This window comes from Echiichthys vipera, assembly GCF_963691815.1.
Source record: "Echiichthys vipera genome assembly, chromosome: 18".
Classification (NCBI taxonomy): Eukaryota; Metazoa; Chordata; class Actinopteri; order Perciformes; family Trachinidae; genus Echiichthys; species Echiichthys vipera.
Genome location: NC_139843.1, coordinates 28,183,731 through 28,327,909, shown reverse-complemented (window position 1 = coordinate 28,327,909; position 144,179 = coordinate 28,183,731). Strand labels below are relative to the sequence as shown.

The following is a 144,179-nucleotide window of genomic DNA, read 5'->3' as shown; positions in this document are numbered from 1 at the left end:
CTACTCACTACAGATGCAAGTGAGAGACGGTCAAGTCACTGCAGTTACTGGTAACCAGTCAAAAGCTTCAGTAGCAAGTATTGCAGGGGACAAATTAAGATGTGCTAAAGGATTTGTCCTTAGAGTTAACATCCATTCAGGTGTTAAGCCAGTACAACAGAAACTGCGTAGATTACCTGCCTCAGTCAGAGAAGCAGTGTCTAAGGAGTTAAAGAAACTTATAGAGCAAGATGTTATAGAGCCGGTAGAGTCATCTGAATGGATTTCACCCATAATAGTCATTAAAAGAAAAGACAGGCCAGAAACAAGACTCTGTGTAGAGTGCCTAACAAGTCAGTTGTAATCGACGGCTTTCCACTACCTCATATGGAGGAAATGTTTACAGAGTTGAGAGGAGTGACACTGTTTTCCACTTTAGACCTCCAGAGCGCTTATTACCAGATGCCGCTACATGAAGACAGCCGCAGCTTGACTACCTTCAGTACCCATGATGGCTTGTTTTGCTTTAAGCGGGTGCCATTCGGACTGGCGTTGGCGCCCAGCTGTTTCCAGTGGATGATGTCAACGATCCTCAAAGGTTTGCCGGGGGTCCAATTTTAACTAGATGACATCGTTGTCTCAGGTGCAACAGCTGAGGAGCATGACAAAAGACTGACAGCTGTGCTTTGGCGTATACATGATGCAGGGCTGAAGCTGAATCACTCAAAATGCAAGTTCAGACAAACAGAACTGTCCTTCTTGGGCCACACAGTGGTGTCAGGTAAAGGACTGCAACCTGAGGCCTCACATGTGACTGCTGTTTCTCAAGCACCTCCACCTACAGACCTGCCCAAATTTAGGTCATTTTTAGGGCTCACATCATGGTATTCCAAATTCATACCAGACTATGCTGCTGTTGTTGAGCCCCTGACAGCACCTTTGCGTGGAGCGGAGACATTCACATGGACTTCTGAGGCTCAAAGGAGCTTTGAGACTGTTAAAAGACTTTTATAGTGAACAGCCCTGCACTCCCTCTGTGGAATCCTGAGCTGCCTACTGTTGTCACGACGGACGCGTCTGACTATGGACTAGGAGCAGTCCTCACTCAGATACATCAAGATGGTTCTGAAAGATCTGTTGCATTTGAATCACGCACGCTCACCCAGGCAGAGAGAAAGTACTCCACTGTTGAAAAGGAGGCCCTGGGGTGTGTGTGGGCAAGGTGGAGAACATACTTGTGGGGGAGACATTTCACATTACGTACTGACCACAGCCCTCTCACCACACTGCTAGCCTCAAAAGGCCAAGGACGAGCAGGTATGCGAATAGCCAGGTGGTCATCTAGACTGCTATCAGGTGGCACTAACTTCTACACTTACTGCCATCACTGAAATTGACTTTAAAGCTGCCTGTGCTTCATGTCCTGTACGGACTCAACTACGGGAACTGCTCACTTCAAGATGGCCAAAGTCAGCAAAAAACTTGTTGCCAAACTTACAGCCAAATTTCAAAGTTCAGCACAAGCTCTCTCTACAAGATGAGTTAGTGGTACGTGGCACACACAGACTCTTGGTACCAGACTCCAACCAAAACTGATCTTCCTGGCACATGACACACACCAGGGAATTGTAAGAACAAAGCAGAGACTCAGAGAAGCTTATTGGTGGCCAAGCATGGATGCCCAGGTTGAGGCAGCCATAAAAGCATGCATTACATGTCAATCACATGACAAGTCTGCAGTCACCCACACTACTCCACTACAGCCTGTGTCATATCCAGAATGAGCATGGGAAAAAGTAGCTATTGATGTGGTAGGGCCCTTTGATAAGGCACCTATAGACTGTCGGTTTTCAATCACACTTATTGACTATCATAGCAAGTGGCTGGAGCTAAGCTTCGTTCCACATGTCACTTCACGTACTGTTATTCAGTTTTTATCTGCAGTTTTCAGCAGAGAAGGTGACGCCAAGGAGCTGGTTTCGGACAACGGCTCTCAATTTGTGTCACAGGAGTTTGAAACATTCCTCTCTGACAGAGGCGTACACAGGAAGTCTTCAGTCTACTATCCAAGGGCGAACAGAGAGATTGGACGTTTTAATCGCAGAAGGTGGATAGTTTGCAGACGACCGCATTGGAAGGAAGGCCATGTCTACCGTGCAACACCCCGCTCTACAACTCAGCGCTCACCAGCTGAACTGTTGCATGGTTGACCCATGCGCACAAAACGTGCCTGGCCTGACGTCCACTTCCATCAAACAAAACGTTGTCTTCCAGACAGGTTGCTCTCAGAGTGAGAGAAACACAGAAGAAAAGCAAGGCTTACACAGAAAGCGCGGGGCTACAGCTGTGTTCTTCAGATGTGGGTCATATGTCCTGGTAAAGAAGCCTGGCATTCTTCCGAAAAACCCAGTGTAAGTCTTTCAACCCACTCAGAGTGATGGAGAAAAGAGGACAGTATACCTACCTACTGTCAGATGGAAGATGTCTGAACGCATCTTACCTTGCACCTGTTTCTCTTCAGGAAAAGGAGGGTGACAGTGGACTGTTGCCTCTGGACTTTGTGAATACAACACCAGATTCACCACAACTAGAGACATCCACACCACAGGTCAGACCAGTCAGGCTTAGAAGAGTGCCTGAGTGGACTAAAGACTTTGTGTGTTGAATTAAGTCTGGAAACATCTAAATGCTCTTGATAATGTTCTGATTTCAATGAGTATACATGTAAAGGTTACTAACTAATCCTTTGTTGCTAATGCAGGAGTTGAAATGGGGAACACACTGCTAATTTTGTGTGTAACTGAGCATAAAATAGGTCAGAATATAATGAAAGAAAAGTTCTTTATGTGTTATACATGTCATGTTACAAGTCAGAATAGCAAAGAAACATTTTCATTTGAAATGTGAAAGCTATTGTTCAAATAGACAAGGTTTGCTCATAAAGGGGATGTGTGTTTCCTCCTGAACGCTAGAGACACTATGAGTAGAGTAGACAGAGCAGGAGTAGAGAAGAGAGGGAGTAAAGAAGAATGCCTACTTGCAATGCTACCGTTGAATGTTACATACGACATCCTCCCGGTTAATCGCGTTTTAATAATAAAAGAGAGGCCTCAAAATGCTTAATGACTTGTATGACAAAGGTGTTTTTGCGTCCTTTGCATTTATGTCGGACAAATACAGCCTGCCTAATAGCCACTTATTTCAGTACCTTTCAAATGAGATATTTTATCTTGTCCGCTGCCACGACCCAGGCGAAGCTCGTCGCCCATCTTAGGGCTTCCGGCGATGGTGACCAGACCATGATTGTGGACAACTTTACAGCTTTTTTTTCCTGCACCACCAACACCTCCTGACAACAACCCAGTGTTGGAATCAGGATGCAGAGTCACAGTTTAATACACCTCTCTGCGGTGCCCTTACCACAGACGCAAGCGCTCCCAGTGCAGCACTTTCCAGCTCAGTATCCTATACAAACGGATAAATTAATTAAATCAAAAATTAACAGAAGAGGAGCTATACATTATCTGCGATAATGCAACAAAATCAGAAAATAAAATGTGAACTTTTAAACATTAAATCTCTGCCGTATTAGTAAAATATCTGATATCAAATAACCATATTGATTTACTCTGTCTGACTGAAACCTGGCTGTGTCATGAAGAATATGTTAGCATAAATGATTCCACTCCTCCCAATCATATTAATACTCATATTCCTCAAGGAATGGTCAAGGAGGAGGCGTTACAGTTATTTATGACTCAGGCTTATTAATCAACCCTAAACCTAAACTAAATTATAATTCATTTAAAAGTCTTGCTCTCTGTCTTTCAAATTCAACCTGGAAAACTGTGCAGGCAATTATAGTTGTTATAGTGTACCGTGCTCCTGGCTCATACTCTGAATTTCTATCTGAATTTCCAGGGTTTCTGTGAAATTTAGTCCTTAAATCTGATAAAGTAATCATTGTAGGAGATTTTAATATTCATGTGGACATTGATAATAATAGCCTTAGTATTGCATTTATCTCTCTATTAGATTTGATTGGTTTTAGTCAGAGTGAACATAAACCTACCCTTTTTTTTTAATCACACCCTCGATCTAGTTTTGGCTTATGGTGTGGAAATCAATGACTTAATATTCTTTCCACAGAATCCTATTTCATCAGTCAATTATTTAATAACTTTTGAATTTATATTACAGGACTACTCACCTCTGGGCAAATGTTTCTATATTAGATGTTTATCTGATAGTGCTGTAACTAAATTTAGGAAAGCTATTCCATCTGCATTTAATTTTACACCTTGTCCTAATATTCAAGATTCCTGCACTAACGCTAATTTCTCTGAAATTGATCACCTCGTTGACAGTGTTGCAGGCTCACTACGAACAACACTAGAATCTGTTGCTCCTTTAAAAAGGAAGGTAATGAAACAGAGGAAGCTAGCTCCATGGTATAACTCAAAAACCTGTGAATTAAAAAAAGCCACAGCTCTATTGAGCCATGTATTGCTATAACCCTCATTAGTAACGACTTCATGGCCCTCTTTAATGACAAAATTATAACTGTTAGAGACAAAATCAACTCGCTTGGCACCAATTTTTTTTCAAACCCAGGAACCTTAGAAACAACGATACGACCTGCTATATTCTTGGACTGCTTTTCTACAGTTGACCTTAACAAATTAACCTCTACTATTTCCGCATCAAAGCCTTCTACTTGTCGCCTAGACTATATTCCAACTAGGTTGCTTAAATAAGTTAGTGCCTTTAGTTAGCCCCCCTGTACTAGATATGATTAATATGTCTTTATCAGCAGGTTGTGTACCACGGTCTTTTAAAGTAGCTGTAATCAAACCTCTTCTTAAAAAGCCCAGTCTTGATCCAGAGGTTCTAGCCAACTATAGACCTGTATCTAACCTTCCTTTTCTCTCTAAGATCCTCAAGAAAGTAGTCGCCAATCAGTTGTGTGACTTTTTACATAATAATGAGTTATTTGAGGGTTTAGAGCGAATCATAGCACTGAGACAGCACTGGTAAAAAATTACTACTGACCTTCTATTAGCTTCAGACAAAGGACACCCTGCTACAGAGACTGGAGCATATAATTGGCATTAAGCTGGTTTAAGTCTTATTTATCAGATCGATCTCAGTTTGTACATGTTAACGACAAATACTCCATGCACACTAAAGTCAGTCACGGAGACCCACAGGGTTCTGTCCTTGGACCGATTCTATTCACTTTATAAATGCTTCCCTTAGGAAATATGAGGAAGCACTCCATAAATTTTCATTGTTATGCTGATGATACACAATTATATTTATTGATCAAACCAGAAGAAACCGATCAGTTAGCTAAACTTCAAATGTACATTAAGAAAAGAAAAAGCTGAATGGTCTGTAATTTTCTGATGTTAAACTCAGATAAAACTGAAGTCATTGTACTTGGCCCCAAAGGCCTCCAAAACTCAATAGCTAAAGACATTGTTACTCTGGATGATGTTGTGTTGTCCTCCAGCACCACAGTTAGGAATCTGGGTGTTATTTTTGATCAGGATATGTCCTTCGATTCTCACATAAAACTAACGACAAGCATATTTTCACCTGCGTAATATTGCGAAAAATTAGGAACAGTGGCCCTCATTTATCAAACGAACGTACAGCAGAAAAACGTGCGTACGACCATTTCCTGGCAAACTTCTGCATTTATCAATTTGGACGTGAGCGGGAGGTACGATCAAATCTCACGTCTGGTCTGAGGTCGTGTACGCAAATTTCAGCATGTGTATTTGCGGTGCAGCACAGCAAAATCTGGCTGAAAATAATTAACAAACCTCAGCTGTCATTAAGCATGAGCAGTCACATATTAAGAACAGATCAAAACGGATTCTCAAAACTAATAATAAAAAAATAAAAATTGTGGTTGGAGCAATTGATTGTACTCATGTGCATCTGAAGGCACCATCCAAACTGCAGCAGCAAAACGCACTGCAGAGCCAAAGTCATCTCCTTGGTTAGTGGCTACCCTCGATAAATTGCATTAAATCAAACAAGGTATCAGATGATTAACATCTTGGTATGGTTCTTCTAGGTGACAAAGGTATCCTCTAACAGAATACCTAATAACCCCGCTTGCAAACCCCGCTACAGAGCAAGAGCGCCCAGTTGTGCTGTATTCAACACCCCTAGCGTGAAATGCACCCCCTCGCATTAAAGGTGATATTCTGGATCAGAAGGCTGTTGTTTCGACCTATAGGAGTAGTTTATATACAGGTAACCTACAACTGTCAGAACATTTGTTACTTACAGTCTTTAAACTATTTTAAAGAGTTTAAAATCACAAACTTGGGTAATAGCGAACACAAAACAACACCTTTTGTATGTTCTGTGGAAATATACTGCAGCCATAATTACAAAATGAAATAAATGGATCTTTTGAGCAAGTTGAATGTATTTGACTTAGCGTTTCCTAAATATAATCCCAGTTTTTCTTGCAATTAATATGTTCAAAAGTGTGTGCTTTTAATGTTACCTGTATATAAACTACTCTTATAGGTGGAAACAACAGCCTTCTGATCCAGAATATCACCTATAATGCGAGGGGGTGCATTTCACGGCAGGGGTGCTGAATACGGCACAACACCTCTCCAACAGTGTGCACACGCGCACACAGGTCTCAGTGGAGCGCTGCTTCGGGTTGACTGCCTCCGTTATTCTTTTCCATACAGCGTTTTTATGGGCCCCTTTTATTCCACTCTTAAGACTGACAAAAAGCACATCTTTATTTTGCTCCATCTTGGATGTCAGGATGCCGATCTCTGTGTCGGAAAAGTTTCTTTTCTTACAAGTGTTTCGTCTCTCCGTGTTTGACCTCAGTGGGCGAGGACTCCGAACCAGGAATATTTAAAGGCGTAACATGTTAATGACAATCGAATTCAGCCGCTGCATTTATCAAGGCCCGCTCATTCGTACGCTGAGATTGGTCAGATACGAATGTTTCATAAATCACACGTGGGTCCTGTCATACGACGAATTCTGTGCTCAGATCTGCGCCTGTTTTCACGCAGGATTGATAAATGAGGCCCAGTGTGTCTCAGAAAGATGCAGAAATACTAGTTCATGCATTTGTTACTTAGAGGCTGGACTATTGCGATATCTTATTATCAGGTTGCTCCAGTAGGTCTGTTAAGTGTCATCTCATGTACTAACTAAAACACACTTGCTACCTGTAAAATCTAGAATAGAATTTAAAATCCTTCTCTTTACCTACAAAGCTCTTATTGGCCAGGCTCCATCGTATCTTAAAGAGCTCATAGTACCGTATTACCCGACTAGATGGCTGTGCTTTGAGAATCCATGGCTACTTGTCGTTCCTGGAGTTTCCTCCCCAACTGGTCAAGATGTCTGTCCTCCACAGAGCTGGGTCTGTTCAACGTTCCTGCCTGTTCTAGGGAAGGTTTTTGTGGCTAGCATACTCTATGGGCTAATTGTTTGGTCTATGTAAATCATAAATAAGTCAGTTGGGTCTGTACCTACTCTGTAAAGGTTCCTGAGATAACTTTTGTTATGATTTGGCACTTTGAATAAAATGTAATTGAATTGAATTGACTTTGAACTTTGATATTCAAATTTCATTTGAATATTAAAAAACAATAAAAGTATTCAAACTAATATTAGGCAGCCCTTAATATTTGAACCTGTTATGGACATTATTTTTGGTAAATGTGTTTGCTTGTAAGATTTGTTTTCAATTCAGATGCAGAGGCTTTTTTACGCCTGGTGAAGTTGTGAATCACAAGCTCATTAGGAAGGCTATTATTGTCCAGGTCTCTTATCAAACATGTTAAGTTTGGAAAAGAACTGAACACCTGGTTTGCAGTTTCAGTGGTGTCTTTTGTCGTGGCGTGTCATCTAAATTTGCTGTGCAGCCAGAGCTGTTCTGTTAAACAACATTGTCCCATGTTCATAATGAAGTATCATCCATGTCTTAAGGCTCTCATCAATACTTTTGAGGAGGATGTGATAAACTAGTTAGGGCGAAGACATCAAAGTGTAAAACAAGTCAATTCCTGTTGCGAGCAGGGGGCGCTATGGCCTTAAATAAATATTGTCTCATAGATGTGTTAAGGCCGAGAGTCCAATCATGCCTGAGAAGTTTGGGACAGACATGACAATGTGGTCTTTAACATGACATAACAATCTATGGTCATGTTAAAGACCACTTCCTGGTTTAGGGTGTGGGGGGTGAAATTTGAGGTCCCGCCACGACCAAGCTGATTGATAAAAACGAGTATTACTTTGGCAATATTCAAGGGGCTGCTATCTAGCTAATTTGCGACATCCAAGACTGAGACCCATAAAATATCAAAATGTTCACCACTTCTTATCAGTGTAGAAAGTTTAAAAAAAAGTTATGTTTAGGCCCTCAAAATGTGATATAAGAGTAGGAAAAAAAAAATAAAAAAAAAATAAAAAATAATAATAATAATAATAATAATAATAGTAATAATAATAATAATAATAATAATAATAATAAGGAGAATCATTCCGATTACAACAGGGTCCTTGATGACTTCGTCAGTGCTCGGGCCGTAATAATAATAACCATTCCAGTTACAATAGGGTCATAGCTGACTTCGTCGGTGCTCGGGCACTAATAATAATTATAATAATAAAAATAATAATCATCATCATTCCAATAACAATAGGTTCCTCCCGGGCTTCGTCGATGCTCGGGCCATAATATTAGTAATATTGTGCATGGCGACATAATGTTCATCCAAACAACGTGACACAACAGCACTATAATATACTGTATAGTGTGACCTAGTTTTCCTCTTGAGTGCTTTTATTTTGAAGGAGACAGAGTGGAAGTGTCGCCGATGTGAGTGTCCGACTGAAGAAAGGAAGTAGTCTACACCGTCCCGTGCAGTGAATGGAGTTTCACTATCTTCTATTTCTTATTCTACCCAAGTATAAGCGGATTTAACCCTCGGTTACAATAGTTAATAATAAAAAATAATAATCCAGCTTTAGTCGAACAACTCCTCTCTGGTCTGTTGATTTTTTTTAATGCTTCCGGGATGTACGCTGCAAATACTTCCACTAGCGATCAAATTGGAGACGAAAAAGCCCATCTGAATTGAGCTTCTCGAAGTCTCCGTTTGGTTGATATTGTGGCACATTTGTAAAGCTGTGCCAAATCGAGCGAGCGTAAAGGCAAAGTTGAGCGCGCTCAGAAGGGAGAGATTGAGAGCGCGCATGCAGCGGTCTGCAGCCCAGTGAGCAAGAGTTTTGAGACAGCATATGAGTAAAACTGAGTGAGAGGGCTTATAATTGCACGTTAGAATGAATAAGAGCAAACATGCAAATACATTTATTGAGCACATAATATATTTTTGTTTGCTCAAATGAAATTGTGTTTTGCTCGTGTGTAATTTCTCTTCAAAATATATTTTTCTGTGTTCATAATGTCACATTGTTCCTTCACAAATGTGGCACCAATATAATGCCATAACAAAATGGCTTTTTTTTCGGCTTCCTCTGGCCAAGACAGGCAGCAGCACGACTAACAATGTTTCCGACAAACATAATAAGCTGCCAATACAAATGCATGACTTTGATACAATAAAAATATATCAAATACCAAGTTCAAACAGCACATTTATATCAAAATCAACCATAGTCATGAATAAATCATGCAGAATATCTACAGCCAGATGTGTCTGCCTCCCAGTTATCATCAAATGTCCTATATTCCTCCAATGAGAGCAGGACCTGTAATTAGTTCAGGTAAAGGGAGCAGCAGACTTTCTGTATTTACACTAGATTATAAACTGTCATTAGTTGGGACCTTGTGTAATTATACAATACGGTTGCAATCTAACTCTATATTATTATTTATCAAAACCATAAGAGACTTGATTAGGACTTTCTTAGTAGCCGGCTATGTCCGTATTGAGGTCACAAGTCCGAGTTCAGTTCTATTGAACTTCAATAGAACTGAACTCCAGTGCATTCTGTAAACAACTTGTTTGGGCTGCCTCTCAATATAGAGGTGGCTTGTAGCCTTGTAAAACAGTATTTTTAATAAACTCTGGGTTCACTAACTTAGTTGTTGCCACTTCATTTCTATGTAGGGACTGTTATCATGCTACTGCAGAGGTTCGGTGCTATTTTGAGAAGTATTAGCAGTTAAAAAAAAAGCCATTTTGGATGGCTCAGTGGTCCGCTCCCAGCTAATCAGTGTTAGCCATGTCTGGCTGCTAGTGACTCCAGGAGTCCTCTGGTTATAGCTGATCAATGAAAAAAAAACTGTCTCAATGGCTTATTTGATTTGATGCTTATTTGATAAAAAAGACAATGGGTACCATTTTTGCCGGAGTTACATTTTAAGGTGAGATAAAATTGAATTTGATTTTTTTTCTTTTTTTGATTGATTGAATAACTTGCAACCACAACTACAAATATATGTTTCATATCCGCCCATTTCATCATTTTGGATAAATCTTTTTTAACAGGTTCACAAACTGGCTGTAAAATGATGTCTGAACATCAATAAAGTGAGACTCTTTTAGACCCAGTATTGAGCCTACAGAAGACAGAGGGAGTCCATTATCTTTGTTTGACTTCCTCTTCTTAGTGGTTGATGAATCTGTGTGGCAGGATGATCTTGACCTCTTCATTCAGAGAAAGAGAGGTCAAGAGTCCACAGCAGTGCAGACAGAAAGACTACACTGCAAATAATCCCAAATCTGCAGGTACTGTGATTTAGCTAGCATACTGCTGTTCGACTTAGCATCAGGATACCTTTGGTTCCGTTTTATAAGGTTTATTTTTGTAATATGAATTTGTCATTTTTCATTTATACACATTTCACAGAACAACCTCTACATTATATTTACTCTTGAGAAAAGACTAGTAGAAAAATCTTCTGCTTAGATATCATCCCCTAAATCTTACACGTGCAATAGAATGCAAACACTTATTCTTGGTGTTTTTTGCAGTGTGTGAAGGAGAAAAAGAAACAATGAGAGTAAGAGAGAGGGATTGATAAAGTATCTGTGTACAAATGTTAACATTCCTCCTGGTTCCTATCCACTTGAAGGAGACAGGAGAGACAACTGACCGCCACTGAGAGGTTTATGTCTGCTGAGCAATAATCATGCACGTTTGCATGTGAGAGTGTGTGTGTTTGTGTTATATTTGGGTTTGAATGTGTGCCAGTGTAAGTGGTGAATTTGGTTGAGTAAACTAAACATGGAGAGACACTCAAAGACCCATCAGAGCTTTTTGTCCTGCTGACAAGAGCTCTTCACCGAGACAGACATCCACCTACAACTACTTTTTCAAAGCCAATCCCACTGCTCATGACTGTTACCTCAAGCAGCAGAAACCTGGCAGCTCCTTTCAAAACAAGCTTTTCAAAACATGATTTTTCAGAATAAGATCATGTCTAATCATTAGCTTCTTAACTGGCTTCTAAAGGAACTAGTGTTTTACTACCGTTTCAGCTACGTTTCACTGTTTTCAACTGTTTTTAGAAAGGCGTCACTGCTTACTTTAAGCAAGAAGGCACAGCCTTTAAGAGAATATATTTCACCCCTTGTTAGAAAAAAAACTGTACTGATCCTATAAAGATTAACAGGTTGTAATTGAGAGAGACAGGGGCTTTACGTAAAAAGTGGGTGTGTGTGAGAGACATATAATATGGACATAATTGTTGTTCAAGATTAAAATGTAGAGTGAAAGCAAGTGGGGAGACAGTAACACAAAGTAATTAGGCTACATTAGAGCTCATTGAATGTCATGTTTCATAAATAATCATGCTGATAAAAACATTTTTTAAATTTGTTTTAAATGGACGTGTCGGGGCCATGGTGATGGTGATGAAAGAAGGAACTTAGTAGTGGATAGAATGTATTTGATTCATATATTCCATAAAAAAATATTTGACGTACAGTATTTCAGGGAAAACATAAAGATGTAGTTTGGTGGGACAAAAAACACATGTGACTTCAGATGAGGAGGATAATAATAATAATAATAATAATAATAATAATGATAATAATAATAATCATAATAATAATAATAATTATAATTATGATAGATTGGCTTTATGTTGCGTTTACTCGATACTCAAAGAAGCTTTACAAAGAATACACACAGAAACAGACACTCAACAATAGACAACACAGATGGCGGATTTTCAGATGTTGTAGGTGATCCTTAAGAGATGGGATTTAAGCTGACTTTTGAATGATGGGAGTGTCTCAGAGTTCCGGATGGCTAGGGTAGAGGCGGCATTGGCGAAGGCTCTGTCCCCCAGGGTGTGGTACATGGTCTTGGTGATGGGGGTGAAAAGGTTGGCATCACCAGAGCAGAGAGTGGGGGTATGGAAATGGAGGAGATCAGTCAGGTATGAGGGTGCAAGGTTGTTTAGGGCTTCGTAGGTGGTGTTGAGGATCTTTAAATTGATGCGTTCTTGTATGGGAAGCCAATGATGTCAATGGAGGATGGGAGTGATGTGTGCTCTGGATGGGGAGTGAATAAGCAATCGGGTGGCTGAGTTTTGAACATATTGCAGTTTTTGAAGAACATTAGAGGAGAGGCCATACAGGATGCTGTTGCAGTAGTCGAGCCTGGAGGTGATGAAGGCGTGCAGCTGAGGAGGAGTGGGGCGAAGGCATGCAGTGTTGTGGAAGTGGAAGAAAAATGTACTGCTGATGTGGTTGATGTGTGACTTGAAGGAGAGTGTGAGATTCATGATGATGCCAAGGTTTCTGACTAGGTGGGAGGGAATAGACAGAGTGACCATCGATGCAGAGGGAGCAGTTCAGGGAGGTGGGGAGGCGGCGGATGATGTGACCTAGTAGGAGCATGTAGAGTATAAAGTGGATCAGGTCAAGCACTGAGCCTTGAGGGTCTCTGTGTGAGACAGGAGTGGTGTGGGATTTGTGGTTGTTGATGGAGCTGTAGTGGAATCTTTCAGACGGGTAGGAGGTGAACCAGGAGAGGGCAGAGTCAATGGATGGATTGGCATCATTGAAGGTGTCTAAGGCAGCACTGAGGTCGAGGAGGAGGAGAATGGTTAGAGCCGGAGTCAGAGGAGAGTAAGAAGTTGTTGGTAACTTTGAGTAGAGCTTTCAGTCAAAAGCAACTGGACTTGGTTATTTGTCTTGGAAGACATTTCACCTTGCATCAAAAGAAGAGCAAAAGAAGCCATCTATGCAAAAGTAGAGAAACCATCGCTAAACAGGGGAGGAGGTCTGAGACACCACTTATCTCCAATTTACAATGCGTCCCTTTCATCCCATCCCAGGAGATTCAACAATCTAACCTCAAAGAACAACTGTTCACAAAAGCCTCCTGTGACCCCAACGACTGTCTATCAGACTCAATAGAGCACTGACAAAGTCAAAACCAACTTCCCACCAACGACTGCCACTCAAACGACGGTTGTTGGCACTTGGAGCACTAAGGGTCCCAGTGACATCATAGGCCTTGTGAGAGGTTAAATACCTGGATCTCCACACCAGTTAGTTGGACCAGTCCCAGCCTGGTCAGATGCGTACATGAACTGATGAAGCCTCTTGGATGAGAGGTGAAACGTCCTCCTGGACAAATAACCATGCTTGAGTTGTGTTGCGACGGCTCTTTTCATTAGTTTTGAGAGAAATAGGAGGTTGGAGATGGGTCTGGAGTTTTTGGGGTATTCAGTAGGATGGTTGGAGAAAGCCAGGCTAGTGGCCTTTACATGTTTTCTTTGGCTCCCTCTGCAGGTCAGCATCAGGTGCTGCTGCCTCAAAGTTATCTGCCTCCTTATGAGGGCACTTGGCAATCGTCCAAAGTGATAAATAACATGCACAAGCAACTATGTCCATTTTCAAAGAGCATACATGTTATTCGTATTGTTTAAGACTGTCCAAAAATATTAGTCGTCAGGAACAACTCTCTCCCAAATCCCAAAACTAAAACTAAAACTCACATCTGTGAAGTCATCAAGTAAAATGTGTGAAAGTGTATACTACTGGGGATTTCCACAGTTTAGGCCAAGATATTTATAATTCTACATGTTGTAGGTTCATTCCTGGACTAAATGAAACTTTCAGTTTGTTCAAGAGAAGACCTCAACTGATCAAACAAAGACAAAAGGGCAAGGCCCAAAGCCTTCTAACCGCACAGCCATGTGATCCAGTAGGATCACATCTTGTTTCTCTTGTTTTCTTTTTCTTTTTCAACCACTTTGGTTTTCTTTCTGGAAGCCGCTGCCGTTTTCACAAAGGTCCTGCTGGGGTAACCACAAGTTGTTAGGGCGCCTCTCAGGTACTTGCATTCAACATAATTATATCGTATATATGGCTGGGGTATCAGAGAAACTCAGGAGGATCTTAAACAAACACTGCATCCCTGTGTATATCAAACCCAGTAACACACTCAGACAGAGACTAGTACATCCCAAGGACAGAACACCACATACCCACAAATGCAATCTGGTTTATGCTTTGCAATGAGGAATGCAAAGAGCTCTACATTGGAGAAACAAAACAACCACTGCATAAATGCATGGCCCAACACACCAGAGCTAACCCCTTCAGGCCTGGACTCTGCTGTCCACTTACATCACAAGGAGAAAGCCCACTCCTTTGATGACAAAAATGTCCACATCCTGGACAGAGAGGACAGTGGTTTGAAAGAGGAGTAAAATAATCCATCAATGCAAAAGTCGAGAAAACATTGTTAAACAGAGGAGGAGGTCTGAGACACCCCTTATCTCCAATTTACAAAGCTGCCCTTTCATCCCTTCCCAGGAGATTCAACAATCTAACCTCAAAGAACATCTGTTCACAAATGGCCTCCTGTGTCTCCAACTACTTGTCGTTATAACCCAGTAGAGCACTAACAAAGTCGAAACCTACTTCCAACCAACGACTGTCACTCAAACGACGGTTGTTGGCACTTGGAGCACAAAGGGTTCCAGTGACATGATCGGCCTTGTGAAAGGTTAAATACCTGGATCTCCACACCAGATAGTTGGACCAATCCCAGCCTGGTCAGATGTGTACATGAACTGAGGAAGCCTCTTGGATGAGAGGTGAAACATCTTCCTGGACAAATAACCAAGTCCAGTTGCTTTTGACTGAAATTGCGTTGGGGATAACGATGACCTAGACAAATGAGAACATTCACATGTTTCATTTATTAAGACTACTCAGCCTCATAATCTGATCGTGAGTCAATGCCCTACGATGTCACCAGAAAAACATTAACCATATCTCACAAACCACACTATCCGACTGTTAAGTCTGACGTAATAACCTTTCAAAATAAGATTTACGAGTCCAAACGCTCCGTTGAAACAGACAACAATGGTCGAACATGTGAACAACTATGATCACCTGTTTGGTCAATTAGACATCTTTTCATCGATAAGAAAGAGGTAAATGACAGTTACGTTGTTTTTTTAAAACTCAAATCTGTTCAAACAACGGGGAACACGGCACTGCAGCGTTGTAGAAATACAAGGCTTGGACTGGCTTGGACCCGGAAATCATATTTTGAAAGGGCGTTATGTCACGACTTAACAGCGGGATAGACCTTTTCAACGGAATTCCATTGCTAGGCAATAGCCTTGGTCCTTGGTAACTTCCTGTCAGCTGATGTCATTCACATACACTGCAACAGGAAAAAAACTGACTGTTTTGTTTTGATGCATCCCACTTCTAGACAATACTCTGAACGGTACTTAGAGGGATAGTTAAAGCCTTTGAAATATTTTTATATCCTTCTCCTAACTTGTGCCTATCCACAACTTTATCCTGCAGCTCTTTTGAAAGCATCTTTTCAACCATGGTGAATTCTTTGTGTTCCGATGCACTACTAGGAGTGGAATCCTCAAGGAACAGCTAATTTAATTCTGATGTAGTCAAAAACACCACAATTGATGTCAGGTAGAGGCCAATTAACTTGGTTTGTAATCTGGAAGGTGATTTGTTATACCTGAGAATGTTTATAATGTTTATTCTAAAAGGACTCATTACTTTTCCAACACTGCTATTCTAGTTTTTCATTTTTTATTATTTTTCTGAAATTTTGGGGAAAAAAATTCACTTGAATGTTGTAAGGCAAAATGTGTAAATCAAGCTGAAAATATATTTATTTTTATGTATTATCATTTCAGGCTGTAAAACTAAAAAGTGACTATTTCAAAAGGGCATCATGACTTTCTATAGGCACCGTATAAGAATGAACCAAACAAAGTTACAGCCCAGACAGCTGGACAAGGAGCTGAAACTCATTATAAAGCTCTGTGAAGCTGAGGGGAGCTATTGATTCAGCTGATAACTTTCTGTAGCTTTTTCACTACCAGAGACACCTTTCATATTGAGAAACTGTTATCATAGAATATACCCATTATATATTTAAACCCCAGCTAACAGAAAAACAAGGTGATTCTTGTAAGAGCGGACTAGCTTGTTGAGAACACAACATGTAACCTAAATAGGGCAAGTTGCTAGAGTTTTTTTTTTTTTTTCAAACACGCTAAGCATATTATCCAGTCTTTGTTGCTAAGTTAGAGTAAACAAACCCAGGAGGCATTTTTTATCTAAGACTTAAACCAACATCTGGACAACCTCCCTGACTTTACCGGTGGACTGTCTCCATTCCAGGATGTCCTTCATTGCTATTTGTCAAGAGTGTAACTTACAATGGAGGTCAGCAGTTGTATAGCAGCCTGTGCTCCGGACACACACACAGGAAGCTGGCAGGAAGGTGGCAGAGCATGAAAAGGAAGAGCACTCGGAGAGAAGAATAGAGGGACAGCTTACAATAGTCCCTCACGGCTGTGATCCACATAACCTCTTTCAAAAGGGACACATGCAGACATGATAATCACTTGGGATGAATCATCATTTGATGTTGACAGTCTTTAATAACACTCACACAGATGTGAATCAACATGGCTTAAGTAAATTATTGGTTATTATAAGGTGATCACATACTGAATCCTGGGGGCTACACGCAGCTGCACAAGGCAAGATTATTATTTTAAAAATACACATTTTTATCATTCTATTGACCTTTTTAATGGAATTGCAATGCTAGGCAACAGCCTTGGTCCTTGGTTACTTCCTGTCAGCTGATGGTATTTACATACACTGCAACAGGAAATAAACTAGGACTGTTTTGGATGTTTATGTTTACATCTTTGAAAAGGTCCATAGCATGGGATGGAACTTACATAGTTCACTCCGGAGAAAAAGCCTGGCAGGTAGAAGGCAGATAAATCCGGTGGTAGCAGTTTAGGTGATGACAACTACAACTAAATTAAATTCCATTCAATTCAATTTTATTTATAGTGCCAAATCATAACAGAAGTTATCTCAGGACACTTTACAGACTAGGTAAAGACCACACTCTATGATAAGAACAAAAATGTACTGGTGATGTGGTTGATGTGTGACTTGAAGGAGAGTGTGAGATTCATGATGATGCCAAGGTTACTGACTAGCATGTAGAGTATGAAGTGGATCAGGTCAAGCACTGAGCCTTGAGGGTCTCTGTGTGAGACAGGAGTGGTGTGGGATTTGTGGTTGTTGATGGAGCTGTAGTGGAATCTTTCAGACGGGTAGGAGGTGAACCAGGAGAGGGCAGAGTCAATGGATGGATTGGCATCATTGAAGGTGTCTAAGGCAGCACTGAGGTTGAGGAGGAGGAGAATGGTTAGAGCCGGAGTCAGAGGAGAGTAAGAAGTTGTTGGTAACTTTGAGTAGAGCTTTCAGTCAAAAGCAACTGGACTTGGTTATTTGTCTTGGAAGACATTTCACCTTGCATCAAAAGAAGAGCAAAAGAAGCCATCTATGCAAAAGTAGAGAAACCATCGCTAAACAGAGGAGGAGGTCTGAGACACCACTTATCTCCAATTTACAATGCGTCCCTTTCATCCCTTCCCAGGAGATTCAACAATCTAACCTCAAAGAACAACTGTTCACAAAAGCCTCCTGTGACCCCAACGACTGTCTATCAGACTCAATAGAGCACTGACGAAGTCGAAACCAACTTCCCACCAACGACTGCCACTCAAACGACGGTTGTTGGCACTTGGAGCACTAAGGGTCCCAGTGACATCATAGGCCTTGTGAGAGGTTAAATACCTGGATCTCCACACCAGTTAGTTGGACCAGTCCCAGCCTGGTCAGATGCGTACATGAACTGATGAAGCCTCTTGGATGAGAGGTGAAACGTCCTCCTGGACAAATAACCAAGTCCAGTTGCTTTTGACTGAAATTTCTTTGAGAGTAACGCTTACGACCTGGACAAGTGAGAATATTCACAGGCTTTGAGTAGAGCTGTTTCAGTGCTGTAGTTGGTACAGAAAACGGATCTAAATGTTTCGTAAAGGTTACTGGAGAGGAGATATTGCTTGAGTTGTGTTGCAATGGCTCTTTTCAGTAGTTTTGAGAGAAATAGGAGGTTGGAGATGGGTCTGGAGTTTTTGGGGTATTCAGTAGGATGGTTGGAGAAAGCCAGACTAGTGGCCTTTACATGTTTTCTTTGGCTCCCTCTGCAGGTCAGCATCAGGTGCAGCATCAGATAAATCCGGTGGGAGCAGTTTAGGTGATGATGTGATGTTACAACTAAATTCAGTTCCATTCAATTCAATTTTTAATTTATAGTGCCAAATCATAGCAGAAGTTATCTCAGGACACTTTACAGACTAGGTAAAGACCACACTCTATGATAAACAAAGACCCAATAATTCCCCCGTAGAGTACGGTGGCAACAAAAACCTTCCCTATTACAGGCAGGAACGTCAGAAAGACCCAGCTCTGTGGAGCTAAACCAGTCATTATACTGTAGGTATGACAGGAATCACACTGACGTGACTACATGGTGGTTTTTCTTCCTTATCTCATCACAACTGCTAAAGTTAGAAATAGTCTGAGAGTCTAACAATACTGGAATCAGCTTTTAACTGGCTCTAAACCCTCCAATTCACAGAACATAAATGACATGACAAGATAAAATAGTCCTGTCATGATTATATCGGGGCAGCCCTCCTCTCCTTTTTAGGACCACAGGCCACACAAGAACGTGTTTTCCTTTATATGCACATTTTTTTCTGTAACCAGGTCCCAGAGTGGGAATATTTGAGAACGCCCCCCTTGGCGTTGTCGTCTGGAAGGCGAAAATGCATACTATGCCGATGCCGTCATCTCCACACCTCGGACCTCTATCCCCTGCGGTGTCACATAACAACAACAGCGCTGTTGCGTGGAGAGAGACACGGACCCACAGACTGAACTGTACTCTGAGCCACATGCATGGGAATGAATTAGGTCGACCATATATTTCCCCCTTTTCCCTGATGGTCTGAATAAGATGCTAAATTGGTAGCTAGAAGCTTTTTATAAATAAAGTTGCCAAGAAGGTCACAAAAAGTAACGAGACAGTGTATATTAAGCCGGTCCTGAGTCTCATTCGGGGACGGATCGTTAATCCACATACTCCAGATGTCTCAGCAGCAGGAGCGGAAGTGTGTAGCAATTTCTGATCCAGTCAGCAGTCTGGCGGACACCGGCTCCAGTTGGCTGCCCGGTCGACACCTGTTCCAGTCGGCGACCCGGTCGACTCTTCTTCCAGTCGGCGGCCCGGTTGACACCTCTTCCCAAGTCCCCATCGGCGGTCCGGTCGACACCTGTTCCAGTCGACAGTCCGGTCGACACCTATTCCCGAGTTCCTGTCGGCGGTCCGGTCGACACATCTTCCAGTCGGCTGTCTGGCCGACACCTGAAACCAACCTTTTTAGCCTCTGTGTTTTTGTCTCCCTCTGTCGGTGTTTTCCTGTATGTGCTCCCCTTTCTGTGTTTCCCTGTTGTGAGCTGGTTTTCCCGGCAGTTGTTTCTCATTGGCACTAATCACCTGCCTCTCTGTATATTAAGCTGGTCCTGAGTCTCATTCGGGACCGGATTGTTATTCCACATACTCCAGATGTCTAAGCAGCAGGAGGGGTAGCGTGTAGCAGGGCTGGCTTTATCCTTGTGTCAAGGTTTTTCCTCTCACTCCTCCATTTCCCTGTCGACCTGTGACTGTTCCTAGTGTTTTGTTGTTCCAGTTGCCCGTCTCCCTGTCAACCTGCCTGCCAGCCTGCTTGCCTACCTGTCTCCCAGCGTACCTCCCTCCTGTGCTTATTACCCGTGACCAGTTTTTCTCAGTCCTCTCTGTGTTTTCCCTTTCTTCTCTGTGCACCCTTTTTGTTAATTAAGTTTATTAAATCCGTTAAAAATGACTCCTGAGTTCCGTGTCTGCATTTGGGTTCAATCCTCCCTGTATTCCCCGTACCCTCTCATAAAGTCCTTTATTAGTCCCACAGTGGTGAAATTTACAGCATTACAGCAACAAAAGCATCAATAACAGATGCAAAATACAAAATATAATAATAGCCTATGTACACAGTAAAAAACAATTTAAAGTCATAATCCGTGAGAATTTAGATTTCTAGCGTCCTCCTCACTAACCTGTAACTGCAGGTGAGCCTGTTCTTTCAGAGCCTCTATCTTGTCACGGTAACAGCCACTATGTGTGTTGACGATTTTTTTTTTTTGCTCTTTTGTAATCTTTATTGAAACACATCTCCCTCTCTACTTCCAGTCCGTCCTCTATATATTCCCCTCTTAAATCCATACACACACACACACACACGTTCACTAATATGGTGATGCATTTGCATTTACATTTACGGAGGGAATGCCTCCACAGACACACAGATTGGCATACTCAGCAAAGAGGCAACAAGTGCTTTCATTAGTGGGTCATATGAATAATTTCCATAGTTTTAACTCACTCTGTGATAGAGAGGAACTGCAAAGACAATTAAATAGATGGAAATCTAACGGATTATGGATTATAACTTTAACAGTTAAAAATAGCTAACAACAGTTAAAATAAAACACAAGTGAGAAATACCGGTCAAGTGTGTGTGTGTGTGTGTGTGTGTAAGGTAGAGGAGAATAGACGTTTAGATGGATTTTCCATCTATCTGTCATCTTATATCTGTACATGCAGCCCTGCCTCTCCTTTCCTCCATTGTATAGCATCAAACCATCTGTGTTTGTTCCGCAACTGTGACACATTTCCTTTACTGCTGCTGATGTGGTGTGTGTGTGTGTGTGTGTGTGTGTGTGTGTGTGTGTGTGTGTGTGTGTGTGTGTGTGTGTGTGTGTGTGTGTGTGTGTGTGTGTGTGTGTGTGTGTGTGTGTGTGTGTGTGTGTGTGTGTGTGCGCGTGTCACACTTCTGGTTTTTGGTGAAGTAATAAGGAAACTCATAGTCAGGGCTTTTGTAAAGAGCTTATTGTCAACTTCTACATCCACACTCCTAAAGGGCCAATCAGTTTTGAGAAGAATAGCAGGAAATAGAAAGTGGTTGTGTAAGTTGTTCAAAATGCAGTTTCAATGTGGTAACCTTTGTGGTTCCATTTATTATTATCCACACCCATCAAGTTCACTTACACATTGACACATTATCCATTTCACCTTATAACAACTATATAGTACAAGAATATGAGTAAACCCAAGTCACTGGCTTATTATAATAACATATGCACATACATTGGTTAGCACTGTTGCAACGGATGGATTCCAGAACTGGCCGGATAGATGAAGATTTTCTTTTGTTCTTCCTGAGGTTTCACCAGGCGCGTTGTTCGACCTTGGCATTCGGGGCTATAGCCCCGGATCTCTTGGTAAATAGTCCTGGACCTCTCTGCCATCATCAAAAAAAACATAATGATGATGAAAATAGCCCAGTATAGTAGACTTTTATGTGGTTGCATTACCTAGGCCACAGATGCAACATTGTAGCAGTGAAAACCGCACACTGACAAGTCATAACTTCAGAATCAAACTTAAAGCGGACTGAGTGACGGTGTTTCGGTTTAACCAGAGACCCTGTTAACTGGAGACTTTCAGCTGAGTGCATCTGCGGTTGCAGATCATCAAAACAGGATTATGTTTTTAAGAGAGAAACTCATAGACTGTATACAAAGGAGATCTGTTTTACTACACCAGGGTGACGTGGCTGGTGGCACACCGAGTTAATCTCTTACCTTTCATTTATTTTCCTACAACTGCATGACTACAAATCTCCTAAAAAAGTTTTGTTTTTTGAAGTGGTGAATACAATTCTACGCACACGTGTTTATACAGGCAGGTTTGAAAAACAAATAGATTTGTTTAGAAAATGAATTAGAGATTGATATTATTAGGAAGAACAACTGGCTCTCCTCCTGATTAATGTAACAACACGCAACATATAAACGCCACTGACACATTTACTCAAGCAAAACTATAAAGACTGATCAGGTAGATAACGTTATGTTTAAAAGTGTCATGAAAAAGTAAACACAGAGGCATCTGCCGTCACTGTGGCAACTGCAGACGCTTTCCCAAACACCACTCTTCTAGTTTGCACAGTTTCAGTAGACCTGCAGTGGATTCAGCCCGGTCCACTTGACATCAGGTCAGTGCATGACAGTGTTTCTGAGGCTATGGGCTGTTCTGGCTGCTGGTGTCTGTGCTGACCTAAACATTAAACCTATTCGGTTGGCCTGCCCCGACAGGAGTCACCCATGACCATAGGTCTTTCCTTTAATTCCTAAACTACGTCACAATTGCATTTTCATCAGCCCAATTAAAAAAATTTCTTGGGGGAGACACCCCCGAACCCCTGTACGGGGGTGTCTTACTTCTGGGCTACAGCCCCAGATGTTTTCACGAGCTAGCGACACGCCTGGGTTTCACCCTTTGTTTCCTGTCTTTGGAGTATTTTCCTTTACTAAACTGCACTAGATATATCTTTGCAGATCTAGAGTTTACATAAAACATATGACTTGCCTTTAAAAAAAAAGCCACAGTGTTACAGCTTAGACTATCTACTGTATACAGTATATAGAGCAGTTAAATTATATTATACATTAAATTATATTAGCACCAACGACAACTTGTAACATACTGCATCACATAATCAGGCTTCATATAGTGTACATTTATTCTCAAAGGGGCTAAAGGTGCTCCACTAATTTTACTTAGGAAGATCATTTTATTGATCATGGGGAGTACTAATCAGCCTAAAACAGTAACAGAATCATTTCTTCCATGGCTCTGGAAGAGCTTTGTCAACCCTGTTAAAATCCTAATACCAGGCAAGAACATATTTTTTAACACCCTCCATTACAAAGTTAGGACATGGAGTTTTAAAGATGTGAGCATTGAATAGGCAAAGCGGGTCTAACAAACACTGTCAAGTTGCATTACAGGAAGTGTAGAATATTTTGAAGCTTGGCCCATACTAGAGACTAAAAGTCAGGATTTCTGGCTGTTAGGAAGACCACAATTACGGCTGGACAGCAAAAGAATACCCAGGCAGGATTGTCGAGTGTCACAGACAAGTCTTTTATTGTGTCATCTTCAGCAACCTGGCAAGCACTCTCCACATCATAAAGCAACCACCCCACCGATCACAAAATGGCACTTTATATAGGGTGTCTAACCTGTATCTGTATCTGTTGCATACTATGTGCAATTTCATTTGTGCAATATCTGTTTAAAATGTGAAATAGGGGCGGCCGGTGGCTGAGTGGTAAGAGCAGTCGACCCATGTAAAGAGGCTGAAGGTCCTCCAGGCAGCCACCGACTCCGACCTGCGGCCCTTTGCTGCATGTTTCCCCCTCTCTCTCTCACCCCATTTCCTGTCTGTCCTGTATAATAAAAAGGCTTGAAAAAAGCCAACAAATAATCTTTAAAATGAACAATTATATTTATAATAACTATAAATACCAAAAATGTGACCACTCCTCTTCATTCTCCTCCTTTTCCTTGTATATAGCTTTCCTCCATTTCCCCTCCTTTTCTCATGTATATAGCTATTTTTTCTTGTATTACAAGAATTTCTATAGACTTTTTAATTGTTTTAAGTGTCCTTAAATTGTTTTTTATATTGCTGTTTTTAATTGTACTTATGTCTTTGTATGCACCAAAGGAGTTGCAAAAAAAACAAAAACTGTTTGGTAAAATGTATTAATCTATGTAATTTATACATTATAATATTAAAATTCAGTGGGAACTATAATATCTTAAGTAACAATTTTAACATATACAATACAATTTATGTAATAAGTAGGAAGAGTACATTTTATTATATAGTTACAAATACTATTTAAATTATTCATTGTCACACTTGGCAAGTTTGGTCCACTGTTGAAATAAATGCGTGTGTGTGTGTGACAAGAATCAAACTGCATTTTGGTAGTTTGATTCTTGTTTGCTTGCCGTTGCTGTTGGAAATGGTTGGAAAGATCAAAAACATTGATTGCTGAGGTTTGGGGTATATTGCATGCGTAGTGAAACTGGAGCTGCGCTGTTGGAGGGTTACAGCAGATGGCGCTAGAAATAGAGTGATGGTTTCCGCTCAGGTGATCTTTGGATGCGATATTCATTAATAACATAAACAAAGTTAACTACAGTGACAAAATCAGCAATTTCCCATTCAGTGTTTTCATAAAAGCCTAATTTTTTATGCATTTTTTCCACAAAAAAATTGCACAGTTACAATTGTTTAACAATTTAATCAAACTTTAAATGAACAACTTAACCCAGAACCACAGCAAACAATCATCAAATAAATAAAGGCCAAAGTCTTTACATTATGACACTTTCAGCAAATCTGAACAGGAGCGTCTCTTCCCGACAGGAGTCGGCTCTTCGCGTTGGCTACAAACAATCGTTTGTGAACGACACATCACTGCTGTCATCTAAAGGCAAGGCAAGTCATTCTTATTTATATAGCGCATTTCATACCTAGGCAACTCAATGTGCTTTACATAAAGACAAAAAAACAAAAAACACAGTTAAAAGCAGGAGCAAAGAAGAATAAAAAAGTAAAAGAAAAGAAAATAGATGGTTTAAAGTTATCAGAAAACTCAGCTATAAGCACATGAAAAGAAGAATGATTTGAGCCTGGGTTTAAAAGATCTGCTGGTAGCTTGTTCCAGTTGTGTGCAGCATAACAGCTAAATGGTGCTTCATCATGTCTGGTTTGAACTCTGTGCTCCACTATCTGACCTGAGTCAGTAGATCTCAGAGATCTTCTACTGGGTTTATAATCTACTAACATGTCATTCATGTATTCTGGACCAAAACCATTCAGTTATTTGTAAACCAGTAACAGAACTTTAAAATATATTATGCAGCTGACTGATAGCCAATGTAAGGTCTTAAGAACTGGGGTGACATTATCTGATCTCTTTATTCTGGTTAAAACTCGAGCTACAGCGTTCTGAATGAGCTACAGCTGTTTGATACTTTTTTGGGGGAGTCCTGTCAGAAGACTGTTACAGTAGTCGAGTCTATTGGAGATAAAAGCTTGAATCAGCTTCTCATGATCAGTTTGGGACATACAACTCTTAATTCTGGATATGTTATTAAGTTGATAAAAGGCTGTTTTGGTGACTGATTTGATATGGCTGTTGAAGGTCAGATCTGAGTCCATCAGCACACCAAGGTTTCGAACTTGGTCTTTAGTTTCTAAATACAGTGACTCAAGGTGTTTACTGACAGCAACCCTTTTCTCATTATTGCCAAAAACAATGATCTCAGTTTTTTCTTGATTTAACCAGAGGAAAGTTTGGTTCATCCCATTTTTACTTGCTCTAAACAGTGACATAATGACTCTATTGTACTGCAGTCATCTGGAGACAGTGAGAGAGATATTTGTGTGTCATCTGCATAACTATGATAGTTGACATTAGAATTCCACAGAATTTGACCCAAAGGCAGCATATATAAGTTGAACAGAATGGGTCCAAGGACTGACCCCTGAGGAACTCCACATGTCATAGCCACCCGATCGGACTGATCACTACCAATGGTCACAAAATAACCATTTTAGGACTGTCCCGCTGAGTCCTGCCCAGGTTTCTAACCTGTTCAGCAGTATACTGTGATCCACAGTGTCAAGGGCAGCACTGAGATCCAACAGGACCAGAACTGACACCTTGCATGAGTCAGTGTTCAACCTTATGTCATTTAACACTCTAATAAGAGCTGTTTCTGTACTATGGTGAGGTCAGAAACCTGATTGAAATTTTTCAAGTCCACTGGAGTTCAAGAAGTTACTGAGTTGATTAGAAACCAATTTCTCGACTATTAAGGGAAGATTTGAGATGGGCCTGTAGTTGGTTAAAATGTTTAATGTTTCAACGTTTTCTTTTTTAAGAGTGGCTTGATGTCAGCTACTTTTAGGGGCTTAGGAAACGTGCCTGATTGAAGTGAGCAATTTTTTATTTTCTGCCGATCTGTTTGGACAGAGTGTGATAGATGTTAGGTCGTGTTCAGGTTCATATACATTCATACAACTAAGAAAAATGTTTAAATTAAATAAAAGTATTAATAATATATTAACTTCATAGTGGTAAATATTACAGATTTATGAGATTTAGTTAATATTTTCACAACAGCGATTATCTTTCTATGAAAATGTTATACACTTTACTTAAATAATTTAAATAAATATAACTTGAACACAGTTGAGTAACATTTACTTAGTTTCTTCATGTTACGTTTAGAGGCAAGTACATAACACTTGATATTGGTGAGTGACTTGTACTTGATATTACAGCAGCAAAATTTACCTAAATTTTTTTAGTGCAAATTGTTATGAAGATTTTATTAAGTAAACCAGTCACTCCCTTGTATCCATTCATTTGTCTACTCATTGCCTTGAACTAAAATCAAAATGTAATCTCTGGTCACTCCCGACGATGTTTTGAACCTGCAGTGGTGAAAAAAGCCAACAGGCCAGGCTTCTTCATGGTGTTTCTTTAGGCTTTACAGAGGATGAGACAAATGTACTCACAGGGAGCAGCTATAGTTGTTTTTGTTGGATTCAAAGTCCGGCAAATCACAAGGTCTCTTTTTCCTGTAGCTCCCTCTTTTTCTGCTGACCAGCAGGTGCCCTGAAATTCGTCACACACACACACACACACACACACACACACACACACACACACACACACACACACACACACACACACACACACACACACACACACACACACACACACACACACACACACACACACACACACACACACACACACACACACACACACACACACACACACACACACACACAAATTCTTGGTTTCCTTCACTGCCACATGCAGAAATCTAGTCCTCATATCTGAAGTGAGAAATGGCCAGTGACAGGATTCATGCTGCTTTACTGGACCCTCCCAGTCAAAGTGAAGAGGAGAACAAAGAAGAAGAGAAGGCGTTAGGGAATATCTTTGCTGAGTTAGAATCTGTGGACTTGCCCCTTGGAACCACTTTAAGGTAAACTCATGCAATATTCAGACTTACAAACCGAGGTTTTTAAAATGCTGATTTATATTAATATACACATCCAGAGATGCCAACAACCAAGGAAACACATGTATATTTTACATTTTCTTTAAATGTCAATAATTGTATTGAAGTCCAATGTGCTCTATACTTTACACACTTTAAAACACACAAAGACCTTAAGACCCCCAAAAAATTATGAGCAGCAGTGAGTGCTAACATTGTCCCATGTACTGCTTGCTTCAACCAAATGACTAGTCGATGTTGCTGGTGCAATGTGCAGCCTGATATAAAGTTAGCCTATAGTTTAAACTATATTGTGAATTGTAGGTGAGACCGTAAAGCACAGTGTCCCCTTTTCTTTTACTAAAGATGCAAATACAAAATGATGTATTGATAAAACTAAATGCGATTTTTAGGCTTTTTATACAGCTTTGCCAAGTATTTTGTTCTTGATAACCAATATAATTATAATATGTTACTTGCTTATTTGATATCAATTTTACAATTCAACAATTGAGCCAACAGCCGACAAGGTTTTCCATGTTTGCTACAGTGTTTTGGGGGGAAGGTCTGAGGATGTGCAATTTTCTTCCTGTCACCAACTTTCTTGTACTGTACAGGATAGGTGGAAACAAAGCTGTTGACACTGAATCATGGACATTGAATTCATTATAGCTGCCATGCGCCCCCCACGGGCCAGAGCCCGTACTGATCTGTACTCCACTGTAGCTGCAGTGATAGCGATAATACATATATAACAATCATGGCGGAGAATGAAACCCTGGAGTGTATAACGGAGCACGAACGGATTTTACAGGAAATTGAGAGCACCGACACGGCTTGTGTTGGTCCCACTCTTCGGTAAGAAAATACGGGTTTTGTAAAAGTCCTTACCAATTATAATGTCCGAGTGTGCTGTTGCACCTCCTGCGTTATCAACCCTTTTGTTCATGAGCTAGCTTAGCTGCCCTAGCTACTGGCAAGCTAACGTACGCTATTTTAGCCTATATGGTCTTGAAATGAAGCGTGAACCTAGCAAGCTTGTTAGCTAACGGGCCACATGAAACAGCTTTTCCGTCAGTTGAATTCAGCTATAGTGAAAGCGCGTTTGTGTGTGATATCCAGGTTCTGTGTATTGACGGCTGGTGATCTGTCCAAATGAAACATCAGTTGTGGGTGTGGCTGTGTGGACTTATCATGTTATCATAATGCAGCTGATGTTAGCTAATTGTGCTAACAATTTCGGCTAGTTGTTTAGCAGAAATTTGAAAATAAGAAGACACTAGGAACAGTATTTACCATGGTTGGATGAGTCATCTGGAAGACATGGTGTTGCGATGTGGTTGATAAAGACGTAGCCGTGAAATGGGATGTACGATTGCTCCAGCTAACGTTCTCTAGTACACTGCATTGGTTATGCTAGTAGCTACCATACTAACTCAAGGTCTACAAGGCCATTGTGAATGACAGTAGTTGACAAGCTACTGTTTATAAACTGACTGCAGTCTAAATTGAATGCCTTCACCTCTCACACACACTTGTCCCGTAGACATGCCTGTAGGCTGTGTCTTTCGGCATTCCTGGGGAAATCAGTGAAAATATGCCCTCATTTCATCAACACCTGTTTCACTATCAGGAAGTGTTATTTGATCTCATCTAAGGGTGTTTTCACATATTTACTCTTTAAACGAACCGAACTCAGTACTCTTGAAGTTGACCAACAGAAAAGGGACTCAGTTCTTCTTGCTTTCACATCGTTACTTCATATAGAAGAGGACTCAGTGCTCTCTGGTCCACTCTAGCTCTGATTTGGCCTCAGTCCTCTTCCTGTTCATATATGGTTCCTCTGGAGCCTTACTTCTTCGGATTATGGGTAGGGCTGGTAATCTTTAGGTCAGAGTTTTATACTGCAGAGTGAGACAAAATGAAAGTAAAGGGTTTACCCTGCACGTCAGCTCACTCTGAGCAGTTTCAGTGCATTAACCAGAAGTGTCAGAATACGGGTGCACCTGAAATATAGGGCCTCTCTTGACCACAGTGGGCGTTCGTAGTGTTGCAGAAGTACTTGACTGTCATTTTGCAAACCTTGAATATTGAATGAGTCGTGTCCAGCTCCGTCTTCCCTGGAGGTTTTGAAATCTTGAAGTGCACCAGAACACTTGCCTTCAGTGACGGGCGGAGTCCGTAGAGTCTGTATATCTTTTGGTCATTCGATTTTCAATTCACAAATGGATAGTCTTTTGTTGGTGCTTTTAGAATTCATTTACACATGTCTAAGAATCTACAAGTGATATTTCACATTATTACATGGATATTTTTACATCTAATTAGTTAAAGACAGTGACTTTTGATGAGAGAAAGCTGTAAGAATGCTGTGTGACTGTGGCTCAGGTGGTGGTTTACATTAAAAATGTTAAAGCATGTCATTTTATTGTGAAGGACTGAAGTATGGTCCTGGATGTTTTGACAGCATTGATGTCAATGTGGACGACAAGCAGCTCCAAGTGTTTACTGCGAGGAGATCGGGACATCCGAGTAGGGCCAAGTGTAGCACACGACTAATTCACCGTTACCTATTGTTACCTATCTGCTTGAAATTAGGTGGTGTTGTGTGTTCACAGATGCTCTCCTGCATACCTCTGTAGTAACCACTGGATATTTGAGTTACTGTTGCCTTTCCATCAGCTCCAACCAGTTTGGCCATTCTCCTCTGACCTTTGGCTAAAACAAGGCATTTGCGGCCACAGAACTGCCGCTCACTGGATATTCTCTCTTTTTCGGACCATTCTCTGTAAACCCCAGTAGATCAGCAGTTCAAGAAATACTCAGACCAGCCCGTCTGGCACCAACAACCGTGCCACGTTCAAAGTCACTTAAATCACCTTTCTTTCACCCATTCCGATGCTCCGTTTGAACTGCAGCAGATCGTCTTGACCATGTCTACATGCCTAAATGCATTGAGTTGCTGCCATGTGATTAGCTGATTAGAAATTTGCGTTAATGAGCAATTGGACAGGTGCACCAATAAAGTGGACGGTAAGTGTATATCCAGGGTTTTCTGCGTTACAAATTTTGAGGCGGCCGACTCGCTGAAATTGGGTTATGGTTATGTTTGTGCCTACCCATCTCCGTGGCCTCATCCGTAGTTTAAAGCAAGTGCATGGTTCCGCCACACACTTTCGTTATCTATGCATGCAGTTTAATGTCACACTATAGTATTTTTGCAAGGTGGTGGAGATGGAGACAGAGAGTGTTATTATATACAGTATGAGTGTTTTTATATACCTCTGTGAGTACCGTAGGCTAGAACGCGGCTAACACAAGTACTATGCAAAGACACCTGCAGCACTGCCACAGCTCTCTGCTAAAATCAACCCCCTGTAATAACATACTGAAATTTAAAAAAAGTGTTAAAATCTTTTTGCGTCTCTTTCTTGTGGACTCAATATCATGTATTGTCTTGTTACACCCCTTATTCTAAATGTATGGTATATTTTTTTTAATATTGTGCTGTCATGACAGTGACTGTGCTTCAAAATTGCAAAATAAAAATGTGACACTGAATTTGAAACAGCACATTGTAATTTCTGCATTTATTATTGATTTACTGTGTGTGCCCCTAAAATTTCTGATTGCGCCCCTAAAATTTTCAGTTGGGGCTTACAGAGCTCCTAGTGAAAAAAGTTAGTCTGGAGATCTGAAAAATCATACATTTTTTTGTTTTTTAATATCCGTTTGTGAATTGATAATTGAATGACCAAAACATACATGGACCCAGTACCTTCCTGCAACAGTGGCCTACAGGAGCCGTGAAGTGCACATGGTGAGATGGAAAAGGAGTTTTTAAAAATCGATTTTTGGAAGTTATGAATCAATTATGAATCTTAAAAGATAGGAATCGCGATTTTAACATGAATTGATTTTTTTTGCTACCTCCAATTATGGGTAGTTTTTACTTGGCACAAGATGTGCAATACAAGATATAACAAGATATTATACATCATTGTGGACTAACATTAGCCTATTACTAAAGGTAAAAAAGGCTTAAAGACAATAGTTGATCTAGTGATGATTTTGATCGTATTATTACTATTATTATTATTATTATTATTATTGTTATTGTTATTATTATTATTAGGGATGCTCCGATCAGCATTTTTGGGAGCCGATCCGATCACCGATCACAGGAATCATAAATCTGCCGATACCCATACCGATCACTGATCACAGCATGGATGGGAGAATAAGAATAATAATACTCAATGTCCTGTATCTAGCCTTGTGCACCACTTAAAGTGGTAAAACCATTTGTACTAAAATAAATAATAAATACAATCAAGATCTTCATCAACTTTTTATCTGTGCAAACATTACATGTCCTGTCAAGAGCAATAGATTAAATTAAAGAAAAATAAATAAAATGTACTTAATTTACTTGCCTTACTCCCCAAGTGAGGAAAAAAAAAGTCTTCAAAATCATTTCACAAAAAGAGGCATGCAGTTTACTGCCACTGCATCGCTTAATGGAAACACAAATGGCATCCGTTTGATGGAAAAAATATATATATCATTATTCTCTACAGGAGAGTAGTTCACACATTATGGAAAAATAACCTTAGCACGTAGATAACCTTAACTATAAGGCAATAAGTAACTTCTACTTAATGGCACAAAACACAAAATGTATTCCCATCGAAGAAACAAAATAAACAGCCATCCCAAGTTATGCAAACAAAGCGCTCCCTATTAGCCTGTCAGTAAGCAAGTGGCTGTCCACTATGTGGTGTCAGGGGCTCAGAGAGTTAGAGGTTAATCTGTGAGGTGAGTGGAGACTCAAGCTGATGGGTTATTGAGTGCTGCGGCCTGGAAGGGCAGCCACAACATCCCGAAGCACATCACGCAGGTGTGGCTTGAGATGGTCAGGGAAGTATCGGTCTTCATATCTTTAAATTGAGAAAAAAAATCTGAAAAACCTGAAATTACTACACAGATCTGAATTGCTAAACACTTAGAACTGCACATCCTAACTTCCACATGGTAAGTTATAACAGAAAAAATATAGAAGAGTGGCAGTGTACATTGATTGATTTATCTTTAACCTTCAGATCAATCACACATATGCCACTGGGGACCTTACAGATGCTAAACATTTACCACCTCATTTCATGTATTGTCTGTGAGACTGTAATGATTTAGATTTAGGCTAAGTAAAATAAGTTTCTCACCTTGGATCCAGAATTGTTGCAACTAGATAGAGGTTTTCAGATCCAATGTCAGCAAATCATAATGATCTTTCACACATGACATTTCTTACATGACATAATGAATACAAAATCTCCTTCGCTTACCTTGACAACAATGACACCACAGCTACTTCCATTCTGTTGAACTGGATGGCTCATAACTCACCCTTTCCACCTAACATCCACCCAGTCTGCTTTGTCATGGCGTGTCCTCCTTATCCTTAAGTATTCCCTAAATATGGATAATTTTAATACTTTTTTAGCAGCATTTTTAGAGTCCTCAAGCTCTGATGACAATCGTGCTGACCCATTAGAAATACATTCTGCATCAATGTACTGTAAAAAAACAGAGGGACATTATTATTGATCACAAATGATCTTTTTTACATTAATAGTTAAGTGGTGTACATTAAAAGACAAATAAAACAGAATACAAAAGTATGAAATAAAAACAAAAAAAAGAATTACAAACCAGCACGTTCCAAATGACAGAACAGCTTTATTATTGTCAAAGTTACCTTCGAGACCAAACAAATAAAAAAGGATGAAAAAAAAACATGCATACTGTACTTTTAATGACAAATTTATGGTTCACCCATGACAATTATTTTCTTGTACACTGTATTTGTTGTGCCTAGGAACCTCTAGATAGAAGTGTTGGTATGAATGTCCACTAGTAGGTTGATTAACTTTAAACCAAATATTTCATGAGGGGATTTTACTGATAAACACACAGAGAGGATAAAAAAAATCAATAATCTCCGGTAATGTTTAATTTAGACTTGTTGATTCTCAGCCCATTTTTACTCCATGTAGCTAATGTGTGACCATGAACCACCACGTCATTCCCCACCCCACCACACCCCATATCATCACCATGCACAAACAGACTTACATTCACCACACACATTACCTGACAAGGTAGCTCAGTTCTATCACTGAACAAAATCCTACCTGCTGAGTAATGATTCATAATGTAGATGGTGTCCACCACCTTGAATGTGTGGGCAACAACATGAAACAGGCCCTCAATAACCTAGCAAAAACAACAAAATAAAAAACAAAAATGAGAATTATCCAATTAATACACACTCTAAAATTGGCTGAACTTTACAGCATTTTAAAAGTATCTTAGTAATTGAACACTCTTGATATAAGTCTTAAAATGCTAGATATAGTAAGTATGTCACAGTGCAGAGTGGAACTTGTGATACTTGAAAACACTCAGTCACGTACCTCCCCTGTCAACCACTTGTATGGTCGAAGTGAGCATAGCTCACTATGGTGGATGAGGATGCTGCGCACCTTATTCTGTGAAGGGAGCACTGAAACGACCCTTTCTGTGTTACACTCAGATATGGCTGAGTGTAATACACCTCATAAACCGAACAGTAAACACGTGTACCGAACCGTGACAAGCATACAGAACGGAACAGATTTTTTAAATAAACTGTTCCACCCCTAGTTGTTTATGATAACTTCATCTTCTGATAGGATGTCACACTGTGCTTGGTCCTGCCTGTCTTGAAAAGCACTTGTAAAAGGTGACTTTCAACAGCACTATTTGTAGATTTCTCACTGGTGCTTTCCTCCTCTCCCATTACATGTCCACATTGTTTCAGCTTCATATCCTGGATGTTCAAAACACACATGTCGAGGTATGTTTTGCTCTGTTTTACCAATTGAGTGTTCTCCTTTGCATCAAAAAGCACACACATATGATAAAAAAACTCAAGTGCCACCTGCCTACTTGTGCAGTTGAGGACGTAAGCAAAACTGAATGTTGCATATTCTTGTATGCCTCTGTCTCATGTTTTCCTGCCCAATGCTTGTGACACAGCCTTCATGATATGTGCAGAACATAGATGCAGCACAGTGAAGTTGAGAATCCGTTCAGTTTTCCAGACATTATTTCAAATGATCTGGTGAGGTACACTGAAATATTCTCCTTGTTGAAGGACAGAAGCATACTGTTAATTAGAGCCCAACTATAATCAGCCTTAATCTGCGTTATTCGTCTTTTTGTTGTATAAGACAACTTCCTTTGGAATTCCATGAGCCAATGGGAAATGCACGGAATAGAATGGCTGTTGGTTATCAGTTCTGTGACAGGCAAAAGAGGCTTATCAATTCAATTCAATTACATTTTATTTATAGTGCCAAATCATAACAAAAGTTATCTCAGGACACTTAACAAACTAGGTAAAGACCACACTCTATGACTTATTTATGATAAAAATAGACCTTCCCTATTACAGGCAGGAACGTCAGACAGACCCAGCTCTGTGGAGGATGGCCATCTGTCTTGACCGTTTGGGGAGGAAGAAAAGGAGAGAAAAAGAGAGAAAAGACGGACAGATGGACAGAGAGAGACAAAGACAGACCCAAAGACAGAGACAGACACACTTCCAGTAACTATAATAATATCTACAGTAATGTGAATATGACTTATATGTTATGGCAGTTATTACAGCAGAATAGTAGAAACAAGCACAGCTATGGTTATAGATTATAATAGTAGCAGGAAGCGTCATGCAGGACCACGGCCGCAGGCACCACCACGATCAGCAGAGACCTGCGAGACGACAAAGCACAAACAACTCCGGGGAAGAAGTTGAATTAGTAACATGCATTGATGAGACATGAACAATACAGACAGAGAGGAGAGCAGCTCAGAGTATCAAGTATCATCCCCCGGCAGACTAACCTATAGCAGCATAATTAAGCAGAACAAAATCAGCTTAAAAATAACAACAAGCCCTAGCTGTAAGCTTTATCAAAAAGGAAAGTTTTAAGTTTACTCTTAAATATGGGGACAGTGTCTGCCTCCCAAACAACACTTGGGAGTTGGTTCCACAGGAGAGGAGCTTGGTAGCTGAAGGTTCTGCCTCCCATTTTACTCTTGGAGACTCTAGGAACGACGAGTAGCCCTGCATTCTCAGAGCGCAGCGATGTAGTCGGGTAATACGGTACTATGAGCTCTTTAAGATACGACGGATCCTGACCAATAAGAGCTTTGTAGGTAAGGAGGAGGATTTTACAGGTAGCCAGTGCAAAGGAGCTAATACAGGAGAAATATGTTTTCTTCGATTTGTTTTAGTTAAGTTAAGGTAAATAGAATCGGTCCAAGGACAGAACCCTGTGGGACTTGGTGACTAACTTTAGTGTGAATGGAGGATTTGTCATTAACATGTACAAACTGAGATCTATCTGATAAATATGACTTAAACCAGCTCAGTGCGGTTCCTTTACTGCCAATTAGATGCTCCAGTCTCTCTAGCAGGATGATGGTCAATAGTGTCGAAGGCAGCACTAAGATCTAGTAAAACAAGTACAGAGACAAATCCTTTGTCTGAAGCTATTAGAAGGTCGTTAGTAATTTTTACCAGTGCTGTCTCAGTGCTATGATTCATTCTAAATCCTGACTGGAAGTCTTCAAATAACTCATTATTATGTAAAAAGTCACACAGCTGATTAGCAACTAATTTCTCGAGGATCTTAGAGAGAAAAGTAAGGTTAGATAAAGGTATATAGTTGGCTAGTACCTCAGGATCAAGACTGGGCTTTTTAAGAAGAGGTTTAATCACAGCTACTTTAAAAGACTGTGGTACATAACCTGCTGGTAAAGACATGTTAATCATATCTATTACAGGAGTGCTAACTATAGGTAACACTTCTTTAAGTAACCTAGTTGGAATGGAGTCTAGGAGACAAGTAGAGGGCTTTGATGCTGAAATAGTACATGTTAATTTGTTAAGGTCGACTGTAGAAAAGCAGTCCAAGAACATATCAGGGCGTATAGTTGGTTCCTTGGTTCCTGGGTTTGAAGAAAAATTAGTGCCAAGCGAGTTGATTTTGTCTCTAATAGTCTCTAATTTTGTCATTAAAGAAGGTCATGAAGTTGTTACTACTGAGGGTTATAGGAATACATGACTCAATAGAGCTGTGGCTCTCTGTCAGCCTGGCTACAGTGCTGAAAAGAAATCTAGGATTGTTCTTATTCTCCTCTATTAAAGATGACTAATAGGCTGCTCTGGCTTTACGGAGGGCCTTCCTATATGTTTTTAGACTTTCATGCCAAGCTAAGCGAGATTCCTCCAATTTAGTCGAGCGCCATTTACTTTCTAATTTGTTTTAATTCACGGGTTTGTGAGTTATACCACGGAGCTAACTTATCCTTGCCCATGCCTCGCAAAACGGGAGCATAATATAACACGATGGGTGTTTGTCTTAAATGCTCAGCTCAAATCTTGAAGAGTGTTTTTTTTTTTTAAACATACAGTAATAATAATTACTGACACCATTGCTTACAGCTTTAGTAATCTTTCCTCTTCGCAGATAATTCACTGGCCTAAATTTTCTTTGATTGGTACAGTGTCTGACAGTGTCTGACACCAAAGAGCATCACTTTAAAACATATTCTTTTATCTGTTGATTTTTGGCCTGCTCTTTCTTGAAAAACACAGCCTTGCATCCATCAAATGTACAGTGTGCTGAGGCATGTAAAAATGGGGATTTCTTTTCACGGCTATCACTTGTCATCACCTTCTGATATTTGAAAGCAAGTGTACAACATGCATTTTCTTTCAAAAATTCAATATAAAATGTATCAGTCCAAGGGGGACGGAGACTTTCTTCCCATGTTTGAGTTTCAATTTCTTTCATTGTTTTCTTGGGATTGCAATTTTGAAAACTTTTGGCTCTACTTTGCACCTTCTGTAGCCTGTAGTTTGTTGACCATCTGATTTTGTGCACTTTGGTCCTTTTCTTTCCCCACTTTACTTTTTTTCTTTGTCTGGTCAAGAGTCTTCTGACATTCCTCTCTGCCCTCTTCTACACTTTCCCTGTCAGTGTAAGCAATATACATTTCTTCATCTGTACTGTCCGTCTTCTCTGTCCTTGTCTTCTTCTCTTGTTGGAGTCTGCTCTTCTCCTTCATCTATCTTACTGCCCCTTTCTCCATCCTGCTCAGTTCCCTGATGTCCTTCTCTTTTCCTTTTCTTTGTCTGTTTTTTTTTACCTTTTCAGGACCTTCTCTGTCCTCAAAAGTCTCTCTATCAGTGTCCACACACTTCTCTACCATCTGTACTGTCGCTATCATCTCTGTCCTTGTCTTCCTCACTTGTCTGTTCTTCCCCTTCATCTTTCTTATTGGCTCCCTCTCCATCCTTCTCAGTTCCCCTCTGTCTTTTATTATCTTTATAAATGAATGATGGCTAACAAGAAACTTTGAGATTAAATGCCATTTTATTTGTAAATTAAGTCATAAAGTCTAAATCAAAAAATGTCAATAGATAATAATAATAATAATACATTTTATTTGAGGGTGTCTTTCATGACACCAAAGGTCACCTTACAATGCACAGATAAAAAAAACAAACTCAACAGATAAAAACAGCAAAGCAAGAGTAATACATCAATAAAAACAGGCAAACAAGAGACATGGGAAGGACAGAATAAAAGGAAAGTGCACAGAACAGTGATCATTACAGTTAGTAGATCCACTTTCCTCAACAATGGATCAGGAAATTGTCTGCGGACTGACCGAAATGAATTAATTACATTCTACATGCTATACTTTGACGTAGCCTGACAAAAGAAATAGGCTAACACTTCAAAGCCTCTGGTAGCTCAACAACAAACAGTAAGCCTACCTGCATGAAGCATCTCCGTGCGGACTCCTCTTCTGTCATCATGCCAGATGACCCTCAACCACTTTAAACTATCATGATAGTTGTCTTTTGTGGTGTTTGCGAGGGCAAGTAAAATTAAAGACCACTGCTCAGGAGTAACATTTACTTGATTAAATCTATGAAAAAGGACAAAGGACCTGAGAACAGCGTCCCTACCTCCAGCTTTTTGCCGAAGATCTGTCGATTTTTGAGATTGAGAGAGTCACTTGGAGTCACTGAGTACACAGTATTTACATTAAAACTGTCATTCTTTAAGTTACATAATAATGTATTTTGTGTTGTGACTGGAATCACCAGACTCAATAGTTAACAACAAACATTTCTTGCCTGAGTAGTAATTAGCTGAGATAGTGAAGTGTAGGCACAGTGTCTCTCTATTTGAATATTCTGGATCAGTAACTAGGACTTTTGATTTGTCCTTGTTTAGTTTATTATCATCAATTTATCAATGTAGCATGTTCACTACAGTGCCACTAGATAGAGCTGTTACTCCAGCTGAAATAAATGGCAATTGTTGGTAGTGTTGGCTATGGCCTCACAGAGTTAGTCAATCCTTGCTATTATATCAGTTCTATGGCTTTACAATGAGCTGTTGTAACATTTGTTGTTTCCATGAGGTTGTCTTGAGATCCATCTACACTGAATTATTAGGTTAGTGAAACCATATATATTTGTTGGATATCCTTAAGAAAATTAAGTTGTGAAGTTATTTTTTCCTCCATTTTATGCATAGGGAATTTGCTAACTCAAAACTAACTTGCATTGAAAAATATTTCTTTAGTCACACAATGAAAAAGAACCTCTTCGTTTAGGCTACAGAATTATAAGGAATAATGTAGGAAATGAAAACCTTTACAGCAGTTAACATTATACGTATACCACTGCTGTACTAACATGTGCTAACCAAGGCACTTTAACAAAAAACCCTATTTTGTGAAAAAAAAAACATCCAGAAAAAAGGGATAGGAAACAGGAGAAATAGACCTGCTCTTTTCCAGACCCATGTGCAGAGCGAATTAAAATCACCGGCAGAAAGGGGTGAGGATACCCAGTCTAAGGGCCCATTTAATTTTGATGCACATAATTGTACATCAGCAGGAATGTAGCACCGTATGGATGTAAAGGCATTATGACGAGCTTAACGGTGGTGTGGTGGTTAGCACTGTCACCTCACAGCGAGAGGGTTCCTGGTTAGAATCCCGGCTGGGCCCTTCTGTGTGGAGTTTGCATGTTCTCCCCATGTCTGCGTCGGTTTTCTCCGGGTTCTTCGGTTTTCTTCCCACAGTCCAATTTAGAGTCAATTTTGATGACTCTAAATTGCCGGTAGGTTCAATTCAATTCAATTTTATTTATAGTGTCGAATCATAACAAAAGTTATCTCAGGACACTTTACAGAGTAGGTAAAGACCACACTCTATGACTTATTTATGATTTACATAGACTCAACAATTCCTCTGTAGAGTAAGGTGGCAACAAAAACCTTCCCTTTAACAGGCAGGAACGTCGGACAGACCCAGCTCTGTGGAGGACGGCCATCTGTCTTGACCGGTTGGGGAGGAAGAAAAGGAGAGAGAAAGAGAGAAAAGACACACAGATGGAAAGAGAGAGACAGACAGACACACTTCCAGAGATGCAAGCAAAGCCTAACAGTAGCAAAATAATATTTATAGTAATGTGAATATAACGTATATGTTAAGACAGTTAATACAACAGAATAGTAGAAACAAGCACAGCTAAGGTGACAGAATATGAAAATGATAATAATTGTGGTGGCAAACATGATCAATGATGAGTAGTGGCAATAGCAGCTACGATAGGACCGTCATGTAGGACCACGGCAGCAGGCACCACCACGATCAGCAGAGACCTGCGAGACGACAAAGCACAAACAGCTCCGGGGAAGAAGCTGAGTAACATGCATTGATGAGACATGAATGGTACAGACAGAGAGGAGAGAAGCTCAGAGTATCAGGAAAAGTATTATCCCCCGGCAGACTAGGCCTATAGCAGCATAATTAAGCAGAATAAAGTCTTTTCGTAAGCCTAGCTGTAATCTTCAAAAAGGAAAGTTTTAAGTTTACTCTTAAATAAGGGGACAGTGTCTGCCTCCCGAATAACATTTGGGAGTTTGTTCCACAGGAGAGGAGCTTGGTAGCTGAAGGCTCTGCCTCCACTTCTACTTTTGGAGACTCTAGGAACGACGAGTAGCCCTGCATTCTCAGAGCGCAGAGATCTAGTTGGGTGATGCGGTACTATGAGCTCTTTAAGATACGACGGAGCCTGACCAATAAGAGCTTTGTACGTAAGGAGAAGGATTTTACATTATATTCTAGATTTTACAGGTGGCCAGTGCAGAGAAGCTAATACAGGAGAAATATGATCTCTTCTATTTGTTTTAGTCAGTACACGAGCTGCAGCATTTTGGACCAACTGGAGACTCGTAACAGACTTATTGCAGCAGCCTGATAATAAGGAGTTGCAATAGTCCAGCCTAGAAGTAACAAATGCATGGACAAGTTTCTCTGCATCTTTCTGAGACACAATGTTCCTAATTTTTGCAATATTACGCAGGTGAAAATATGCAGTCCTTGTTGTTAATTTTATGTGAGAATCCAAGAACATATCCTGATCAAAAATAACACCCAGATAGGTGTGAGTGTGTGTGTGGTTGTCTGTCTCTGTTCGTCTCTATTTGCCCTACAATAAACTGGCGTCCTGTCCAGGGTGTACCCCGCCTCAAGCCCGATGAGGCGGGGTACCCCCCCCACCCCCCCCCGCGACCCTGACAGGGACAAGCCCTAGTAACAAAAACCGTGCCACAACAGCATTTTCTCCTCAGGCCGAGTGACAAACGGGGACAAAGGGCTTTTTTCCCCATGAAACTGCATGTCTGCAGTAGCTTAGAAATATGTTATGAGCAGTTGATAACATTACATTAAACAAGAATTAGCTAGCTAGTGCATCCCTCACCCCTCTGCAATAGATCTGCTGTAGTAATCAAAAATTGGATTGGAAATTATTTGACCCATGTAAATGTCTTCATCATGTGTTTGCTCACTGACAAAAGGCCCCTGCTCTCTATGTTCATCTATACTAAATGCAGCTAAATTACAATATAGTTATTCTCATTCACATATGTTTATACCTCTGCACTGGCGACAGCCTTGGCACACATGCAAATATGATGCATCAGCTTTTCCAGGCGGTTGCAGCTGTCGTAAGGAACCTCTTTCAGGCTGCACAATGACATATGAGCGAATCATTTTTTATTCTGTTCTGACTATTTTCACCATTTTGCCATCTTTCCCTTCCTGCCTTACACCCCTCTTCTTCCTTCAACTCCTGTTTCCTCACCTTGTTTGTCTCTCAGATCTATTTATGATGACCAGCCCAATGCGCACAAACGCTTCATGGAAAAGCTGGATGCCAGGATAAGGAACCATGACCGTGAGATTGAGAAGATGTGCAATTTCCACCACCAAGGCTTTGTGGATGCCATCACAGAGCTCCTCAAAGTCCGTGCTGATGCTGAGAAACTGATGGTAAGAGAGATGAATATAAGGCAACAGACCAGAAGTGGCAATTGCAGCACAGTTTTAGAGGGCTTTTACATTATGATACATATTACATTATATATGTATTATTGGAACAGTGCTTTGGTGAAATTGTCTTCATTACACAGTAGCCTGTGTGTGCCCCCTTACCTTGTAATTGTTAAAAGGTCTATTTATCACCTTGGCTTACCTCAGTGATCTGTGGAGCAGTCCTCCCAAACTTATGTGAAGGTAATATTGTGTTTTTGAAGGGGACCAATACTGCTTATTTATACAGTAGGTTCAAACTTGTACTTTGTGTTTCTGCTAGAATATGTTTACATTCTTTAAGTTTAAAAAAAAACTTTTTTTAGAGTAGAAATACTTCTTGAGCTTTGAGAATGTCCCTCTTTGCTTACAGGGATTACTTTTACATATGTTAACCTCATCATTTGAAGCTTTGGCCACAGATAATATGAACATCCAATATTTTAACATTATAGTGTATGACAGAATGTAAAATAAGGAAAAAGTCCTCAGGTAAATCAGAAATGTATTTTTTTGCTTAATCCGACAAACTAAATCTCTGACAAATCAAAAATTTGATCTTATTGATGCAAGCAGCGATGAACGGGCCCTAGCACCCCATGCGCGTCAGGGTGCTGCAGTAGTGTGCTTTAGACATATAAATTTCATTTAAATCGTATTAAATTTTTCATATAAGTCTGATTTCCTGTTGCCAGTGGTTGGCAATGTGTCTGTTAGTCGATAATGGCATGATAAGGGCTTAGCAGTTATTTCAAACGAGCAAAATATAATTCCGATGCAGATGGAATCATCTGAAGTTACTAATCCACTCCACCAGTTATCACAACCCTGCTGCAATACACCTCTGACTCCACAAACTCTGATGCCAGATAGCGTCTGTCCTAGCCGGGACACGGGTCGTGGAATCGACTGGCCGGAGAGGATTCTTATCAGTGGGGTTCTGCTGAGGAGGAATGGATGGGTGGACAAGCTAGTCCACTTATCGATGTTGGAGGTATCCCCCTGGGTTGCTGGGAGTCCACAGGCGTGCTGGGAGAGCCTGTCGGGCTAGTGCGGCAGCTACAGTCATACCCTTCAGGCTCGGATGGAAGTGCTGAGCTATACAATCTACCACTTGTTGCTACTTCAGCGGCAAAAAAAACATTAACTAATCGCTCAGTACTGAAACAAAGGCAGTTAAGACTCTCAAACTGTGAATCATGCCAAAATCATCTGGAACTAAATCTAAAGGAATATTGGGAGGACATATAAATATAAGAAGCATACTACCTAAAATAGACCCCATCCCGAATTTACTTATTGACTCTAATTTGGATTTTCTCTGTCTTCTGAGAGCTGGTTAAATCCTAATGTTCCTACCGACCTAATTAACTTATCAGGTTACACATGCTATAGGAGACTGTGGACTGAACGGGGAATGACTGATTTAATTCGCGATTAATTGCAATCTATTTATTTTCATCGAGTAATTTCTTATTAACAATTATGTTTGCATCCCTAGTGGTACAATTAGTCAAAACATGGCTGCCACGTGAAGGCTCACTAGTGCTTTATTTCTTTGTTTTATTTTTTTTTACATATTCTTTTTAATACTTTTCTTATTCATACATATATTTTACTTTTTCTTCAGTTGTTAATTGCTAGATTTACCATTAGTCATCATACTCTTACTCCCATAGTGGTTGATTATAGTGATTCTCACGATTCCCAACTTGACATGGTCCACAAGCAGGCATGCATGGTAGTCCATATGCCCTGCAACTGCACCGGTGTGTTCGGCAGGAAGTTTTGCTGGCAGGTACCAGTTGTCCACCAGTTTTCATCCCCAATCCACTGTGTTCATGACACCTTCCTTTCCAATTCACACCATGATCTGGAAGTTAACTCTTTGGCAGTGGTGTTTGGTTGAGGACTCAGTTTGAGGCAGACGTTCTGGGCTAACAAATGATTTGGCTGTAACAATTTTCTTGCACACAAAGAGGCCAGTGAATTGGTACTCTTTCCGCCAAATAACTCCCCAAATAACTGGTCCCAGGGTCCTTGATGACATTCCTTGATAGATGTGGGAGCAGAAACACATTTGCATAGGACTGGATGGTTGATTCACCATTAACAATTTTCTGGAACGCTGTCTGTTTGCCAACAATAAAAATGTGTGAAGTTGTATCGCATCCTGTGAAGGCCTGAATAAAAAGCAACTGGGAACACAAGTCACTACCCAGGACTTGTTTCATCTCACTGTTGTTGCACACTTAAGTAGCTTTGGACTTGTCTGAACGAAAATAGAGGCCTCTATTGTCCATCCCAGCAACCATATATTCTGAGGCCTTGACTGCAGCTTTGACAATGTCCACGTCTGCATCACCTGATGCATTGATAACAGTGCAGCCCTTCTTCTCAAGCTCCTCTGCCATTCAGTTTTTTAATTCAACTCAATTTTATTTATTAGTGTCAAATCATAACATAAGTTATCTCAGGACACTTTACAGAGTAGGTATAGACCGCACTCTATGACTTTTTTATGATTTACATAGACCCAGCAATTCCCCCGTTGATTACAGTGGCAATGAAAACCTTCCTTTTAAGAGGCAGGAACGTCGGACAGACTCAGCTCTATGGAGGACCTCCCTCTGTCTTGACCGGTTGGGGAGGAAGAAAAGAGAGGGACAAAGACAGACACAAAGAAAGACAGACAGAGACATACTTCCAGAGATGCAAGCAACCAAAAAAATAACAGTAACTATATTAATGATTAAAGTAATGTGAATATGACTTGCATGTTATGGCAGTTAATACTGCAGAACAGCAAGAAACAAGCACAGCCAAGGTGAAAGAATGTGACAATGACAATTACAATTTAAGCTGCAAGCAGTGATGAACGGGCCCCAGCACCCTGTGCATGTTGTGGCAACCAGCCGGACTCCGGCCAATGTGGCTGGGTGTCTCAGTGAACGTCAAACACTGCACGAAGTGCACAGGTCCGCACTCAACCTTTGGAAACTTTTCCCCCACTTCCTGCGTCCACCGTGTGGCGCTAGAGAGCATCTACCAAACATGCTTTGCCTTGCTGTATAACAAATGAAGAACACAGATTGAAAATTTGACTGAAATCGGATGAAGTTTGTCATATTAGGCTGACTTCCTGTTGTGTAATGAGATGTTGGTGTGTTCAGGCTGGGGTTCTCTGATTGGACATTGTATGCTAAAGTTACAGCAACTTCCTGTTTCATAAGCTGTTCCACTTACTATGGCGCTAAAGAGCAACTATTAAAATTGCTTTGCCTTGCTGTACACCCAACCAAGACCACACATTGAAAATTTGATGTGAATCGGATCCGCAACTTCGTGTTTCATAACGTGACGCCATATTCGTTGCCAGGCCACGGCCAGACGCTCCAGAAACAAGAACCGATATGAGGTAACTTTGATCACTAAGGTCTTTAGATGGCACAGGTTGATTTTGAGGGTCATGGGATTCTATCTCTAGGAGGATTTTGAGGGTCATGAGATTCTATCTCTTGGAGGAGTTCGTCAAAGTATGACACCATCAAAATGCCACGTATTTCCTATCGCCAATAGGGGGCGCTCTGACTATGAGTGTATATTGAAATGTGGTTCTGTTCAGGGCAGCACCCTCATCAACCATCAGAAGTTTCCAGCAGATAGGAAGTAGCTAATAACTTAAATTGTCCTGTTTCATGGAAACGCGCCAATATTCACTGCCATGCCATGACCACATGCTCAACCAGGTCTTTAGATGATACTCGCTGGTCTTGAAGTTGATCAGTTTAAATCTCTAGGAGGAGTTTAAGTTTGACACATGCAAATGTCAGAAAATGGCCATAAAATCCAAAATAGACGACTTCCTGTTGAGTTTAGGATATCACTCCTATATTGTATGTCTGAAGGTGTTATATAAGCCTGCTGAGTTTCATAAAAGTACATCCAACCTGGAGGAGGGGCTGTAATTTAAGGTCTGCCAGTAGGGGGGCGCGCTCACTGTGAGTCAACGACGTCATCTAGGTCTGTTCAGGGCGGGGATCTTGTTATGCATGAGATATTTGGGGCAGATTGGACAACTATTGCTCAAGTTACAGCTAACAGGTAACTTTGATCACTAAGGTCTTTAGATGGTACAGGCTGATTTTGAAGGTAATGGGATTCAATCTCTAGGAGGAGTTTGTTAAAGTATGACACCTTCAAACAGCCACATATTTCCTGTTGCCAATAGGGGGCGCTCTGACTATGAGTGAACATTGAGATTTGAAGAAGTTTGGAGCAGATTGGACAATTTGTGCTGAAGTTATTAGCTACTTCCTCGTCACATACGGAGGCTTCAGGTCTGTCAGGTGCGGCACTGTGATTAGAACTTGCAGTCTGATGTTAACAAAACTGCGGGAGCTTACGTCTTAAAGTGGCTCCATACTGAACTTTGTTTTGGCCGTTTTGAATAAGACCTTTTGAAAGAACTGTCATCAAAAAGCCGACTGGTCAATTGGGTCACAGCTCTCAGCTGTGTGACAAGAGCCAAGAGTTCAAAAATCCCCATCCAGAATCGTGAAGTTTGTCACTGAATCTTAGAGAAAGAGCGAGCCATTAAACTCCATGAAAGGCCCAGTGCGCTGACGATGGGTTCAGTTCCTCACAGCCTGGTTAATCGGAATTTGCCTGCCTTTTTTCTTGCCCCTTCATGGACAATGAGCTGATTACATGGCTGCAGCGAGGGAGGTAGAAAGGGAAAAGAGAGGGCATGAAGAGGAGGAGCAGGCGGAGATAGTAAGAAAAGATAGACATGTGACCGCATCGATGACTGAACTGTGACCATTGTATTTATACATTCTCAAAAAGGAATCAACTTTAAAAACATGAAGAAACTCAAGTGCCTCCCTACGAGGCTGGAACACAACCAAAATCTGAAGGTTTTAACACAAGTGACTCACAGAAACCTCAACATATACAGTACACCAGCTTCACCTTAATCACACAGGAAGACCTTCAATTGTTTCACTTAACCTTGCAAGATTTGTCAATATTAATGTTTCAAGATTAAAACCTGGGCCCTGTGTTTTCAACTCACAGTAGTACCCAGTGCAGTTTTAATAAACAAAGTAGCTTTTATTTACATTACCTAAATCTTTAAAACAGTTCACAAAAATATCTTATATGTCATCTATTGCTCAGTAACCTCCGAAACAGATTGTGACTGTAGTTTTTAACACACGACTCAAACAGGAGGAAATAGTGAATTTGTTGGGGACTTTTTCCGGCTGCAGATTAATCCACATTTGGTGCTCTAGTGTTTATCTGTGGCAGCATGACTGTGTGAGGGATTGAGTCAAAATAAAATACAGTGTGTGTGTGTTATTGGTAATGAAGGAACATGTCACCCAGTGCAACAGTGTGGTTCACTAATGTGTTTTGGCCTACTAGTTGTGTTTTCATGGTAATATTGACAATAAACAAAAATGTGTAGGAACCATAGGTAGAGGAAGGAAATAATAAAAGGAGAAATGCTGAGGCTGTGCAGTTAAACTGATGTCTACGTTTGTTTTGAAAGGGTCAAGTGACAGACACTAATCGAAGACTACAGGAGGCTGGGAGGGAGGTAAGTCCACATATCCGCATATGCATGAATGTGCACAAGACTAAACTGCTTTTTATTTTGCCCTCAGGACATGACAAAAAAGTTCTGATTTAATTCAATTCAATTCAATTTTATTTATAGTGCCAAATCATAACAAAAGTTATCTTAGGACACTTTATAAACTAGGTAAAGACCACACTCTATAACTTATTTATGATAAACATAGACCCAACAATTCCCCCGTAGAGTACGGTGGCAACAAAAACCTTCCCTATTACAGGCAGGAACATCAGACAGACCCAGCTCTGTGGAGGATGGCCATCTGTCTTGACCGGTTGGAAGAAAAGGAGAGAGAAAGAGAGAAAAGACGGACAGATGGACAGAGAGAGACAAAGACACTTCCAGTAACTATTATAATATCTATAGTAATGTGAATATGACTTATATTTTATGGCAGTTAATACAGAAGAATTGTAGAAACAAGCACAGCTAAGGTTATAAATTATAATAGTAGCAGGAAGCGTCATGCAGAACCACGGCAGTATGCACCACCACGATCAGCAGAGACCTGCGAGACGACAAAACACAAACAACTCCGGGGAAGAAGTTGAATTAGTAACATGCACTGATGAGGCATGAATGATACAGACCGAGAGGAGAGAAGCTCAGAGTATCTGGAAAAGTATTATCCCCCGGCAGACTAGGCCTATAGCAGCATAATTAAGCAGAACAAAATCAGCTTAAAAATAACAACATTGCTAAGGGCTAGTAAGCCCTAGCTGTAAGCTTTATCAAAATGGAAAGTTTTAAGTTTACTCTTAAATATGGGGACAGTGTCTGTATTCCGAATAACACTTGGGAGTTGGTTCCAAAGGAGAGGAGCTTGGTAGCTGAAGGCTCTGCCTCCAATACTTTTGGAGACTCTAGGAACGACTAGTAGCCCTGCATTCTCAGAGCGCAGCGATCTAGTCGGGTAATACGGTACTATGAGCTCTTTAAGATACGACGGAGCCTGACCAATAAGAGCTTTCTATTTTAGATTTTACAGGTAGCCAGTGCAAAGAAGCTAATACAGGCGAAATATGTTCTCTTTGATTTGTTTTAGTTAGTACACGAGCTGCCGCATTTTGGACCAACTGGAGACTCTTAACAGACTTATTGGAGCAGCCTGATAATAAGGAGTTGCAGTAGTCCAGCCTAGAAGTAACAAATGCATGGACTAGTTTTTCTGCATCTTTCTGAGACACATTGGCCCTCATTTATCAAATGAACGTACGGCCGAAAAACGTGCGTTCGACCATTTTCTGGCAAACTCCGGAATTTATCAATTTGGACGTGAGCGGGAGCTACGATCAAATCTCACGTCTGGTCTGAGGTCGTGTACGCAAATTTCGGCCTGTGTATTTGCGGTGCAGCACAGCAAAATCTGGCTGAAAATAATTAACAAACCTCAGCTGTCCTTAAGCATAAGCAGTCATATTAAGAACAGATCAAAACAGTTTCTTAAAACCAATAAAAAAAATTAAAAATTGTGGTTTGAGCAATTGATTGTACTCATGTGCACCTGAAGGCACCATCCATGAATGATTACGCATTCATCAATCGCCAAAACTACCACTCGATAAATGTACAGGTATTTTGTGATGACAAGCTATGGCTTTTAAAAGTGGTGGTCAGGTGGCCAGGGACACACACACATTTTTTTATATTTCTGAACAGATCGGCTCCAGCCCCCCGCGACCCCGACAGGGACAAGCGGTTGGAGATGAATTAATTAATTAATGTGTTGGCGCGCGGCTGCAGCAAGACGCACCTCAGAGCCAAAGTCATCTGCTCGGTTAGTGGCTACCCTCGATAAATTGCATTAAATCAAACAAGGTATCAGATGATTAACATCTTGGTATGGTTCTTCTAGGTGACAAAGGTTATCCCCTAACAGAATACCTAATAACCCCGCTGGCAAACCCCGCTACAGAGCAAGAGCGCCGGTGTTGTGCCGTATTCAGCACCCCTGCCGTATAATGCACCCCCTCGCATTATAGGTGCTATTCTGGATCAGAAGGCTGTTGTTTCGACCTATAGGAGTAGTTTATATACAGGTAACCTACAACTGTCAGAACATTGGTTACTTACAGTCTTTAAACTATTTTAAAGATTTAAAATCACAAACTTGGGTAATAGCGAACACAAAACTACACCTTTTTGTATGTTCTGTGGAAATATACTGCAGCCATAATTACAAAAAGAAATGGATCTTTTGAGCAAGTTGAATGTATTTGACTTAGCGTTTCCTAAATATAATCCCAGTTTTTCTTGCAATTAATAGGTTCAAAAGTGTGTGCTTTTAATGTTACCTGTATATAAACTACTCCTATAGGTGGAAACAACAGCCTTCTGATCCAGAATATCACCTATAATGCGAGAGGGTGCATTTCACGGCAGGGGTGCTGAATACGGCACGACACCTGTCCAAAAGTGCACACACAGGTCTAAGTGGAGCGCTGCTTCGGGTTGACTGCCTTCGTTATTCTTTTCCATACAGTGTTTTTATGGGCCCCCTTTATTCCACTCTTAAGACTGACAAAAAGCACATCTTTATTTTGCTCCATCTCGAATGTCAGGATGCCGATATGTGTGTCGGAAAAGTTTCTTTTCTTACAAGTGTTTCGTCTCTCCGTGTTTGACTTCAGTGGGCGAGGCCTCCGAACCAGGAATATTTAAGGGCGTAACATGTTACGACCAATTCTGTGCTCATATCTGCGCCCGTTTTCACGCAAGATTGATAAATGAGGCCCAATGTTCCTAATTTTCGCAATATTACGCAGGTGAAAATATGCATTCCTTGTCGTAAGTTTTATGTGAGAATCGAAGGACATATCCTGATCAAAAATAACACCCAGATTCCTTACTGTGGTGCTGGAGGACAACACAACATCATCCAGAGTAACAATGTCTTTAGCTATTGAGTTTTGGAGGCCTTTGGGGCCAAGTACAATGACTTCAGTTTTATCTGAGTTCAACATCAGAAAGTTGCAGGTCATCCAGCTTTTTATTTTCTTAATGCACATTTGAAGTTTATCTAACTGATCGGTTTTGTCTGGTTTGATCGACAAATATAATTGTGTATCATCAGCATAACAATGAAAGTTTATGGAGTGTTTCCTTATAATATTTTCTAAGGGAAGCATATATAAGGTGAATAGAATCGGTTCAAGGACAGAACCCTGTGGGACTCTGTGAGTAACTTTAGTGTGAATGGAGAATTTGTCATTAACAAGTACAAACTGAGATCTATCTGATAAATATGACTTAAACCAGCTCAGTGCGGTTCCTTTAATGCCAATTAGATGCTCCAGTCTCTGTAGCAGGATGTAATGGTCAATAGTGTCAAAGGCAGCACTAAGATCTAGTAAAACAAGTACAGAGACAAGTCCTTTGTCTGAAGCTATTAGAAGGTCGTTAGTAATTTTTACCAGTGCTGTCTCAGTGCTATGATTCATTCTAAATCCTGACTGGAAGTCCTCAAATAACTCATTATTATGTAAAAACTCACACAGCTGATTGGCGACTCATTTCTCGAGGATCTTAGAGAGAAAAGGAAGGTTAGATATAGGTCTATAGTTGGCTAGTACCTCAGGATCAAGACTGGGCTTTTTAAGAAGAGGCTTAATTACAGCTACTTTAAAAGACTGTGGTACATAACCTGCTGATAAAGACATGTTAATTATATCTAAGAAACCTAGTCGGAATAGAGTCTAGGAGACAGGTAGAAGGCTTTGATGCTGAAATAGAACATGTTTATTTTTTAAGGTCGACTGTTGAAAAGCAGTCCAAGAACATATCAGGTCGTACAGTTGGTTCCTGGGTTCCTTGGTCTGAAGAATTGATTTTGTCTCTCATAGTTATAATTTTGTCACTAAAGAAGGTCATGAAGTCGTTACTACTGAGGGTTATAGGAATACATTTCTCAATAGAGCTATGGCTTTCTGTCAGCCTGGCTACATTGCTGAAAAGAAATCTAGGATTGTTCTTATTCTCCTCTATTAAAGATGACTAATAGGCTGCTCTGGCATTACGGAGGTCCTTCCTATATGTTTTTAGACTTTCATGCCAAGCTAAGCGAGATTCCTCCAATTTAGTAGAGTGCCATTTACTAATTTTCGCGATACATGTTTTAATTCACGGGTTTGTGAGTTATACCACGGTGCTAACTTCCTCTGTTTCATTATCTTCTTTTTTAATGGAGCAACAGAGTCAAGTGTTGTTTGTAGTGAGCCTGCAACACTGTAAACAAGGTGATCAATTTCAGAGATACTGATGTTAGTGCAGGAATCTTGAATATTAGGATAAGGCATTAAATTAAATGCAGATGGAATCGATTCCTTAAATTTAGTTATAGCGCTATCAGATAAACATCTAGTGTAGAAACTTTTGCCCAGAGGTGAGTAGTCCTTTAATACAAATTCAAAAGTTATTAAATAATGGTCTGATAAAATAGTGTTCTGTGGAAAGAATATTATGTCATTTCCACACCATAAGCCAAAACAAGGTCGAGGGTGTCATTAAAACAGTGAGTGATTTATGTACGCAGTACTAAGGCTATTATTATCAATGTCCACATGAATATTAAAATCTCCTGAAATGATTACTTTATCAGATTTAAGGACTAAATTTGACAGAAACTCTTAGAATTCAGATAGAAATTCAGAGTACGGATTTAGACATTTAGACATGTACGTTTCAGTTAACCCAGTAGTTATGTGGTTGCCTCTCTCATTGTTTCCTTCCATTGTCTGTTCCTTCTCTCAGGTGACAGCTCAGACAGAGGAGGTAATTCGCTGTCGGGTCCAGCAGAGGAACATGGCCACCACTGTCGAGAAGCTCCAGCTCTGTATACCAGGTACCACTGCTGCCTGTGTATCCATATGATGCTCAATTTAATTCTAGTGTTATTGAGGTGCATTTGCTCAACATATCCATCTGGGAACTCTCGTTTGTAGAGCTTTTGGGAAGGGGCGAAAATACTGGTTGCTGATTGAATAAATCATCTCTCTATCGGGCCAAATCAACAAATCAGATCAACTAAGCTTATGACGTACGAACAGAGCATCGAGGCAAAGCTCAGAAAGTACACAACATGTCAGTAAAGGATATTTGCCGTTTGTGTAACGCAAATTTACGAATAAAAGGCACAATATCAGGTGCCCGGTCCATATTCCAACAGAAGGATCCAAGAGGACAGGCGTTACTGGACGTTTACTTGGCAAACAGCTCCAAATTTTCTCTGTTGCACGTTACAAGACTGATCTGCGAGTAGTGCGAACTATCCAGCATAGTCTGCCTTTGGCGAGGGGGAGGAGGGTTCTCTGCATCACCTGTATGCTTGGCCAGCAAGTGGTATTTGAGCCTGGATGTACTATGCTGTTAACTCTGTGTTCCCAGTAACAGTAAATGCAGATAACTTCGGTCTTGTCAAAAGAACCATCTGGCTTTGAAGCCGAACTTTCAATTAAAAAGACTCTTTTTATTCATTTTTGCTGAAGGTTGGTTTCTGCCTGTTATCCACAATGTTGCTGCAGAGGGTCATAATCACAGAAGGAGCGGATGTTAAGTGCACTTCCAAAAAATTAGTGGTGTTAAGAGGAATTTTGTGAACATGTTATTATCACGTTAACTTCGACAGCCTTTATACCTTTGCATCTCTGTATATACAGTAAATTTGTTCTTTTGGAGTAAACGTGAGTTGCTTGTACCAACAAACCCTGTTACTGATCCTGTTCCTGTCTTCTCTTTCTTTGTAGTGCTAGAAATGTACAGCAAACTAAAGGAGCAACTGGAGTCCAAAAGGTATCCATCTCACAAATCATTTCAACATGATCTCACTGATGTATAACTGATATTAAAATCAATTTACAAGAATTTTAGAATTCTGAACGTACTAAGATTCTTCAAGAGTAACTTCACCCCAATCTAATAATCTGGCTTGCCAACTACTGATGACCGCATCCTTGTCCCACCCTGTACATCTGTGATGTACTGTAGCACTATAGTTCATTTCAATTTTATTTACATTGCAAAATCATAACAAAAGTTATCTCAACACACATTACATATAGATTAGGTCTAGATCACACCCTACGACTTATTTATGATTTACAGAGACCCAACAGTCTCTCCATGAGCAGCAGAAAGTTGCACTATCTATAATAGTAATAATACTACTAATAATAATTATCATATCTATATACAGTAATAATCCAGCTATCTTGTGCACACAGTGGCAACGAAAACCTTCCCTTTAACAGGCAGGAATGAACAGATCCAGCTCTATGGAGGACGGACATCTGGCTTGACCGGTTAGGTAGAAGAAGGAGAGAAAAGGAGTTTTTACACTGATGTAGCCAATTTCAGTCAGTTCAGTGATTGCTGTTTGTGCGCATTTAAGTGAAAGAAAACCTATATTCTTCATTTTTTCTAAGATTTGATAATGTAAAAGGGTTTATAGTCTTACTTAGAAGGAAAACAATTGTTTACCTTCTTGCCAAATAAATATATAAATGCGTAAATGCACCAATGTCCCTAAACAAGCTACCTCATTATTTCAGTTTTTGTATGACATGTCCTTAAGAATATCTGATTAAAAATAATCTAATTATTAGGCTATTGATCTGATACATGGTATTTTTAGAATCTAAAAGAAATAGAAAAAAACCCTGAACCGAACCGAAAACCGTGACTCCAAAACCCTGATATGAACCGAACAGTGGATTTTGTGAATCGATCCATCCCTATGGCCTAGTCCACGTATTCAGACAGATCAAGGTATAATGCCAGCCCGATTTAGCCCCCAATGTACCGGCTCAGACCCTACACATATTGGTGGCTGGATTTCCATGTAAATAGAGTTTTGCGGCTTGCCGGCACATTGGGCGGAGGTGTCGATGACGTTAACTGTTGTGCGACCCACAGCTGGTAGTTTTAAAAGCAGGAAACAGCTGATCACAGGAAGTGGACAGCAAGTGACCACTTGGTCATCACGTCAACCAAATATCGTCAGTATAGATGAGCAGTTGGAAAGCCTGTGAAATCCGTGAGATGATGACAGAGAAAGTTTTTAATTCTTAGATCACAGGGACAGTGAAAGATGGGACTCTTTACAAAAAGGAGACCGATGAACTTTGCCGACGTGATAGGCTGAATATAAGAACAACAGTTCATCGGGCGGCAGGATGTTGTGAAATGTTTGTTAAGGCACTTAAATAAGTAATTCATGTTGTTTAGTTTAAATACAGTCTGAAGGAAATGTTATAGTGTCGTTAGAATATGCCTATTTACATTATATTTACAGTACATGATTTATAGTTAATATGTGGGAAATGTACACAATATTACTATCTCAGGACACTTTGCAGAGTAGGTAAAGACCACACTCTATGGTTTATTTATGATTTACATAGACCCAACAATTCCCCCGTAGAGTACGGTGGCAACGAAAACCTTCCCTTTAACAGGCAGGAACGTGGAACAGACCCAGCTCTGTGGAGGACGGACATCTGTCTGCACCGGTTGGGGGGGGAAGAAAAGGAGAGAGAAAGAGAGAAAAGATGGACAGATGGAACAGACAGAGACAAAGACAGAGACAGACAGACTTCCGGTACCTATAATAATATCTATAGTAATGTGAATATGACTTATATGTTATGGCAGTTAATACAGCAGAATAGTAGAAACAAGCACAGCTATGGTGATAGAATATGAAAATGCTAATAATTATGGCAAACATGATAAATGATGAGTAGCGGCAACAGCAGCTACGACACAGCGAGACATACCACTGATGTTGTTTTTATGGCTACAAAATCCATAGTTTAAAAGACTAGTGATAGTATATATGACTAATAGTGATAATAGTAGCAGGAAGAGTCATGCAGGACCACGGCAGAGACGAGAAAGCACAAACAACTCAAGGGAAGAAGTCACAGAAAGTCCTTTTCTTTTGAAGTAGCCTACACAGAAGTTTTGTTGTCTTCTCACTAGCTTGATGAGATGAACGTGAGACCGAGATGAGAAAATGTCCGTCATGCTGCTTGAAAACGGCAGCATATTGAGCAGTAAATGTTCACAGTAAAAGACAAGCTTGTTTTGGTCGTCATTTGAAGGTATTCCGCTACACATTCAGCAGTTATACACATTCAGGCGAGGCAAGGTAGGTGAAGTGTCTTACCCAAGGACACAACGACCATGACACAAGTAGGGAAGAATTTAAAAATTGGCCAACCCGCTCTTCAAACTGATTGGCAAAACACTGCCTTCTGCTCCAGCCAAATATTTTAAATTTAGACTCATCAGTCCAGAGATCCTGCTGCCATTTTTTGTATCCCACTTACTATGTTTTCGTGCATAGTTGAGTCTTTGGCCTTGTTTCAACATCTGATATTTGACTTTTTGGGCACGACATTGCCATGAAGACCACCTCTGGCCAGACTCCTCCTGATGGCACTGCATTTTCCAATATCGAAGGGAAATTCCCTTGGCCAACCACTGCGTCTACGATCCTCAATATTGCCCGTTTCCTTGTTCTTCTTAAAAAAAGCTTGAACAGTACATCTTGAAACCCCAGTCTGCTTTGAAATCTTTGTTTGGAGAGACTTTGCTGATGCAATATTACTACCTAGCACTTATGAGAAATGCACATTATTTTCTGTACTGTATGTGCCAATGGCCAGGTCACATTCTCTTCTATGTCCTGCGACTTGCAGTCTTTGTGTCTTCCGTCCTGGCGTTCTGCACTCTGACAAACCTTTTCACTGTACAATTTATGAGGCTGGTGTCTGTTCATGTGTTTACAATGCATTTTACACTCACTGACGGACCAATTAGATCCCTTCGCAGCTTGCCTATCAGCCTAATGATGGGAGCACACTGACCAAAGGCACACTATGAAAGACCTCAATATCTTTATAACATAGGTAGCCAAATAGGCATTGAGAATAAGGGCCTACTCATGAATCACAGCTAAAGTCTAGTTTGTTTGACCAGTGTGAGTACAAGTGTGTCGTGCCTGGGCCAAGGCAGCCCGGTTGAGAGAGGTGGGCTTTAGGAAAGCACGATTACACGTGTTTCAATTCAATTCAATTCAATTCAATTCAAAAAACTTTATTTGTTCCCGGGGGGCAATTCAGGGCACACAGAGCAGCAAATAACGACAGTGCAACTATACAAAGACATTTTAACCTAACAACAAGAATAAAGTGTAAAAGAAGAATAAGTGTCAGGATGTAGTGTGTTAGTACAGGTAGAATAAGTGTCAGGATGTAGTGTGTTAGTACAGGTAGAATAAGTGTCAGGATGTTAGTGTGTTAGTACAGGTTAGATACGGGCAACATCGTCGGCGTGAGATGTAGAAGGACATGCGTGTATCAGATGTAAGCAGACATGTGAACGGGTGTATATGATGTAAACACGCAGTAGACTGTTCAAACAGGTATAAACAGAACTGTAGTGCAGAAAAGATATAAGTGGACAGTGATCGGATTCAGATGTGGTCAGACATGATACATATGTGTAATGAGCAGACGTAAACAGAACTATAGTGCAGTAATAGAGAATAAATATAATATATAACTATAAGCTATGTGCAGATACTAAATAATAAAGTGATAGTGGTGCATGGCAGGAAAACAGCAGTCTAAGTATATGCTAGCTCTGTGTAACCAGATGAATACTGAAAAATAAAGTGACCATAGTGCTATGATGGATACAATATAAGACCTGATAGACAGAATAAAGTGGAGCAGTGCAATAATACCATAAATTAAAATAACTAACAGAATCAAGTAGGCCAGTAAGAACATAGTAACAGAATAAGTCCGGTGTGGACATAATAACAGAATAAATGAGTAAGTGGAGTAGTGCAACAGACTGGAGTAACATAGTAAACAGAATAAATAAGTGAAGTGTGCAACACACCAGTAACATTATAAACAGAATGAACAGAATAAAGTGGAGTAGTGCATCAAACCAGTAGTTCACAGCTTCGAGGACAGGAGTGGAGGTAGGTAGCCAATTCACGTGGCTAGTGTCCGGGGGGGGGGGTCCAGGGGGTGAAGTGTCCAGGGAAGGTGTCAGGGGTGGGAAGGGGGGGTGATGGTGATGGTGCCCAGGGAGGGTGTCTGGAAAAGGGCGGAGGAGGGGTTATGGGAGGGATGTCCGGGGTGGAGAGGGGGGTGAGGTGTCCAGGGAGTGTGTCTGGAGTGGGGGGTGATGGTGTCCAGCGAGAGGGGGGGTGTCCAGGGGAGGGTGTCAAGAGTGGGGACGGGGGATGGTCAGAGGGGTCAAGAGTTGAGGAGCTTGACAGCCCTGGGGATGAAGGTTGCTCTTCTCCTCTGTGTCCTGCAGCCGGGACAGCGAAGACGGCGTCCTGAGGGGAGCCACTCAAACGCTGAGAAGAGAGCATGAGAGGGGTCCTGCATGATCCGACCAGCTCACCTGAGTGTCTGCTGCTCATGGATGGTCGACAGAGTTCTTACAGGAAGTCCAATGATCTTAGAGCAGACCGTGGCTATGCTCTGCAGGCGGTTTCTGTTCTGGAGGCTGGTGGAGTAGAACCAGCATGTGATGGAGAACGTGATGATGCTCTCGATGAAGGAGTAGTAAAAGGTCAGGAGGATGTTCTTGCTGACACCAAAGGAATTGAGCTTCCAAAGGAGGTATTTCCGCTGCTGACATTTCCTGAGAATCTCCTCTGTGTTGGAGGAGAATTTCAGCAGGCTGTCGAAGATGGTGCCCACATACCTGTACTCCTCAACTGCTTCAACAGGCTTCCCGTGGATCACGGTGTTTGCTGATGCAGCCAGTTCCCTCTGCTTGTTGGAGAAGGTCACCACCATGTCTTTGGTTTTGTTGACATTCAGCTCCAGGCAGGAGCTGTCACACCACTCCACAAACTCCTGAAGAGCTGGTCCGTGGTGCAGAGATGGGCCTGACAACAGAGACAGGAGGACGGTGTCGTCAGCGTACTTCACCAGATGACAGTTAGGCTGTGTGGTTCTGCAGTCATCGGTGTAGAGGATGAAGAGCAGAGGTGAGAGCACACAGCCCTGAGGGGAGCCGGTTGAGGTGTGTTGGAGGTCGGAGAAGGTGCTGTGGACCAGGACTCTCTGTGAACGGTTGGTCAGGAAGTCCAGTATCCAGAGGATTAGCTGTTGGTCCAGATGAAAGAGGGCTGAGAGTTTGTCAGCCAGGATGTGGGGCTGCATGGTGTTAAATGCAGAAGAGAAGTCTGCAAACAGGAGTCTGGCTGAGGTGTTGGGGCGCTCCAGGTGTTTGTGAACAGTGTCTATTATGAATGTTTTTGCATCATCGACGCCCCTGCCAGCTCGATAAGCGAATTGGAGCGGGTCCATCTGGGAGTGGGTTTCCCTGATGATGTGTTGTTTTATGATCCTCTCCAGTCGTCAAATGTCTGAATGACCTCCGGCCGGTGGCCTTCACCTCTCTTGTGATGAAGGCCACCGGCCGGAGGTCATTCAGACATTTGACGGCGCTCTTCTTGGGGATGGGGATAACTGTTGAGTGTTTCCATTGCTGGGGGACTATGCTGCTGTCCATTGATCTTTGAAACAGGGTCTGAAACACGCCCCCTAGCTGCTCAGCACAGTGCTTCAGGACGCGGCCGCTGATGTTGTCTGGGCCAGGTGAGCTGTTCTCCCATGTCTTCCTGAGGGCTTTCACCGCGTCCTCTGCGCTGAAGGTGAAAGCTGCTGAGTCACTGGGCTTGAGCTTGGACATCGCTTCTTCCAGCAGGGAAGAACCTTGTGTAGAAAGAATTAAGGTCGTTGGGGAGAGATGAAGAGCTGCTGCCTGAAACCTGGATGTTTTTTGTGTTGCTGGCAGCAGTGTTCACAGCAGCCATGTTCTTGAGTCCCTGCCAGGCTGAGCGGAGGTTATCCTGCGTGAAGCACTCCTCCACTTTGTTCTTGTACACCAGCTTGGCAGTTTTTATGACATGCTTGACCTCTCTGCTGACCTCCTTTTTCTCCGTTTCAGAGCCGGTGAAGAAGACCCTTTTCTTCTTGTTGAGGATCTCCTTGAGCTCTTTGGTGATCCGGGGTTTGTTGTTGGGGTAGATAGTGACCGTTTTGGAGGGGATGATGTTGTCCACGCAGAAGGAGATGTACGATGACACAGTGTCCACATGTTCATTAATGTCATCAGAGGGGGCCAGGAGGTTGTCCCAGTCAGTGGATTCAAAGCATCCTTCGAGTGTGATGATGCTTTCGTTGGTCCACTGCTTGATGTTGTTGACAACTTTCTTCACCCTTCTCATGACAGAGATGTAAGCCGGGGCAAGCAGGATGGCATGGTGATCAGCAGAGCCCAGAGGCGGGAGGGCGACCGATCTGTATGCGTCGTGTACTGGACCATAGCGCTTGTCCAGTGTCTTCTCCTGGCGTGTGTGGCATGTGATATACTGTTGATAACCTTTTAATGATTTGTCCAGGGAGCAGTGGTTGAAATCACCCAAGATGAATTTGGGAGAGTCTGGTGAAATGTGGTCCAGTTTGTTTAAAGAGTCTGTGATGTGTTCAGTGGCTGTGACTGCGTTGGCTCTGGGGTGGATGTAAACCAGGATGACAAAGAGCTGAGGAAACTCTCTGGGTAGGTAGAAAGGGCGAAGGGAGACAGCCAGAAGCTCAATGTCCGGGGTGCACAGTTTCTCGTGTGTTAACATACAGACACACGCCGCCGCCATGTTGTTTACAGGTGAGCTCACTGTCTCGATCAAGTCTTAGAGGGGGGCCGAAGCCATCAACGTGCAGGGCATTGTCATCGTCGTTCTTATTTAACCACGTCTCAGTAAAAGCAAGAACTGAGGCAGTCCTGTACTCATGCATGTGGTTAACGTTAGCTTGTAGCTCGTCCGTTTTATTCCGGAGGGATCTAACATTAGCTAAGACGATAGATGGAAGCGGCCGTTGTTTACAAGTCTCCCGTTTGAGCCTGGCCCTGATTCCGCTCTTTCTCTTCCCCCTTCTGGTTACCTTATTATTCTTGTGTGTGGACTTGTCATGGCTGGTTGAGTTACTCCGCAGTAATTCCTTCGGTAGCGAGTCTACGGCGAAGGCGTGTAGAGGATGGAGTCCGAGCTGCAGTAGGGTCTCTCTGGAGTACGTGTTCCGCTGGTCGTTGTTTCTGCTCGCCGTCACAAACTCCAGGAGAAACCACACTTGAAGAATGGCCATGAAAAACACGGGTATATCCATGCCGAGTGGAGAATTTAAATGCCGGGTGAAATAGGAAAAGAAAAACAAGGAGAAGAACTTCCGCGTTGTCCGGCAGTCACGGGGTTAACAGGAAGGTAAACAAAGAGAGCGTCACGAGGGGACGGGCAAGGGAAAAAAAGTCAGCTTCGTCTATGTAACGTAGTTGAAAAGTTAGAAAACACACTCGGCGTGTGTGGCATGCAAAGGGTAAACTAGAAAGTAACAAATATATACATAAAACAAGTAGAAAAACGTAATAAATGCTAAATAACGCTAAAAGTTGCTCTGTGCTTCGACCGGTCGACCACACGAGCAGCGACCCGGAACCGGAGTGTTTGAGTACTTGTTTGAGTACTTGTATGAGTTTGAGCATGCGTACGTATACGAGCATGAGCACTGACGGTGGTCCTGAGAGTATTTATATACGACTGTTCCCTGTGACGTACATTTAAAAAGATGCCGCTGAAGGGTTGGCGGTGTTCTGATGCGGAGTCGGAGTGTTTACTGCAAATTTGGTCCGTTGAAGATATTCAAAAAAGCAGTTGGACGACAAAAAAACTCAGAGGGGTGATGATCCGATTCCAAACATGTTGCTCTGTGTTTGCCTTGTTAGGCCTTACAATGTGAGCAGTGGGCCCATCAGGAGGGGGTATGCTCTCTGGAAGCACTGCAAGCACTTTTAGAACATCGGCACGTACTCACCTGTTTTACATGTTTGCCATACTTGCCACTGTTGTGTTTTCCTGGTTGTTATGTTACCAGGCAGCATCCAACAAAATACAAGATAGCTCCAGAATGATTCTTATCTTTCTTAAAACATTGGTCAGGTAGCCACTTGTCATATACTGTACATCAAAAAACTATTTTGCTTGCTGTCATTGTTCCCCTCGGTTTATTTGACCGTTAAAATAGAACCTGTCGGCACTGTTGAACTCCCGAATCACATTTAAAAAAAGATTAAAATCAAAGCAGTAAAACCAGAGACATCTTTTTTTATTCCACTCATCCTTATCGAAACTTGGTAAATGGACTTGGACTTGGATTTATTGCTAAATCCCCTATATGTCATGTGGTCTGCATGAAACTGGACTCGCTGGACTCGGTGGTAGAGAGGAGGACACTGGACAAGGACACTGGACATTGCCAGCCACCCCCTGCACACCGTCCTCAGCAGCTAGAGGAGCCTGTTCAGTGGAAGGCTGCTCCTGTCCAAGCGAGGACCAACAGGCTCAAGAAATCCTTTATCCCTCAGGCCATCACACTCTACAACTCCTCACTCGAGGGGAGGAGGAAATCAAGAGGACAGAAGGGAAGGAGTGGGAGCCACTCACTGTGCAGTTAATAATCTACTCTTACATACCTGGACACTTATCTTCTTCTTTTTTGTGCAATAACTTTATCCTTCACTTAAGTGCAATAATTTAACCGTACTGCTCATTTCTGTCATATACAGTCATAAAAATTTTAACTTATACATTTCCTCTACATTTAACTGATCTGATTTAACTTTCTGTGAATTTTATTTTACCTGTATTCTTACATCTACCTAAGAGTTTATTGCTTACTGTTCATTTTTTTTAATACTTTCTGTATTTATCTACTAAGGGTTTACTGGTTATCCTTTACTGTATTTTTTATACCTCCCTTCTGTTTTTTTGTAAGCTGCTGGAATCTTAATTTCCTTGCAGGAGTCATCCCAAAGGATCAATAAAGAGAAGTCTAATTCGAATGTCCTTGGCTTAATTTGGCATTGCAGCTAGTGTGATCCAATCGCAAGACGGTCTTTATTTGAAGCAGTGAAGCTATCCTTCATTAGTTCTGAATAAAGGACCATAGCTGTGATTGCATCCAAACTCAAGCTATACTGTTTGTCCCTGCAGATACTATGCTGCGTTGAAAACCATGGAGCAGCTGGAGAAGGTCTTCATTCCCAGGTAGGATTTGTCACTTAAAATAAGCGGTGACTCTGATTTAGAGAAAAAAGCCATGTTGCAATGTTAAAATCTGCTTATGCTGACTGTCTCAAACAATACATCACTAAAGTTACGTTTTAGTATTTTTTTAAATTCTATTTTACAAAACTTGTTGACCAGGTTTTATGGGTGTGACTTCACCTTTCAAATCTATACAATGAAATAATTGAACATCAGTTCATATCTATTGTCATTACCGTTCATACATACTTCATTTAGCTTTCAAAGCGCACCAGATGGATGCATTTAACTATAAAAAGTGCACAATTCTCACAAAATCCTGTGAGTAACACTGCTTATACAAATCTATATTTTTGCAGACTTCTTATATAGATCTGAAAAGTTTGTTTGTGGAACAAGTTATAAGGGTTAGGGTGAACTTGTAATATAGATATGTAATAGAGATAAACAATATACGTATTCCGATGTGTTTATTAATATATAGTTTGATAGATATCAAAATTCGATAGACTGTAACTATCTAACTTCCTGCTCTAAAAAGGCTGGGCAGTGTGTACACTTCTGATGTAGTTAGATGAGGAATATTAGCAGACAGAAAGGTTGTCAGGTCAATGATGCATGGGACTGAAACTAAACAGTGAAGTGGTTGGCAATAAAACCAAAGCACTGCGCTAAAGAGGCTTAAAAGTTCTTCTCACTGATTATTGTTACGCTCCATACATCTGTCTCTCTCTCTCTCTCTCTCTCCCCCCCCCCCCATTTAGACACAAATGCACACACACACACACACACACAGACACACACCGTACTGCAGCGGAGTGACAGCCTGTCTATCAACAAACACTTTTACAGCGCCTTGAATATTTAAGGTGGAGTGTGTAAGTTGACGTTATGAATAATAAGGGCCACCTTAAATCAAACTACAACTATTCTGTATTTCTCATTTAGAGGAAGTAAATACTGTATCACTGAACAGCTGATCACAGGCGATAGAAACCCATTCAGAATGATACGTCACCTCTTGAGTCCCTCTCCTTTTTTGTAATAGAAACACGGCGAGTGAAAGGCCATTTGAGAGGCCTTGCCCTGGAACTTTCCGGGAGGCCACTCTACAGGGCTAATGGAAACACGCCTAATGTTGTAATGTTGCCTGGGTAGTAGTAGATAGACTGATTTTGTTGATTTGCCAGCTGTTGTATTACATTCTTACATTCTTTTTCATAAAATTTCACAATGCTGGTTAGATAGTCCTTTTATAGAGGAGTTAACTGTGCTGCTTCTGCTGTGTCTCTTGCAGGGTGAGTCAGTACAGGTTCTGTCAGATTATGGCTGAAAACCTGCCCAGACTAAGAGAGGAGATCAAGGAGATCTCCATGTCAGACCTCAAGGACTTCCTGGAGAGCATCAGAAAACACTCTGACAAGGTTGGAGAGACTGCCATGAGACAGGTATGAGTGTTTGTATTTTAACAATTCCTGTGATAGATGTGTAAAGCTGTTTACCAGCTTATAGGGGTGTGTGTTTGGGGGTTGATTTTCCTCCAGGCACAGCAGCACCGGGCCTTTAACAGTGCAGTAGCCAAGCAGGCCAGTATTGGCCACTACATCAAGCCTGTGTACTTCCTCAATGGACAAACACACACTCACAACGGACTGCTGATGGATGATGACACAGGAGATGAGGAAGAAACAGATGAAGAGGTAAAGCAGGAGCTACACTTTTTTTTTAACCATGTGTTGATATAGACAAACAGGCTGCATCATGAGGGGAACTAAGCCGTTATCATTCCAAGGGTGTCACATATTGCCATTGTGTGAAAGGTTAATAGAAAAGGCAGGTAAAGTTTAGTTTTTTGTCATATAATTCTAATGGCTTTCTCAGTTTTGCGTCTCTGTCTTCGTTGCTGGTTTTCATTGGTTACTGTATTCAGTACTGGGAAATGTAGAGAAATGTAGAAAATGCTAAAGAAATATTTTTTTTCTGATAGGTTCTTACAGCTCAGGACTTGGTGGACTTCTCACCTGTCTACCGGTGTTTACACATTTACACTGTGCTGGTAGGTGTCTCTCTGTCACACACACACACACACACACACACACACACACACACACACACACACACACACACACACACACACACACACACACACACAAATATCCACAAAATGGGTTACTAGCACTGATGTGGTGTAGCAGCATTATAATTTCAGCATCTAGTAAGGATGCCCCCTGGGCGCCTCCCTAGGGAGGTGTTCCAGGCACGTCCAGCTAGGAGGAGGCCTCGGGGAAGACCCAGGACTAGGTGGAGAGATTATATCTCCACACTGGCCTGGGAACGCCTCGGGATCCCCCAGTTAGAGCTGGTTAATGTGGCCCGGGAAAGGGAAGTTTGGGGTCCCCTGCTAAAGCTGCTGCCCCCGCAACCCGACCCCAGATAAGCGGATGAAGATGAGATGAACTGAACATGAACATGATGAAAAAATGTACTAAATATTTCTGTAAGACCTCTGCTCTGTAATGATGACCTCACCGTAGCAGCAGAACAGTACCATCATATTGATTCAAGGCCTATTACTCTCTGTTCATTTTCATTTGATCACCTGCCATCAGCTTTGCAGTGCTATTGCTCAAAGAGTAGTATTGGATAATACTCTATACATTATTTTAATTTTTCCACAAAAGAACATGAGTGACACTTTCAGATTGAGCCTCCTTGGAGAAAGTTTACCTTTTTAAAAGATGCATTATTGAAGTGTCTCCTATGTATGTACTGCAATGTAATGTACCCATTTTGTTCAAAGAGCCATAGTTCCCTAAATCATACTCCAATATGCTATTACTATTCATATTATAAATATAAAGACCATCTGGCTTGTAACAGCAGAACTAATTCTGACCTGTTTGTCATTGTCAGTAACTTTTGGAGGGGTTAGTGAAATCTGTTTCTCTGTGTCTGCAGGGTGACCGAGAAACATTTGAGAACTACTACAGGAAACAGAGGAAAAAACAGGCTCGGCTCGTACTGCAACCTCAGTCTAACATGGTGAGCAACACACAAACAGGATTAGATAACATTTCAGCCAATAGATAATATAGGAGCAGTGTCATGAAACACAAGTGATGCATATTTATGGGATTCAAAGAACGTCTTTATCTCAGCCAGGTGTGAGCCTGGAGGGGAAGATGTGTGTGTGCATCTATCTGGATCCCTCAGCCTAATATTTTTGTGCACATTCCTTTAAGGATCTCTCATGGTTGCGGTGATTCACAATTTTTGACAAACCTATTTTATTGACTGCTCTGTTTTATATGTGATTACGTATTATCATGTGCCTGCTCACTCCTCACTCATCTTCAGGCCGGCAGGGGCTACGAGTAATCAATAACTGCTTCAGTAGCAAAAGGCCTTTCTGGCAATCAGCTTGACTAAAAACAAGTGTAACCTCTTCTGTTGCAGGACACATTTCGGCCTCACCTGCAGATTAATTTAATATCTTAAATGTTAACTTAAATCTTTCCACTGTAATTAAAAATGCACCTTTCTCTTTTCATCTTGCACCTTAAAATCCACATAGTATATTGTAATATAGTGTTTTAAATTTGTGATACTGTACTCTTATTGTAGTTTATATGTTGTATTTTATATTGTATTTTATATTTTGTATTTCTGATTGTATTATACGCTGCTACGATGACCTAATTTCCCCTCGGGGATAAATAAAGTTATCTATCTATCTATCCAATATGTTGTGATCAGCTAAAGTTATGAAATTAATAAATCCATATTTTTGTTAGCTTCGCCGCCATCTTGTCTGTAATGGAGCCAGCAGGGACAATTTAGTGAGATTCAACTCTTCTCTGTTTAGGAGAGCAGAGGGAGACACACCTGGTGTAGATCTGCACTCTACTGACTGTACTTTATTTATTAAATGTGTAATCAATACCAGGAAATAACATTCCTAACTTCACCTTTATTCTGCTGGGCAAAATGTTTTAAATTAAAAACCAACTCTGACCCAAGGACATGACAAAGATCATAGCCAATTTAGTTAATAAACAAATCTTGCAGCCATAAACAGACCCTGTAACAACGCATTCTGTAATAAAATGGCATGTATGTAATAACACCCGCAATTCTGAGCGCAGCTTGAGCGCAATATGAAATACATTTTTAAACATGTTGTAATAAATTGTTACATAATGTGGTAGTTATTATAAAATGGGGGGGTTGCACTTTTTTTTTTAAAGGAAAATGTAATAATGTGGTGCATTATTTAACAACCTAGGTCGTAGAGAGATGAAAAGTTGAACCCTTGAATATGTTTTCATGTACCGGCTTTCCAACGGTGTCGCCCCTGGTTGTCTTCGAACTTTCGTTCCCCAGAAATGTCACAGTTATCACAAATATAACAAAGAAAGTTTAAATTTACTCCAAATTTCTTATTCATGATAAAAAGATTTTCAGAAAAATGTAATTAGTATTTTAAAGTTAATGCGCAGTTTTCATCAATTATTAAAATGCAGTGGCTGAACAGAGATACATTTAAATCAAATCAATATTGGGTGTGACCACCCTTTGCCTTCTAAACAGCATCAATTATTTTAGGTAGAGACTCTGCTCGTAAAGTCGTTCCTAACATCTTGGAGAACTAACCACAGATCTTCTGTGGATGTAGGCTTCCTCAAATCCTTCTGTCTCTTCATGTGATCCCAGACACACTGGATGATGTTGAGATCAGAGTTCTATGGGGCCATATTTTCACTTTCAGGACTTCTTGTTCTTCTTTACGCTGAAGACAGTTCCTAATGACATTGGTTGTATATTTGGGGTTGTTGTCCTGCTGCAGAATACATTTGAGGCCAATCCCACGCCTCCCTGATGGTACTATATGATGGATAAGTATCTGCCTTTATTTCTCAGCATTGAGGACGCCATTAATCTTGACCAAATCTCCAACTCCATTTGCAGAAATGCAGCCCTGAACTTGCAATGAACCTCCACTGTGCTTTACTGTTACCTGTAGACACTCATTATTGTGGCAAAAAACTGCCTTCCGCTCCAGCCAAATATTTCAAATTTTGACTCATCAGTCCAGAGACCCTGCTGACATTTTTCTGTACCCCAGTTCCTATGTTTTCGTGCATAGTTGAGTCTCCTTGTTTCCTCGTCAGAAGTTTTGCTTTTTGGCTGCAACTCTTCCATGAAACCCACTTCTGGCCAGACTCTTCGGAACAGTAGATGGGTGTACCTTGGTCCCACTGGTTTGTGCTAGTTCCGAGTTGATGGAACTGCTGGACATCTTCCAGTATTGAAGGGAAATAAGTTTCCTTGGCTGACCACTACGATCCTACGTGTTGCCTGTTTCTGTGTTCTTATTAAAAATAGCTTGAAAAGCACACCTTGAAACCCGAGTCTGCTTTGAAATCTTGTTTGGCGAGAATTTGCTGATGCAGTAGAACCACCTTGTGTCTTGTTGCTGTGCTCAGCCTTGCCATGGTGTATGACCTGTGACATGAAACTGCCTGTATGTTTCAGGAGGTGGTGGTAGGGGCCGTAGGCACTGATTAGCACTCTTTCGTCATTCTGCCCCAGCTGCAACTTCTATCGTAGTTTACCATTACCCTGTATGTCTGTGTGAATGAATGGAACCTGGACTCTGTAAAGCACCTTGGGTACTGAGAAAGGCGCTATATAAATCCATTCCATTATTATTATCACCTCAATAGCCTAAAACCTTAGCACAGTAGTGTGTGTATATATATATATATATATATATATATAGGCCATACACAGTACGGCCAGAGGTCCCATGTATTCCCTCAATAGAGCACAGCAAGCTGCAGGCCAACCTCTTAATGAGTGTGTATGTGTAACCGAGGGGCGCTCCGAAAATTGCCCTCAAACGCAAGACCAGCTTTCCTCGCATCGGAAGCGGCTCGGCTCAGCTCGGTTTACACGGAGATGAGAGATAAGATAAACCTTTCCAATGCAGTTGATGTTTTTAGTTGATTATATTGCAGAAAATGCATTATAAGCTACTCATTGACCACACAATTGTATTCATAGGATGAAAATAATGAATTAATAAAATCAATAAAAAATGTATTAATTTTAATGTTGAGCAAGAGGGGTGGTGCCCTAGCGCCTCCTTCAAATAACTTCTTCTGATAAAAAGCATGGAACGCCGGGCACAACCAAAGTACAACTCCAGTAGAATGTGCTGCTGTTGACATGTTGCTACATGGGGAGCGTACCTATGTTTCCCGGAACAAAGGACCCTTTTTTTAAAAAAAAGGTCTGATCTTCCCGGCTTTTCACAGAAAGGTTGCGATGTTACTTAGTCTGTTATTTTTTCTACAATCAATGCAAGAGGTATGAAGTTGAGACAATATCGCTTTACCGGTATATTATATATTATTTAGATGTTGACCTGCGAGCTCTATCTTATAAGGCTGCTGCTGCTCTCTGAGCCTCCAAGCCGTGGTTAGCTGCTCAGTCCCGCCCCTTTGTGATCTCCCACCCAAGCTACGCATCACAACAACCATTTTAACAAAAACATGGCGGACACAATGCAGGAGAGTGAGCTGTTGGTTACAAAAAAAGTATTTCGGTTTGATGATTCAAGACAAACAGCAAAGCGACGTGATTTGCATGAAAAAGGTAACAACAAAAGGCATCACTTTAGGGAGACATCCATTCTTCAACACCAGAAGGCTGCTAAACATCATATCACGACTGATATGTGTCATTTAGAATAAGATTGCTCTTCTGAACCCAGTCCCCACTGTATCACCTAAAAATGCATGGGTAAAGGATTAGGAGGTAGACATTACTGAGGTCTAGTGGAGGGACATTTTAAAACTTGTTCACTCATCCTCGATTTGTGCCAGGCACGGCCTTTTAGGCAAGGCAAGGCAAGGCAGCTTTATTTGCATAGAACTTTTCATACACAAGGCAGACTCAAAGTGCTTCACAGCACAACATGTCACGAATTCAAATGCATTACAGGAAGACAAAGAGAATAAAAACATAGACAATAATCAAAACAGTGCGGACGTTAAAAGTGCGAAGATTTAGCAGAAAGCTAAGGTGAACATAAAAGTTTTCAGTCTAGTTTTAAAAGTGGTCAGAGTGGGTGAAAGTCTCAAATCTTCAGGAAGTTTATTCCAGCTGTTTGTTGCATAATGACTGAAAGATGCTTTCCCTTGATTTGAGTTTACTCTGCGAACCACTAACAGATTGGTCTCAGAGGATCTTAGTGATCTAGAAGGCTTATGTAGTGGGAGCATATCAGTGATATACCTCGGCCCTAGACCATGAAGTGATTTATATGTGAGCAGGAGGATTTTGAAATCAATTCTCTGACGTACAGGAAGCCAGTGTAATGATTTAAGAATTGGTGTAATGTGCTCACATTTTTTGGTCTTTGTTAGAACTCTAGCAGCAGCGTTCTGAACAAGCTGTAGCTGCCTGACAGTTTTTTTGGGAAGACCTGCAAGGAGACCGTTACAGTAGTCTAGCCTACTGGTTATAAAGGCATGGACAAGTTTTTCTAAGTCTTGAGCCGACATGAGCCCTCTAAGTCTTGTTACATTTTTAAGGTGATAGTAGGCCGATTTTGTTACTGATTTGATGTGACTGTCGAAATGTAAATCAGAATCCATAATAACCCCAAGATTTCTGGCTTTATTTGAGGTTTTCAGGGACAGTGATTGAAGGTGTTGGATGACTTTAGACCTTTCTTTCTTAGCACCAAAAACAATTATCTCAGTTTTATCCTCATTTAGTTGAAGGAAATTTTGGCACATCCAGTGTTTGACCTGCTCAATGCACTGGCACAGTAGATCTATGGGGCGATAGTCATTTGGTGATAGCGCTACATAGATTTGGGTGTCATCGGCTTAGCAATGGTGGTCAATGTTATTTTTTTGCATGATTTGTCCTAGTGGGAGCATATAGATATTAAATAAAGTCGGCCCCAAGATTGAACCTTGGGGGACTCCACACGTTACGTTGGTTTGTTCTGATACAAAGTCGCCAATGGAAACAAAATAGTTCCTATCTTGTAGATATGACTTGAACCAGTTTAGGACTGTGCCTGAGAGTCCCACCCAGTTTTCCAACCTGTCCAAAAGTATTGAGTGGTCGACAGTGTCAAATGCAGCACTGAGGTCCAATAGCATTAGTACTGAAGTTTTGCCAGAGTCTGTGTTAAGACGGATGTCATTTATAACTTTAATAAGGGCCGTCTCGTTGCTATGAAAAGGTCTAAATCCTGACTGGAGGTTGTTGTGGCAGCCAGTAGAAGCCAAGAAGTGAGTTAGTTGTTGGAGTACAACTTTCTCAATTATTTTACTTATGAATGGTAGATTTGAAATTGGTCTGTAGTTGTTGATAATAGAGGCATCTAGGCTCCGCTTTTTTAGAAGAGGTTTAATGACTGCAGTTTTGAAGGCCTTTGGGAAATTGCCCGATTGAATAGAGTTATTAACTATTTGCAATACGTCTGTTGATAGGCAGTCAAAAACATTCTTAAAGAAGTTGATAGGTAAAGCATCGAGACAGCAGGTGGTTGGCTTTAGATCGGTCACTGTTTCCACTAGAGTTTTAGAGTCTATGGCATTAAAGCTTGCCATCATTGCTGTGTTTTTTTGGCCTAAACGGGGTGGTGATCCAACTTTTTTGTTTGAGATATTGATGGCACGTCTGATGCCTTCAATTTTATCAGTATAAAAGAATGCAAACTCATTGCATTTCTGTGTGGAATGGAGTTCGGCTGGTATTTGTGTTGGGGGGTTGGTCAGTCTGTCGACGGTTGCAAATAGGGTTTTGGCCTTATTAGTGTTGCTGTTTATGATATTGGACACATTGTTACAACAGCAGCTTTTCTCCAGGGTGCCTTTTGCTTACCAGAAATCGTTTTAACTGTAACCGGTGCAATGACATCTATGATATTCACAATTTTGGAATTAAAGTTGTTTACAAGATCATCAGCATGGCATGGGTTTAGAGGTGGTAGCGAGGAGATGGCATTTTTAAAGAGTACATTAGCATGTTCATTGATGTAGCGCTTTTTGACATTCTTTGATTCTGTTTGTGTCTCCGGAATTAAAGAAATATTAAAGAAAACACAGAAGTGATCAGACAATGAAAGATCAGTCACAAGAACATCAGAAACATTGAGACCTTTTGTGATAATCAGGTCCAGGGTGTGTCCTTTACAATGAGTAGCCTCTTTCACATGTTGAGACAGGTCAAATGTATCTAAAATAGTAAAAAGTTCCTTTGCACCCTTGCCATTCGAATCGTCAATATGAAAATTAAAGTCACCAGTTATAACTAGGCAGTCAAAGTCAGTGGAGATACTAGACAATAATTCGGTAAAATCATCGAAAAAATTTGCTGAGTATTTAGGTGGCCTGTAAATAATTAACAGAAGAATTTTGGGAGAGCATTTCAACACAGCACACAGGTATTCGAATGATGTAAAATCACCAAGTGACATCTGTTTCCCCTGAAATATGTTTTTAAATATAGCAGCAACCCCTCCCCCCCTTTTCCCAGATCTACATACATCAATAAAGTTATAGTTGGGGGGTGCTGTCTCGATCAGAATGCTTGCACTGTTATTTTGCTCCAGCCATGTTTCAGTTAAAAACATAAAATCAAGTTTGGAAGTAGTAATAAAATCGTTGACTAAAAATGATTTGTTATTCAGAGACCTAACATTGAGCAGACCCATCCTGATGGTGTTATTGACAGGCTTCGATGTTGACTTTGATTTGGAGAGGATAGGAATGAGATTGTTTAGGTTAGCAGGGTGTCTACGTTTCCCAATGTTCACTCTCTTGGTAGTCACAACAGGAATGTAGAAGGTGCCAAGCTTTGACGTAGGCAGCCTTGGGCCCAGCTGATAATGTGGTCTACTGCTGAACCCTGTTTTGTATCAATAATATTCAGGACTGCTGTCAGGGCGGGGCGGGGGTGGCCATGAGGGGGGGGGGGGGGGAGTGGGCAGCGTCAGAGCTGGAATGAACTACTGGAGGTGGACGTTGAGGGAGTAGAGGGGGTTTACGTAAGAGGGGCGGAGTAGGGCTGAGGGTTTGTGAAGCACGCCTTCGTGGAGGTGGGGGGGGGGGAGGTGGGAGGGAGGTGCCACTGAGATGACGCTGAGTGGGGGATAGCTGAGGTCGGTCAAGGGGAGTAAAAATAGGAGTAGGGCGGGGAGTGGGTGGGGGTAGCTCCCGGAACTCCAAAGGGGATAAGGGGGGAGAAAGGCTAACTTGAGGAAGGGAGAAGGATGGAGACCTGGATTTAGGCTTGGGGGGTGTGGGGGAGGGATCTTCACGCCCATTTGAAATGAAAGGGGAGGTAGAGGGGGATGGACACGTCTCCTCTTTGCTCCGGTGTCTCTCATGGTCAGCGCTCTCCTTTTGCAATGGCGGTCCTCCTTCGACGTTCATGATAAGCTGTGTTGTGTCTGTCTTTTCCGTTGGTTCCTCTTGTCTGTTGTCCTTGGCAGTGATGATAGATGGATGACGCAGGAAGTAAGACATGTTGGTCATGAAAAGCTTTACTCCCAGCTTATTTAGACAAAGTCCGTCTGCCTTAAAAAGATGCCTGCGGTCCCAGAAAAAGCTAAAATTGTCAATAAAATGCATCGAACTAGCAAGAAAAACGCTGGAGAGCCACTCATTCAGCGAGTAAAGTCGACTGAATCTCTCAGCTCCTCTCCTGATCGGGGGTAGAGGACCACTGATAAACACCTCAGCATTCACAGCGCTGACTGTTTCAAAGAGTTTATTGAAGTGCTCTCTCAGCTCACTTGATTGTTGTTTTTCAATGTCATTAAAACCAATGTGCAGAATGATATTTTTCACATTTGGGTGTGCAGCCACAATATCCAGGATTCTTTTTTCCAAGTCAGACACCGTATCCTTCGGAAAGCAGAGTACTTTGGTGTTATTATTGCTTTTCATATCTTTTACAGAAAAGTCACCCACAATCAGATTTTCAGGCCCACTTGTTAGCTTTCTCGGTGGTTTTAAGTTAGCAGGTCTTACCCTTCTGCGTGGTGATGGTGGGTTATTCAGGCAATCAGAGGGGGATCCATTGTCCGACAACAGTGGAGCAAACCTGTTCTTTAGTTGAACACTTGCTTGCTGGGGAAGTTTCTTGGTACTTTTCCTCTTCTCAGCTGTCCGCTGCTGTGTCCTCCGTGGCAGGGGAGTTGATGAAGCGCTATGCCTGGATAGAGATGGTAGCGCAGGCCAACCGGTCAGATCAGAGATATCGGGGCGCTGGGTCCTCCCGGTTATCCGCTCTCCCTTGTCGCAGGGAGGTGGTCTTCTCTTTGGCTTTGCCCCAAGTGTGTTCCAGGGAGGATTATCGCTGGTAGATTTATTACCCTGTACAGGGACCTCCCGTTTCCTCGTAGCTTCATCGTTGCTAGTTTGCTGGGTTCTGGCATGCCCCTGTCCACTGTTTTCAGTCAGTGCTAGGGTGGTATTGTTGTCACAATATCCATTCACTTCTATAAATACTTCTAACCGATTAATTTTTGTTTCCAGCAGCAAAATCTTCTGTAGTAGTTTGTGGTAATCTTCCATAGAGAAGGGAGGCATCTTCTGGTGATTACCTTTAGCACTGTAGCACAGGCTCAGGCTTATCTTGAATGGTAGGCCTCCCTGCCTAGCGTTGAGGAAGTCGTAAAAATATTGAAAAATGCCTCTGTTATCTAAAAGAAATATAATCCCACTGGTTTTGTAAGTATCCAGGAGCTGTTGCTCTTTGTTTCTTATTGAGGAGAAGCAAATAGTAGCAGATAGTAGCAAAAAATGCAAGCAAAGGCGAGAGCAAGCAGAAAAGCGTCCGCACTGTAGCAAAGCAGGAAGCATCCAGTTTACAGTGGAAGGTGCTTGATTTGATTTGATTTGATTTGATTTATTAAATTGTATCACAAATGTCTTACGCATGGAAAGACATAAAATACAATTGAGGATAAAAAACACAATACGATCCAGGACCTATTTCCATTGTGGTCCTTACAAAAAACATCGGGACAAGACAAGATAAGACACTGCCCTAAAAAGTAAAAGCGCTTAATTCCAATTTTGACTTAAAGCCACAATGTGTAGAATTTGAAAAGTTATGTCTTTGTTGCCTCCTAGCGGTAGTATTGAAAATACACCATGGCAAACAGCAATCTACCACATCATGTGGTACTTCATTAGCCCCTCTCCCAGCCTGTCCGTTGCAGGGCTGTTGCAAGTTTATTATTCCCTGCTTCTATTGTTTGCCACCATAATTATTATCATTTTCATATTCTGTCACCTTAGCTGTGCTTGTTTCTACTATTCTGTTGTATTAACTGCCTTAACATATACGTCATATTCACATTACTATAAATATTATAGTTACTGTTAGGCTTTGCTTGCATCTCTGGAAGTGTGTCTGTCTGTCTCTCTCTGTCCATCTGTGTGTCTTTTCTCTCTTTCTCTCTCCTTTTCTTCCTCCCCAACCGGTCAAGACAAATGGCCGTCCTCCACAGAGCTGGGTCTGTCTGACGTTCCTGCCTGTTATAGGGAAGGTTTTCGTTGCCACTGTACTCTACAGAGGAATTGTTGGGTCTATGTAAATCATAAATAAGTCATTGAGTGTGGTCTTTACCAACTCTGTAAAGTGTCCTGAGATAACTTTTGTTATGATTTGACACTATAAATAAAATTGAATTGAATTGAATTGAACTGTCTGGGTGAAAGGTACAGAGGGACAACAGCCCTGTACCGCCGTGTGTGAACAGGACAGCTGGCAGTGCAGAACTTCACGCAGTTGTGGTGTGCAAGTCCACCTACAGGAGAGTCAAAAAGTGACAAGGCAGCATTTAGAGTAGCCTAGTTCATGACATAGTTATTAATAAGTTACACACACATTGCATGGGATAGTCCACCCTCCTTTCCCCTCTCTCTCCTTCTCTCTCTTCGTCTCTCAAACAAACACATTTGCAGGGTGCCATAGTGCTGCAGTTCATCTCTGTCCTTCTCTCTGCTGACAGTTGCGTTAATATAATACATAAAGTTGGCAGTTAGTGGGTCAGATCAGGTTCAAGTGGCTGCATACTGGTGCAGATCAACTCACACACTACATGCTAACGCCGATTTGGCTTCAGGAATGCTAGCTGCTTCACACTGCCCTTGCTTGATTCTGTGTAAATGAACAAAGCCGGTGTTGCGGCATACTTTCATTACGCTGCTATTGCAGAAAGGGGCTATTGAGTTCTACCAGGACAACCTACAATAACTTATGCTTATGATATCAAATAAGCTGAATGATGATGAAAGTTAAAGTAAGCTGCAAATATTATACTGTATACTGTTTTGGATGTTAGAATTTCACTGAACACATCTGCAATGCATCACAATGCAAAAACAACCCTTGTTCACAAATGCAATACCATGTGATAACCACTGTGCTAATTGCATATAATAATAATGTTATGCATTCCTTTACTGTGTGTAAACCTTTATATGGTATTTGTGTGTCCAGCATGAGACTGTGGAAGGCTACAGAAGATACTTCAATCAGATTGTAGGGTAAGATGTTCCTCATATTTTCACTCCATTTTCACAGTACACACTTTTATCTTAAAGATTACATTCTGCTGACCTTAAAACTGTTTCACTAGTTTGTCTTATCAACTTAGGGTCAGACTGTTCTGGTGGTTTCAATGTGAACATAAATAAAAGTATTGAGATGTATGTGTTTTCTGTATGGGTCAGGTTCTTTGTTGTGGAGGACCATATCCTCCACGCCACGCGGGGGCTGGTGACCAGAGCTTTCACTGATGAACTGTGGAACATGGCCCTATCAAAGATCATCGCTGTACTCCGCACACACTCTGTAGGCACACACACACAACCCCCCCCCCCCCACACACACACACACACACACACACACACACACACACACACAGAGGCTGTTTAGAGTTGATAGAGATGATAGAGATAATAGAGCCTGCTGTGGATCTATTTATCGTGGAATTTAACTTTCATTCACTGGCGGGTACACACAACACTGTCAGCGTACCCACACGCACACTAATGATGTAACTCTCAAGAGAAAAGGTCAAAACACACATACATATTCTGCCAAAGAGGAGTTCATTGGGGCCTTAACGAGAAGCAGTTTGCAACAATAACAGTAGATTAAGAAGGCATATTTCTGACCGCTGGGCTCCAGTTATTTGTAGATGACCCATAGGATTATGCTAACAGGCCAGAGAAAGGGCCGCACAGCGTGGGGGGAAGAAGACTAACAAAGGCCCTGGTCTCCCCCCTGGCCCCCTAGCCCCTCTGCTTGGCCATGACACAGGCGGCCCCACACTGCCAGGGTCCTGCCCTCACAACCACAGGGACCCTGTGACCCATACTCCCCTCAAATGCATTTTATTGTACAGTTGACCCTGGGTTAACCTACATATGACCAATAAAACTTGAAACTTGGTAGCAAGTCTTTCACAAACCAGTCCATAAGCAAGTCCTTGTAACTGAGTATGAAAAATAATAAAAGGTCATACATTTAGTTCTCACAATATTTTGATAAACAAATCCCTCACACACTTCCACCAGTTCATTAATACAACGGATGAAAAGAGTGAACATTGTGCACAGAGACTCCAAAGTGGTGACATACACACCTGCCACTGCTCTGTTGTCCAGTCTCCAGCTGATTGTTGGTGTGTGTACGAGTGTGTCTGAGTAAACAAAGAGGCAGGCTGCTGCTGCTTTATGTCAAACCTCAGGTTGTGTTAATTTAGTCTGTTGATTTACACACTCCGGTGTTTGGCAGGAATCTTGTTCCAGTATTATGGGACTCAACTGTGCTGCTTTCAGAGTCATAAACCACTCTGCATTCAAGAAAAATGGACAGACTTTGATGGTGTTTATTAACATTTGGCTAAGCCCCTCCCCCTTAGTGACTGTTGCTATGCCTGTAAAGCTTTCTATTCCAGCACGTGATGCACACAGTTACAATCGTAACTGTGGAAGATTTGTCTCTTGAAATCACAGTAATTTCTAACAATAAACCAAAATCCGAAATCACAACTTTGTTCACCAGAGCAGTAAATTAAATACACATAATTTTTGCTTCATCACTCACAGGTAAACGATCATACAGCTCTATTTTGTATATCTATTGCTATATCGGGCATAGCTTTCTTAGAATTTGGACAGTAAATGTAATGCTCTATCAGGGTTACCACACATCCTGGAAAATCTGGGAAAACTAATTTCCAGTCATGGAAAACTAATTCCCAGTCATGGAAAACGCATATAAAATTATAGAAAAAAAATCAAATGTCCTGGAAAATTATTTCAGCATTCTATTCTATTTTTCTAAAGATGAGAATGAACTACTAGGCTATCTATGAGAGCTCATCAAAACATACATCAAACATTTCCATCTGAAAGCACTATGTTCAGTATCATATTAATGTTCAAATCGTAGTTTATGGACCATAGTAATTTGAATAGGCTGTTATGTTGTTGAAACGCTGTGAACAGTCACATTGCATGGTAGCACATGCAGGTTGGATGAAATTACAACTTAAGTGGCCGAAACTCAGAAAAATGTCATATAAATACAGTCATGTAATCCTTCAGATGTAAATATTAGACAGTAGACTGCACAAAGAGTGGGAACCCTGTCTATTAATTAAATGATGCATGATCCCAGACAGGGGATTACTACTTTACTACAGACGGTAGTAAATCATTTCACAAAGTCTATGGTACGATTTTGATCCAGTTAAAAGTTCTGTGATTGATATAAGACAATATCAAATGACCATTTAACACTATATATATATGGATATATACTTCATGAATTTAACAATACGATTCTTTACAATTCTCATGAACTCATTAATTTATAATTCACAGATTGTCAGATAATTTTGCCCCACATGCAACCAATTAAGATGTGTGATTTTCCCAGTCATACTGTGTTGACCCAGACCTGGTCCTGGAGCTGAAGAACCTCATAGTCATCTTCGCTGACACACTACAGGTTGGTTCAGAGCTGGTCTTGATTTGAACATATTTTGACTCTGAAGGGTGCAGCAGCTGCGATGAATACACTTGATTTTCTGTGTGTGTGTGATGTCTGTGTACGTGTGTACAGGGTTATGGTTTCCCAGTCAACCGACTGTTTGACCTGCTGTTCGAAGTCAGAGACCAGTACAATGAAACTCTGCTGAAGAAGTGGGCACTGGTTTTCAGGTGGGCTTTGCTGATGTTTGTGACTGTATTTCTGTCCTTCATTATACATGTGAGGTATTTACTTGGGATTAAGGCTGCCACTCACTACTATTTTTCTATCGATTAATCTATCGGATATTTTATTGATTTATCGATAAATCAAAATGATTCGTTTTCCTCCCAAAAATCGAATTATTGTTTAATTTATGTTAATTTGATTTTGACAAACTTTGTCATTGTTTAATGCAATAAAAGCAAAATGTAAACAAATGTTTACAGATTAAAATGCAAAACTGTAGGTTCAAACTAGCAACATGATGAAAAAGAAATAAAATATCAAAAGAGGGCTTATTTCATTTTTGGCGAAGCTAACCCATTCTAGCACCACACCAAACTCTCTTCTCAAATGTAACAATTTAAAATTTCATAAATATTTTTGTAATTTCTTTTTAAATAAATACATTTTTTATTTACTTTTTAAAGCCCACATAATCCACTCATTCACATTGGCATAAATCAGATATTAGAAATCCAGTATGTCACTGCTTTAAAGCTGCTTCCTTGGGGCGGCAGTAGCTCAGTCCATAGGTGACTTGGCTGGGAAACGGAGGGTCGCCGATTCGAGTCCCTGTGTGGACCATGAATGGAGCATGGACTGGTGGCAAGGCACCTAACCCCCAACTGCTCGGGGCGGCGGTCACTGGCAGCCCCCTCGCTCTAACAAAAATAAATTGTATGTATCTAAATGTATTGTATTGTACATGTATTGTACATGTATTGTATGTATGTATCTAAATTGCATGTATATAGGTCCTGTCTGTGCATGTGTGTGTGTAACATGAAAACAATAATTAGTCCCCCGTTGCGGGACTAATAAAGCAATTCTTCTTCTTCCTGTTACTCCTGTTATTAACTTACTTCATCTGTCAGCACTCCCAATGTTCTGTTCACTTCACCCATCTCTCCTCTTCTCTTCTCTGCTCTCTGTGTAGAGTGATAACCACACTCCACTCCATATCTCCATGACAACACTGAGGGGGTTGAATTTTTTGTACCAAGCTAGTTTTTCTTTTAATGGAGGTTAAGGCTTTTTTCCCTCCCCCCAGCGTCACATCGATGCAGAATAGGCTTGTTGGAAGGCATCAGCAAGAGACAGCTGTTTTTGAACTGACGGTGTTACCTGCTCAGTCCTGCTTCCAGACACTGATCCTGGGTGGTGGCGCTGCAAATTGTTACCATTTGCATAGACAACACATGAAGCAATGCTTCAGACAGTTATTTTTCCGTTGATTCTTTTCGTTCCCTCATCACTGTATTCAACAACAAAACCGAAATGTCCTCAAACCACAGATTTGTAAGAAGACGGTGCTTCTTCAAACTCCTACCTCACTGCTCTGTTCACCATGTTGAAGTGTGTGAAATCTGACTCCAGTGTTGTAATGACTCCAACTTGCTCACAGTGATCTGATATTTACTAGGCAGGGAGGCGCTTTCCAATCCATGTGTTCACCTTCTGCATTCAAGTGCTCCTCTTAAGCTTCGACAGGGCCAATTCAGAGAAATACAAAGCATGGAAACATGAAATGACATGAAATTTTATTGCAGAACCGAAAATACCTCCTTTCTCAAGTGCGTATTGAACCGTTGGGGGCGTTACATATGGTTCATTATTATATTGAGAACCGTGGCATCCCTGGTATTCACAGTTGTTTGCCGGTTCAATCCCCGGGACCGGCAGGATAAAAATGGGTGGGGAAGTGAAGAAGCAGCGCTTGTCTTTCCCTCATTTGCCTTGCCCTTGAGCAAGGCCCATAACCCCCAAACCGCTTAAGTGGAGCTGCTCAGTGGCCAGCAGAGCAGACTGCTGTTGTACTAGGCAGCTTCCAAGTGTGAATAGGTGGCTCAGAAAGTTTCAAGGCACGCTCTCTCAAATGACTGCTCACTGTTCACTGTTTTTGTAATGTTTACATTGCAAAAAAAGGCCAGAGAGGGATTCACAAGACTCCGGAGGTATCACTTTGAATGGGTTTCAATCGCCGGTGATCAACTGATCAGTGATACAGCAATGCACCGCTCTCCCTCAAAGTGAGAAGACAGTACAGAATAGTTCGATTAAACTTGGCCCGTATGATTCACAACGTCAACTTATATATAAGCAACATGAAAGAAAACACCCTACCTAAAAATTCTAGACGCTGTAAAAGAGTTTGTTGACAGACAGCCTGTCACCCCACTGCAGTAGCCTACTGTGTGTGTGTGTGTCTCGAAGGGCCGCCCTAGCAACTTACATGCAAATTAGGGGTGTTTCGGCGAGATAGACCCGCTTCATTGCGGGTATTCGACCATAGTGGAAACGCAGTGTGTCACTGTGTGAATGTGTTTAGGCCGTTTCTGAAGAAGAGAGCATTGCTCTCAGTGTTCTCCCCCTGAATAAATAAAGGACCAAAACTCCAGCAACACTATTAAGAACAATGTTATCATTGGATTAATGTGTTGACCCTAATGGAGGCCACAAGTCCAAACTCGTGTTGCTGGTGATTTTACCCTTTAAGGAATGAGCATTTAGTCCATTTAGTCTGTTACAAGATTGTTTCTCAAACTTCATCACTATAAGAGCTCTCCATTGCTGATTCAGCTTTAAATTGCTTTCCACCCTAAGGGTCTACTCCCACCAGATGATCCATGCCTTGATTTAGCATGATTTGCTAACCCTCTCCTTCACCGTGTTTTGTCCAATTGGTTTTGAATATTTTCATCCGACCAAATCTGCAGTAAACACTCCACCTCCACATCAGACCACTGTGAAACTGGGCGGCATCTTTTGAAATGTCAATGCCTGTGCTCGTGCTTGTGCATGTTTGAATGCTCTTGCTCGTACATGTGCAATTGTACTTTGAACTTACAGACTGGGATTTGCTCTGTGATTCACATGGAGAGGACCTTGATGATCTCACGGACTGCATAACAGGGTACATCAATTTCTGTTTGGACAGCGTGGCTCCCACAGTGACTGTACGCTGTTTCCCCAACAACAAGCCGTGGGTCACCAGAGACATCAAGGTCCTGCTGAATGAGAAGAAGAGGGCCTTCAGAGATGGGGACAGAGAGCGGATGAGGCAGGTCCAGAGGGAGCTTAAGGATAGGATTCAACAGGGCAAAGACACCTACAGGAGGAAGCTGGAGCACAAACTCCAGCAGAACAATTTAAAGGACGTATGGAGCAGAATGAGGAGCATCACTGTCCATAAACCATCTGGTAGCCAGACCAGTAGGAGGGGGTACTGAACGTGCCAATGAGCTGAATCTGTTCATCAACAGATTTGATGAAAGGGCTCTGGACCACCCCCCCACGGCTCCTCCACAACCATATACCTCCAAACCTCCATCCCTGCTGACACCCCCCCCCCCTCAGTTCCCTCCTGATTTTGCCCTACCTGTCCCCCCCCCCGCCATCACCTCTCTCCACCCCCACCAACACACACAGCAGACAGACCTTCAAGGCAGAGCAAGTGAGGAAGGAGCTGTGCAGACTCCGCCCAGGCAAGGCAGCAGGTCCCGACGGTGTCAGCCCGAGGGTCCTCAAAGCATGTGCGACCCAGCTGTGTGGAGTCCTGCACTACACCTTCAACCTCAACCTCAGCCTGAGTTTTGAGAAGGTCCCTGTGCTGTTGAAGACATCCTGCCTGGTACCAGTACCAAAGACGGTGCGTCCCAGCGCCTCCGAAGACTACAGACCGGTGGCGCTGACGTCGCACCTGATGAAGTCCGTGGAGAGGCTGGTCCTTTCATTCTTCGGCCCCTTGTCAGCTCATCACTGGACCCTCTACAGTTTGCCTACCAGCCGAAACTATGTGTGGAGGACGCTATCATCTTCCTGCTCCACCGTGCCTGCGCCCACCTGGACAGACCGGGAACCACAGTGAGAATCTTGTTCATGGACTTCTCCAGTGCGTTGAATACCATCCTGCCTGCTCTGCTGGGACGTAAGCTGACGTGATGCAGGTGGACCCTCCCCTGGTTACCTGGATTACGGATTACTAGACGGGTCGACCACAGTATGTCAGACTGCAGGACGGAGTGTCTGACACTGTGGTCAGCAGCACTGGAGCTCCACAGGGAACTGTTCTTTCCCCCTTTCTGTTCACCCTGTACACCTCAGACTTTCAGCTCCTCTCTGAGTCCTGCCACCTGCAGAAGTTTGCTGACGATTCTGCAATTGTTGGCTATGTCAGTGAGGGGAAGGAGGAGGAGTACAGGGGCGTTGTGGACTCATTCGTCAACTGGTGTGCAGCTTATCATCTGATTCTAAACGCCACCAAGACTAAGGAGCTAGTGGTGGATTTCCACAGGAGTAAATCTGCCCCCACACCCATCTACATCAACGGTGTGAATGTGGATGTTGTCCAGGATTACAAATACCTTGGAGTATACCTGGATAACAAACTGGACTGGTCCAAGAACACTGAGGCTGTTTACAAGAAGGGCCAGAGTCGTCTCTATTTCCTAGGGAGGCTCCGGTCATTCAATGTATGTAACACCATGCTGAGGATGTTCTACCAGTCAGTGGTAGCCAGTGCCATCTTCTTTGCTGTTGTGTGCTGGGGCAGCAGGCTGAGGGCAGCAGACACCAAGAGAATCAGTAAGATCATCAGGAAGGCTGGCTCCGTCCTGGGGGGCAAACTGGACTCTTTGGTGGCGGTGTCAGAGAGGAGGATGCTGTCTAAACTGCACAGCATCCTGGACAACAACTCTCACCCTCTCCACCATCTGCTGACCTCTAGCAGAAGCACCTTCAGCCACAGACTCATTCTCCCCTGGTGTAACACTGAACGCCGGAGAAAGTCTTTTCTTCCGGTAGCCATCAAACTGTACAATTCATCTACAGGTCAGGTAAGGAACAGTGGAGACACTGTATCCTGAGAAAATGTCACTTTGTCACTTTATATCATCAACACTTTATTCAGTTGTACTGTCACTTATTTCAGTAAGAAATGCTGCTACACTTTACTGTACTTTACTGTAAATTACTTCAGTAAGAAAGGCTGCTACACTCCACTGTCACTTTATATCACCACTACATCACTTCATTTAGTGGTACTGTAACTTACTGCTGCTACACTTACTGTGCTTTACTGTAACTTAGTTCTGTAGGAAATGCATTTTTAACACTGTTATCACTTATCGCTCCTTACCACTTATTTAGTTTGTACTAATTTTATTTCAATATGCTGCTAAACTGCACAGTGCGTATTACGCTACTACGCTTAACCACAATGTCTGTTGCACTCTGTCACACTAAGTTATTGTTTGATTTATTTTACGTTAGCTATATTTGTTTTTATGCTTATTGTCACTCTGATCCTTTTCCCACCTTTGTATTGAAACTGTTGCACAATAATTTCCCTCGGTATAAATAAAGCTTCTTGAATTGAATCTTGAATCTACTTTAATAAAGCCTACTTTTCTCAACCGAACCGCTGCTGGGAAGTGTGCTGTGCCTAGGCATGGTACAGTTGCACTCTCACTAGTCAAACAAACTAGACTTCAGTGCTTTGGCACTGTACCAGTGGTAAGTGTGAGTAAACACTAAGGGCGCACTCACACTGTCCATTCGTACCATGCCCCGTGCTTTAGGGGGATTGGGTGATTGTCCCCCCTCCCTCTTCCCCCGCGGCCCAGGCCCGCTTTTACTGACATTACATGACATGATCAGGGCCACGGCTTGAAAGCCTATTGCTTTTACGTCATTACCCCTCTGAGATTTAGTTTTGTCAAACTGTTTTTGAACATTTTATCTGACCAAATCTGCAGTAAACACTCCACTTCTGCATCAAACCACCCAAACTGTTCGCCAGCATCTTTTTTCAATGTCCGTTGTGGGGAACAGACATATATAAATAGCTGTCAATGCTGGCACTCGTGCGCATATACGTACGCACGCTTGTGCCCTTACATGTTCATCCAAACTTTACAAAAGCCCACCTCTCTCAACCGGGCACTGCCGGCAAGCGTATTAAGTCTGTTTGTAACCTTCAGGCCACCGACAACATCATTTTCACCTGTTTTACTGACTTAAGCAGTTTAGATTACAGACAATAGACTGTCCTATTACCTATTACAGACATGTGAACTAAACACAGACGATCACCTTGTTCATGGACTCGTGCTCGGCAGAGCATTGCTGCAGTTCACAGCGCAGTTCACAGCACTGTCCCACTGATGTATAAAGCTGCCCACCAGTTTAATTTACTTATTAATCAAAGGTGTCGGAATGCAGTTCTGGATCATTTCGGCACACTTTAAACCCTGGTTATTCAGAGAGAGCGATTCTAAAAGCTTCAATACAAATGTAAACATGCACAAACATTAAATCATGTTATTTTCCACAGGGAGATCTTTGAGATGGACAACTACAGTCCCATCCCAGTGGAGACAGAGGAGGAGTATAAATTGGTAGTATGCCGCTTTCCCTTCCACGATGCTGAGATAGAGAAGGTAAAGACCATAAACTCACAAATCTATACATCGAAAGCAAGATTTCCGATGTTGATTTCTTAATTGTGCATGCATATAGACACATACAATAGAGAGCTAGAAAGTTGGTCCTCAGCAGATATTCACAAAGCAGTTGCAAAATATCTACAGTACATTTTACCCAGAAGACATAGACGTTCCCCATAATAAATCACAAAGGCACCCTTCAACCACACCCTCTTACCCTCCCTTACCTTCCACAACATTTATACTATTAGAACCATAACCATGGAAGATAATCAGTGAGCCAATTCATATTGTTGTTCTAACTGGTGTGTGTGTGTGTGTGTGTGTGTGTGTGTGTGTGTGTGTGTGTGTGTGTGTGTGTGTGTGTGTGTGTGTGTGTGTGTGTGTGTGTGTGTGTGTGTGTGTGTGTGTGTGTGTGTGTGTGTGTGTGTGTGTGTGTGTGTGTGTGTGTGTGTGTGTGTGTGTGTGTGTGTGTGTGTGTGTGTGTGTGTGTGTGTGTGTGTGTGTGTGTGTGCGCGTGCGCGTGCGTGTGCGTGTGCGCAGCAGGACTTTCCAAAGAAGCTGCCAATGTCCCAGTCTGTCCCTCAGATCTACACACAGGTCAAAGAGTTAATTTACGCCAGCCTCAAGTTCTCTGAGTCACTCCACCGGAGGTTGGTCTTGCAGAGCTATTACTACATGTTCACGTCTACAGTTCTAATCTTTCCTGACTTTTTCACCTTTGTTGTTCATACATCTGTAGAATATCTGGACTTGTTAGATTTAAACTTTGTTTGTTTATCCAGTTCAACAGAGATTGACGACATGCTGAGAAAGTCAACAAACCTGCTGCTGACAAGAACACTCAGCAACTGTCTGCAAAACCTCATCAAGAAACCTCATATAGGACTGACTGAGGTAGAAACAATACTGCTCTTACTAGTCGCACACACACGCACACACACGTACGTCATGATCCGTAGACCAAGAGTTTAGTCTGAACTTCTAACCCTCTTTCTGTAGCTGGTGCAGATCATCATTAACACCACCCACTTGGAGCAGGCCTGCAAGTATCTGGAGGAGTTCATAACAAACATCACTAATGTCTCCCCTGAAACAGTACACACCACAAGACTCTATGGCTTGTCAACATTCAAGGTAAATGTGGATTATTCTTTGGGTCTTTATTTTGTCTTGTGCTAATTATACAGTATATACATTACATATTTCTGCTCTTTATTATATTGTAAATCACACAAACAGGCCCTGGGGATGCTACATTGCACATTAGTGCCTTTGCCCTTTGTGCTGGTTTCAGGACCTGGTGACAGGCTGTTCTGCTCTTGCAATTACACCTGCAGTACTGCCTGCGATTACTGAAAGCACTGTGATGCCTGTCATACCAGATTGTTACAAAGTATCTTTGGAGACAGCATGCTGAATAAAAGTGGCATCAGTAGAGGGTCAAAACATTGGTCAGCTCCTGTGTGTTTGGCCAAGTTCTGATCATACCGTTGTTTTCATAATTGGCTATATAATAGTACACATAATTTCTTATCATGTATTGGTATTTTCATACACACTCAATGAAATTAAGTTAACCACACCACAACAATCTCAATGATTGTGCAGAGAGCCATAATCTGTAAGATTTGATATATTTTGTTTCTAGCGGCCTCTTTGGCAGTAAGATGTAACTGCAGGGGAGTCTGTTCTTTCAGAGCCCTTGATTGTGTCGAGTTGACAGTTGCGTTGTGTTAACTTTTTTTTGTTTTTCTCTTTTGTAATCTTTATTGACACACATTCACCTCTCAACTGTCCATCCATCCCCTATATGTTCCCCTCTTAAATCCATACACACACACGTTCCTATTACACTTCTTCCCTGACTACAAGCCTGACTCAGAAGGTGGAAGTTCCCGATTTCAGATTTCAAGTGAACACAGCCTAACCGGCACTGACATGTTCCACCTGGCAGACCAACTACTGTCAGCAGAGTCACTAACATGGCGGTGTATTTACATCTAGAGAGGGAATGTCTCCACAGACACAATGATGTGAATATACAGCAAATAGGCAACAAGTGCTTTCATCAGTGGGTCACATGATCAATCACCATGGTTTTACCTCACTCTTTGATAGATAGTGACTTTACAGACAATTCACTAGAGGAAAATCTAACGGATTATATCTTTAAGTCTTAAATATATCAACATATATACTTATTATAGTTATATATTATTTAGCTATTTAAAGAGAAGTTTGTTTCCAGATGTTTAGGAGGACTACTACATATGTGAAAAAAAATTGTTAAAGTGTTTAGTGTCTCTAGGGGGCAGTGTGACATCTGATAAATGTCCTCAAGTGATGTCACCGTTGTTGTTGTATTTGTAGTTGTAGTTGACAAGGATCCTGCAAGTGGGTCTGCAGCACTGCCATTTTATTTGTACTCCCTATAGTGTGACTGACTCACCAGGCAGGTAGCCATAAATGGATATAAAAACGGCCTTAAACATCTGCATTTTGATATTTGTGCCCACTCCACCACTTATTGTCAGTGAGTGAGAAGAATAGCAAAGCAATTTCAGCGATTTTGTTGCATGAACGAGATTCTTCAACAGCACGAGATCAGCTGTCATTACACATGGCTGTAGCTATTTATAGTGGCCATAACACTCATTCATCACATGTATCTGTAAACCACCATCAGGATGATATCTCAATCTTTATTACAAAGTGCTTCACAATTCAGAACCAAATAAACAGATTATTGACAGGGACATGATGGCTCAAATTTAATTAGAAAAGAGTTATGAAATCCATCACTCCTGAATAAACTGACATTCATTTTATAAATGTGCCTATGATTAAAATTTGACAGAAAGCTGTGTAGACAGTTTTTACATTTAGTTTTGGTCATTACAAGCCATTATGATGAAGTCAAATTAAAAAAAGAAATAACGCACTAACGCAAGTGACACTGGCTAACAACCTGAACAATGTTTTACAGTTACATCTCTTACATCTTGTATTTCATATCCACCTTATCATTTCACATTTTCACAACTGTGTATGCCTGCTCCGAAGTATTTGTGAGGTGTGCACATACTTCTTTGAAAAATAACAGTTTATATGTGGGAAATGACATGCATTTTTTTTATGCGTATGAGATCGGATCAGCTCTTACACCATCTGAATCCGCCTGTACTCTTAAATCATCCACAACCCACCCAAATTAATTATATTCTCAGCTTAAAAAGACCTGCACCCGCATTCACGTTTGACAGCCCTCTACCAGTAAATTACGTATGTATTGTATTTATGTCGAGTGTTTTCATGCACTTCTGCCACAGAGGGAAGTGCTCGATCCCAGTTCACCCTCCTACGGGAGATCCTGGTCCTCCTACGGGAGATCCTCGTCCAGCTTAAAGGGTTAGGTCCCTTGGATTAATGAGTATTACCCAATTAAGTTTACTGGGGACTGCTTAAGCTGGTGGCAAGGAGACTTGCCTAGCTACTAACTGCATAAATCCAGGCTTCTACCCTCCTTGCTCTGATATAGCAACTCACTGAAAAGTAGGGGTGGTTTATTAAAAAAATCTGTCCCGTTCGGTACGCTTGTCACGGTTAGGGACACGTACGCTCCCGTTACGCTCCCGCTACGCTCTTCTTCATGGGTTTTTTGAATCCTCTTGGCAACAGCTCGCTAAGCTCCCCTCTGTTTGTTCGTTTCTGTCTGGTCAAATCCTTGGTTAAATCACCACATCAATGTCTCTTTCTACTCTGAAAAAAGGAAAGGTTGACACAGAAAACTGTCAGTTCACCAGAGAATGGACAGAGATGTTTTAGTTTCTGTCAAGTTAATAAGGCATTTTCATAAAAATCATGCTTCTCTGCATTCATGTTACGTTCATTTTTGTCAGTCCAGTTTTTGATGAATAAATTAATGTTTCATATGTACTTGTAAGCCTGGTAAAGTAACTAGTAACTGAAGTAATCAGATAAATGTAGTGCAGTAAAATGTATAGTAAAGTATTTCCACTGATTTGTAGTGGAGTAGAAGTATAAAGTAGCATGTAAATAAAATACTCAAGTAAAGGACAAGAGCCTCAAACTTTACTTTAGTCCAATAATTGAGTGAAAACCTCTGGTTAACAGGTATGTTCATTTAACAAGTTTTTTGCTTTGAGGCCTATGACTAATATTTTCATTGATAAAATAAAGACAGTATATGCACTCCTATGTTGCTGCATTGTTTTACAATATCCATTAATGTAATGCTTATATTTTTCCTGCCCCTCATTTTGGATAATTTTCGTCAACCGGCCTCAATTCCAAATTAATTGAATAACCCTTATGTAGCCTATTTCAGTCAGTTAAGTGATTGCTGTTTGTGCGTATTTTAGTGAAAGAAAACCATTTTCTTCATTTTTTTATAAGATTTAAAAATGTAAAAGTGTTTATATTCTTAACTAGAAGGCAAACAATTGTTAACCTTTTGCCAACTAAATATATAAATATAAAGAATATCTGATTCAATTAAATTTTTAATTATTAGGCTACAGATCTGATACATGGTATTTTTAGAATCTAAAAGAAATAGAAAAAAACAACCCAACCCAACCAAAAAACCGTGACCCAAAAAACCGTGACCTGAAATGTGATATGAACCGAACAGTGGATTTTGTGAACCGTTCCACCCCTACTGAATAGCCTTATTGGTCAGCTACTATATCAGCCACGCTTGTTAACGGCAGCTCTCCTCTAATTGATCCGTGCACTTACGTTATAGTGCTAGGATAAGATTAAAGAAGCTCAAGTGAGGCCCAAGGGTGTGTTTTTTCTACTTGTCTAAAATAACCTTTAAGAAACACTGTTCACCTGTCTACGTAAACGTTCACAGTTCAACTCTGCAGAGGAGGTCCGCTCTGCGGGGTACTCCATGTACTCGTGCCACAGATAGAAGCCAACTGCACACACTGACATGACACAGAGCTGGATCTAAATCAGCAAAGTATCCCTTTAAGCAGCAAAACTAAAAACTGTAATTGTGCATTTGACAGAGGAAACAGAACTATATAATAAGCTTCTGAAATAACAAACTAAGTTGCTGTTCCTGCTGCCTAAATGTGCACACAGCATCTCTCTCTGCTGCAGCGTCAGACAGCAGCTCTGCTCTCTGCCATGTGTATAGAATGTAATTAATATTTTCCTTAAAGATGTATTATTTCACTCAACTGTATTTAAAACTGTGTTTAGTCCTATTGAGTCTTGTCAAAGGGACTTATAAAATATTTTATTTTTTCCAGGATGCACGTCATGCTGCAGAGGGAGAGATTTATACCAAACTCAACCAGAAGATCGATGAGTTTATCCAGCTAGCAGACTATGAATGGGGTATGGCTGAGTCGGACGGTCGTGCCTCTGGTTATCTCATGGACCTCATCAACTTCCTGCGTTCCACTTTCCAGGTCTTCACACACCTCCCGGTGAGTCTGATTCACCTACTCATCTGTGGTCCATTGATTCACCTTTCTTTTGGAACTGTTGGACATTGTCTTCATGGTTTTTAGACCCATTTTGTCTGCTTTCAAATGGTGTCTGGCAGTTTTGTTTTTGTTTTTGAGATAATAGTGATGTGATAATTTCTTTTTTTCAGTTTTCTTTCTATTTTCCTTAAACCCCAACTGTTTTCTGATGTTTTGCTATGTGCTCATCACATCCCCATTAAAATTGATGTACTGTCTGCAAGTGAATTGTTTACATTGTGAATTTAAGTGAAAGAGTGTTTTGCATCGGTGTTCTGTCCATATGCATGGTAACTGTGTTGTTACTGACTCGTAGACTGCTTTTGCATATTATCTTCAACAAGACACATCTGGTGATATCAAATTGTGTAGGGCTTTTGGCCCAGGCAGCTGACTTGCTACAGCTCATTCAGTTCCACTTTCTTCCACATCCATATCCTGCCTGCTCTTCTCTCCAACATCTCTTATCATGTCTTGTATGAGTTGTAGCTTATTTTGTTTTCTGTTTTTCAAGAAAGTCTCCTGTCACCCCATCCACAACCCCTGTAATGATCAGCACTGTAACTAGTTTTTTTTTTACTAGCAGTTTTATTCCTTGATTAATTTGACTTGTCAAGCATGCAAGATATCTCTAGTTGTATTTACCTTCTCCTGTCTATTTATTGTTGCCACATTTCTTTTCCTGTCCTTTCCCTCTTTCCTTACCCCTCTTCCATTTTTGGTTGGTTTGGGGGTGTCTCTGCTCAGAATAACAACAATGACCATGCGTCGATGTCGGTGAGTATTCCTGCCTGGCTGTAACAACACCATGCTGTCATTCTACAGGCAGAGGGGAGATGAAAAGCATGCTTATGTTTGACTATGGAAAGTCCACCAACTCCAGGCTTGTTGGTTCTTCTGGCACCTGTTGGAACCCTTGCTGAAGACATTGAGAGACAGACATTTGCGTGTGAGAGAGGACCAAGTAGCAGCAACTTCAGCTGCAAGTTAAAGCCAGAGGGGAAGATCCTCCTAATGAGCGCTAGATGCTGGCCAAGAAAGCTTATTAACATATCACAACCTCTCTTGAAATCAAGTCAATCTTTTCTTCTCAATAAGACATGGTGTCAGGCTAATATCACTTATTTAATGTGTCATGCTTACATGGGTGTAGGTTTGGTTTTAGAAGTGGGGGGAAGCATGATTTTAGATCAGAAGAAATATGTGTAGTTGCTATAAGGGGTGAAAAGTTTGTTTTTTTAAATCCTGCAACTTAGCGTAAGCCTTCATGACCGCTGTCCTCTCTCGTATCCGTCTCAGCGCTACATCCCAGCGCTACATCTCAGCGCTACGTCTCAGCGCTACGTCTCAGCGCTACGTCTCAGCGCGTCAAATCCCGGCGCGCTGGGAAACTTGCTCCACACGCTTCCTGTAGGCACACGGCCACAGTGCTACGCACGCTCCCGCTAAGCACGTTTCCGCTGAGAAGCCTGAGTTTACTCTGCATCCATATCTGAGTGTAAAGAGGAGAAGTTATTAAGGCATTTTCAGAAAAATCATGCTACTCTGCATTTATGTTTCGTTCATTTGTGTCAGTCCAGTGTTTGATGAATAAACTTATGTTTCATATGTTCTTGTAAACCTGGTAAAGTAACTAGTAACTGAAGTAATCAGATAAATGTAGTGGAGTATAAAGTAGAATATTTCCACTGATTTGTAGTGGAGTAGAAGTATAAATTAGCATGGAAAAAAAATACTCAAGTAAAGGACAAGAGCCTCAAACTTTACTTTAGTCCAATAATTGAGTGAAAACCTCTGGTTAACAGGTTTGTTCATTCAGCAAGGATTGCTTTTGACAAGCTTGTTGCACTTTAAGGTCATGACTAATATTAACATTGATAAAAATAAAGACTCCTATGGTGCTGCATTGTTTTACAATATCCATTAATGTGATGCTCATATTTTTTCGGCCCCTCATTTTGGATAATTTCCGTCAACCGGCCCCAATTCAAAATTAATTGAATAGCCCTGATGTAGCCAAATCAGTCAGTTCAGTGATTGCTGTTTCTGCGTATTTTAGTGAAAGAAAACCTATTTTCTGTATGTAAAAGTGTTTATATTCTTACCTAGAAGGCAAACAATTGTTTACCTTTTTGCCAACTAAATATATAAACGCGTAAATGTAGCAATGTGTCTCCTACTGTTTCAAAATCTCACTTCACTTTCATTTAAGATTGTTGCAGTAATCCCTAAACAAGCTGCCTCATTATTTCAGTTTTTGCAAGATTGCATGACATGTCCTTAAGAATATCTGATTAAAAAAAATCGAATGATTAGGCTATAGATCTGATACATGGTATTTTTAGAATCTAAAAGAAATAGAAAAAAACAACCGAACCGAACCCGAAAACCGTGATATGAACCGAACAGTGGATTTTGTGAACAGTTCCACCCCTAGTTGCTATGAAATACTTTCACTCCCATGCTCAAGTGGAATCACATCTCAGGGCATCAAGGTCCTGTGTTTAAACACCTTGATAATTACATTTAACTCACCATTTTCTGTTGGCCCACATTGGCTCAGTTGAGTGCTTTTTGAACTTAACCTGACATTTTTTTTTTAATCTTTACTCTTTACAAGATATGAGAATGTTTGGCATCAGGTCGAGGAATCTAACATCTAACTTCTAATCTGGTGTGTTGCTTTGCTTTCATACGATGTCATGGTGCAATTACTAAAATGTGAAAAGTGGAAAAGTACACTAGTCCAAGTCAAACTAATGTTTCAATAAACTGCTTTGAGAAAGTGTTCAGTCCACATGGTTGTTTATACAGAGAAACATGAGACACAAGGAAGTCAGCGAGACTTAAGATGTAATAAAAATGTCACCCTTTATTGCAGCTTGCTGCTAAGTCACTATGTCCACATGTCCACACTAATCCGTCTAATTTCCACAAAGGGATAAATGGAACACACTTCCACACTAGGGTTTTTAGTTTTTTTGTAAATATTTCTGTCCACATTACATTGTAGAAAAGCCACTCTTCTCTCTCCTTTGTTTATGTAGGCAGTTAATAGGCATTACAGCCAACCTCTGGTAAAACGTAGGACAGACAGTCTGGTGGCTCTGCTGACTGCTGAGTCTTAGCTGGTTAAACGGTTGTTTGTCCAAACTCATTTAGTTGTTGTTATTTCCATATCTATCTGTTACTGTTTTCCGACCAATGAACAGTTTTCAAAAGTTCAATTTTTAATTGTCAAAAAGAGTGACTTAGTGTGGATGCAAGGCCAAAACAGAGTTTTAAAATTCATTTTTTAAATTAAGCGGACTTTAGCATTTATCAGTGCTTTTTATCTGCTGGGCAATTGTCAGCATGACCGAGCCGTTAACCCTGCAGTACTGCCCTAAATCCTGCACATAACATGCCCTCTTGGTTTAAACGTCAACAAATCATCCCACCTAAGCACAGACAACATATGGACTCAGACGTAGGGGTGGAATGTTTTTTTTTTTTTTTTAAATCCGTCCCGTTCGGTACGCTTGTCACGGTTCGGTACACGTGTGTACCGTTCGATTTATGAGGTGCAACGTAGCGTAAGTCTTCATGGCCGCTGTCCTCTCTCCTATCTCAGCGCTACGCCTCAGTGTCAAATCCCGGCACGCTGGGAGACTTGCTCCATGTGCGCCCTGTAGGCTATGCGCGCTCCCGCTACGCTCTTCTTCGTGGGTTTTTGAATCCTCTTGTCAACAGCTCACTAAGCTCCGCTCTGTTGTTGTTCTCAATCGTTTCAGTCTGGTTAAATCCGTGATTAAATCACCACATTAATGTCTCTTTCTACTCTGAAAAAAAGAAAAGTTGTCACAGAAAACCGTCAGTTCACCAGAGAATGGTGACTGCACCCATATCTGTGTGTAAAGAGTTTAAGTTAATAAGGCATTTTCAGAAAAATCATGCTACTCTGCATTTATGTTACATGCATTTTTGTCAGTCCAGCTTTTGATGAATAAACTAATGTTTCATATGTACTTGTAAGCCTGGTAAAGTAACTAGTTACTGAAGTAATCAGATAAATGTACCCGAGTAAAAGTAGAATATTTCCTCTGATTTGTAGTGGAGTAGAAGTATAAGGTAGCATGTAAATAAAATACTCAAGTAAAGGAGAAGAGCCTCAAAATTGAGTGAAAACCTCTGGTTAACAGGTTTGTTAATTTAACAAGGATTGTTTTTGACAAGCTTGTTGCACTTTGAGGTCATGACTACTATTTACATTGATAAAATAAAGACAACATATGTACTCCTATGTCTCTGCATTGTTTTACAATATCTATTAATGTGATGCTTATATTTTTCTGGCCCCTCAAATTGATTGAATAACCCTGATGTAGCCAATGTCAGTTCAGTGATTGCTGTTTGTGCGCATTTTAGTGAAAGAAAACCTATTTTCTTCATTTTTTCTAAGATTTGAGAATGTAAAAGTGTTTATATTCTTACCTAGAAGGAAAACAATTGTTTACTTTTTTGCCAAATAAATATATAAATGCGTAAATGCAGCAATGTCTCTCCTACTGTTTCAAAATCTCACTTAATTTTAATTTAAGATTATTAATCCCTGAACAAGCTACCTCATTATTCCAGTTTTTGCATGACATGTCCTTAAGAATATCTGATTAAAAAATATCTAATTATTAGGCTATAAATCTGATACATGGTATTTTTAGAATCTAAAAGAAATAGAAAAAAATACCGAACCGAACCGAAAACCCTGACCCCAAAACTGTGATATGAACCGAACAGTGGCTTTTGTGAATCGTTCCACCCCTACTCAGACGACTTGAACTCAAAATAGCCATAGTGGAATTACAGTTAGCACCATCCAGCAACCTTTAACACAAGTTAAAATGTGTTCAGATGAATTCATTTTGCTGGTGAATTAGCAAATTAGCTAGCAAAATAAATTAATGCCAGTCACTCCAACGACCCATTAATCAGAAACACTAAAAGTCTGAAAAATGTCCATTTGGACCAAAAGGTCAGTAGTCCGGCAGGCCGATATCGAGAAAACAAAAGCTCAGACCTGCTCCGAAGGCCCGATGTTCCAAAAATACACAGTGGAGTCCAGTGATTGCCAGCCTTACTAACATCGGTTCATTTTTCCGGCAGACTCTCAACTCCGCCTCAGGTCACGGGCCCAACTCTGCATGATTAAGGACCGTAAATGACACTGAAAAAGCTACTGGCCTTGTGACAAGTGAGCTCACTTGCATTTGGCCCAGTAATAGAAAGGCGGCCATTGAAAACCATTCACAGAGAAGTAATCCGAGTAATGGAGTTATTGTTTCTACAAACACTTTTTGCTATTGAGTTTTTCACATCATGTCATTTTGCAATACTTTGAGCACCACAATAAAATTCCATTTGCTTCCATTATTTTTGGTTGGCATCAGAAATTTCAGCAACAATGTCAAATTAACGCAAAAAACATTTAGTGCTACAACTCAATAATCTAATCCTGTGTTTAATCTAATCAAGTTTTTCCTACTATTAACCTACAGTCTAGGTCATGTTAAGTAAATAAGTCCGCCACAGTTTTATAATGAGGCGATAATATTTTTACACTTCTCAATGGGTGGGCTCAGCGCCTAGGGGACTCAACCTGGCTTACAGCCACTCTGTGTGGGATGATCTCCTCGTCTTCCCTACTCTGCCTTGCTTGTCACATTTCCTCTGTGGTGGTGAAGCTCTAGATCAGATAAGAAAGGCTTTGCGTGAAGGTAGCTTGAGGCTGTCACTTTCCGGGGCAGACTGTCCTCAGTGCGTCAGGGGTCAGGACACCGTCTTGTTTCCCATGCTTTGTGCGGGTGACTTTTTGCCATGTCATCACCATTCATATATACATATATATGTCCTTAATGAATAATTGCACGTGTACTGTATAATAAGATCTATACAACCAATGTGTTAATGATTACATTGTTTACTAGAGCACAAAATTCTTATAAGATTTGGTCTCTTAATATTGCTCCCAAAATGCCCCAGATGGATGCATTTCACTTTGAAAAGTACAACATTTTTCCAGGACATCCCCAGAGAATGAAAATTCCTGTAGGATATTTTTCATATCACATTTTGAAAATATTTTTTTTTAGAAATCCAATATTGTGCAGCCATAACAATAAAAAACAACACATAATTCAAATCAGAAAGGGAGATTGGATTTCTCATTCTTTTTCTTCATCATGTCTGATGCATTATCATAGAAACAAATTCTTGCTTTAAAAGCTCCATGCACCTTTCTGTCTGCACTGCTGTATACGTTACAGTGCAGAGCAGATTTGGCTGTGTCTGCCTTGAGTGTTGCCTTGTCTTCACTTTTGTGCTGCTCTTTCTAAGGCTGAAAGGTCTTTCAGCATGTTTGCATCAGAGACTTCAGTTTTGGTTTGATGGCGATTCAAAACAGACTTATCTTCTTGGCAATCTGCTGTTCACTTTGCCTGTGTTTGCCAGAGTCACAGACAGTTGTGTCTAGATGGTAACCCAAGATTTGCAAAATTCCTGCGAGATGGTTAAGGAAAGGCACTTACATGGACTGGTCATGGTTAGATAATTAAGATTAGGCATTGAAATCCAATGGTTAAGGATAGTTAAGTGGTCCAGAAGTGAGTCTCTCAAGAATTTTTGCGAGTTTTCACAAATCTACGGTTACCATCTAGACGCAACCCTGAAAGTCAAGTGGTCTTTACCACTATTGGTATCTTCATTCTCTGTCCTTCTCATCCCCATCCTCATCTTTCCGTACTCTACGGCATCCTCTTATCCTCTGTCACCTTTCTTCTCCTCCCTCCTTTCCCCTGTCTCTCTCTCTGCAGGGTAAAGTGGCCCAGACAGCTTGTATGTCAGCCTGCAAACATCTGTCCACATCACTGATGCAGATGCTGCTGGACACTGAACTCAAACAGATCAGTATGGGCGCCATTCAGCAATTCAACTTAGATGTCATTCAGTGTGAATGTAAGTGTAAATAAATGTATGTTCCTTTTTATTGGTGTTAATATTTAATGTTGTATCTACAGGTCTGCAAAGTCTTCAAAAAACAGAAGTGTATGTTCCGTGTGATCACAGGAAGTACAAATGGAAGAAATCCTGTTCATGAAAATAAAGGGCATACTCACACTGTCCTTCCGTACCGCGACCCGGGCTTTAGGGTACTTGTCCCCCCTCCCTCTCCCCCCCGCGCCCCAGCCCCGTTTGTACTCACACTGCCAGGGCCGGCCAATGCTTCTTGCTGTCCACATGCCATCACGCCGTAACACGTCACACGCATTGATCGCGTGTGTGTGGCTTTGTTTACAAATCTTTCCACAGACCTCTGAGTTTTTGTGCGTCTTGTCGACTGTTTTTGAATATTTTCATCCGACCAAATATGCAGAACACTCCACCTCCGCATCACACCAACGTGAACCTTTCACCGCCATTGTTGTTGTTGTTAAATGTCCGCGCATGGTCCGTCCTTCTATTTACATGTCCGAACAGGCGGACATAACGCTACTGCCGTAGGGCTCGTACTCGTGCTCGTACTTGTGCTCGTACTTGTGCTCGTACACGTGCGCACGCTCGTGCTCGTACATGTGCAAACGGCTCCGCTAAAGCCCACCTCTGTGGACGGCCCGCTGGCCGCAGTTATGCGCGGTGCGGGTGCACTCACACTGCTTAAAGGTACTAGGCTTTAGCAAAAAAACGGTTTTGGCCCCGGCCAGAAGGACAGTGTGAGTACGACCTAAGACTTTGGACAGATTTTCAGCAACTTTGGATCTGAGGGGCCAATAACAATGGCTTATCTAATATGGGGTGTGTTTGAGACGATGACGATAAAGAGTAGCGCCACTTGCGCATTTTCAAAAACAGCCAAAATGGCTGCAGCTGATGAGAAACTTTCTGTGGAAGCTGCTGTCTTGTCAGTATTGAACAAACTGGACGATCTACACTGGAGATCAAAATAAGAACAAAGTATTACAACTTGATTTATTCTGAAATATTGTAGAATTTGATAGAATATCCTCTATGGACCCCTGCTGTACTAGCATGTCTTTTAAATAACCAAGGCACTTCAACAAAAACCTTTATTTTGTGAAAAAACAGTGAGAGAACAGTAACCACTGTGTCAGAAGAAAAGATTTCAACAATGTTTTTTTCTGTCTATAAGATTCAAAAATGAATAGGAAGTGTAGAGGCCACAGCTTTGAATCCCTTCAGTACATCTGCACCCACAGGACATCACTAGTTTTTCACACTGCTCTGGTTTAATCTTTGTCCATTCTTCTTCAGTCTCTTCCACAGTTCAGTAACACTAGTGGGCTTCTTAGACATTACTTTGTTGCCAAGGATTTTCCAGAGATTCTCAATGGGGTTTAGATCTGGACTCTGGGCTGGTCATTTCATTGTTTCAATATTCTTAGGTTCTTAGAACATAATGTTTCCCATCAGACACAAATAAATTGAACGCCCTCTCATCACTGAAGTCACTCTGGACCAGTTCTCAATATTGAGTGCGAGTGATGCAGCCTGGTCGACCTGAACTGGGCTATAATTTAATCAAATGGGGCACCTGTTCAACAACATTATACATCCACTAAAAGTATTACTTTTTGCCACTGACACAGACTCAGATTGTTATTTTATGTGCCTGACTACATTATGGAAAGATGGAGAAGTTGCCTTTATCCTGCCATGCTTTGGTGTGTAGCTATTGATGGAGGTCAACACAGTAACTTTAGGAAATAGCATTAACAGCATTTTTTTCTTTAGGAAAATGTGCATTGGTAGGATGTCTTCTCCTCTTTGGCTGGTAGTAGTGTCCCAGGTCAAACTGCAGACCTGATGGTCTGAACGTGCAGTGGATCCGGAGTTATTAGGATCCATTTGTAGCACATCTAGCCACAACTTCTGCCTGTCTGCATCTAAAGGTTATGTTAGTCTATGAGAGCTGTGTGAAGTGTAGCTCCACATATTGTTGGCAGAATTCGAAAATGCACGAAAACTAGCCATTACTTTTATTAAAATGGTTTAGAAAACACAAAGATACACTTCACAATACTCTCCCTTTTTGGAGTTCTACTCTGGTGTCTTCAAGCAACATCGCAAGAGACTTCAGAACAATTAAATAAAATTTTATTTATAGTGCCACATCATAACAAAAGTTATCTCAAGACACATAACATTGAGTGCAGGTCAAGACTACAATCTATGACGTATTCATGGTTTACACAGACCAAACAATTCCTCCATGAGCAAACAGTAACAGCGGCGACGGAATCCCTCCCCTAAAACAGGCAGGAACGTCGTATAGACCTGGTTCTGTGGTTGGCAGCCATCTGCCAAGACTCCACTATCTTTCCAAAATACAGTCATGTCCTTATGATACCAATCTGAGCAAAAACAAACACTTTTAGTGGACGTACATTGCAGCCCGGTTCACAGCGGCCAGGCTACAGCGCTTACGCTCAATACTAGACCAATTTCAAAAAAAGTTTTTTGCCATTAGTCACTTACACAGAAATACATGGGGGGGAAAGGGTCCAGGTTTTAAAAAAAAAAATTCCCCTTTAACGAGCACTGGATTTCAAGTCATTTGAAGGCACCATTAATGGACTGTTCATCTATCACGAAAGGGTAGTTTTTATCCCTGTACAATTTGGTCAAAGGTGTCAAATGATTTTCATAGGTCAATAGGAAGTGCACCAAATGTTACTGATACTACAGGGCAATATCATATCAATATAATATCATTCCTTACAAGTAATGCAACTGTTGTTGTGGTATAAATCCTGACTGCTTAGGGTGTAATACATTATTTGACCAAGGCTTTTTGAGTGGCTACTTAAGCCTAACAGATACAATGGCTAACCCAATATTTCTGCCAATATTATTATATTATTGCAGATATGTCTGTATTGACATACTGTATGTTGAATTATAAAGGTTGCCTTAGAAATTCAGCATTGGCTAGCATGCTGTACCCATTTCATCAAAATCTTAACTTTCAGTTAAGTCAATTCTTACCTTTCTTGCATTTTTACACTTTTCTTTTCTAATCTTAAAATGCTCCTAATAAGCGTATGACATTCAAATGTAAAATTGGGATTTTTGTGCTGTGCGACACACGAGAAAGGAAAGAATTGCTTATTTAAAGTTAATCATAGTGCAAGTGAGTCTGATTGTGTACTTTTCATTGAGATGTATGACAGCTTTTAGTTGTATTGGAAACTTTTTACTCAGATTGCTGTGGACCTCCATGTCCCCTGTGATTATAAGTGGTCCCAGCACTAAGAAGCAGACCCGGGGCCAAAGTTTTTGACACTAGTTATGTGAACTGAATATTGTAAATGTAATTAATTGTTGTTTGGTATTGTTATTTCTTCTCAGTATTTGCCAGTTCAGAGCCTGTCCCTGGCTTTCAGGGAGACACACTCCAGCTGGCCTTCATCGACCTACGACAGGTAAACTGTCTTACTGAGCATGAGCATGTATAGAAGAAACAGCACAGTTTTGGGCCAGCGTCGGGACAGCAAAAGCCCCTATTGGATTTGCTCCATTTATTTTGGCCCAAGCACCTACAACGTCTGTGAAGCACCTATTGAATTTGTAGGAATTATTATTCTCATCGTTCCAAATTAATTGCCTTTTTGGAGGCTTTATCATATTCAAAAACTCACCAAACTTCACAGATAATTCAGCGATGGTGAGATTATACGTATTTAATTGGTTTCAGAAATGGGCATTGCAAATTTACTCGCTAGCACTCCCTTCATAAATTTATGAAAACCGGTAGGCATACTTTTTCAGACGTACAAAAAAGCCTCTTGATACAATATCCTAAACGCAACAGAAAGTTTGCCGTTCTTAATTTGATGGCCATTTTTACACTTTTACACGTGTCATACTTGAAGCAACTCCTCTTAGAGATTCAACACGATCAACTTCAAAATCAGTCAGTTCCATCTAAACACATACCAAACTGAACACTTTTTATCTTCTTTTTATTGCTCTGTGTGGCCAGGTGTGGCGCCCAAATATTTTTGCCATAAAAGAGGAAGTTGTTGTAACTTCAGCATGCATTGTCCAATCTACACCAAATTTCTCATACATGACAAGAGCAAGCCGCCACCACAGCGACTTCCTGGTTGATCCAATATGGAAGTGCCAAAAACTGCAGTTCTCCGAGTGTCCTGTAGGAGTAGTTTGCACAATAGAGCAGTTTCTCATTGACCCCCATGGTTATACAGGCCGATTTTCACAGCATAATTAAACTTACTTAGGACTTGTTTACAAAAAAAAACATTCCAGTCTGTATGTTTAGGTCATATCCCCATGACAACATTGAGGAGGGTGAATATTTTTGTTCCAGGCTAGTTTTTATTTAATTGGAGGTTAAAGTTTATGAATAATTAGGGGCGTGGCCTCTTGAGTAACAGTTAGTCTCTGGCCGTCACTTCTCTTCGGAGGCTAGTTGTCATCTGGACCTGGACTGCGGTCATTTGTGTGGTGGTGTTACCATAAGTGACTAGATGGCTTGCTCTTCGATCAACTGTACAAACAGATGGTTTAGGAACACATCGTGTTAATGTGAGCTTTGTTATGCTAATTAAATAGCCGCACTTGCACCATGACTTGCAATACAACCTGCTATCTATGACACATACACTAGATGCTAATCTGGAGCAGCGGGAGGATTCGGACTGTGAGGGTCAGAACGGGCTCCCGGCGGAGAAGCTACATTAATTTTTTATACAGTCTATGGACAAGAGTCATGTCCTGACCAAACATACACCTCAATAATGATTCAAAGTGATAACCCCCCTATATGCAGGATGAAAAATGACAAACATCATCTGATTTACATGAAATTTCCATTGTGGGTTCTGCACTTCATGTATGGACACATAAGACATGTTTGGTTGCATAATGGCATGGAGGTATGTGAGCTGGCCATGAAAATCAAAGCAAGCATACTATGTTTTTCAAAGACTTGGTTAGATTGTCATATCACTGACTTCGAAGTTGAAATTGAAAATCTTTGGTATCATTCACAAAGATCGGAACAGACAAGGGGGAGGGGATAGAATATTTGTGAGGTCAGATATTGATTTTAAATTAAGACACGACTGGTCAAGCTTGAAGCTGTGTGGATTGATATTTTACTACCAAAAGGCAAAACCAATATTGTTAGGTGTTGTTTATAGACCTCCTCATCAGAAGGATTTTATCCAAACCTTGGAATGCGTATGTGCAAGTTGTCCTGACTTTTTAAACCGAAAAAAACAAAGTAAAATAGGCCTAGATATTAACGGGTCCATATAGATTGACACAAAAATGGTGGCAAATACCTTTAATAGTTTCTTCACAACAATTGCAAGTAACCTGGTGCAGAAGCCTCCATTTACTTCTGGTGTTTTTAGTGATCCACAGAAGGTGCATACGTTTTATGAAGACAAGGGAGTCCAGCCAAACACTTTTTTATTTCAAACAAGTAACAGGGGAGTTGGTACAAGAAAAATACAAAGGCCTGAATCCTTCCAAGGCTACCGGTTATGACATCCCTGCCAAATTTCTCAGGGATGCTGCTGAAAAAATTAGTCCTGTCATAACTCATCTTATAAATGTATGCATTGAAAAAAAAAAAAAATTCCCCAATAACTTTAAGGTGGTAAGAGTGATACCTTTATATAAAAAGATGCTCAAATCTGATCCTGGAAATTTCTGCCCTTTATCTATTTTGTGTACAATGACAAAATAGTTGAAAGGATCATTTATGAGCAAAATGACAGTTATTTGGCAGAGCAGAACATCTTATTTGACTTCTACCCCAGAAAAGCCCATTCCACTGATACCTTTATTTTACAGACTTTATTAGGAAAGAGGTGGATAAGGAGAACTTTTGTGGCATGGTGTTTATAGACCTTCAAAAGGCCTCTGACACATTTCAGTATGATGTCCTTTTGAACAAACTCAAAGCCCTGGGAGTTTTTCATACATCTCTCCAGTTGGTGAGGTTATGCCTGGTTGGCAGAGAACAGGTGGTGAATGAGGATGGGACCTTGTCCTCACCACTTAAATTAATATGTGGAGCTCCTCAGACGAGTATTTTAGTTCTTCTCTTCTTTTTGATTTATGTTAATGATATGCCGTAAGCCAAAGATTGTAATCTGTTTTTATTTGCAGATGACTCAGCTATTCTAGTCTCTCATGAAGATAAATCAGTGGTGGATAGGCTGCTTAATGTAGAACTCCTTAACCTCAGTGCCTGGTTAACAGATAACAAGCTGTCTCTCCAGCTTGGCAAACAGAGTCGATTCTTTTTGGGTCCGGAGATAAACTAAAAAAGTCTTTTGGGTTTTTTAGGTTATGTCGAAATTACGACCAAGGAAGCGGCCACTTACGTAGGCTGTATAGTGTAGGAGTGTCCCCGACTAAAAATCTTCACAGTCGAATCTGATTCGTCTTGCCTTTAGTAGACTTATTGTCGAATCAGTTTGTTTGTTTTTTTTGCTCATGAAAAACCATCTGGGATGGCGAGCCATGGACATGAAGCAGACAGCGGCTGGTGCATGTGAGTCCAGCGCTGCGCCGTCACGCGTGTCAGGCAGAGGGATGTGATTTCTGATAGGAACATCTTATTAAAAGTTTTTGTTGTTATAAAATAAAAGGGTTTTGTTTGTATCTTTCTTTGACAATAGCTGACAGTATATTTAGAACTGTAGTTTCACTTTAACTTTCACCGTGCTGTGTCAGACTGTGTCGGATTGTCTGAAATGAAAATAATGAAATGATATAAAGAAAAAAAACAAATGGGGAAATATTCAAATTAAATTATGCTGATGATTAAACAGTAGCAGACTGTATTTATACCCAAATAGGCTATTTATCGTGAGCCTATGAGTGTTCTCCAGGTCATCGTTATCCCTGAAGCAATTTCAGTCAAAAGCAACTGGACTTGGTTATTTGTCTAGGAAGAAGTTTCACCTCTCATCCAAGAGGCTTCATCAGTTCATGTACGCATCTGACCAGGGTTGGACTGGTCCAACTGTCTGGTGTGGAGATCCAGGTATTTAACCTTTAACAAGGCCGGTGATGTCACTAAAACCATTTGTGCTCCAAGTGCCAACAACCGTCGTTAGAGTGACAGTCGTTTGTGGGAAGTAGGTTTCGACTTCGTTAGTGCCCTATTGGGTCATAACGACCCTGTCACACGACCCTGTGACTCGTTGGAGTCACAGGAGGCCCTTTGTGAACAGTTGTTCTTTTAGGTTAGATTGTTGAATCTCCTGGGAAGGGATGAAAGGGCATCATTGTAAATTGGAGATAAGTGGAGGAGAGGAGGAGAGATGGCTGCAGTGAGGTTGGGGACGGGGGCGACAAGGGCTGGTTATACCTCTTGAAGAAGTCATTCAGCTCCTTCGCTCTCTCCATTGTCCCCCTCTGTAGCTCTGGTGTTTGTGTTGCGACCTGTGATGGTCCTCACACCCTCCCAGACCTCACTCATGTTGTTCTCCCTCAGCTTCTGCTCCACCTTTCTCCTGTAGCTGTCCTTAGCTTCCCTAACACAGTGTTTCACCTTTTGCTGTGCTGCCTTCATGGCCTCCCTGTCCCGGCTCCTGAAGGCAGCCTTCTTCTTTTTGAGGACAGCCTTAACTTCCCGCATTACCCACGGCTTGTTATTAGGGTAACAGCGGACATTCTTGACAGGGGGGACCACATCTGCACAGAACTTCAGGTACTCCGTCTGACAATGTGTCATCCCCTCTATGTCCTCACCGTGCGGGTTGATCAGCACATCCCAGACTCTTCCAAGGCATTTTCCATCTCAGGGGACCCCCTCCTGATCTCCTGATGGTGCAAGTTGTCACATGCTGTTTTTGGACCAGGGGGTATACAGTGGCTTGGGGGAACCAGATAGTGATCAGACTTCCCCAGTGGGGGGAGGGGAGTCACTCTTTTAATGCATCCCTTACATTAGCATACAGGAGCTCAATTGTCCTGTTGTTTCTGTTGGGACAGTCTACAACCTCGTCAAAAACAGCCAAGGTAGAATCCAAAGTTGCATGAATTAAGTCGCCAGAGATGATCATAAATGCCTCAGGTTGCTGTGTCTGCAGCCTCGCAGTGACTGAGTGGATCTTGTCACAGGCAGGGGCTGCGTCAGCTCTGGGAGGGATGGAAACATAGACGGTGACTGAACTGCCTCGGCAGATAATATGGCCGCAGGCTAACAGCTAGCAGCTTGAGGTCCTGGCAACATGAGACTTTCTTTACGGAGATGGGTTACACCAGCGGTTGTTCCCATACATGATGAGTCCCCCACCTTTGCTTTTTCCACTCGCTTTTGTGTCTCTGTCGGCTCTCATGGAAGTGAATCCCGGCAGTTCCACGTTTGCATCCGGTATGAGGTGGTTTAGCCATGTCTCCAACAGCTCATCGATCTTGTCCGGCAGCGAGTTCACATTCCCCATGATTAAGGAGGGAATCGATGGCTTGTAGCGCCTCCGATTCTCCGCCTTAAGCTTTGCACCAGCCTTGCCAACCCTGGGTCTCCTCCTCAGCTCCGCCAGGACGGAGTGTCGTATCCCAGCTCATCCCTTTGTGCGTAGAGACAGCAGTTCCTCTCTTGAGTAATTGGGAAAACTGGCTCTTGGTTGCATTTTAAAGTTAGAAATATCCATAGGATGTATATAAAACACACAATCTCTTCACAAGAAGAGTAAAAACGTAGAAAGAAAGAGGTTGAAATAGGGTAAAAGAGCTAAAAAGAGCTAAAAACCAGAGAGCTTGTTGCCCACCAGTGGTGCCAGGATATTGGCTATGTACTTGGCAATGTTGTAAGTGACCGAGTTTATGCTTCAGACAATGGGCCTGAGCCCATGGATTTTTGGGAGTCCATATAAGCAGGGGATTGACATGGGTAGATGCACAGTTGTTCTCAATACAACTGATTACCAGGCAAAGATCTCTGCACTACTCAGTGATACTTACGAAACTCTGAAACGAGACCCTACCAGCAGTTACAAAAAGAAGGGGATGTTGACAAATCACAATATTACAGGCTCTATCCCTTGGACTCCCCTGCTTATATGGACTCTCAAAAATCCATGAAAAAGGGGCCCCGCTCAGGCCTATTGTCGGCAGCATAAACTCGGTCACTTACAACATTACCAAGCACATAGCCAATATCCTAGCACCACTGGTGGGCAACACCCACACCACATCCAAAACTCCATAGACTTTGTGAATAAAATCCGAGACTTAAAAATGTCTCGGATTTGTCGTTCACATATCTGATCATGTCTGGACGCAACAATGCGGCGGCTCTATTGTTTACACTCGTGAACAGCTGTTGTCGCTAGCACCAACGGCGCTAATGTGGGAGAGGCCTGAAATCCCCACAGAACTGAGGAGAAAGTACAGGGGATGTAAGGCTGGACGTAAACACCGGGAGAAGAAGAGGAGATATAAACCATCTCTCCCTTCCATCACCATGGGGAACGTGAGGTCGCTGGCTAATAAGATGGACGAGCTGGCAGGCCTGGTGAAAACTCAGTGGATGTATCGTGTGAGCAGTGTGCTGTGTTTCACGGAGACGTGGCTCCACGAGGACATCCCAGACTCTAACGTAACTGTGGACGGCTTTCAGACTGTTCGGGCGGACAGGAGTCACCGTGAGAGTGGCAAGAGGAAAGGTGGGGGACTTGCTATTCTTATTAACAACAAGTGGTGTCATCCTGGACACGTTACTGTAAAGGAGCGTGTGTGCAGCCCGGACATTGAGCTGCTTGCCATGAGTCTGAGGCCATATTATTTGCAGAGGGAGTTTTCACACGTGATCGTTCTGGTTGTTTACATTCCTCCGACTGCAAACGCGGCGCGCGCAAGTGACGTCATCCACACCGTCGTCGCGGGCCTTCAGACACGGCACCCAGACGCATTCATTGCAATATCTGGGGACTTCAACCACATCACTCTGGCTGCAACACTGCCCACTTTCAAGCAGTTTGTGGACTGTCCCACCGGGGAAAACAAGACACTGGACCTGCTGTATGCCAATGTTAAGGAGGCTTGCAGCTCCACTGCCCTTCCTCCTCTTGGAAGATCAGACCACAACCTCATCCACCTGCAGCCCCTGTATAAGCCCCAAGTCCAGCGGCTTCCTGTGACCACCAGGACTGTGAGGAGATGGTCACAGGAGACTGATGAAGCTTTACAGGGCTGCTTTGAACTTACTGACTGGGATTTGCTCTGTGATTCGCATGGAGAAGACCTTGATGATCTCACGGACTGCATAACAGGGTATATCAATTTCTGTGTGGACAGCGTTGTTCCTACAGTGACTGTACACTGTTTCCCAAATAACAAGCCGTGGGTCACCAGAGACATCAAGGTCCTGCTGAATGCGAAGAAGAGGGCCTTCAGAGAAGGGGACAGAGAGCAGATGAAGCAGGTCCAGAGGGAGCTGAAGGAGAGGATTCAACAGGGCAAAGACACCTACAGGAGGAAGCTGGAGCACAAACTCCAGCAGAACAATTTAAAGGACGTGTGGAGCGGCATGAGGAGCATCACTGGCTACAAACCATCTGGTAGCCAGACAGTAGGAGGTGGTACTGAACGTGCCAATGAGCTGAATCTGTTCAACAGATTTGATGAAAGGGCTCTGGACCACCCCCCCACGACTCCTCCACCACCTTCCACCTCCAAACCTCTAGCCCTACCAGTCCCCTCCCCCCCGCCATCACCTCTCTCAACCCCCACCAACACACACAGCAGACAGACCTTCACCGCAGAGCAGGTGAGGAAGGAGTAGTGCAGACTCTGCCCAGGCAAGGCAGCAGGTCCCGACGGTGTCAGCCCGAGGGTCCTCAAAGCATGTGCGACCCAGCTGTGTGGAGTCCTGCAGTACATCTACAACCTCAGCCTGAGTCTTGAGAAGGTCCCTGTTCTGTGGAAGACATCCTGCCTGGTACCAGTACCAAAGAAGGTGCGGCCCAGCGCCTCCGAAGACTACAGACCCGTGGCGCTGACGTCGCACCTGATGAAGTCCCTGGAGAGGCTGGTTCTTTCACTTCTTTGGCCCTTGGTCAGCTCATCACTGGACCCTCTTCAGTTTGCCTACCAGCCGAGACTAGGTGTGGAGGACGCTATCATCTTCCTGCTCAACCGTGCCTGCACCCACCTAGACAGAGCGGGAACCACAGTGAGAATCTTGTTCATGGACTTCTCCAGTGCGTTCAACACCATCTGGCCTGCTCTGCTGGGACGTAAGCTGACGGCGATGCAGGTGGACCCTCCCCTGGTTTCCTGGATTATGGATTACTTGACGGGTCGACCACAGTATGTCAGACTGCAGGACGGAGTGTCTCACACTTTGGTCAGCAGCACTGGAGCTCCACAGGGAACTGTTCTTTCCCCCTTTCTGTTCACCCTGTACACCTCAGACTTTCAGCCCCTCTCTGAGTCCTGCCACCTGCAGAAGTTTGCTGACGATTTTGCAATTGTTGGCTGTGTCAGTGAGGGAAAGGAGGAGGAATACAGGGGTGTTGTGGACTCCTTCGTCGACTGGTGTGCAGCTAATCACCTGATTCTAAACGCCACCAAGACTAAGGAGCTAGTGGTGGATTTCCGCAGGAGTAAATCTGCCCCCACACCCATCTCCATCAACGGCGTGACTGTGGATGTTGTCCAGGATTACAAATACATTGGAGTATACCTGGATAACAAACTGGACTGGTCCAAGAACACTGAGGCTGTCTACAAGAAGGGCCAGAGTCGTCTCTATTTCCTGAGGAGGCTCCGGTCATTCAATGTATGTAACACCATGCTGAGGATGTTCTATCAGTCGGTGGTAGCCAGTGCCATCTTCTTTGCTGTTGTGTGCTTGGCCAAGAGGATCAGTAAGATCATCAGGAAGGCTGGCTCCGTCCTGGGGGTCAAACTGCACTCTTTGGTGGCGGTGTCAGAGAGGCGGAGGCTGTCTAAACTGCACAGCATCCTGGACAACAACTCTCACCCTCTCCACCATCTGCTGACCTCCAGCAGAAGCACCTTCAGCCACAGACTCATTCTCCCCCGGTGTAATACTGAACGCCGGAGGAAGTCTTTTCTTCCGGTGGCCATCAAACTTTATAATTCAGCTCCCACTGGTCATTTAAGGAACAGTGGAGACACTGTATCCTAAGAAAATGTCGCTTTGTCACTTTATATCATCACTGCACCACTTTACACAGTTGTACTGTCACTTACTTAAGTGAGAAATGCTGCTATACTTTACACTGTCACTTTATATCACCACTACATCACTTTATTTAGTGGTACTGTAACTTACTGCTGCTACTCTTTACTGTGGTTTACTTCAGTATGCTGCTAAACGGCACGCTGCGTATTGTTGTATATTGTATATACCTACGCTCAACCATCATGTCTTTTGCACTCTGTCACGCTTAGTTAATTGTTTGATTTATTTTATGTTAGCTTATTTTATTTGATTTATGTTTTTATGCTTAGTGTTACTCTGATCCTTTCCCACCTTTGTATTGAAACTGTTGCACAATAATTTCCCTCGGGATAAATAAAGCTTCTTGAATCTTGAATCTTGAGACACCACTTATCTCCTACCACCACTTACCATTTATTTACAATGTTGCCCTTTCATCCCTTCCCAGGAGATTCAACAATCTAACCTCAAAGAACAACTGTTCACAAAGTGCCTCCTGTGACTCCAACAACTTGTCGTTATGACCCAATAGGGCACTAACGAAGTTGAAACCTACTTCCCACCAATGGCTGTCACTCTAACGACGGTCGTTGGCACTTGGAGCACAAAGGGTTCCAGTGACATGATCGGCCTTGTGAAAGGTTAAATACCTGGATCTCCACACCAGATATTTGGACCAGTCCCACCCTGGTCAGATGCGTACATGAACTGATGAAGCCTCTTAGATAAGAGGTGAAACGTCTTCCTAGACAAATAACCAAGTCCAGTTGCTTTTGACTGAAATTGTTTTGGGGACTATTCATCATGGTTTATTGGGAGAAACCAAGCATCTATATGTAAAATCAGACATTCAGCACCCCAGAGCCAGAATGGAATAATCCATTGTTTCAAACCCACATTTTTCAAAAATGGCGAATCAGGCTCCTCGGAGGGAATAGACAACTATTTGGGGTCACCCCTAGTTTAGTGGACAACTACTTATCAGGGAAGTTAGCCAGCGGAGTTTTAAATAGTGACACTTCGAAAACCCTGGCCGATGCTCTTGTTTAATGCCATCTTGAATTTGCCTGTACATCTTGGTACCCTTGCACTTCTAAAGGCCTCAAAGAGGAGAGAGGTTCCCAACTTAAACTACTTTGTTTACAAAATAAGAAATAACCTGGCTCCTAATAACCTATTACTTTTCCAAAATTAGTGACATGCACAATTATTTCCACTGATTACAGGCTCTGCCGTTTTGAGAGCTGTATGGGAAAGCAATCTTTCCTTTACTCAGCAGCTGTCTTAAGCCCAGTTCAGACAAAAGAGCACAAAAAAGTGTATAAAGTTTCTCAGGGGAAGAGTAGCAGCAGCATTATGGATGTTTTTAAAGTGGACCTATTATACTTTTCCTAAGTTTTATAATTATGTTTTTTTAACTATATCTTGCTAAAATGCTGGAGGTTTCCGCAAATCTCAGATTTTCAAATAATGTCATCTGCTCCACGAAAAGCATGGTGGGCACGCCCACGAAGTACAGCGACGCACAGCTCAGGTAGAAAGCTGCTGTTGTTTACTACATGTAGCTACATGCTAACAGCAGACAAAGCTGTAATAGTGGTTCTTTTGTTCTTAATTGCTACCTAATCAGGGGTTGACACTAAGGTTTCAAAAGCCCTTGCCCCTAGGGCAAGTACAGTCATATTCCGTTTGCCTGAATGTCATGTTCACTTGCCCGAATAAAAACAAAAGCCTGTTAAACATTAATGAATATAATTTATTACACCATTTAGCAAGTGATGTCTCTTACGTGTAAGCTCTCCTTACCAGTCAAATCCGGACCACATAAAACCAACATGTACTGCACACTTTGCACAGGAAAACGCCATCTTCTCTTTTATGCTGCACCCATGGAACTTCCACATTCCAGTCATCAACAAATTAACGCATTCACGCTTGGTTCTGCTGCAGTATCATGAACAGGCCTCTTTTTGCCAGGCACCTGGTCGGGTTTTGGGGGGCTAAGCTAAACATTAGCTTCAGCACTCTTAAAACAAACATGTCAACTGTCACATCGTGCCAAAAAGTGATTTAGTCCACTGACACAGCCTGTTAAACCTGTATCGCCTGTACTGCTTTTATCTGGATCATAATATGCATGGCGTGTATGGCAAAGATATGTCTTTTTTTAATCTTCAATGTTTCTTGTAACTGAATAATCACAATCGTGTTTGCAGTTTAAAGCTTGATCAGGCTGACGTTTACGTGATTAAGACATTTATTTTACCTGTCTATATTTATGTGGGACAGATAAGAGCCCGCCCTTTTGTCTGTAGAAATATCATTTTATTTGACTGAAATAACCTTTCTTTTGCTTTATCATCATATTTGTTTGGACAATCTTTAACCAGGTCAGGGGCCTGACAGAAAGAGGGACTAGCAATACTGCAGCCGGACCAGAAATGGTATTACTAAACACAATTTAACGAGATTGATCAGTAGGGATGTAAGGTTCCATAAGAATATTGAATTAAAAAACAAATTAAGGCTTGGCCTGTGTTCCTAGTTTGAGAACTGAATTTTTTTGAGTTATATCAGCATATCTATATTTTCAGAAGCTGAGATCTCTGCACACTCACAAATTAGTGTGTTTACATGGACATGAATATCCAGTTTATGAGGCGTATGATCATACTCAGAATATGGTGTTTACATGAGCACAGGGAACTGTGCAGGGTTATTCATATTCCCCGCACACATGATAATACCATTCTGTTAGCAGAGGCGCTGTTTCGCAAACAAACCAGCGGAAATATGCATTATGCAAACATTGCAAATATGCAAACATTTACTAAAACATAACAACTGAACTGCTAATTTCTTCTCTGCTCCGACCATCAGCATTTACAGCTGTCTGCTTTGAGTTTCTTTCGCTGTCTCTCTTCACCTGCTAATACACACAGAGTAGCCTCGGTAGCCTTCTCAGCTATTCCTGAAATGATCTACGTAATAACTTGCTCCGCACCGCTGCCAGCCTGTGTCACTAACAGCGCGTAAAAACTGAGGTAGAACCTCTGACAAAACCAGCGTGTCCTGCTGTGGCCGCCGCCATCTTTGCACCGCTGTCTAATGAGAGGACGGACTTCAAACGTCAACAAACATAGTCAAAAGTAGTGCCATCTGATTCATTTTTCATCTTAACCAATTTGAATCGTAGCACATTTCTGTCTTGTGATGCATCGTAACATCCCTAGCTACTGTGCAAGCCCAGATGACATGGAGGGAGAAAGAAGCTTGTTTCAGTGAGCCATGCATTGGTCCTCAGAAAAACCCACTTGAGTGGTGGAAGTCCAACAGGAACCAGTACAAAAAAGGTAGTGTGTCAAAGCAGCAGCTGCTGATACCTGCCTCCTCTGTGCCAGAGGAGCACCTTTTCTCCACAGCAGGATGATCATTATCAGAATGGGATGAGGATTTGATTATTTTTATGTAAGGAAACGAGGTTTGGAAGTTTTGGTTGTGAAAAATAAATCCTTAAAGGGGAGGCTGTGGCTCAGAGGTAGGGTAAGAGGGTTGTCTTACCTACGAGAGGGTTTTCCTCCATTCGATGGAGATCATAGGTTTGATCATAGGTTTGATCTCTGGCTCCTCCTCTTGGGAAAGACACTGAACCCCAAATTGCTCCCCATGCAGCGCATGGGAGTGTGAATGTGCTCTGCAACAGAGTGTCTCAGACAGAGGGGGAAAACAGGTGCAGCAGCTATGAGTAGTGTAAGAAAAATAAAGTGTTTTTTGAACATTAAAGCATGTTAATATGTTCTCGTAGAAACACAAAATACCTGAGCCTAAAAAAGAGAATGATATGTCCCCTTTAAAGAGAAACATTTGAGTGCATGATTAAAATTTCAAAATGTAACATATTTAGTGAGTATACTACAGTGGTAAAATGGACCTGATTTTTTCCAAATCATGAAATTTAGGAGAATTTTCATATAATTATTTGAGAGGTCGTAAGGCTGATTTTTTTAATGTAAACACGGCGAGTGAACGGCTATTTGTGAGGGCAACTTTCCGAGCAGCCACATTTTACCCTAATGGAAACACTCATTTTGTGCTGACTTCTAATGTGTTTTCCCCATGATTGTATAGCACAGTGTCATCTGTTTACATAATGATTTAACATTATTGGAAACTATTATTGCAAAATTTTAGAAAGGTCAGTTAAACAGTTTGTTGAGTAGTATGATGGTTGCTTTCAGACTGTCATTCTCAGTGTCTATGGGTCGAATGTGGGGGGAGGGTTGTCTCTTTTGACAACACCATGAAGAGTTGCCAAGTCAGAAATTCTTAAATCCTATATAATGAGCTTTAAAGACCTGTCAGTCAAGTTGAGAGTGATAGTAGGTTCCAATCCTGTGTTTTTGAATCAAGCCCATTTGCAGTATGCAGTTTTCCATATTTAGAGGCTTTCCTCTTCTGGCACAAACAAATCTGTTTAAAACTGTATACAGTAGAGCTGAGTGCTTGAGCCAAGCTGGACCAAGTATTTCTATTTAGTTACAAACTATTTCTGTTGCCATCATTATTTACTTCACTTTTTGCTTCTCACCTGTCCCACATCTCAACTTATCACATCCAGCAATATTGTGTTTCACTGGCCGTTTCTTTTCCAGGCTCATGTGTTTGTGTAACCTTTTCAACTTCCACCTGTTCAAGAAAATTTCTATTTCCAAAAACACAAGCACAAACCCTTTTTGTTGTAAACACCAGTGCTATATAAAGTGTTGCTGGGTCTCATTAGCTTGTGTCTGTGCTGACCTGTTAATCTGAGCCGGAGGTGGAGGCTTGGCTCTGCATCCAGTCCATGTCACCGCCACAGTCTAAATGCACTTGCTAAATTCAAATAAATGGGAAGAATGGCATTTTCACCTTAACGTCTGATTTTGTGTGAATCCAGTATAAAGGTGAAAGAGTCTCTGTACATCAGCCTACTGGAAGCTTAAACTGGTGCCTCAAGAGACAGCACAACTGAAACAGATTCTATAACCATGAGCTCTATATCTTCTAACATGAGCTATAGAGCACATGGTTGGAGTAGGAGCATTTATGTGCTTTAGATCCCGCCTTTCCAAATCCTGCATATGCGTCTATGTTGGTGAGATTCTGTAGTGGCCCCAGTGATCTGCTTTTACTGTTTTAATATTGTTGGCGTTTAGAAGTACTAATCATGTATCATGTGTTGAAGTAACATGTTAAATCTCTTTTTCAGCTCAACACAGCTATCTAAACTGTAATTAAAATCACTGATTCTGAGCTCTTTTGTTCACTATAATTGTATCCAGAATACATAGATCTTTTCAGAAAACTTCCACACACATTTTCATGAAATAACAACACATAAATAAAGTGTCAGGTTCCCAACATAAAGATCTAAATGCTGTTGCTCTCTCTACACTGATGAACGTTCAGTTATTTGTCTATGTATTTTCTTGGCCTAAAATTGTCAGTTAATACAGCACATCAGCTGAACTTGTAAACTCTCTTCTACAGCCAAGTAAATAGGTATATAATATAATTCAACACATATTAAGAGTAAACTTCGCTATACTGTAAGTTATACTATGAATACACTTGTTTTTTAAAGGAGCAGTCCTTTCAGAGAAATTCTCCTTGAAATCAATAGTTTTCAACTCAATGCAACTAAATAATGTCCCAAATCATATATTGCTTCACGGAAGAATATTAGAAAATGACCCTCCTGAAGAATAAGTGAAATAACTGTTGAATGTAAATGTTGCACCGGGTAGCTAAATCCCTGGGTCTGTTTTTAAGTAGAGCTTAGTTTCCTGCGATACAGCTCATTAGACAATATGTGTTCATGTTCCCTTTTATACAGGCTGCTTGGTTGACATGTAAATCCTAGCTTTAGGTAAAGGGTTTGGGAGGCATCTACAGGCTGAGGTTGCACAGAGGTCATCCTTTACATTCCCTTTATCTTTTGGCTCCTGATTTCATAGCTATTACTGCTTTTTAGATTCTTATCCTGTAACCATTTAAAGTAATGAAATTCAAACACTGATGTGATGTCAATGACTCATTAAGCTACAGTGGCCTGAAGTGTGAATCACAACAGCAAACAGAAAAACGCACAGCAAATCATAAAGCACAAAGGCAAATAAGAAAACAAAACGGAAAATAGGAAAACATTTCAGCAAATAAGAAAACACAGCGGCAAATAAAAAAACAAAACGGCAAATAAGACAACAAAACTGCAAATAGGAAAACAAAACAGCAAAAGGGAAAACAAAACGGCAGATAAAAAAACAAAATGGCAAACGGCAAAACACGACATTAACTTCTACCGGAAAAGGTAGGCCTATCTAATCAGAGGATGGACCCTCATGATTGGACAGACGGACTGTCTGTCTTTAAACAGGAAGGAGAGGTGGAAAACACAGAAAAGAGCCTATTTTCAAAACATAAGTATTTCCGAAGATACTTTTGTTATTAAGAATTATTTTTTGATGCAGGGCATCCGTACAAGGTGATATTTGATATGTTGTCAACCAACGAAAACATCAGGATGAGTATATCGGACTATGGGGGAAGTACTTCAACAAAAAGACTAGCTACGTGTTAAACCCAACCTTTGCTGAAGTACCTGCCACATCAGATAGCCGAGTAGCTGCCCTAGTCCATGCAGCTTTGTAGAACGGCACGTCTCACCTCATCTAGATGTGAATAGGTTTTCCTTCTGTACAAACCTGCTTCTCTCAAACATGACTTACATTATAGAACTCCATACTACGTTTACGGGGCTGTAACGAACCACAGGAGAGCGAGCACAGACACAGAGAGAGAGAAGTCTATTATTATGTTTTACTTTCAGTTATCACATTTTCTAGACCAAGTTAATCTAACATAATCACTTATGCTGTGTGTTCAGCAGCTTTTAAAACCCAGGACTCATTGGTTTTGTACCATACCATACTTCTTTGATCTTGCAAATACTACAACTAAATAAATAGTAACATAAAAAAGGTATTAGATATTACATCATCACTAGCTATATCTACTTTTTAATGTTAATATCATTATTAACTGTAGATATTGTTCTCCCTACAACCAGGCACGATCATTACACAGCTAGGATGCAGGTCGTCTGCTCAGCCTGTGGCCGGCACATTACAAAGCCCTTACCTTCACTAGGTCCATCATCAGGAGACAGTTTCCAGAAGGAGGAGGAATTTAGATTATGAAATGTCTCATTTGGGTGACAAGATACAAAATGAATGTGTCTTACTGTATAAAAACATTCTATGCAGTTAATATGAGACACTGCATTAATGGTTAGGCCTGTATACAGAAGCTACAAGACTATTAACCAACGTCCCTAAATATACAAACTATTAATGTATTCTCATATTCAGGAACTGCAGTTAAAACAATAAGAAACAATCTGCAATAAAAATGTAAACTAAGAGTTTACTGCACCACCAAAACTCAAAACACAAGACTGGGTCTTTTTAAAATATGAATGTGGATGTACCAAATGATCAAAAGGAAAAAAGATTTATCCACTTAAAACTATAAAGCACTCACTAGATTCGTACAATCCTAAATTAGCTGTTTTATTATTAGAAAAATGTTTGAATTGATCAAAATGCACACATAGACAATCATGAGATATATGCAACATTTTTTCTATACTATGCAAAAGTGAATAGTGAAAACGGTAGAAACAAATATCTTGCAATGTTTAGAAAACATTTATTCATTCCTTTGATTCATATGAATTGTAGACTTTGATCTGCCTTTTCCTAACTAATAATGATCTTAAACAGTAAACTTTCACACTAAAACTGTCAGCACGGCTCTCTGGTAGTCTTTGATGAGATGATGATGTTATGTCGTCCTCTCTCTGTGACACTGTTAGGGCCAATGTGAATACTGAGGAAGCAAACATGCTTTTAGATCATATTCAGTTATTCAGCTTCTCATTGATAGGGTGATCAGACATCAGCAACACTGGTCCATCAACCTGCTACCATCATGGTTAAAATGCAGCATGTGATCATTTTGAAGAAACACAGACTTAAACATAATAAAAATAAAATCTAGTACGTAGCAAACTTGCTAAAACACCTTTTCTTGTATTGTATAGAGTAGGGGATCACTGCCACTCTGATAAAACTGTTGCATTAACCTCTGAAAATAAATAAAAGAATGATTTAGTCTAACGTTGGCCCTGCAATGAATTCTATATTCAAGACGTTTAGAATGTGTTTGTTCAAACTGTTTTGGAAATGTTTCAACTTTATTGGTATTGATGAGTCTGCACCTCAATAGTACACAATTGTATCGTGTACACAATTGTATTGTGTTCTATTGAGGTGTTTAAATCCAGTTTTAGCTGAGACGAGTTCATAACATTATGTCATTGACAATTATTATATACTATTATCAGTGAGGTCAGAGTGACTAGTAGAGTTGTATCTGACTGCATTATACTCAGTGGTGTTATATTACAATAACATTAGGCTTACATGTAAGTGGAGTGGATATATCTGTTTACTATAGAACATGTACAGTTAACAGTTCATGCTAGATATCAGAGTAAATGTAAATGTTTTGTTCTGAATCTACAACACTGTAGCTCTTTAACTACTCTTCAGGGTTTTAACATTAGCGAACTGACGTTACAGATTTTTCTGGATTAACTTGTAATTTAGGTTTGACAAAATCCGATGCTAACTGTTAATGCAGGCTAACAATAAAATTAGCATATTAGCTGGTGTGTTTCAGCTGCTTTACAGCAACAGTACTAACCACACCTCAGTTTATCTTATTACTGAAACACTTATGCTGGTCCGTGTGGAAGCTGACAAACATTAGAAAATTAAACATACAGTGCACAGTTCATGTTTTCGTCTCTCCATGGCCATGACCATCTCTCCCACTGGGGACGTCAGCAGCACCTGAGGCTGACGAAGCTGCTGCACTGAAGGAGGTGCACCAGCTGTCTGCCTCACACGTACATTTATGTCGCTGTCAGCTTCAATATTTCAGTCTGAAGTCTGTCATATCACGGGAAAAATAAGAGAGTGCCCTAACGTTACACGGCCGTGTACAGCTGCAGCAGTGACGCGTTTGATGTGTGATGAAAAGAGAGGTTTTTAGAAGCGTTGCTCAAAGTGGCCCCTTTCATCTCCGATTTCTGTCTTTTAAAAGACAGACAGTCTGTCCAATGAGGAGGGTCCATTCTCTGATTAGAGAGGCCTACCTCTTGACCTTTTCCGGTAGAAGTTAATGTTGTGTTTTAGGATTTGTTGAAGTTTGGATCTTTATGGCCTTCAAAGTTGTGCTTGGACTTGATGCGATACAACAGACTACTGTTACCGACTGAGGAACGGGTGATCTTTCTGTTTCCTGCAATCTAGTTTGGAGCTGTGAAGTTAACGTGAGGATTGACTTTTAGGAACGATTATATTTGGTGTTCTTGTCTTTGTGAAAAGGGTCTCAATATGTTCCACAGCGGTCATATGATTCTGGCTGCTAGCCCGCAGCTAGCTCGCTAGGTTGTGTTTTTGGCATCTTGTTGTTGTTGTTTTTATAGTTGTAGCCTGCTCAAATCTGTTCTAGAGAGCACATCACTAAACGGCCTGTGCATTGTCTGATTTATTTGTAAATGTACATTGATGTCAGCTAATGTCAGCTCTGATCTAAACTTCACTCGCCTCAATACCCTTCCCTCACTTGGGTGAGAGAGGTAGAGATTTGACAGCAGAGTGGAGACCGACTGATATACTCCACTTTATGAAAACAAATACGTACTTGTGCACACAGCACATTAGGACTACTTAAAGAGTGCTCATTTAGGCTTGTATACACAGTAGCAGGTCAACTCTCTAAATTTTTAACGAGTCAAAACAAGCTGCTTGTGTGTTTCTGTCGTGAGCTCCACTCTGTCCGACTCCCTCATTCACTTTATCTTTCCTACTCTGAGTATTAGAAACATAAAATAAACATAGACATCTGTCTTCTTTCTATGGAGGTTAAATCACCTTACTCACCTTAAGAAAAGACAAAGCCAATTAAAGACTTAAGTAAGGAATAATGTTGAAACAGTCTACTGAAGGATAGTTTCTGGGGAAAGACAAGACTGAAAAGACAGAAAACCTGATGTTTGCACAAAACATTGTATTGTGTGGATAGTAAAACATAAAGATGGTTAACTTGATTTCAGATGTTTTGTTAGTATAAGATGCACTTCTGGTATTTTTTCAAAACTATTAATTTTTACTGTACTTAATTTTACCATTTTAAGCTCCACAATGCAATTTATAGAAACACAGTAAATACATGTATGAAATAAACCCCACTGGTTGAGTTTATATGTGAGGGGTCAGTTTTATGTAAAGAATACATCCATAGAATATGTCTATAGGCGTGGTCATGATGAAGATGCACATGGTATGGTGCACAATTGCAAGGAATTTAGGGATTTCTCTTTTAAAAGCATCCTTCCAACCATGGGGAATTATTTGTGTTCCCATGCACTACTAGGAGTGAAATCCTTAATTCTGGATTTTTTTTTTTTTTTTAAACGTATTATCATTTCAGGCTGTAAAACAGTGGTATGGTATCATAGTATGCCGTGTATTTGCATATCACTTACTTAACATAAATAATGAAGCTACATTTAGAGCTAATATCAGGCAACCTTATTAGTATTAGCTGGCATGCTAAGTTTGGTTAGCGAAAGATAAGGCTTGGTTAGCGAGAGATAAGGCTTTAAATAATATGTAATGTTACTTACCGGATAACCTGAACAACAGACTGCTTGGAGTGTTTTTTAGTACAACCTGTTAACTTAAGAAACTGAAAACAAACTGCGAACACCAAATAACAGAATCACGGCTGTAATTTTCCAGAGCTGCTTAAGTTTGATTGACAGCTCTCCGTCTTTGAGACCTTTCAGTCACAAGTAAGCCACGCCCCAATGCATCCCCTGCTTTATAGTATATTGGACTCAAACTGGGACCGTTAACAGTTAACGATCCTGTTAACTGTTGTTGTGAAGTGTGGAGAGTTGAGTGAGTGTGAGAGTAAGACGGCTGCTCGTGGCTCATCACTTAGCTCCAGGTGAGAATAATGGCATTGTTGCTAAGCCTCTCTCTGTGTGTGTTGGAGTCCCTCAGTCAGCTGAATAATGCTATTATCACTAAGCTGTTCTTTCACTGGTCTTTCAACATGACCCAAACACCCAGCTGTTTCTCCCTATGGCATTAGCATACACTGTGTGTGTGCGGGGGTGAGGGGGTCATCTCCATCAGGTTAACCAGGGGTCATGGGGGTGTCATTTTAAATGTTCCTGTCCTCATCATGTTAAGCAGCAGAACCCCCCCTCATCCTCCATTCTCTCTGCAGATCTCACTCTTCTGTCTTTCGTCTATATCTCAAAGTGCTGCAGTGACCCAGGATATACAAGTGTTTATTATCATCACCTTATCTGACCCAGCTTGTGACCCGGTGCTATGGCAGCTCTCACACTGCTTCGTTTTGATGCAAAAGGTTTCTGTACTACCTACAGGCACAGGGAATCTACAGCATTGTAGGCAACGAAAACCTCCTTTTAACTAACAGATAGGGAATATAACTTGGCCTGAAAAAAAAGTTGTTGTTTTTTTATTTAATCCCTGCTGAAAGAGCAGAAAGAAACACAAGATTCCTCAGACCAACAGTTCATTTAAATTCAATTCAATTTTATTTATAGTGCCAAATCATAACAAAAGTTATCTCAGGACACTTTACAGAGTAGGTATAGACCACACTCTAGGACTTATTTTTGATATACATAGATCCAACAATTCCCCCATTTGATTACGGTGGCAACCAAAAAACCTTCCCTATAACCGGCAGGAACGTCGGACAGACCTGTCTCTATGGAGGACGGACATCTGTCTTGACCAGTTGGGGAGGAAGAAAAGAAGAGAGAAAGGGAGAAAAGATGGACAAATGTACAGAGGGAGACAAAGACAGACAGACACACTTCCAGAGAGCAACCACAAAAGTAACAGTGACTATAGTGATAGCTAAAGCAATGTGAATATTGCTTATGATTTAAGTTATGGCAGTTAATACTCCAGAACAGCAAGAAACAGGCACACAGTGATAGAATATGGCAATGAAAATAATTATGGTGGCAAACATGAGTTGAATTAGTTACATGCATTGATGAGACATGAATGATACAGACAGACAGGATAAAGGCTCAAAGTATCAGTAGTAGGATTATCCCCCGGCAGACTAGGCATGTAGCAGCATCATTAAGCACAACAAAATCCGCTTAAAAATAACAACATAGCTAAGGGCTCGTAAGCCCTATCTGAAAGCTTTATCAAAGAGGAAAGTTTTAAGTTTACTCTTAAATATGGGGACAGTGTCTGCCTCCTGAATAGCACTTGGGAGTCGTTTCCACAGGAGAGGAGCTTGGTAGCTGACGGCCTCCCATTCTACTTTTAGGGACTCTAGGAACGACAAGTAGCCCTGCATTCTCAGAGTGCAGCGAACTAGTCGGGTAATATGGTACTATGAGCTCTTTAAGATACGACTGAGCCTGACCAATCAGCGCTTTGTAGGTAAGGACAAGGATTTTAGATTCTATTCTAGATTTTACAGGTAGCCAGTGCAAAGAAGCTAATGCAGGCGAAATATGTTCTCTTCGATTTGTTTTAGCTAGTACACGAGCTGCAGCATTTTGGACCAATTGGAGACTCTTCACAGACTTGTTGGAGCAGCCTTATAATAATAATAATAATAATAATAATAATAATCCTCCAGCCTAGAAGTAACAAATGCATGGACAAGTTTTTCTGCATCTTTCTGAGACACAATGTTCCTCATTTTCACAATATTACGCAGGTGAAAATATGCAGTTCTTGTTGTAAGTTTTATGTGAGAATCGGACGACATATCCTGATCAAAAATAACACCAAGATTCCTTACTGTGGTGCTGGAGGACAACACACTTGGCCTTCAGGGCCAAGTACAATAACTTCAGTTTTATCTGAGTTCAACATCTGAAAATTGCAGGTCATCCAGCTTTGTATTTCATTAATGCACATTTGAAGTTTATCTAACTGGTTGGTTTCTTCTGGTTTGATCGACAAATATAATTGTATATCATCAGCATAACAATGAAAATTGATGGAGTGCTTCCTTATAATATTTCCTAAGGGAAGCATATATAAGGTGAATAGAATCGGTCCAAGGGCAAAACCCTGTGGGACTCTGTGACTGACTTTAGTGTGCATGGAGGATTTGTCATTAACATGTACAAACTGAGATCTATCTGATAAATACGACTTAAACCAGCTTAATGCAGTTCCTTTAATGCCAATTAGATGCTAAGTACAGAGACAAGTCCTTTGTCAGAAGCTCATAGAAGGTTGTTAGTAATTTTTACCAGTGCTGTCTCAGTGCTATGGTTCACTCCAAATCCTGACTGGAAGTTCTCAAATAACTCATTATTATGTAAAAAGTCACACAGCTGATTGGCGACTAATTTCTCGAGGATTTTAGAGAGAAAAGGAAGGTTAGATATAGGTCTATAGTTGGCTAGTACCTCTGGATCAAGACTGGGCTTTTTAAGAAGAGGTTTAATTACAGCTACTTTAAATGAATGTGGTACATAACCTGCTGATATAGACACATTAATCATATCTAATACAGGAGTGCTAACTAAAGGTAACACTTCTTTAAGTAACCCAGTTGGAATAGAGTCTTGGGGACCCTGGAATCAGGTCATACAGTTGTTTCTAAGGTTCCTGGGTTTGGAGAAATATTGGTGCTAAACGAGTTGATTTTGTCTCTAATAGTTATAATTTTATCATTAAAGAAGGTCATGAAGTCGTTACTAGTGAGGGTTATAGGAATACATGGCTCAATAGAGCTGTGGCTCTCTGTCAGCCTGGCTACAGTGCTGAAAAGAAATCTAAGATTATTCTTATTCTCGTCTATTAAAGATGAGTAATAGGCTGCTCTGGCATTACGTAGGGCCCTCTTATTTTTTAGTCTTTCTTGCCAAACTAAGCGAGATTCCTCCAATTTGGTGGAACGCCATTTACTTTCCCATTTTCGCGACACTTAATTCACAGGTTTGTGAGTTATACCATGGAGCTAAGTTCCTCTGTTTCATTATCTCCTTGTTTAAAGGAGCAACAGAGTCAAGTGTTGTTTGTAGTGAGCCTGCAACACTGTCAACAAGGTGATCATCGCAGAGAAACTAACGTTAGTGCAGGAATCTTGAGTATTAGGATAAGGCATTAAATTAATTGCAGATGGAATCACTTCCTTAAATTTATTTACAGCACTATCAGATAAACATCTAGTGTAGAAACTTTTGCCCAGAGGTGAGTAGTCCTGTAATATGAATTCAAAAGTTATTAAATAAATGTCTGATAAAATAGGGTTCTGTGGAAAGACTAATAAGTCATTGATTTCCACACCATAAGCCAAAACAAGGTCAAGCGTGTGATTAAAACAATTAGTAGATTTATGTACACTGACTAAAACCAATCAAATCTAATAGAGAGATAAACGCAATACTAAGGCTATTATTATCAATGTCCATGTGAATATTAAAATCTCCTACATTGATAACTTTATCAGATTTAAGGACTAAATTTGACAGAAGCTCTGAGAATTCAGATAGAAATTCAGAGTACGGACCTGGAGCACGGTACACTATAACAAGTATAATTGCCTGCACAGTTTTCCAGGTTGAATGTGAAAGACAAAGAGACTTTCAAATGAATTATAATTTATTTTAGGTTTAGGGTTAATTAATAGGCCTGAGTCATAAATAGCTGCAACGCCTCCTCGACCACTGCCTCGAGGAATATGAGTATTAATGTGACTGGGAGGAGTGGATTCATTTAGGCTAACATATTCTTCATGACACAGCCAGGTTTCAGTCAGACATAGTAAATCAATATGGTTATCATTTACTAATACAGCTTTAGCAGTGATCTGATGTTTTTTTAAAGGCCACATTTTATTTTCTGATTTTGTTGCATTATCGCAGATTTAATTTAATTTAATTTAGATGACCGGGGGGGGCAGACAGCGTTTGTATAGGATACTGAGTTGGAAAGTGCTCCACAGAGAACACGGAGAGGGGTGTAAGACTGCAACTCTGCTTCCTGTGTTTCTGTGGTAAAGGCAGCACAGACAGGTCTATTAATCTCTGACGCATCCTGATCCCAACACTGGGTTGTTGTCAGGAGGGGGTGGTGGTGGTGCAGAACTCGAAAGTCAGGTCATTGTTGGCAGATAAAAATCTTGACCCCTCCTGGTTAGGGTGCAGGCCTTCGTGTTTAAAAAGCCTGGGTCTGTTAAAAAAAGCTGTAAAGTTGTCCACAAATGGAATACTTCTCCCCAGGCAGTATCCTTTAAGCCACAGGTGCAGCTGGCAGAAGCAGCTGTACATGATGTCACCAAAGTGCGGCGGGGGAAGCAGGCCGGAAATCAGTTTATTCCCCCTTGTCTAGCAGGCAGTTCACCATGAACCTGAAGTCCTGCTTGAGGACCTCGGACTGACAGTTCTTTAAATCATTGGTACCACCCTGCAGGACCAGCTCGGAGGCCGAGTTGTGCTGTGAACATAGCTGGAGGACGGAGGACTCAACCTCCCTGTCGCGGGCTCCAGGGTGCCAGAAGGTCTGGCCCCCGCGTACCCTCATGTGCCTTACCATCAAGGTCCCGACAACCAGCACGGAGGGGATGTGCTTTTCCAAGGGCTGCTTGGAGGTGTGCCGGGAAATCCTGCAGGCTTAGGACGTCATACCTGTTTTCCAGTGGTAGATCCGGAGGCGGAGGAGGGAGAGATGGGCGAGCCCTAGTACCCCTGTTCACCAGTGACCAGGGTTCACTTGGCTTGAGTGGAGTTGAGCTCACTAGAACCGGAGCCACCGCTCCGTCCTCCCTGGCAGGAGGTGAGGGGTGGCGAATACTTGGGCTTGGCTCCCTGGTGGTGCCAGCGGGACTCGTGAGTGCTGGTGTCGGAGATCTGGTGGTGATGGAGCCAGTCCACGGCAGGGTGGTGTTGTCGGCGGCCATCATGGTCCGGTCACCAGCGCCGGAAGCCCTAAGATGGGCGACGAGCTTCGCCTGGGTCGTGGCAACGGTGGAGAGATCCAGGAGGATTTTGTACCTCTCCCTGAGGTCAGCCTTCAGGCCAGAGATGTTCTCCCTAAGTTTGGAGAGCATGGGGAGATGGGACTCGCACACGGCCATCGTGACGCAGTTTGGGGATCTGTCACCCCGGGAAACAGAACCACCACAGGGAGGTCAGTTTAGTTCCGGCCCTTGAGCCAAATGTCCAGGGAGACCTTCTTCACACCTGGGCAGGCAGCCCACTTCACCAGTTGCTTTTAGATCCCACTGAGTTAAAGAAGTTCTTTAAAAATTGGCGCCTTGCTAGTGCGATTCGGCGTCACAACTTCCGTGTTTTACTTCTCCGGTGTAATCAGAGGCAACCAACGGCCGGATGGTTAAAAGCTCTGGTCCATGGTTTGAAGAAATAAATACAATAAAAGCTAGGCACAAGTGATTCCAAATATAAAAACGATAAACTATGTTAAAAACAATATTTTCCGGAGCCGAAGTGGCAGGAAATCCAGTGAAATCTAGCGACGCTGCGCATGTGTTTGCGTAGATGACGTAGAACAGTTTAAAGCAGCAGTTAGTAAAAGAAACTGGAACCTCAGCATCCAAATGTGTGCAGATGTAAACCGAAACAGCTTTTTGTTTCACTGTCAAGTTCACAATAATTCAACCTGTAACAAGCTGGAATAAACAGGCAGCGTTGTGTTTTACCTTCGGTTAGCTCTACTGGAGTATCAGATAAACATAGTATGGACTGACAAATGACAGTTTAAACCTCTTCAATCTAACTACTGAGTAGACTACAGAGGGCCTAAAGAGAAACACACTATATCAAGATTTAGAGCTTCAATAATGATTGAGGGTCACTGAAAACTCAATCTCGGAACCCTGAGGGCAAAAGCTAATATTTCTGGCTTTCTGGTGTAGTCAGCGGATATCCAGGCCAAGACGTTCTCTTCTGAGTGGCGTTCATTGTTTAAGGGCCGATTAGCAACTTGAGATGCCATAATAGGGTTAGAATAGAAACAACTGTCTCTACAAACATATATCTGCATATGAATGCAGATAAATAATAACATAAAGCAAATGAAAGCTAAGTCGTCATCAGATAATAGCCGACGGGTTCCGTGATTGCACCACAACCAATGCATTCCGGTTCTTTTGCTCTCCACACAGACCGATGCAACCGAAGCATTCTCAGACAGGATTGGTCAATACTACTTGGTTACAAACATGAACCAGGCTGCTTCCGCGACCCAAATCTTGTCCCATTGCTACAGATACTGCTTTCATATGCAGAGTCTGTTTATATAGATTACAGATATTACAGATACAGATTATTAACAGTATTCTCCCCTGTCATGCAAGACTGGGAACATCGACTAAATGGAAGTTTGAATGATTTAATTCAAAACTATTTCAAATGTAAATAATACATGGGTTGTCTGAATCTCTGCTCAAAAAGCCATTATTGAAGGAAGGACGAAAAACATCATTATCATGGCTGAATACAAACTTTTTATGATCTGAGTGTTGTATATTGCTGCATGTTTTATAGCTCCTGGATCTGTTCATGGTGTGGGACTGGTCAACTTACCTGGCAGACTATGGCCAACCAACCTCCAAATACCTGAGAGTGAACCCAGCCGCAGCCCTGGCTCTACTGGAGAAGTGAGTGCATCCAATATGTATACACTGCTAGGGACCTGTATGCAATATTTCAACCTTTTTCACCTTTTAAAGGCCACATATGCTTGTGAGGTTTAGGATGTGGGGGTGCTGGTAGAGTATGAAGGGGTCACCACAAACAAATAGATGTAAAATATCTTTTCAACCTAAAACTTCTTCCAAGTATAAGTATTCCATGTATTTCACTTTATACTTGTCAAGTTTCCATTCCATGTAACTTTATTTATTTCCAGCGTTTCCACACTGTTTTCTTTTAACGCACACAGGTGGATACAAATGCACTTTGTAAAACAAGCAGTTTCACTAGAGCATTTGTCTCTATAAGGATGTTCCAGTGTGGGTGGTTATTAGCCATTAGGGATGCCACGGTTCTCAATATAATATTGAACCGCATGGTACGCCCTGCACTTCCAAGACAAACAACCAAGTCCAGTTGCTTTTAACTTAAATTTCTTTGGGGATAACGGTTCAATACACACTTGTGAATTTAAGTTTTTTCAGTTCTGCAATAAAAATTAATGTAATTTCATGTTTCAATGCCTCGTATTTCTCTGAATTGGCTCTGTCGAGCTTTAGAGGAGCACTTTAACGCAGCATGTGTTCACGTGCTGCAGATGGGAAAATGCCTCCCTGTGTAAATCCCTGAGTAAATATCCAATCACTGTGAGCAACGGAACAATAACTGTCTGAAGCATTGCTTCATGTGTCGCCTATGCAAACGGTAACAATTTGTTGCGCCACCTCCCAGCATCAGTGTTTGGAAGCAGGACTGAGCAGGTAACACCATCAGTTCAAAAACAGCTGTCTCTTGCTGATGCCTTCCAACAAGCCTATTCTACCGCTTCAGAAAAACACAAGAAAAGAACAAGTGCAGGGGGGGCGTTCACTCAAACCGCGCTACACTGTGCCACCACGCACATTTTTCAGTACTAACGTGATTCTTGACTTCTATAAAAAAACGCAGAAATGCACTGAAGTGGAACTGGCTAAAGCACAGAGCCTCTCAGGCAACAAAGAGCTATCTAACTGTGACTGTCCACAATATGTCGAGTGGGAGACCACTTCTTATCCATCCTATAACAGTCATCAAGGCTAAGAAGCACTTAGGTCTGTCACCACAGGTATTTTTAGTCTGGTCTCTACGAACACTGTACCATTGTTTTTCCACATTAATAGCCCTTAACTACAATAATTATTACTTGTCATTTCTGCTTTCCTCCTCCTTGTGTTTTGCTTTTCTGTACCTCTAAATCTTCTTCTCCCTGCTGTTTTTCTGCTGCGGCTCAGAGTCAACAGGGGGTAGGTGAAGCTTCCTCACTGCTTTTCTTTGCTCTGCTACTCTACAAATGGCTCCCCGTCCTCTACAGTATAGTTTGTTATGACTTCAGCTCGACACAATAGTGACTTAATATATATAACATTAGGTGCGTTTCCATTACAGTGGAATACCCGGTATAAGGCGGGTCTCCTCGCCGAAATGCCTCTAATTCGAATGTGAGCCGTCCCTAAACGCCGTTTGGCTTCTGTTGGCCCTGTGGAAGAGCAGGGCCTTTTTTCTCCCCTGAAAAAAGCCTGGTTGCTGATTGGATATAACTCTAAGCTGGTGTTCACAGAATTAAAATCAGGGAGGCTAAAGACAATTATAGGAGAAAGCTGAAGAACAAACTCCAGCAAAACAACATGAGGGATGTGTGGAGTGGCATGAGAACCATCGCCAGATTCCAGAAGACTGGTAGCACGGGGTTGGAGGACCATGTGGACAAGGCCAACGAACTGAACCTATTTTTCAATAGGTTTGATACGACAGACTCTGCTGCTGCCTGCCCCTCAACTAATGCCACTTTACCTCTCCCTACTCCTCCTCCTTACAGACCCTTTGTCTGCCCCTCACCACCTCACTTCATACCTACCTATGCCATCCCTCCCCCTGCTCAACATCATGTCCTCCACAACCTGACGACCTTAGCTCTCCCCCGACGGACACCTCTAAGGGCGCGCTCACACTATCCTCCCGGACCGAGACCCGGACTTTAGGGTACTTGTCCCCCCTCCCTCTCCCCCCCGCGCCCCAGCCCCATTTGTACTCACACTACCAGGGCCTCGGCCAATACTTCTTGCTGTCCATACGCCTTCAAGCCGTAACACGTCACACGCATTGATCGCGTGTGTGGCTTTGTTTACAAATCTTTCCACAGACCTCAGAGTTTTTGTACGTCTTGTCGACTGTTTTTGAATATTTTCATCCGACCAAATCTGCAGTAAACACAACGTGAACCTTTCACCACCATTGTTGTTGTTGTTAAATATCCGCGCATGGTCCGTCCTTCTATTTACATGTCCGAACAGGCGGACATAACGCTACTGCCGTAGAGCTCGTGCTCGTGCGCGTACACGTGCGCACGCTCGTGCTCGTACATGTGCAAACGGCTCCGCTAAAGCCCACCTATTTCAAGCGGGCCGTGGAGGGCCAGCTGGCCCCAGTTGAGCGCGGAGCGGGTGCGCTCACACTACTTAAAGGTACTAGACTTTAGCTGAAAAAACGGTTTTGGCCGCGGCCAAAAGGATAGTGTGATCACGCCCTAAGTGTCCTTCACGCCTTCTCCAGTGCATTCAATACCATCCGTCTGGCTCTATTGGTTTAGAAGATGGCTGTGATGTAGGTGGAGGCCCCCATCGTGTCTTGGATTGTGGATTACCTAATGGGCAGACCATAGAATGTATGCCTACAGAACTGTGTGTCTGACAGGGTGGTCAGCAACACTGGGGCCACACAGGGGACTGTCCTCTCTCCCTTTCTCTTCACCCTCTTCACCTCAGCCTTCAACTATTGCACTATTGGATGAAAGTGAATACAGGACTGGCAACTTTGTCACTTGGAGTGAGCTGAATCATCTGCAGCTCAATGTAACTAAAACAAAGGAGCTCGTACTGGATCTGAGGAGGGTAAAAACACCTGTGACCCCTGTCTCCATCCAGGGGGTCCCTGTGGACACTGCAGAGGAGTATAAGTTCTTGGGGGTGTACTTCAATAATAAGTTGAATTGGACTAGAAACACTGAGGCTGTCTACAAAAAGCACCAAAGACGACTGTTCTTCCTGAGGAGGCTGAGGGCCTTTAACATCTTCTGGTCGATGCTGAGGATGTTTTATGAGACTGTTGTGGCCGGTGCGATCTTATTTGCTGTCACATGCTGGGGCAGTGGGCTGAAGGTCGCAGACACCAACAGACTAAACAAACTGATCAGGAGCGCCGGTGATCTCGTGGGGGAGGAGCTGGACACCCTGATGACCTTGGCAGAGAGGAATATGCTGTCCAGGCTCAGGTCTATCCTGGACAATGTCTCCCACCCTCTCTATGACACACTGGCCCAGCAGAGGACCACCTTCAGCAGTAGACTCCTCGCACCCAGATGCACCACAGAGCGCCACAGGAAATCTTTCCTGACTGTGGTCATTAAACTATACAATGCACCCCTTGGACAGTATGTCACCCCCTCTCAGAAATAGGGACTCAATCATAAACAATTTGTTCTTTGCACATGTTAACGGTTCTTTGCAAATTATTACAGTACTTTTGTTTATCTTACTATTAGGGGTGGAACGGTTTATTTAAAAAATCCGACCCGTTTGGTACGCTTGTCACGGTTCGGGACACGTGTTTACAGTTTGTGAGGTGCAACGTAGCGTAAGCCTTCATGACCTCTTTCCTCTCTTGTATCCATCTCAGTGCTACTGTCTCAGCGCATCAAATCCCGGCGTGCTGGGAGACTTGCTCCATGCGCTCCCTGTAGGCACGCGGCCACAACGCTACTCATGCTCCCGCTACGCTCTTCTTCATGGATTTCTGAATCCTCTTGGCAACAGCTCGCTAAGCTCCACTCTGTTGTTGTTGTTCTCAATCGTTTCTGTCTGGTTAAATATGTGGTTAAATCACCACCGCAATGTCTCTTTCTACTTTGAAAAAGAAAGGTTGTCACGCAAAATCGTTAGTTCACCAGTGAATGGATAGACAATTTTTGTTTCTGTCACTGTGAAGCCTGTGTTTACTCTGCAGCCATATCGGTGTGTAAAGGATAAGTTAATAAGGAATTTTTTTTTTTAAATCATGCTACTCTGCATTTATGTTACGTTAATTTTTGTCAGTCCCGTTTTTGAATAATGTTTCATATGTACTTGTAAGCCTGGTAAAGTAACTAGTAACTGAAGTCATCAGATAAATGCAGTGCATTAAAAAGTAGAATATTTTCACTGATTTATAGTGGAGTTTAAGTATAAATTAGCATGTAAAGAAAATACTCAAGTAAAGGACAAGAGCCTCAAACTTGTTCTTTAGTCCAATAGTTGAGTGAAAACTTCTGGTTAACAGGTATGTTCATTCTGATTGTTTTTTGACAAGCTTGTTTCACTTTGAGGCCTATGACTACTATTTACATTGATAAAATAAAGACAATATATGTACTCCTATGTCGCTGCATTGTTTTACAATATCCATTAATGTGATGCTCATATTTTTCAGGCCCCTCATTTTGGATCATTTTCGTAAACCGGCCCCAATTCAAAATTAATTGAATAGCCCTGATGTAGCCTATTTCAGTCAGTTCAGTGATTGCTGTTTGTGTGTGTGTTAGTGAAAGAAAACCTATTTTCTTCTTTTTTTAAAGAAAAGATTTGATAATGTAAATTAACAATTGTTTACCTTTTTGCCCAATAAATATATAATGCTTAAATGCAGCAATGTCTCTTCTACTGTTTCAAAATCTTACTTCACTTTAATTTAAGATTGTTACAGTAATCCCTAAACAAGCTGCCTCATTATTTCAGTTTTTGCATGATTGCATGACATGTCCTTAAGACTATCTGATTAAAAAAAAGACTAATTATTAGGCTTTAGATCTGATACATGGTATTTTTAGAATCTAAACGAAATAGACAAAAACAACCGAACCGAACAAAAAAAAACATGACCTCACAACTATGATATGAACCGAACAGTGGATTTTGTGAACCGTTCCACCCCTACTTACTGTTGTAAATTTGATATTTTATATATACAGGTGTATAGATATAGTATATAGTGTTTTATATTTCTGTTTTTCCAAATATATAGTAAATTGTATGTATATATTGTTGTCTTTAAATATGTTGTTTGTATAGCTGGAGTTTGCAACGAAAATAATTTCCCCCTGGGATTATTAAAGTATCTCTGATTCTGATTCAGAGTATGATTGCAAGTTTTCACACCTGCTCAAACGGAGTGAATGAGTGTTTTAACTCAACCACATAGGTTAGGTTTGAGAGCACCTAAATGTGTCCTAACTGCCCATCTGCAAAAGAAAAGTCTTTCATCCCCACCAGATGAGACTGTTTATCCTACCAATCCAAATTAAATTGTGATATAGCATTGTCTGATATCATTGATGGAAAATTGACAAATCAAACCTAAATATGAACAATCTCATTATTAGGGGGGCACATTTGTCTGCCTTATCTTTTTGACACTTTGTCTCTCTCTCTGTCCAGGATGAAGGACACCAGTAAGAAGAACAACATCTTCTCTCAGTTCAGGAAGAACGACAGAGACAAACAGAAACTGATAGAGACTGTGGTCAAACAGCTGAGGGGCCTGGTCAACGGCATGTCCTCCTAAACACACATTATGTGTATGTCACAAGATGATGATGTAAAAAAAGGAAACATGCATGCAGTCACGTGCACACACTGAACTGCCATGTCACACAGAGAAAAGAGATTTTCGCACATTTAATGAAGTGATAACACACAACATGACAGTGGCATACAAAAGAACCACACTGGGAATTGCCACACGTATAAAAACACGGAAGGGGACAGATCAACCACACACACACACACACACACGCACACACACGCACACACACGCACACACACACACACACACACACACACACACAGCAGTACAAGGCATGTAGGGAACAGACACACACACTCAAAGTCAAATCCTTTCCTTACTGAATACTGTAAATAGCACACACACACATACACACACACACAGTTTACTAGACTCTTCACAGGGAGAAACAGTAAAGTGTTTGTAAAGTATTTTTATTGGCTATGATAAGACAAACTATGTTTTGTACAGTGAGAGTGTAATGATTGTAGCTGCAGGGGGAGACAGCAGGAAGTACTGGGACAGTGAGGTCAAAGGTCAAGACTAAGTGATGAGATAAAACATTTACTTTTGCCAGAAATCTATGTTATACATTCTACACGGTAACACTTGTGTTAAAAGAAAGAAAGAAAAAGTAATGAGTAATAACCAACAGAATAAGAATAAAATAAACTCCAGGGATAAAACTAATGTAAAAAGTTGTTTTTTATAACAACATAGATACTTGGCTATTACATTATTTGTTTTTATTTTCTCTTTAGTTTCTTTCACACTACCAGGGTTGCAGATGAAAGATTAAGGGTAAAATTGTCATACACCCCATCTATAAATCCCCTGTTATACATAAAAAAACATGAAATAAATGGAATTCGAAAATGTAATTCTAGTGAGATCTCCTAGATAGATCTTTTGTGGGCAAAACAAATTCCTCATCTGCAAATGCGTGTCCCTGACATTTTCGCAGGAGCAGATCCCAGCTGACATTGGGCATCAGGCGGGGTACACCCTGGACAGGACACCAGTCCATCACAGGGAACATAGAAACCATTCACACCTACGGGCAATTTAGAGTCACCAATTAACCTAACATGCATGTTTTTGGACTGTGGGAGGAAGCCGGGGAACCCACAGAAAACCCACACAGACATGGGAAGAACATACAAACTCCACACAGAAGGGCACCAGCTGGGATTCGAACCAGGAATGTTTGCTGTGAGGCGACAGTGCTATCCACCACATTCGTTTTACCCACAATAAATAAAAAAATGTATCTGAATTTATCAGTTTTGTTTCTTCACTGCTGTGCACTTGAGCCACTGTTCCGTTCAGACAATGGTATTTTCCATCATAGAGACACTAAAGTCTGTTCCCTTACACATTCACACAGTCTGTGATTTTTTTTTGTCAGCTGTCTTTCCTGCATTCATTAGCTATTACTGTGTTGCTTTTCCCCTGGATTATGTGTTTAATTTCTTGGTATTTTTCTTCTTAATTATATTATTTGCTCTTTACTATCAGTAGACCTGTGATTGGTCACATGCTGCAAAACCCTGTCCCTTTTATGTGAATGTGCTCATGTCTAGATTGGGAAACCCTGGGTTGACTTATCGAGTTGATAACGAATAGATACCTTGGGTATGTTGGACTGGTGTCATAGTCCAGGTCTCAGGTTATTGTAAAGTGGAGCTATACAGCAAAACAATGTCTTTCGGTTCCGTCTGTTCCATGGTTAAATTACATTAAAGTAAACAGATAACTGTAACCTATAATGAAGCTCCATGTTGAGGCATGTTAAAATACTGTTATTGTCAACTGTAATTCAATGCATTTCATTACAATTGCTGGTATCGCTAAGGCAAAATGGAAATATGTTCATATAAGTTTTAAGTCCGATTCAACTTTTTTGCACATGAATTTGAACCATTGATGGATGACAATCCTTACAGAACTGACTTTGAGAAACAGATACAGCTGTTGAGTCCAGTATGGACTCCTGACACTTGGCTGTCAACATCAACCAAATCCAGAAAATAGACAAAAGATCAAGACCAAAGACCAAGTTAAAATCATTGTCCCAGTACTTCAGCTGTTGTTACAGTGTATGTGTGTATGTGCAGAGCTCATGTATGGATGAAGGAATGGATGAGTGGATTATGACGTCTTTAAAGACTGATGTCCATGGAAAAAGAGATGTTTTGTTGAACTCCTTGGGGGCTTTGCCTCCTTGTCGGTCTTCTTTTCTGCCTTACATTGAACATTTAAACCAACATCCTGAGAAAGAGGCTCACAGTGACTGAACATGATGGAGTTCAGTGTGTGTTTGAACACATGGCGGAGAGCTGAAAGGCTGCATTCAGACATACTCAGGCAGATCCAGCAAATTGCTGCAGGGTTGTCCGGCGCAGGGAGTGTCATTTATTGCCTGTTTTCTGTGACAAACTGTTGTGTTCTGCAACCTACGATTGTAGCACAAGTAGACTATATATTTCACAATTATTGATTTCCATCAGATCATTGTTACGATCTTGACATCTCAGACGGCACTTGAAAGCAGCTTAATTTCAGGGGAATTATCTCAACATTTCAATGCAGCCTGCTGTGGTTTTTTTCAACACCCCTAAACGGACCATCCAAAATGAATTGGAGGACTTGCTTTCTTGCCGGACTACCTGATCTCGTGTGAATCTGAATGAAACTGTGCGAGTCTTTGACACCCAGATTGTTGTTGGAATCTTCGCATTCACTGCACGTGATAATGTCCAAAAAAGGTGAAAATGTTTTTTTAATTATTTGATCCAATTTTTGTGCATACACATGTTGGAAAACACTTTACCAAATAATACAATCTGTTATAAAGATACAGATTCTTCCAGACTTTGGCCTGTTCATTGCGTGTATTTGTATGGGATTGTATTAGATTGTACCATCAGTAAAAGCTCCAAGGAGCTGATGACAATTTTGGTTTGGAGTGTGGTAGTGACCACTGCAGGAAGCAATCTTGATGGAGGGTTTGCACGACATGCCACCATATGAGAAATTTGCCACAGTCACTGGAAACTTCTGGAATATGTTTGGTATAAACGAAGCAGAACACAAGGGACCAGCTCACAACGTATGACTGTACATGTGAAAACACACCTGCCTGTGTAGACACCCAGTGTAGTGTAAACAAAGCTGTACACTCTGTCTGTCTGTCTGTGCTTTGGAGTACACCTGCCCTTTAAGTAACTGCTTTATAGCCAGATATACTCAGAGCCGCTGCAGACACACATAGCGAAAACACACTCTATGCAAACATATATTGTGGCTGCATGGACATAGATAGATGATGACATTTATGACATTGTAAGTACAAACCCCAATTCACATGAAGTTGGGAATGGTCATTGACCCCCATTTTATTAGCACCAATGGAGAGTTGCTCATAAACTTGTTGTCAAACACATCACAACATAGACAGGAAAAAACACCAAAAGTGGGAACATTGGCATTCTTCACACGTAGAAAATTCAATATAAAATAGTTTATAGTGATAAAAAGTTGATATTCTACATTATACAAACCCAATTTACATGAAGTTGGGACGTTGTGTAAGAAGTAAATAAAAACAGAATACAATGATTTACAAATCCTTTTCAACCTATATTCAATTGAATATACTACAAAGATATATAATTTTTAAACTGATGAACGTTATTGTTTTTTGCAAATATTCACTCATTGAATGAATTTGATGCCTGCAACACGTTCCAAAAAAGCTGGGACGGGGGCATGTTTATCACTGTGTTACATCACCTTTTTAAAAACACTCAATAAGTGTTTGGGAACTGAGGACAGTAATTGTTAAAGGGGTCTCCATTGTTATATTTTTCCCTTCATAAAGCTCCACACATTTTCAGTGGGAGCCAGGTGTGGACTGCAGTAGGCCAATCTAGTACCTGCACTCTTTTACTACGAAGCTACGCTGTTGGAACATGTGCAGAATGTGTTTTGGCATTGTCTTGCTGAAATAATCAGGGACGACCCTGAAAAAGACGTTGCTTGGATGGCAGAATATGTTGCTCCAAAACCTGTATGTACCTTTCAGTATTAACGGTGCCTTCACTGATGTGCAAGTTACCCATGATGCCATGGGCACTAACACACCCCCATACCATCACAGATGATGGTTTTGAACTTTGAGCTGATAACAATCTGGATGGTCCTTTTCGACTTCCATGATTTCCAACAATTTTTCAAACAATTGTTAATGTGGACTCTCAGACCACAGCACACTTTTCCACTTTGGGTCTGTCCATCTCAGATGAGCTCGGGCCCAGAGAAGCCGGGGGTGTTACTGGGTGTTGTTGATATATGGATTTCACTTTGCATGGTAGAGTTTTAACTTGCACTTGTAGACGTAGTGACAAACTGTGTTAACTGACAATGGTTTTCTGAAGTGTTCCTGAGCCCACATGGTAATAGCCTTTACAGAATGATGTCAGTTTTTAATCTGCACCGCCTGACAGGCAATCCCCACCAGACGGGTTCTTAGATGGATAATAGAATAGAATGACATGTTAATCAATGTATCAATCCCTACTGAATCTGAGAGAGAGCTGTCTCAAGGAGACCCCTCACATTTATTTACACTTCAACTTAAAGTACATGTGTTTTGAACTTATTAACTGCTTGATCGATCAACGCTCCCAGTCTGTCTGCCATATTCCTGGTGGCTTGGTTCGACTTGATTACAACCGCTCCAGCAGCAGAGTCACAGGTGAGAGTTAAAAAGTGAACTTACTTTAAACGTTGTCCCTTGATGAGCACCAAAGTATAATTCATTTCGATTAATGAAACGACTCTCTACCTTTGAAGCATCATACAGTCTGAATGTGCGTCCATTTATTGATTATCCCATAAGTGTCCACTGATTAACATAATCAAACTGTTTTTCATGAAAATTAAGTTGTGAATAGTCATGTGAAGTCCATGGCTCACTGCCAACGCACTTATACAATCCTATCCGCCACAGTAGATTTTAGATGCGGCTTGAAAATTATCAGTAAAATGTTCTCTGACTATAGGCTGAGCACAGCTGCTGCTGCTAGAGTACCACAACCAACAACAGTAGGGGTCAAACACCGGCTCCCACTGATGGCAGCACCCGGGGCAGCTGCGAGCATCTGAGCCTGCTGTCTGGTTGGTGCTCTACTCATGAGCGCTGACCGGAGAGGTAGATCTGCTCCTGTCCGGAGCACTGAGCCGCAACAGGGCTCAATAGTCAACAGAATCGATTGCTCTTCCTTGATTCCCCTAATGTGAACACTGAATTTTATACGCTGAATTTGGCCTATTCCGATCCGTATTGGTGAGTTTGTCGAGGGTGGTGTTTCACACATACCAAGCAACTCCTAAGGGGTGATGTCGATGCCCAGCTCCCTCTTTCATCTAGCTCTGAATTAATCAGTGTAAGCACCCATGCAGTCTCTGAGGTTTTGATATATACCGCCTTGATTTTTGACCCATTATGAACTTGCATTAGTACATCTATCACTTATAAAATAATCCCTTAGCTGTAAGCATCTAAAAAAAAAAGACTATGTTTTTATTCTTTAGGATTGTGCACATGGCCTTCCTCTCTCAGTCTCAGTTTTGGCTTAAATTTCATCAAATGCAATCCAGTTTAACAATCTCACTTCCTTTTCCAATCTTTCCCATCTAATGAAATCAGCCCAGATAGCCAGTGTGTGGGAGGTGGATCTATTGGACCTTTCAGTGTTTCTATCAATGTAATGTTGACCAAAAGGGATTGCACTGGTTAGCAACCCTCATCCAACTCTCTTTCCACTACCTTCCACTGCCATAGTTTTGAGTTTCATTTCCATAAATAAGCTTTAGTAATTTCTTGGGATGGGTCATAATTAAGAGCCAGAATCAGTTTTTTTGTTCACATTTATATTAAATCCAAAGTGTTCTAATGGTAAATATAGAAATGTCCAATTTACCCTATCAAAAGCCTTTTCAGCAGTATAGCCTTAGTTTCATTCATTTGTATCGAGTTTAGTATTTGGAGGGTCCTTCTTATGTTATCTAATGTTTGTTGTCCTGTAATGAATCCGGTTTGGTCCACATCAATTAATTCTGTCATGAAATTCTGATATGTCTTTGCTATGATGGATGTGTACACTCACCGGCCACTTTATTAGGGGCACCTGCCCAACTGCTTGTTAACGCAAATTTCTAATCAGCCAATCACATGGCAGCAACTCAATGCATATAGGCATGTAGACATGGTCAAGACGATCTGCTGCAGTTCAAAGCGAGCATCAGAATGAGGAAGAAAGGGGATTTAAGTGACTTTGAACGTGGCATGGTTGTTGGGGCCATACGGGCTGGTCTGAGTAGTTCAGAAACTGCTGATCTACAGGGATTTTCATGCACAACCATCTCTAGGGTTTACAGAGAATGGTCCGAAAAGAGAAAATATCCAGTGAGCTGTGGTTCTGTGGGTGCAAATGCCTTGTTGATACCAGAGGTCAGAGGAGAATGGCCAAACTGGTTCGAGCTGATAGAAAGGCAACAGTAACTCAAATATCCACTGGTTACAACAGAGGAATGCAGGAGAGCATCTCTGAACACACAACACCACCTACTTTTTAGCAGATAGGTAACAGCAGCAGAAGACCACAGTGACACTCTATTAAGCACCAGGTATGCCTAATAAAGTGGCCGGTGAGTGTATATTTTGTAGTCCACATTGTGTACAGAAATGGGTCTGTAGTAGTTACAATAGTCTGCGTCTTTACCCTTCTTGGGGATTACAGATATGATTCCTTCCACGAGGGTGGCAATCTACCTTCCATAAGGGTACAGTTAAAGGATGAGACAAGGAGAGGGGTTAGTTATTCTTTAAAAGTTCGATACCACTCTGATGGAAATCCGTCACTTCTTGGTGATTTATGAGATGAGCCTGGATATTGCCTAGATTTTTTTTCCCAATTGATGGCAGGTCAAGAGAACTAAGGAACTGTCTTTTTGCATCTTTGTCTGATGAGGGTGGTTAAGAGTATAATTTTTCGTAGTAGTCTCTGAATGTGTTTTCTATTTCTACTTCATCATGTCTTAGATGGTCTGTAGAAGGGTCTTTGATCTTATATATTGTGTTAATAACTTGTTTTTCCTAATTCTCCTTGCCAGACACCTTGTGGCTTTAGGGCCTGCTTCATAATAATCTTCTTTCAGAAATCTAAGTTAGTAATTTGCCATTTTACCTGAAGATTTTTTAGTCTTTCAACTAAATTGAATACTTTGTCCGCTTAAGCTTTTTTTGTTTCGATGTAGGGCTATTAGTTTCCCCTTATCACTGCCTTCAATGTGTCCCACAAGATAGTTGAGTTGATTTCTTCCTTGTCGTTTTACTCAATGCTTTTCTTTTTTCATTTTTAATTGGTTTTGTTGTCTTGTTGTTCAGTAAGCTTACATTCAGCCTACAGGTGGTATTTTTCTGCTTTCGTTCAAAATTAGATTGGATGATCTGCCACACTAATTTTACAGTCTTTTACTTTATGTATATCCCAGCTGTTCATAAAAAATATAGTCAATTCTAGAGTGTGTGTCTGTATGAAGTAATATGTTAGTCTTTCACCATCGGATGCAGTTCACGCCATACATCAACCAGTCCATGTTCCTTCAATGACATGTTTACGAATTTAGATATTTGTGTTTTATTTGTGTCTACCCTACGGTCCATAATCATGTTAAAATCACCAGCACATATCACTCTACTAGGCCATCACTGAGAATAATGATTTAAAGAATTGCTTAGTACTATCCGGACATTAATTAATTAGCGTAACCATCTCTTCCTGTAGTTTCCCCTTCACTATAATGTATCGTCCTTCTTTATCCTTGATTTCTTTTAGACATTCAAAATTAGCTGAGTTTGTATAATTATTGCCACTCCTCTTATGTTACTTTGTTTACAAGTACTGCAATAGGTGTTTCTAAAACCAAGTTTCTTCAGCTTTTCATGCTTTTCCTGGGAAAGGTGTGTTTCCTGCATGAAAATAACATGGGCCTTACATTCTCTTATTTTCAATATTACGTTACTGCCTTTAATTTGATTGTTCAACCCATACACATTTAATGACACTAAGGATATGCTCTTCATTTATATTAGCTTTGGAAGATGGCGATATACAATTCCCTCAAACCATTACTCCAACCATTAACAACAACAACAACAACAACAACAACAACAGCCCAAAGAATATTGAGCAGCTCAAAAAAAAGGTAAATCGAATTAAGATTACAACAGAAGCCACTCGCCCCCCTCGTTTCCCCGTGGGTTGAGGGAAAAATCCCATAAAATATGAGGGCCTCTCCTCATTGTCCATTCTTGATTTCCAGATTCTCGTGAACATCTGTCTCATTATAGCTCACATTTACAGAGTCCGATCAATCCTAACACAGAAGACTATTAAGTCCAATCACCCAGGTCCACTTAGATACAGCCTCTTAGGGCGGACTCACACTGTCCTCCCGGACCGAGACCTGGACTTTAGGGTACTTGTCCCCCCTCCCTCTCCCCCCCGCGCCCCAGCCCCGTTTATACTCACACTACCTGGGCCTCGGCCAATGCTTCTTGCTGTCCATACGCCATCACGCCGTAACACGTCACACGCATTGATCGCGTGTGTGTAGCTTTGTTTACAAATCTTTCCACAGACCTCAGAGTTTTTGTGCGTCTTGTCGACTGTTTTTGAATATTTTCATCCGACCAAATCTGCAGTAAACACTCCACCTCCGCACCACACCAACGTGAACCTTTCACCACCATTGTTGTTGTTGTTAAATGTCCGCGCATGGTCCGTCCTTCTATTTACATGTCCGAACAGGCGGACATAACGCTACTGCCGTAGGGCTCGTGCTCGTGCTCGTACACGTGCGCACGCTCGTGCTCGTACATGTGCAAAACGCTCTTAGACTATTTATCTTTAGTGTCTTACATGTCTTATTTTTAACTTACTTACTCATTCAGGTGCATTCTCATAGTTTATTTATCCATTCCTCTGTATTTCTGTAGTTTATGTTTTACCATGTCCTCTTTGTTTCCAACCCATTGCCATGGCCCGTCCACGCTCTCTTTAGGTCGCACTCACACTGTCCATCCGTACGTGCCCAAACAGGTTTTACGGGTAAAGCCTAGTTCGTTTGACCAGTGTGAGTGCAACCGCACCGCGCCTAGCTGCGGTCGCTTGCCGGCCACGGACTGTTTGGGAGAGGTGGGCTTTTGTAGAGCGCGTTTGCACATGTACGAGCATGAGCGTGCACACATGTACTCTGGCGTCATTTTATGTGCGCCTGTTCGGACATCAGCCTCCATGAGTCTCACTGTTTGTGTTGCTTGCTCCTTCCCCGTGTCTGTCTCCGAGGTCTTCCTTAAGTTCTCTGTGGTGAGCTTGTTTTTCATCTCCGTTTTGAAGTCGTTGATTTCTTTGACAATGTCTTTGAGACCTGCATGTAGCATTTCAATCGCTCCGGTCTTCATGCTTTCGTCTTCCTCCCCCGTGTCCGACATGTCTCCTTCGTCATCGGATAATTCGGATTGTTCAACTGGGTTTTTGGCACTTTTTCGTCCTCTTGATTTTCCTCCCCTTTCCATGTTCAGAGCCAAAACATTAAATCTTGTTTTACTAATCAAGTTGCCCATGAGTTGCTGCTGACAGACGGGCAGAGATGGTTATGGAACGGAGTCGGTGTTGATCAAATTAATGCTTCTAAAAACGCATCTGGTGGGGATTGCCTGTAATAAAATGTTAGAGGGCCCCTCACATGTCGCTCACTGCTCTTGCTCACATCTCGCGTGTGACAGGTAATGCCTGTGCGGGATCAAAGGGTCACAGTCCCTGCAATTGTACGTTGAGAAACGTTCTTAAACTGTTGGACTATTTGCTCAAACAATTGTTCACAAAGTGGTGAACCTCGGTATATCCTTGCTTGTGAACGACTGAGCCTTTCAGGGATGCTCATTTTATACGCAATTATGACCTGTTGAATGTTCCAAACAGGTATTTTTTTAGCATCCCTCAACTTCACCAGTCTTTTGATGCCCCTATCCCAGCTTTTTTGGAACGTGTTTCAGGCATCAAACTCAGCAAAAAAAAAAAAAAAGTTTATGAGTTTGAACATTTAATATCTTGTCTTTGTAGTGTATTCAATTGAATATAGGTAAAAAGGATTTGCAAATCATTGTATTCTGTTTTTATTTATGTTGGGGTTGTACTTTAGGAAGGCACCCAGTAGAGGGCTGTTGCACGACACCTAGATAAGGGATTAAGCTGGGATATTCCGGTTATCTAGGCTTACTTTATTCAATCAATCAATCAATTATACTTTATCCATCCTGAGGGGAAATTATTTTACAAAAGAGGGTAGGAAAGGGGTACATCACATGAGGGTGCACTTGCGGACCACGCCTGTCGCCCAGGAGTGTGAAAGCTGCGAAGGCGCGGAATGGGGGGTGGGTGAGGG

General features: G+C 41.4%; 1 protein-coding gene across 10 annotated transcripts; it reads left to right on the top strand.

Annotated features, from left to right (window-relative positions):
* Positions 1-27,226: 27,226 nt before the first annotated feature.
* On the top strand, positions 27,227-136,370 carry exoc6 (exocyst complex component 6; the record flags this gene model as incomplete). Of its 10 annotated transcripts, none has more annotated exons than XM_083933014.1 (24): positions 27,227-27,366; positions 41,685-41,856; positions 47,453-47,500; positions 52,289-52,379; positions 53,281-53,326; positions 62,625-62,678; positions 63,976-64,126; positions 64,223-64,378; positions 64,666-64,734; positions 65,637-65,720; positions 76,224-76,270; positions 76,457-76,577; positions 78,675-78,746; positions 78,861-78,958; positions 85,327-85,432; positions 85,985-86,091; positions 86,224-86,335; positions 86,441-86,575; positions 90,727-90,906; positions 91,693-91,722; positions 97,794-97,935; positions 101,347-101,420; positions 127,887-127,999; positions 133,538-136,370. In XM_083933014.1, 24 exons carry the CDS (start codon positions 27,227-27,229, stop codon positions 133,662-133,664), a joined length of 2,475 nt encoding a protein of 824 aa, XP_083789140.1. The 10 variants fall into 10 exon arrangements, with proteins under 10 accessions (XP_083789140.1, XP_083789138.1, XP_083789142.1 ...); XM_083933012.1 differs by having other exon boundaries at positions 85,982-86,091; XM_083933020.1 differs by lacking the exon at positions 27,227-27,366 and adding an exon at positions 28,109-28,239 and having other exon boundaries at positions 85,982-86,091.
* Between the last annotated feature and the right edge of the window lie 7,809 nt (positions 136,371-144,179).